This window comes from Pongo abelii, chromosome 9 (assembly GCF_028885655.2).
Source record: "Pongo abelii isolate AG06213 chromosome 9, NHGRI_mPonAbe1-v2.0_pri, whole genome shotgun sequence".
NCBI lineage: Eukaryota > Metazoa > Chordata > Mammalia > Primates > Hominidae > Pongo > Pongo abelii.
The window spans coordinates 34239585-34383763 of NC_071994.2; the positions used below are offsets into that span (position 1 = coordinate 34239585).

The 144179-nt window shown below is 39.8% G+C and overlaps 1 protein-coding gene across 7 annotated transcripts; it reads right to left on the reverse strand.

The window, feature by feature from the left end:
• Window positions 1-19931: 19931 nt before the first annotated feature.
• Window positions 19932-101268, reverse strand: QSER1 (glutamine and serine rich 1). 7 transcript variants are annotated; one of them, XM_024255525.3, is made up of 13 exons: window positions 100745-101268; window positions 66922-67034; window positions 66067-66228; window positions 58692-62384; window positions 45851-46173; window positions 44644-44760; window positions 43935-44068; window positions 41988-42205; window positions 33670-33807; window positions 30970-31067; window positions 26655-26807; window positions 24865-24960; window positions 19932-23865 (listed from the first exon to the last, which is right to left on the reverse strand). In XM_024255525.3, exons 1-13 carry the CDS (start codon window positions 100948-100950, stop codon window positions 23725-23727), a joined length of 5592 nt encoding a protein of 1863 aa, XP_024111293.2. In that variant the 5' UTR covers window positions 100951-101268; the 3' UTR covers window positions 19932-23724. The 7 variants fall into 7 exon arrangements, with proteins under 7 accessions (XP_024111293.2, XP_054380491.1, XP_024111292.2 ...); XM_054524516.2 differs by lacking the exon at window positions 66067-66228; XM_024255524.3 differs by lacking the exon at window positions 19932-23865 and having other exon boundaries at window positions 23884-24960.
• Between the last annotated feature and the right edge of the window lie 42911 nt (window positions 101269-144179).

The window sequence follows — 144179 nt, forward strand, 5'->3', positions numbered from 1 at the left end:
ATCTCAAAAGCAAAGCACCTCATACATAGTGGGTGCTTGATACACTAGGTAATGAATTATAAATATACTTTTCCAGTTAGCAAAAAAAAATTGTTATGACTAATTTGAGAGCTAACGTATTTATAGACAATGAAGAAATAGTAAATTACACTGACTTAGCTAATCATCTACTTTCTTAAATAAACACATATACGCAACACTTAGGGCATAAACATTAATAGCATATATAACTATATAAACAGTGAGTGGGTTGTCAAGTTGTGACTGCGAAGTTCAGAACAGGCAGTTTTCAACCCAATGACAAGATTTTTTTTAAAGAATTGGATGCAATGTAGTTAGTAAATCAGTTTTCTATAGTCTCAATGTAAAATAAAAACCTAATCATGCCAACTAATGCTTAATTCCCAATTGAAGTAAGGAGATTCTCTTGTTTTCTGATTTTTTTTTTTTGAGACAGAGTCTTGCTCTGTTGCCCAGGCTGGAGTGCAGTGGTGTCATCTCAGCTCACTGCAACCTCTGCCTCCTGGGTCCAAGTGATTCTCATGTCTCAGCTTCCAAGTAGCTGGGGTTACCGGTGTGCAGCACCACCATGTCCAGCTAAGTTTTGTATTTTCAGTAGAGACAGGGTTTCACCATGTTTTCCAGGCTGATCTTGAACTCCTGACCGAAGGTGATCCACCCACCTCAGCCTCCCAAAATGTTGGCATTACAGACGTGAGCCCCTGGGCCCAGCTGTTTTCCGATTTAAAATAAAAGCAGACCCTGTTTCTATTAAGTTAAATATTTACAAATACTATATGTAACAAGAAAAAAATAGAACTGAAAAGAAGGACCAAGGGACAATAAAAAGTAAAAGAAAAAATGTATTTTCTGCTATTTTATATATAATGCCACCAAAAACATAATATACATTTTAATTATTCTTTTTATTACATATGCAAACTATATTATTTACATTAATTTAATTATTTATATATGTATTAGATATTATTATTTTTATCACATGCAGACATAGTGTAAAGACCCTTACAGTTATATAAAATATAGACCATTTCAGTTTTTACATAATAACATATATTTTAAAACCATAGCAGCTGGAGATTGAGTTTCATCATGACACTGAGAGGAGCTCCACTGGCCCACTCTTCAGTGGAACTGGCAAAAATTATTTTTATTATTTATTTATTTGAGATAGGGTCTTCTTCTGTTGCCCAGGCTGGAGTGCAATGACACAATTGTGGCTCACTGCAGCCTTGATCTCATGGATTCAAGTGATCCTTCTGCCTCAGCCTCCTGAGTAGCTGTGACCACAGGAATGTGCCACTATGCTCCAAAAATTATTTCTAAGTGACAGCTACTTAAATCTCCTGGAAATGGTCCTAAGGACAAACATCAAGTAAAGAAACATCTATTCAAGAAAATGTCTGGGCCAGGCATGGTGGCTCACACCTATAATCCCAGGACTTTGGGAGGCTGAGAATCGCTTGAGCCCAGGAGTTCAAGACCAGCCTGGGCAACACAGGGAGACCTTGTCTCTACAAAAAATAAAAAAATAAAAAATTAGCCAGGCGTGGTGGTGTGTGCCTTTATTCCCAGCTATTTGTGGGACTGAGTTGGGAGGATCACTTAAGCCCAGGAAATTGAGGCTGCAGTGAGCTGTGATTGCACCACTGCACTCCAGGCTGGGCAGCAGAGCGAGACCCTGTCTTGCAAAGAAAAAGAAAAGAAAATGTCCGAAAATTGGGTGAGAAAGGTGAGAGTTTGTGTTATTGAACCAGACCACTCGTTTCCTCCTCCTCCCAACTCAGCAAAGCAGGGATTCTACACCAGACTGTTGCATCCAAGAACACAGGACTCATTGCCCCACAAGCTCCTACTGGGATAACTTTATTCCTGGGAGGAACAGATTATCAGTATTTCTCATTGAGCCTCCAACTACCTGTTGTGAGGCAAAGTCCTAGGTAAGTAGGGTGGAGAGGTAGGGTCTCCCTTCTTCTGCTGAGCTGCCACTCATGTAACAGAGGCTCTACTCTTGGGTATAACATATTGAGAGTATTGGGTTCCCTGATCATCTTTGCTCTGGCTTATAAAGCAGTGGTTCCATGACAGGAGAGGAAAACTTAAGGACTCTTGCTACTTCCTCCTCCCTCAACTAGCTCCTAGCCCCTAGAGGAGGGATGTCACTCAGAGAGAAATTTGCTTTGATCCCCACACCTGATCCCGAGCCTGGGCTCAGGCAGCTCATAAGAATGATGACTACCAATCTTTTCAGAATGGAACTGTCTTCATTTGCAACAGAGCATGGAGAAGATCAAGGCTAAGGGCATTCATGAGAACAGTGCAGGTTGTGGTGAAAGGCCATTGGAAAGAGATTCAAGATACAGGCTAAACTGTGGACTGCCTAGTTTTTAGAAGAGAACAAGAGAGCTGGGAGAAGCCCTCTTGGGGTCAGAACAAATATCAAACACTGAAAGTATTCCTCAGAAACTATTTCTTCAAATGAGCCTTGATTGGATTAACTTATAGAACAGTTTATGCCCCAACCCATTGTTGAGATTGATAGAGCAATTAGAAAGTAATTAGTGGAGTTAACACCCAGATGTAGTCAGTGGAAGAGAGGCAGAGAGACCTGCCAAAGCAACTGTCATCCTACAGTGACTGTGGGCATACCTAAAACTGCACTTCCCTGAGGAGCAACTCCAGAGGCTCAATACTGGAGGGAAGGGTAGAGAGGACTTCACTGAAATAATCCAGCCAGTGACTAAACAAATAATCCAGTAATAATGACAATACCCAGAGTTATAAAATATATATGTATACACACATATATGTAGATACGATCTAGATATACGTATACGTATATCTGACATATATATGCGTACAACACATATATATGGCTACAGTAATATATATAGCTACTATATATATATAGTTACAATAATATCTAAAACATGTCATTTCTAATGAAAACTTTTGAAGAATGCGAAAACAACAACAACAAAAAGAATAGTATGACTCATGCCTTGAGGAAAAGCAGGCAACAGAAGTTGTCTATGAGAATGACTCAATGTCAGATTTATCAGAAGAAGACTTCAAATATGGTCATAGAACTAAAGGAAGCCACGATTAAAGAAGCAAAGGAAGGTATAATGACAATGTTTCTTCGAATAAAGAATATTAATAAGGAGATAGAAATTATTTTAAAAGAACCAAACAGAAATTCTGAAATTTAAAAATACAATAACTGAAAAAAAAACTCACAAGAGGGGCTCACCACTACATTTGAGCTGATAGAAGAATAAATAAGTGAACTTGAAGATAGAGTAATAGTGATTATGCAGCATGAAGAAAAACAGAGAAAAAAGAATTTTAAAAAATGATGAAAGCCTTAGAGAAATATCAGATACTATTAAACACAGCAACATACATGTAATAGAAAGGAACAGAAAACATATTTGAAAAAATAATGGAGAAAACTTCCCAAATTAATTAATAATTAATAAAATAAAATTAATTTTATTTCCCAAAATAAAAATCTTACACATCTAGGAAGCTTAACTCCAAGTGGGATAAATAAAAAGAGATCCACAGACACATCATATTAAATATGCTGAAAGTCTTAGACAAGGAGAAAATCTTGAAAGCAGCAAGAGAAAAATGACTTGTTATTTCCAAGAAAAATTCAGTAAGATTAACAGCTGAATGCTCAACGGAAACAATTGAGTCCAGAAAGCAGTGGGACAATATATTCAAAGTACTCAAGAAAAAAAAAGTCAGCCGAGAATTCTATATCTAGAAAAGCCATCTTTCAAAAATGAAGGTGAAATACTTTCTCACATAAACAAAAACTGAGAAAAATTGTGGCTGGTAGACTTGCCTTACAAGAAATATTAAAGGAAGTTTTTCAAGCTGACATCAAATAATCCCAGATGGTAATTCAAATTCACACCCGAAAATAAAGAGCACCAGTAAAAGTAATTATATAATTTTAAAAGACAGTATAAATGCATATTTCCCTTTCTTCTGTTAAATGATTTAAACAGCAATTGTGTAATATGTATATAATGTATTCTTGGGCCTATAACATACAGAAATGTAATATATATGAATTATATTTGCCATTAATAGCAAAAGGAGACATGTGTGAACAAAGCTGCATTGGGCTGAGGAAATGACTACAGATGGTAATGTAATAATTATAATAATGTATTGTTGGTTTGTTATATTGAGATGTAATATATATGTGACAGCAATATTACAAAAGTGGGGAAAATGAATAGAGCTATGTAATAGTAACATCTCTATATATCACCAGAATAAAGCTTGTATAAATCTGAAACTGATTCTAATACGATGTATATGGCAAACTCTAGTGGAATCACTAAACACAAAAACTATAGTGAAAAAATAATGAAAGAAATTTAAATGCTACATTAGAAAATATTTATGTAATGTAAAAGAAAATAATAAGGAATAAAGGAAAAAAGACGAGATTTATGGAAAACAAAAAAAATGGAAGAAGTAAATATATCAATAATACCATTAAATGTGAATGGATTCAACATTCCAAAAAAAGATAGAGGTGGTCAAACTGAATAAAAAATATGATCAAACTATATTCTGTCTACTAGAGACAGATTAAAAATATAAATGTACTAAAAGTAAAAAGATGGACAAATATAGAAACAGCAACTACAAGAAAGCTGGAGTAGCTATATTGCTATAAGAAAAAATAGACTTTAAATCCAAAAAATGTCAGCCGGGCATGGTAGCTCATGGCTGTAATCCCAGTGCTTTGGGAGGCCAAGGCAGGAGGATTGCTTGAGGTTAGGAGTTCCAGACCAGACTGGGCAACACAGTGAAATCCTGTCTCTCAAAAAAAAAAAAAAATTGGCCAGGTATGGTGGCATGTGCCTGTAGTCCTAGTTACTTGGGAGGCTGAGGTGGGAGGATCGCTTCGGCCCAAGAGTTCAAAGCTCTAGTGAGCTATGATCGTGCCACTGCATTCTGGCCTAGGTGACACAGCAAGACTCTTGTCTCTAAAAATAAAACCAAAAAAAGTTACTAGAGATAAAGAGGGATATTTTATAATGATAAAAGAATCAATCCATCAAGAATATATAACAATTACATATGTACCTAATGACAGAACACTGAAATATATGAAGCAAAAACTGACAAAAATAGGCAAGGCGCAGCAGCTCATGCCTGTTATCCCAGCACTTTGGAAGGCCAAGGTAGGCAGATCACCTGAGGTCAGGAGTTCAAGACCAGCCTGGCCAACATGGTGAAACCCTGTCTCTAGTAAAAATACAAACATTAGCTGAGTGTGGTGGTGTGTGCCTGTAATCCTAGCTACTTGGGAGGCTGAGGCAGGAGAATCACTTGAACCTGGGAGGCAGAGGTTACAGTGAGCTGAGACTGCGCCATTGCATTCCAGCCTGGGCAACAAGAGCAAAACTCTGTCTCAAAAAGAAAAAAAAAAAAAGAACTGACAAAAATAAAAGAAAAAATAGATAGTTCAACAATATTAGTTGGAAACTTCAATACCCACTTTCTTTCTCGTTTTTTTTTTTTTTTTTTTAGAGACAGGTTCTTGCTCCATTGCCCAGGCTGGAGTGCAGTGGCATGATCATAGCTAATTGCACTCACTTTCAATAATGGATAGAACAACTAGACAGAATATAAGTACATAGAGTTGGACAATACTATATCCAACTATCCTACTAGATGTTTATAGAACACTCTGTCCAACAACAGAATATATGTCTTAGCAAGTCCACGTGGTTCTTCAGGATATTCTAGGCCATAAAAGAAACCTGAATGCATTTAAATGGAGAGAAGTAATGTAAAGCATGTTCTGTGACCAAAATGGAAAAAAATTAGAAATCTATAGCAGGAAAATACTTGGTACGCTCATAAATATGTGGAAATTAAACAACAAACTCCTAAATAACCTATGGATCCAAGAAGAAATGAAAAGGAAAATCAGAAAATACTTTGAGAAAATGAAAATGACAAATGAACACACCCAAACTTTTGGGATGTTGGTAAAGCAGTGCTTAGAGGAAAAGTTATAGTATTAAATACCTATACTAAAAAAGATCTCAGGCCAGGCACAGTGGCTCACACTTGTAATCCCAGCGCTCTGGGAAGCCAAGGCAAGAGGATCCCTTGAGGCTAAGAATTCAAGACCAGCCTGGGCAACATAGCAAGACCCTGTCTCTATAGAAAAAAGTCACTGGGGCCAGGCATTGTGGCTCGCGACTATAATCCCAGCACTTTGGGAAGCCAAGGTAGGCAGATCTGTTGAGGCCGGGAGTTCAAGACCAGCCTGGCCAACATGGCAAAACCTTGTCTCTACTAAAAATACAAAAATTAGCCGGGCATGGTGGTACACACCTATAATTCCAGCTACTTGGGAGGCTGAGGCACAAGAATCACTTGAGCCTGGGATGCGGAAGTGAAGTGAGCCAAGATTGCAGCACTGCACTCCAGCCTGGGCAACAGAGTGAGACTGTTAGAGAAAAGTCACTGTTAGAAAAGTCACTGGGCTTGGTGGTACACACCTGTAATCTTAGCTACTTGGGAGGCTGAAGTGGAAGCATCACTTGAGCTGGGGATTTTGAGGTTGCCGTGAGCTATGATCAAATCACTGTAACCCAGCCAGGATGACAGAAGAAAACCTCATCTCTTAAAAAAAACAAAACAAAATCTCAAATATTCTACCCTAAGACACATGAAAAAGAACAGCAAAGACTGGGTGTGGTGGCTCACACTTACAATTCTAGCACTTTGGGAGGTCGATGCAGACAGATCACTTGAGCTCAGGAGTTTGAGACCAGCCTGGGCAGCATGGCAAAACCCCATCTATATAAAAAATACAAAAATTAGCCAGGTGTGATGGCATATGCCTGTAGTCCCAGCCACTTAGGAGGCTGAGGTGGGAGGTTGCAGTGAGCTGAGATCATGCCACTGCACTCCAGGCTGGGCAACAGAGCCAGACCCTGTCTCAAAAAAAAAAAGGAACAGGAAATTAAATAAATAACAAAGAGAAGGAAGGAATAGACTGGAAATCAATGAAACAGATAACAGAATAGAAAAGCAATAGAGAAAATCAGTGAATCCAAAAACTGGTTCCTTGGATTACCCAGTCTGTGGTATTTTGTTATGGCAGCCCTAGAAAACAATGCAGATGAAATGGACAAATTTTTAGAAAGTCACAAATTATGGAAACTGACTTAAGAAGAATAGATGGAATATACATAAATATTCAATAAATCTGAATAGACCTGCAACAAGCAAAGAGATTGAATTAGTAATCAAAAGACTAACAAAGAAAAGTCCAGGCCCAGATGGCTTCACTGCTGAATTATACCAAACATTTAAAGGAAAATTAATACCAGTTCCTCACAAATTTCTTCCAAAAGATAGAAGAGGAAGGAATACTTCCAAACTCATTTTTTATGAAGGCAGTTTACTCTGATAGCAAAACTAGACAAAGATGTCACAAGAAAAAAAATACAGACTAATATCTCTTAGGAATATAAATACAAAAATTCTAAAAACATAATAGCAAACTGAATCCAACAACATGAAAAAAGAATTATACGTTATAATATCCCAGAAAATGAAAGGTTGATTTAACATTTAAAAAACAATTAATAGGCCAGGTGTGGTGGCTTATGCCTATAAACCTAACACTTCGGGAGGGCAAGATGAGAGGATCACTTGAGCCCAGGAGTTGGAGGCTGCAGTGAGCTATGACTGCGCCACTGCACTCCAGCCTGAGTGACAAAGCAAGACCCTGTCTCTAAACAAAAACGAAAGCAAAAGCCAATTAATATATCAATAAGATAGAAACCAAAAATCACATTATCATCCCAATACATGCAGAAAAAGCATTTGACAAAAGCTAATACTTTTGTAATAAAAAAACCTCAACAAATTAGAAATAGAAGGGGGCCAGGTAGTACAGTAGATCACGCCTGTAATCCCAACACTTTGGGAGACCGAGGTGGGAGGATCATTTGATCTCAGGAGTTTGAGGCCGGACTGGGCAACATAGGGAGACCCCTGTCTCTACAAGTATTACGCTGGTGCAAAAGTAATTGCGGGTTTTGCATTTGACAAAATGTGAAAAGCCAGTTAATATATCTAATAAAAATCTAATAAAAAATTCGCTGAGTGTGATGACACGCACTTGTGGTCCCAGCTACTCATGGGGCTGAGGTGGGAGAACTGCTTGAGCCAGGGAGGTTGAGGTTACAGTCAGCTGTGATCACACCACTGCACTCAGCCTGGGTGACAAAGTGAGACCCTGTCTCAGAAAAAAAAAAAAAGAAGAAGGAGGGAACTTCCTCAACCTGATAAAGGGCATCTACAAGGAACCTAAAACATAATGTCGTACCTAATGGTGAAAGACTGGATGCTTTCCACCTAAGATCAGAAACAAGGCAAGGGTGTCTGCCTTCACCACTTCACCACTGTCCTGGATGTTCTAGCCAGGGTGATTAGACAAGAAGATAAAGTAAAAGGCACACAGATTGGAAAGGAAGAAGTAAATCTATCTGTATTTCCAATGACATGATCTAATATATAGAATATCCTAAGAAATCTTGGCCAGGCATGATGGCTAATGCCTGTAATCCCAGCACTTTGGGAGGCTGAGGCAGGTGGATCACTTGAGGTCAGGAGTTCGAGACCAGACTGGCCAACATGATGAAACCCCATCTCTACTAAAAATACAAAAATTAGCTGGGCATGATGGTGCACATTTGTAATCCCAGCTGCTCGGGAGGCTGAGGCAGGAGAATCACTTGAACCCGGGGGGCAGATGTTGCAGTGAGCCAAGATCGCCACTGTACTCCAGCCTGGGCAATAGAGCGAGACTCTATCTCAAACAAAACAAAACAAACCCTTAAAAAACTATTACAACTAATAAGGAATTTCAGGGAGATTGCAGGGTAAAAGATCACATGGTTTATTTTTCTTGAATGAGCTTTGATAATTTCTATTCAAGAGATTTATCAATTTCATTCAAATTGTCAAATTTACTGGCATAAAATTTATACTTTCTAATGTGTTTTAAATAGTATAAATTTCCCCATAAGCACTGCTTTAGCTACATTTGACACACTTTGATGTTATCTTATCATTTAAATACAGTTGAAATATTTTCTACTTTCTTTTATTATTTTCTTCTTTGACCAGAGGTTAATTTGTTTAATTTACTAGTATTTGGGGTATTTTCCAGCTATTTGTCTGGTTTTTTTTTGGTTTTGTTTTGTTTTGTTTTGTTTTTTGAAACAGTCTCACTCTGTGGTCCAGGCAGCAGTGCAGTGGCATGATCTCAGCTCACTGCAACCTCCGCCTCCCGAGTTCAAGCAATTCTCATGCCTCAGCCCCCCGAGTAGCTGGGATTACAGGCGTGTGCTACCATGTTCGGCTAGTTTTTGTATTTTTAGTACAGATGGGGTTTCTCTATGTTGGCCAGGCTGGTCTCAAACTCCTGATCTCAAGTGATCCGCCCACCTCAGCCTCCCAAAGTGCTCTGATTACAGGGGTGAGCCACCACACACAGGCATATTTTTCTGGTATTGTATAATATAATTTAATTTTATTGTGGTCAGAGACTGAACATACCCTTGTATGATTTGAATCCACCAAAATTTATTAAGTTTTGTTTTATGACCCAGAATATGATCCATATTGGTAAAATATTCTGTGTGTACTTGAAAAGAATGTCTTCTGCTGTTGTTGGGCATAGCATATTATAAATATCAATTAGGTCAAGGTAGTTGATAGTGTTATTCAAGTCATCTATATCCTTAATGATATTCTGTCTACTTGTTCTGTCAGTTATTGAGAGGGATACTGAAATACCCCTATATAGTTGTAGGTTTGTTATTTTCTCCTTTCCATTTATTTATTTATTTATTGAGACACAGTTTCGCTCTTATTGCCCAGGATGGACAATGACACGATCTCGTCTCACTGCAACCTTTGCCTCCCGGGTTCAAGCGATTCTCCTGCCTCAGCCTCCCAAGTAGCTGGGATTACAGGTGTGCGCCACATGCCTGGCTAATTTTTGTACTTTTAGTAGAGATGGGGTTTCGCCATGTTGGTCTGGCTGGTCTTGAACTCCTGACCTCAGGTGATCCGCCTGCCTCAGCCTCCCAAAGTGCTGGGATTACAGGCATGAGCCACTGTGCTCGGCCATTTTCTCCTTTCATTTATATCAGTTTTGCTTCATGAATTTTGGAGCTCTGTTATTAAGTTTTCTTGATGCATTGGCCGCATTATCGTTATGAAATGACTCTCTTTAATCTTGATAGTAGTCTTTTGCTTTGTAGTCTACTTTTATAGTAATATAGGCCATCCAGTTTTCTTGTGGTTAGCATTTACATGGTAAATTGGTTTCCTAGGGCTAATATAACAAATCATCACAAGTGTGGTGGCTTAAACAACAGAAATTTCTTCTCTTACAGTTCTGGAGGCTAGAGGTCTAAAATCAAGGTGTCTGCGGTGTCACACTCCCTCCAAAGGCTCTAGGGGAGAATCTTTCCTTGTCTCTTCCAGTTTCTGGTGGCTCCAGGTGTTTCTTGGCTTGTGGCTGCACAAATGTGGTCTCTGCCTGTGTCTTCACATCACCTTCTCCTCTGCATTTCTTCTTCTCGTCTCTGTTTTATGCGGACACTTGTCATTAGAGTTAGGATCCACTAACTAGGATAATTGAGGATGATATCATTTCAGGATTCTTAATTTAATTATATCTGCAAAAAAACCTATTTCCAACTAAGGTCACGTTTATAAATTCTGGGGATTAGGATGTGGACATATGTTTGTGGGGGCCACCATTCAATCCACTATGTGTAGTATATATTTTTTTCATCTCTTTACCTTTAAGTATCTATATCTTCTTAGTAAAGTAGGTTGCTTGTAGGCTGCATGAAGTTTTTTTAAAATCTAATTTGACAAAGGCCAGGCGCGGTGGCTCATGTCTGTAATCCCAGCACTTTGGGAGGCCAAGGCGGGTGGATCACCTGAGACCAGCCTGGCCAACATGGTGAAACCTCATCTCTACTAAAAACACAAAAATTAGCCAGGCATGGTGGCGGGTGCCTGTAATCCCAGCTACTCAGGAGGCTGAGGCAGGAGAAATGGTTGAACTTGGGAGGCAGAGGTTGCAGTGAGCCACAGCACTCTAGCCTGAGTGACAGAGTGAGACTCTGTCTCAAAAAAAAAAAGAAGTCTAATTTGACAATCTCTGCCTTTAATTTTTTGTATTTAAAAGTAAACATTGTATATATTTAAGGTGTACAACATGATGTTTTGATATATGTATACATTGTGACTAAATCAAGCTATTTAACATATGCATTGTCTCAAATACTTACCATTTTTCCTGATGAGAACACTTAAAATCTACTCCTAGCAATTTTCTTTCTTTCTCTTTCTTTTTTTTTGAGACATGGGCTCACTCTGGCTACCCAGGCTGGAGTGCTGGAGTGCTGAGTGCAGTGGCACGACCTTGGCTCACTGTAGCCTCAACTTCCTGGGCTCAGGTGATTCTCTCACCTCAGTCTCCCAAGTAGCTGGGACTACAGGCACGCGCCACCATGCCTGGCTAATTTTTTGCATTTTGGTAGAGACAGGGTTTCACCATGCTGCCCAGGCTGGTCTTGAACCCCTGACTCAAGCATTCTGCCCGCCTCAGCCTCTCAAAGTGCTGGGATTACAGGCATAAGCCACTGTACCTGGCCAATTTTCAAGTATTTATTGTTAATAACTATAGTCATTGTGATTACAATAGAGCTCTTGAACTTATTCCTCCTGTTTTACTGAAATTTTATGTCCTCTGACCAAAATCTCCCCAATCCCTTCACTCCCACCCTCTAGCAACCACTTTACTCTCTGCATCTATGAGTTTAGCTTTTTCAGATTCCACTTATTAGTGAGATCATGGAGTAATTGTCTTTCTGTGCCTGGCTTATTTCACTTAACATAATGTCCTCCAGATTTGTCAGTGTTGTCAAAAATGACAAGACTTCCTTTTTTAAGGGTAAATAACATTCCACCATGTGCATATACCACATTTTCTTTATCCGCTCATTTGTTGATGGACACCTAGGTTGATTCCATATCTTCGCTATTGTGAATAATGCTGTGATGAACATAGGAATGCAGATAACTCCTCAACATACTGATTTCATTTCCTTTGGATATATATACAATAGTGGGATTGCTGGATCATATGGTAGTTGTATTTTTACTTTTTTTTTTTTTTGAGACCAAGTCTCGCTCTGTCACCCAGGCTGGAGTGCAGTGGTGTGGTCTCAGTTCACTACAATCTCTGCCATCCGGGTTCAAGCGCTTCTCATGCCTCAGCCTCCTGAGTAGCTGGGAATACCAGGTGCACACTGCCACACCTGGCTAATTTTTGTATTTTTCGTAGAGACAGGGTTTCACCATGTTGGCCAGGCTAGTCTTGAACTCCTGACCTCAAGGGAGTCACCCGCCTTGGCCTCCCAAAGTGCTGGGATTACAAGTGTGTGCTACTGCGCCCGGCCTGCATTTTTAATTTTTTGAAAAACCTCCATATTGTTTTCCATAATTGCTGTAGTAATTTATATTCTTACCAAGAATGTAAGAGGGTTCCCTTTTTTTTTTTTTTTGAGACAGAGTTTCACTTTTTTTGCCCAGGCTGGAGTGCAATGGCATGATCTCGGCTTACTGCCACCTCCGCCTCGCGGGTTCAAGTGATTCTCCTGCCTCAGCCTCCCGAGTAGCTGGGATTACAGGTGCGGGCCACCAAGCCCAGCTAATTTTGTATTTTTAGTAGAGACAGGGTTTCACCATGTTGGCCAGGCTGGTCTTGAACTCCTGACCTCAGGTGATCTACCTGCCTCAGCTTCCCAAAGTGCTGGGATTACAGGCATGAGCCACCACACCCAACCAATGCTGATCATTTTTCTGTATACCTGCTGGTCATTTATATGTCTTCAGAGAAATGTTTACTTAGGTCCTTAGTCCTTTTAAGAATTGTTTTCTTATTACTGATTTGTTTCCCTTCTCTCAAGATTACTGTCCTGTGCTGCACATTGTTCAATGTTTGAAAACAATTTTCGCTTCTTTTGTCCTCACTTTTAAGTAAAGCAGAAAGATACATCTGGCCCTGTTAGTCCATGATGGCTCAAAGTAGAAGTTGCCATTAGCATTTTTGCCTTTATCCTAACAACAATAGGCAGCACTGATGGATTTCCAGTGGGACTCACATGATCAGATTTGTTTGAAAATCAGACTGCTTTGTGGAGAATGGACTAAAGGAAAGCAGTTGGGAAGGGGGAGGCAGCAGTTCAGAGATTATTGTAGTAGTCCTGGCATGAGATGATGGTGGTTTGGACCAAAAAGAAGACAGAGGAGAGAGATAGGGAAAGGTAAGATTTATTTAGGAACTGACAGGATACAATTCCCTTTGTGAAGTTCAAAGAATATGACTCAATGGCAAAGGTCTCTACTACTGGTCTTTATAGTCTGTGCTAAAAGTTATCTGTGAACATCTGAAAATCCTACAGCAGAAGAGAAGAGTGTAAATAAATGATGTTCTTGCTTCTGGATAGACTAGAGAGAGAATTTTAAGCCAATCAGTGATGACTATCTGCAAGGCTTTCACCTTTTCTGTGCTGTAGCTGACGCCTCAGTCAGTGGTTGTTATGGACTGCATGTTTGTGTACTCCTGCAATTCTTATATTGAAGCCCTAACCCCCAATGTGATAGTATGTATGTATGTATGTATGTATGTATGTATGTATTTATTTATTTATTTATTTTGAGACTGAGTCTTGCTGTGTTGCCCAGGCTGGTGTGCAGTGGTGCCATCTCGGCTGACTACAACCTCTGCCTCCTGGGTTCAAGCGATTCTCTTGCCTCAGCCTGTCAAGTAGCTGGGACTACAGGCGCGCCCACCACCACCCACACCCAGCTAATTTTTGTATTTTTAGTAGAGATGTGGTTTCACTATGTTGGTCAGGTCGGTCTCAAACTTCTGACCTCAAGTGATCCTCCCACCTCAGCCTCCCAAAGTGCTGGGATTACAGGTGTGAGCAACCCTGTCCAGCCCCAGTGTGATAGTATTTAGAGATACTTTTGAGAGGTAATTAGAGTTTGTTGAGGTCATGAGGATGGGGATCTAATTATGGGATTAGTTCCCTTATAAGAAGGTACACCAGAGGGCTTGCCATCTCTCTGCCATGTGAGGGCTGTTTGCCAGCAACTGACCCTGCCAGCCTTGATCTGGGATTTTTAGGCTCCAGAATTATGAGAAAATGAATTTGTTGTTTAAGCCACCCAGTCTATGGCATTTTGTTATGGCAGCCTGAGGAGACAAAAATAGTGAGGCTCTCAGCTATAGTAGTCACAGCGATGACTTTTCTTTTTCTTCTTCTTCTTCTTATTTTTTTTTTGAGACAGGGTCTCACTCATTCAGGCTGGAGTGCAGTAGCATGATCGTAGCTCACTGCAGCCCTAATGTCTCGGACTCAAGTGATCTTCTTGCCTTAGCCTCCCAAGTAGCACCACCACACCCAGCTAATTTTTAAAATTTTTAGTAGAGACAAGGTCTTGCTCTGTTACCAGACTGGTCTTGAACTCCTGGGTTCAAGCAATCTGTCCACCTTGGCCTCCCAAAGTGTTGGGATTACAGTATGAGCCACCATGCTGGTGGACTTCTTGTATTTCTCATTTGGATGGCAGAATATTTGTTCATAAGCAGTACGGGCACAGTTAAAGCAAGTTTTTGTTCTGTAGTGCCTTTAAAAGATGCTTTAATATGTAATCTTTTTGATAGTGGATTGTTTGCAAACTCCTGTGATAATGTTAATGCATTCACATTAGTGTCAGCTATGAGAAACCCTAACTTCCTGACTTCTACTTAAGTCAAATATTATCTTATAATAAACTCAATGGAGGACTGACATTATAAAGATCTTCTACTGAGTGACCCATAAACAGTTCTTAAGTCATTGATAAATTCTAAGTAAACAAGGTTAATTTTAAAACTTCATTCTAAAGCCAGGTTCTTTCTGTTAGCCTGTTGCTAGTGTTTTGAATTCTCTTGCTTCACTGCTCCAAGATACCTGCTCTCTGATGATAGCCCATTCACTTCCATGGATTAAATAGAAATTCAAAATACAAATAAGGAGAATGGACTCTGGTATGTTGTGAAGTAAGCAGAGTGAGGAGAATTAAAGAGTGATATGAAAATAATTGGTACTGTAAGAGAGGTGCTTTCCCTTAAAAACAGAAAGGGAGGCTGGGCGCGGTGGCTCATGCCTGAATCCCAGCACTTTGGGAGGCCAAGGTGGGCAGATCATGAGGTCAGGAGATTGAGACCATCCTGGCCAACATGGTAAAACCCTGTCTCTGCTAAAAATACAAAAATTAGCCAGGGGTGGTGGCGGGCGCCTGTAATCCTAGCTACTCAGGAGGCTGAGGCAGGAGAATCGCTTGAACCCGGTAGGCGGAGACTGCAGTGAGCCGAGATCACGCCACTGCACTCCAGCCTGGCGACAGAGCGAGACTCCCTCTGGAAAAAAAAAAAAAAAGAAGAAAAGGAAAGCAGGGAATGTACCATGGACAACAGAGTATTTTGACCTATTTTAAGAGGCCAGCTTGAAAACACTTTAAACTGATTCCAAGTAAACTCTCATTTATATATTCACCCATCTATGCAACACATACCTATTAGGTACCTATGGAGTGAAATACTTTGTGCTGTTGGAGATATAAAGATGAAGACTATGTACATACAGACTCTAAGCATTTCAAAATTGACTGGCGACACGACATTTCTAATTAATTTTACAGTAGTGTCACAAGATGAACTAGATTGCTAAGGTGTGTGTGTATGTATAAAATAGCTGATTAATGGTTTTGAAATGAATCTTGCAAGATAGTGAAAAATGTAGTAAGACCTTTCCATTCTTACTATTCTGCTGCTCTGATCTTCTGGTGCTGCTGACTGAGCCGCTTTGCATTTCTCCCAACATTCCGGTCTATCTAGAATCAAAGAATATTAATAGCTTTAAAAGACTGTTTCTTACTTCACTTTCAGGATGAGAAAACGGATTCAGATTAGGTTTCACATGGCACGCCTGAGGATGGAGCTAGTTTCATGGCAAAACTGGAGCAGAAACCATCCTCCTGAAAACAAAGCATTATGCCTTGTCAGCCAGCTCTGTTAAGTCTTCCTAACCGCTGAGGTTCAGCTAATCATTGTTTCCATGAAGTCTTCCCTTACCCTCCTCAAGTAGATAAACTCCCCCTACCAGAGTGTTTTGTTCATGAGTGCATCTCACAGAAACTTTATTTTTTTAAGACGGGGTTGCCCAGCTTGAGTGCAGTGGTGAATCATAGCTCACTGCAACCTTGAACTTGGGCTCAAGCAATCCTCCTGCCTTAGCCTCCTGAGTGCGACACCACCTCAGGCTAAAAAATTTTTTTTGACAGTACTTTCTTCCCCAGTTATTCTATTGGAGAATCTCAAGCCCCAGATAGAGGAATGTATGTCCTGGTCCTTGAGATCTTTCTGCATATGAGGGCAAAATGTAAAAAATGATGGCTACTGCATTTCACTTTGATAAAATGTCAGCAATTTTTGTTGGTGTAGTCATTTTCTTCTGAAGTTGCAATTCTCCTAAAGTTCTGTCTGTATTACAAAATCCAATGAATACTTTCCTGTTTTTAACCTTTTTAATATTCCCTGTGACTTTTTTTCATATGTCCAGTTATTTGCCAAATGTTTAATGAGAATATACTATGTTCCAGACACTGCATGAGATAATGGGGATGCAGTGGTGAGCAAAACTCGTAAGTCCTATTATCAGATGATAGGACCCAGCAGCAAAGAAAGTCCAGCAATCACACAACCACAACAAAGCATCATAAATGCTATGCTGGAGGAACCGAGGGCACTTAATCTGGCCCATTGGATTAAAACCTAATCTGGGCCGGGCACAGTGGTTCACATGTATAATCCCAGCACTTTGGGAGGCCAAGGCAGGAAGATCTCTTAAAGCCAGGAGTTTGAGACCAGCCCGGGCAACAAAGAGAGACTCCATCTCTACAAAAAATTTTAAAATTAGCTGGGTGCAGTGGTGTGTGCTTCTAATCCCAGCTACTCAGGAAGCTAAGGCAGGAGGATTGCTTGAGCCCAGGAGTTCAAGGCTGAAGTGAGCTGTGATGGTGCCACTACACTCCAGCCTGGGTGACAGAGCTGAGATCCTATCTCAAAACAAGGGAACAAACAAACAAAAAAACCTAATCTGGTTCAGTAGAAGTGAAGTTAAAGTGAAATCTGAAGACTGAGGCGTGAAGACTAATTCAACAGGAGGAACAGGAAGGACTGCAGGCAAGGGAAAAACCGTATACTTTTAGGGAATTTAGATGCCCTCAGGCCTGGGCCACCATGGGGGAAGGCAGGCAGGTGAAAGATATTCCTGGATGCAGTTTTAGAAAAACATTTCTACTATGCCCTTCATTTTTTAATCTATGTCTTAAATTTTGTTGTCTTATTCTAAATACCTTAAGGAGTAAAATTAAAAGAAAATCTATAATTTAGGTGAAAATAGTAAACTTTACCCACAGGTAAATTATATGCAAGACACATTATTTCTGTAAAGCAATATCGTGACTCCTGATTAACATCATAAAATAGATAAGGTTTAACAACAGACCAATTGGTAATTGTATCTTCCTTTTATTTGAAACCAGTCAGCTCTAAATTATTCATCCTACCTAAAGAAGAGATATATACATAACCTAAAATGATCAATAACCCCTATCATTTTTTTATTTCACTTTAGAATGTGCTTTGTAAATTAAACATTGGCATGCCCAAATTTAGGAATTCACTTAAAGCTATGCCACAGAAAAGGAACAACCCATAGTACCAAATCTTGTAACCCATCCCATATTGAACTGAAAGCATGTTTTAGGCCAGTATCAAGACTTAGTATGGCCAGGTGCAGTGGCTCACCCCTGTAATCCCACCACTTTGGAGGCCCAGGTGGGTGGATAACTGGAGTCCAGGAGTTTCAGACCAGCCTAGGCAACATGGTGAAACCGCATCTCTACAAACACTACAAAAATTAGCACGGCGTGGTGGTGTGTGCCTGTAGTCTCAGCTACTTGAGTCAGTGGTGGGAGGATCCCTTGAGCCCAAGAGGTGGAAGCTGCAGTGAGCAGTGATCGCACCACTGAACTCCAGCCTGGGCAATGGAGGAAGACCCCATACCACCTTAAAAAAAGCCTCCACTGAGAGTAGCTTATATCTCTTTCTTTACACTTTTCCATATTGTTTTGAGTTTTTAAAAAACAAGCCAGAGTAGCTTTACTATTTTTCGAGTAATAAAATATTTCTATTTGGAAAACCAAAGAGTAGAAGTAACCTCTTTCACTTCTTCCTAGAGAAGGTTCAGGTTCAGTTCAGTTTACTGAGACAAAGTACAGTAAAACAAACAAAACCAGACAGGCCAGGGGACTGACTCACGCCTGTAATCCCAGCACTTTGGGAGGCTGAGGCGGGCGGATCACTTGAAGCCCGAAGTTTGAGACCAGCCTGGGCAACATGGTGAAACCCTGCCTCTACCAAAAATACAAAAATTAGCCAGGTGTGATGGCTCATACCTAAAATTCCAGCTATTTGGGAGGCTGAGGCTGCAGTGAGCTGAGATCGGGCCACTGCACTCCAGCCTGGGCAACAGAGCAAGGCTCTGTCACAAAAACAAAACAAAAACAGACAGTGACAAAACATTAACAGAGCAGTGTAGTATATGTGCTGTCATTCAGGTTTATATAGATCACTTGAATAATGACTATTTTCTAAAATATTTTGAGGAAAATACTAAAATGAAAATATTAAAATTTCAGCAAACAATGGAGAGTAAAACGGATGTCATAGAACTAAAATTTTTCAGACTTTACTGAGATGATAAATATTTGATACAGATCATTTATTACATTAAATGTTTATTTTCTAACTATATAAAGGCATGAAGATTCAGTGCTTTTACAATCCAAACTACAAGAGAGCAAGCACATTTGACAGTATCTTCACTTGAAATACTTAATATGCTAAAAATATTATATGAAGATTAAGGCAGAATCTTATTCAGAAAATCAACTCACTAGTCCAGTCAGGACACGTTTTTATTTTTTTTAACTTACTCAATAGTTGTATAGAGATGACAGAAATAGCTTGATATTATCAATTACTTCTAGCTATGGACTATTTTCAGATAAACAAAACTAGGAAGATATAAGTTAATAGATTTATACATTAATGGATTTATACCTTTTTTTTTTTTTGATGGAGTCTTGCTCTGTCGCCAGGCAGGAGTGTAGTGATGTGATCTTGGCTCACTGCAACTTCCGACTCCCTGGTTCAAGTGATTCTCCTGCCTCAGCCTCCTGCGTAGCTGGGATTACAGGCACGTGCCACCACGTCCAGCTACTTTTTGTATTTTTAGTAAAGATGGGGTTTCACCATGTTGGCCAGGACAGGCTCGATCTCCTGACCTCATGATCCACCCACCTCGGCCTCCCAAAGTGCTGAGATTACAGGTGTAAGCCACTGCGCCCGCCTGGCAGATTTATAACTCTTTATAGGTGGAAAAGGACTAAAAGAGTTATATCTTAAAACAGAAACTCTTAAATATGGTCTGCCATTGTTAGCTAAGGATGCATAATTCATCAAATACTAACTTAAAATAATCTGAGAAAATAATGGGTGGGCCCTATGCCATTTGTAACTAATAACTGTTTAGTTTGTGTGAGGAATCTGTAACATGATGATTTTGGCTGTATGATACCTGTTTTCAATTCTTAAAAAAACAAAAGAAACAACAACAACAAAACTCCAAACATTCTGATTTTCTTGTTTAAAAAAATTGTTTTCATTTTAATGATCTGAGTTAGTAACAAACAAATGTACAAAATTGTCTTTCACATTTCCATACATTGTGTTATGGACCAAATGAAAACGCTGGACTACAAAGGCAGGTTTCTTTATATCCTTAACTTCAATTATTGTCACTTATAAATAAAGGTGATTTGCTAACACATGCATTTGTGAACACAGATGCCAAAAATTATACATGTAAGTTAATGCACAACCAAGAGTATACACTGTTCATTTGTGCAGTTATGCGTCAAATGCGACTGACACAGAAGCAGTTATCCTGGGATATTTCACTCTATATGAAAAGCATCTTGGAGAAATAGATTGAAATACAGTTTAAAACAAAAGTTGTATTCTACAAATACAATAAAATTTGCAACTTGCATATCTGAAGCAACATTTGAGAAAGCTGCTTCAATAACCCTGCTGTTACATTGGTTTTATAGGTATATCTCCAAAGTCATGGGTTGGGATATAGCTGCTTTAAAGAAAATAAATATGTATATTAAAAGGAAAATTACACTTTAAAAATGTGAGGAAAGCTTTGAAAACAGTCTTAATGCATGAGTCCATCTACATATTTTCAAGTTTTAGAAACAGAAAGAAGTTTAGAATTTTCAAAGTAATCTGAAAACTTTCTAAGCCATTTTAAAATAAGATTTTTTCCCCCATCTTTCCAATGTTTCCTATTTGATAGTGTAATACAGAAATGGGCAGTTTCTAGTGTCAACTTACTGTGCTAATTCATAAGTCATTATACATTTATGACTTAAGAGTTCAAATAAGTGGAAATTGGGTTATAATGAAAATGACAAGGGGGCCCCTTCAGCAGCCACTCATCTGAACTAGTAATAAACACCAACACAAACTGACTTTTTATATTAAATTTTTTTTTAGATCTCTAAAGGTAGGAAAATCCAATCTTTCTTAAAAATACTTTCCTGGGTTGTGGCAACATGTGCTTTACCTCTTTAACTCTACCTAAAACCTACAGTTATTTCTATAGTATAAATTTCAAACTCCCTGGCAAGGAATGTACATGCTAACCAGCTAGGTATTTATAGTCATGCGCCGCATTACAACTTTTCAAAGACAGACCGCGTATTTGACAGTGGTCCCGTAAGATTATAATACCATATTCTTACTGTATGTTTTCTATGTCTAGATGCACAAATACCATTGTGTTACAACTGCCTACAGTATTCAGTACAGTAACATGCTGTACAGGTTTACCACATAGCCTGGGTACGTTGTGGGCTATGCCACCTAGGTTTGTGTAAGTACACTATGATGTTCGCACAACGGAATTGCCTAACAATGCATTTCTCAGAATGTATCCCTGCTGTTATGCAACGCATGACTGTATTTAACTTCATACAAAGCGATAACTCATGGATGGCTGTCATAATAACATTTCCACTTTTCTCTAAGGCCTAAGGTTGACGTCTTTGCCTATGCTCTATGGATCAAATGAGAGAAGATGATGCATCTAAACAACAGGGTCTCTTTGAGGCAGTATCATAGACTTGGCCTCCCATATTATGAAAACCTTTGTTGTACTAAAATGAATAACAACTGCAAGCAGTTTGAGGGCAACTGCAGTGCCAAAGGAAATGGGTTATTTTCTATGGGAAACGTAAGATTTATCTTAAGGAAACATCTTTGTTTGCCACGAGGCATATCATGAAGAAAATGTGGCTAGTGAATTCAAACATCGACTCCAAGAGCTACCTAAATTAAGGTGGCTTTAAAAAATATTTAAATTATCAATGATTTAGGAACGTAAGCTGGAAGAGTAATATAGAGATGTATATTTACAATGCCACATTAGGAAATGTAGTTCCCTACTCTGCACTTTGGAAACGAAAGACATCAATTCTGTCCAGAGTCAATACTATCATATGGCTGCTTCCTACCCTTCTCCACTTGGAGAATTCATTTTATGATGCTCCCGCCGTTGATACTCTGCATCTCTCATATGAGTTAGGCAAAATGAATCTAATAGGCTACTTTTGTTTTCAAAATAAATCACCCAAACAGGTTTTTTAAAACTTTCAAAAATGGAACATTTAACCCTTGAGAGAAACTTCCATTACTGAGTACCTAGTCTAATGGCAAGTGCAGTATTAAGGATTATTGCTTTTAATAAGATAATCATCAGAAATAAATATGTAAGCTTAACTCAAATACTCATTTTTCACCCAATGCTACAATGTTTTATTCTCAAATCAAATCACGTTACCTTCAATTCTTTGCCAGTTTACTGAGGTTTTAAGTATAAAAAGTTGGCCTGTTAACTCAAAAGCAAGACAATAGCAATATCTGCGTGTCTTATTTGGGCATTGAGCAGTAACACTGCTTTCTTGATAGGATTTAAGGCACTAAATGGTGGTAAAATAAACAAAAGGATGATGATTAACTTCTTTAGAATCCTAAAAAAGGAGATAGTTTAGAATGACACTAGTAAATCTTTTTCTCAAACAAATAAGGCATCCTGTTGGCAAACACAAATAAAACACAAGGTCATGTTGAACCTAATACATTCACTGTCTCAGCTAAACTACTTGAAACGCTACCTATCAAACCTAAGAAAGCTACAATAGTGTGTATAAAGGCTGGAAAGGCACCAAAAGGAGAGCTCTACAACTTCCAGTTCTAAGAGTTAAGGAAGCTGTGTTTAACACTGCAAAGAGTCTAATTATCAGTTTTATTCTTCAAAATGTAAATGTAGTTAGATTTTTACCTCAACAAGTTAATCAAGTGCTAATTTAGTAAGAAGTTTATTTTATGAATTAGAAAATTACTGCAGTGTCTAACACAGCCCTATTTATAAAGCTAAACTAATTCTAGTACTGAATGCATATTCTGGATAACACTGAAGCAAATCTGTATGAACAAAAATGGTTACCTCGAGATAGAATTCACAATAGAAATTCAACATATAACTAAGATTTACTGAAAATAACAAAAGGTGTTGTAGAGATATATCAAACATAATTAATAACCACAACGTTTTCCTTGTGAAAAATACAACTATCAGTGAAATAAAATGTACAATTGAAAATTTTCCAAAGGAAAAAACACAGTATAAACGAAAATACTTTTCTTTGCGACAGGGAAAATAGTATGTCATTGTTTTTTTATCACAATATAATTTGACACAAAAAGCAGTCAGAGAATTGCACCAATTCCACATCCAGTTTCCTGAACATGTTAAGAGTAAAAGGAGTCTGTAAAGCAGAATAGTTTCCAAATTTTATAAATTGATGATATTCTTATACAGGATGTCATACCACACCAGACCTCTTTACATAATGTACAGTATTTCTGGTTTTGTGGCCAGATGTGAGTACAAACATATGGTTTCTGCCACTTCTCTGTCATTCTGGTGTTTAGCCGGAGTCAGGAAAAAAAAAATCGTTACTTTGTTATTTCTCTAGCAATAAAGAAAAATTATACTTAGTGCATGCTTCATCATTTGTCAAAAAATGTTTCTGAAAATATAACTCAAGTTACCCAATGGTTTACAAAATAGAAAAATCATTCATTAGGGTAAAAATGTGGTGGGATTTAGGTCCATTTCCAGAGGACTAACTTCCTTCCTAAAGGCAGCACCACTGTCCTTCAGCAGAGGTGGTAATGACAGTTCCATGATGGAAGTGGCCGGCCTGCAGAAGACCACTACTTGACATCTGATTATCTTTGACCACCCCATATCTGCCATTTCATTAGTGCTATAAAAAGATGGGCTGTTTGTGGAAAAGTCAGGAACATTTCTGCTGTACATGATTTAGAAGTTCTCCAAATTTTTCAAAGAGGTCCTCTACCCATTTTACATTTTTCATACAAAGTTGAACAATTTCCTCCTGTCCTAAATCTTCATTTTTTTTCTGCACCGAAGAAATCTAAAAAAAGAAAATCGCCAAATTAGCTTATACTTATCACGTCATATTTAAGTTCAACTACAAGTACTGGTATTTTATTTTTTTCTTAATCCTATCCATGGAGAATGATTATTTCAGCTAAATTTGGGTGAGATCTCATCCTCTCATCTTTGGCTCCAAGGGGGCAGAAAGGAAGGCTAGAAAAAGTACTTCAGACTTTCTCCATTTCTTCCAATTACGTTAAAAGCCAAATGACAAATTTTGGAGTCGATTCTGCATTTTAGAGCATTGTAAAAAGAGTCAACCTATGTTGCATCACCATCTTTGCTTTCTCTTTTGCTATATAAAGGTTAGATTTATGAGCATCTTTCCATACCAGACTACTGTCAAACACATTAGATATAGCCTTGGACCAACTTAACCCTTTTTAATGAAAAGAAGTGATAGTGCTGGTCAAATAAGGTAGTATTGTCTACAACCATTTAGCCTGGCTGTGGAAATTAATGCTTATATCCCATCCATAAGGTGATATTTTGTCATGTATAATCTCTGAACAACTTAAAAGCTACAATTAAATTTTAACTTTCAGTTTTTCATGCCAAGGCACAAAACCCCATTTCTCTGCAATTAAGTGGGATAAGGCCATTCTAAGTAATAGGTAAGGCAGTGAGATGTCAAAGCAGTGACTGAAGTGAATTAAAGCAAGATCATCATACACTGTGAGAGAACAAAATGCAATAAAACATCATTTATTATGGCGATGTAAAGCAAGCACCAACAGCTTCAAAACATTACCAATTATAGCTCCTACAAGAGGTGGTGAGGCTCGGGTAAATCTGAGCACAAAACATAGCAGAGAGACTCAGAACAATAAATCGAGTCATTATTTACAGAATACATAGGCAAAATACATACACACATGTATTTCACAACTCTCTTTAAAACACTCCAAAATACTATGGCTAGAGTCTCCTTAATGTTCTGAAAAACTTTTTTTTTAAGTAAACGAGAAGAAATTACCTCATCCTTACATATCAGATAAACATGGTACTTATAATGATGGAGTGAATGATACAAAGAATACAACTGTATTTTCTCTGGATCGACAGCAAACTCCTATAAAAAGAAAAAAGTTTATAGATACATTTCATGGAGTATCTGAGCTAACAACACTTTGAGGAAAATACTAGATCAAAAGTCTCAATGGCAATGTTGAAAATGACATATATGGGTAGGTATTCAATTGGGTTAATATGGAGAGACTTATTCAAAATAAGAATTTAAATTATATTTTAAAATCTTATTCTTTATCCTGAATATAAATATGCATTATTGAAAAAACTTAAGCATTATAGGAAAATTTAAACAATAAACATATGAGATGATTTATAAAATAAAAGCTCCCTATAATCTCCTGCTTTAGAGCTAAACAAAGCTAATGGCATGTTATATATTTTTTAATGTTTTCCCCCAGGTATAACATGTATGTTAATAACACTAATTTTGTAATGAGAAGGGAATCACACTATACATACTGTCTAGCAACTTTTCTTCTTTCTTCCAACTTGTTTTTTGACCTAACTAAAAATTGGCTATCTTTTCATTTAGTACATATAGCTGTCCCTCCCTATCCTCCCCAAATACAAACTATATGAGGGTAAAGACTTTTAAACAGTTTTCACTGTTGTATCTCTAGTACTTAGAACTGTACTTGGCATACTATAGGCACTCAAAAAAATTTTTCTGAAAAAATGAACAAATCTATCTCTTCTTTATAAAAAGCACATAGTATGACATTAGGTGGCTCTTCATTTATCTAACCTCACACTGGTGGTACATAATTGGATTGCTCTTACAAACAATTGTACGATGAGCAAAGGTATGTATTTTTATGCATTTCTGAATCTGTTTCTACAGAATACTTTTTTTTTTTTTTGAGACAGTGTCTCATTCTGTCACCCAGGCTGGAGTGCAGGGGTGCAATCGCAGCTCACTGCAGTCTCAATTCCCTGGACTCAAGCGATCCTCCCACTCAGCTTCTCAAGTAGCTAGGACTACAGGTGCATGGCACCATGCCTGGCTAATTTTTTTTTTCTCCCCCCAGGGTAGACATGGGGCCTTGCTTTGTTGCCAATACTGGTCTCGAACACCTGGACTCAAGTGATCCTCCTGCCTCAGCCTCCCAAAGTGCTGGGATTATAGGCTTGAGCCATTGTGCTTAGCAAAAATGTTTTTGCTGTGAAGTTGATATGTTGCCAAACTGTTTTCTGAAAAGGTTACAACAATTTATACTATGTTTGAAGATGAACAAATTCCAATTTTAGTGACTTTGCAGATATGAAATAAACATTTCATCTTTTTATGGAATGTGTTGTGCATACTCACTTACCTATGTGCATGCATATACAATTAAAAATATACCTATATTACAAGTAATGCATATGTTAATGAGTTCGAATTAGCCATTTCACAATGTATACACATTTCAAAACATTTTGTACATAATATATGCAATTTAAAAAATGAAAAACTACCTACAAATATATAAACATGAGCATGAGATGATTTCTTCCATATCAGTCAATTTAAGAAATTTGTGAGCACATATTATATGCCTGATACTGTGCTATAGAAAAACAATAAACCACCATGCGTCCCTGTTCCTCAGGCCAGTGATGCTTATTCCTACCTGAAAAACCTTCACACTTAATGACAACATAGTAAAATATTTGCTTGTTTCAATGTTTTAAGTAGGAATTGTATTAACAATTAGAAAAGGTATAGTTACATTAATAATCAGTTACACTTACTTGTGCAGATTTAGTGGTTGTTTTAGAAGTCCTTAGAGTTTTCTTATTATAAGCTTTGCCATTCATTTTGATTTTAGAAATAGCAGTTCCTCCACTCTTTGCTTTAGAGTCTCGAGTAATTATTGTTAGTTCAGGAAAACTTTCCAAAGCATTCTGGAAAACAATGAAGCAAAATAACTGACACCAGAAGAAAACTAACCTAAACTACTTCCAGCTATCTAAAATTTAGAAGTGTGTGTGCACACACAAACACCTATTTGCAGAGAGGTGTGTGTGTACTGATGGGATATGCATACATATACATACACAGGTTGGGGTTTAAACATGGTCATAAGTTCTTTGCAGCTCTTCCTATTGGATATGTAATCTATTTCCCCATCCCTTAAATTTGAGCCAACTCTATGACCTGCTTATTTAAGCAACAGCACACCACACTGGGAACACTGAACAGGGCCAAGAGTTCTTTCTAATAATGTCTCTGGCTTCAAGGCAGGAGAAAGAAAAACATGTATGTTTCACTAAAGCCCTACCACTTAAACCACTGCTTGCCCCCTGAAATGTAGCTGGGCCTTGCTATAAAGAAGTCATCTGCCTCTGGTGAAGATGACGACAGAGGAGAAGCGGCACTGTAGTACTTCTCTGGCTTCACTCTTCTCTTGCTTATTTTGACTGTGAGACAAGTACTTGTAAGATAAGATCCTAAAACAGTGCATGATGGGTTTTTTGACAGTGGTCATGTGGCAAAACCAATTCCACTCCATCCTTTAAAAGCCACTGGTGGCCAGGCATGGTGGCTCATGCCTGTAATCCCAGCACTTTGGGAGGCCAAGGTGGGCGAATTACTTGAGGCCAGGAGTTCGAGACCAGCCTGACCAACATGGCAAAACCTTGTCTCTACTAAAAATACAAAAATTAGCTGGGTGTGGTGGTGCACACCTGTAATCCCAACTACTCAGGAGGCTGAGGTAAGAGAATCGCTTGAACTCGGGAGGCAGAGGTTGTACTGAGCCAATATCATGCCACTGCACTCCAGTCTGGGTGACAGAGAGAGACTCTGTCTCTAAATAAATAAATAAATAAGCCACTGGCCTATTTACGTCCTTACCTACTTGGCAAATCATTCTGCCTGACTGAAAAGCTACAAACAATAACTGAATGATACTTGTGGCAACATTTAACTAGTTTGATTATGACTTTATAAAAATTAAATTGAGCTCCTACCATCATTTATTATTTTGACACTAAAAATGTTGAAGTCCTCCTATTATACTTATGATTCAGAATGCAGTCCTCATTCGATAAGCGCAAGTGTTTTATAAACAGTTACAACCTTTAAGGCCACTCTTCTCCAAACTCATCTATTGTTTCCAAGCACCTGGTATTGGGGCCCTGAAAACGGTACCGGTTTTTTTTTTTTTTTTTTGAGATGGAGTCTCGTGCTGTCATCCAGGCTAGAGTGCAGTCGCGTGATCTCGGCTCACTGCAAGCTCCGCCTCCTGGGTTCACGCCATTCTCCTGCCTCAGCCTCCTGAGTAGCTGGGACTACAGGTGTCCGCCACCAAGCCCGGCTAATTTTTTGTATTTTTAGTAGAGACGGGGTTTCTTCTTGTTAGCCAGGATGGTCTCGATCTCCTGACCTTGTGATCCACCCACCTCGGCCTCCCAAAGTGCTAGGATTACAGGCATGAGCCACCGTGCCAGTCCCGAAAACGGTACCTTTTTAAAAACAGGCAACCTAAATTTTTCTTAGTATAAGTGTAGAAGGGCACTAAATTTCATTTGATAGAAACAATAACACTTTTGGCATTTTCTACCAGTGAGCTACCATCACGTTCTAGCTTTGTTCCTTTCTCAGATTATTTGTGCACTTACCATGTACTCTGGTGTTTTCCATTTAAAACATGCACCTTGACAATTTTTGGATCCAGAATTACTATTTGCAACAAATAGAATTTAAAGTCTAAAGATTCTAAATTTGGAAACAACACACACTAAGTCAGTGGAGATGAAAGAAGAAAATTTAAATCTTTCCAATGACCACAAGATGCTTAAGATGATCTGAAGTACACAGATTTCAGAAAAAGGCAGAACATCATTACCTTGAAAAAGCTTCAGGACTCCTAACATCACCAAGATCAACATAGGAAAGCACACGAATTATTTCTAAAGAACAGAAAAATCTTTCTTTCTCTACTATTTGTAATATTTTACTTCATATCAGTCTAACTCTTAATATTATATAATTTGGCTTTGAAATGCAAATTGCAAAGGCTGGGCATGGATTACACCTGTAATCCCAGCACTTTGGGAGGCGGAAGCGGGCAGATCACTTGAGGTCAGGAGTTCAAGACCGGCCTGGCCAACATGGTGAAATCCCGTCTCTACTAAAAATACAAAAATTAGCCAGGCCATCCCAGCCACTCCGGAGACTAAGGCAGGAGAGGAGGAGGTTGCAGTGGGAGGAGATACGTCACTGCACTCCAGTGTAGGAGACAGAGTAAGACTCTGTCTCAAAAAAAAAAAAGAAATGCAAATTGCTTTATATGACAATTATCAAAATTAATAACTAATAACAGAATTAGAAATCTTGTTAGAGAACTGGTTTGACGTTTCAACAGTGATTAGCCAAACCTAGTAATTTTTAAGATTTAGTAAATCTTTAGAAAACACCTATCTAAAAATGTTCCCTTGTCTCCACAAAATATAGTATTTCACAAAAGAATATTTCATTTATTTGAAGGCAGCAATTAAGTAGAAAACACTGGGCTAGGGCCGGGTGCCGTGGCTCATGCCTATAATCCCAGCACTTTGGGAGGCCGAAGCAGGCGGATCACTTGAAGTCAGGAGTTCGAGACCAGCCTGACCAACATGGTGAAACCCCGTCTCTACTGAAAACACAAAAATTAGCCAGATGTGGTGGTGCATGCTTGTGGACCCAGCTACTTGGGAGGCCGAGGCAGGAGAATCTCTTGAACTCAGGAGGTGGAGATGGCAGTGGGCTGAGATCACACCACTAGACTCCAGCCTCGGCGAAAGAACAAGACTCCATCTCAAAAACAAAAACAAACAAAAACTGGACTAGGAGTCAGGAGACCAAATTCTTAGTACTGGATTTCTTACTAGCTTCTAAATTTTTTTTCCTCCTGCGAATACATGGCAGTGAAGAATACATGACTACTATGACAGTTTTGTGTCATTTAATTTTGAATGCAATCTAATGGCCTCAGTTTTCACCTAATTGAAATGAAGTCAATACTCACTTTTACATGGAGTTCACATAAAATAGGGATGTGAACAAGCTATACAAATGTATAATACTGTTACCATCAATTAAAAAATGTTCCCCAAGGTAGATATAACCAAATGATTCTCGATGTGATATTATACTTTGAATAAGAAAGGCTATGGAGTAATCATTCTGTGATTCTCTCCCATGTGCACGTTAATAAATTTGCGTGCCTTTTCTCCAACTGAAATAAAAAGCTTGGCCAGGTGCAGTGGCTCACGCCTGTAATCCCAACACTTTGGGAGGCCAAGGTGGGCGGATCATCTGAGGTCAGGAGTTCGAGACCAGACTGGCCAACATGGTGAAATCCTGTCTCTACTAAAAATACCAAAATTAGCTGGGCATGGTGGTGGACACCTGTAGTCCCAGCTACTCAGGAGGCTGAGGCACAAGAACTGCTTGAACTCAGGAGGCAGAGGCTGCAGCAAGCCAAGGTTGTGCCACTGCAATGTAGCCTGGATGACAGAGCGAGACTCTGTCTCAAAAAAAAAAAAAAGAAAAAAAGCCAGAAAGTTTTAAACTACTAAGTTAGCTTCTATGAAAAATTATCTGAGTTGAGTTGAGATTAGCTTTTTCTATATTTCTGATAACACCAAAACCAACTTACATTGCCAAGATATATTAACAGATAGAATTATATACATTTCCTACCCTTATAAAAATCAGCGTTTCCTCTGATATTGAATAAATGAGGCAAGTAAGGTGAATTTTGATAACTGTGCTAAGGAAAAGCTAATTTTAATTACAGACAAAACGTAAAAATTTTGAAAAGCGTTAAAAGAACATTTGGAAATTATTTTATAGAAGATATCACAGATAACTATAAATGCCTAAAAAATAAATTTAAGTGGAGAAAAGCAAGTGATTAACACTAAGAAGACAAACTAAATGGACTTACAATGAATAAAAGCCAAATTTTCATTAGGTGAAAAATGTTGTAAGTGAATAATTTTCATAAATTTCCTTCCTATTATACTTAAGACTATGATTGCCATTGCGTTTTGCTAGTAAGTCATCAGAAGGAAATACCTTGAATGATTGATCCAAATGAAGATTCAAAAGAAGTCTCTTTCGGTTATCATTTAGCATGCCATCTATTTTTTTCATATGAGGTAAAAGTAGTTCATCTGAAACAACATTATAATTTAACAGGATAAACTATCAATAAATATTTTTGAAAAAAATCCAACTTTTTCTCAAAACACTTATGTATTAAAATACACTAAATTCATTGGCATATGTAAAATACTGATTGCAAAAAATTGGACATGAAGCTTTCTGAACAAAGGTTAACTTGAAAAGTAGGTTTATAGTAGCAAGTGAGAAAGAGGCAGCTCAGTATGACGATGGGATGAGCACTACATGAGGATCCAAAATTCTAAGTTTTAGCTGAACTACAACTGCTGGATAAACTAGAACTGGATTTTAACTGAATAGAACTGATATGTGGCAGCTATGGGACGAATAGGCAAACTGCCTAATTCCTCCAGACCTCATTTACCCTCTAACAATCTGAACAATTACAAAATACAAACTGATCTAACAAAACACTGAGTATGACCAAGGGATATTAAGTCACTTTAATTTGAAGCAAAGAAAAAGTAGGGGAAGAAAAATGATCAAAACCTAGTACCAAAAATATGAATCAAAATAGTTATTTTAGAAAAAGAGGGGAGAGTAAAATTATGACAAAGATTCCTATTCAAAGCTTTTGGCTTTCAATGTCACCACTCTGAACTTTAAGCTCCATTAAGAAAAGCACTTTTAGAATATAATTAGTTTTGATGTAGCATTAAACATTTTAGATTATTAGACTCTTAATTTACCAGCATAGTAATTTATTATATTTTATAATACTAACTGCCTCTAATAACCTTTCTGAAAAAAAAAAAAAACCCAGAATCCAGGTTACAAGTTTCACAGCTAAGTAAAATGATTGTTTACATAGTCTTTCTATTAGTGATTCAATCTGTTCTAATACTGTATTTACATTCTACAAAAACAAGTTTTAAACATTTGTGATTTAAAAATAATAACCTTAAAAAATTTTCTCCCCTTAGAGAAAAATCAGAAAACACTGATAAGCAATTTTAAAAAATCTTTCAAAATACAACTATACAGAAATGACTACTACAAAGAGAAGCATATTTTATGATGCAAGGAATATAACATTTAATAGCAAAAGTGCTGACCTGGGATTAACTGAGTTTTAATCATGGTTCTTCAACCTCTAACTTGTTCTCTAACTTTAATCTCTTTTGAAGTTTAGTTTACAAAATAAATGTTTCAGACTAGGTAATATCTAAAGTCCCTTCCATCTCCACATTACTTGAAAATGACTGATATACAGGTTACTGTCTCTGATCAGGTGGTAAGAAAAGCACTAGACCAGAAATTAGAAGACTTTTTAATTTTAATCCTTTCTCTGCCAGTTTCAAGTTTGTGGGCCCTTAAGCAAGTCACTTAACCTCTCTGAACCTGTCTTAATCCACAAAATGGCTGTCTAAGTTGTTTTAAGGTTAAACTAGAATATATATCTAAGTATGTGAACATAATAAAACAGTGTATAGTCATGCACTGCATAATGACATTTTTGGCAATGACAGACCACATACACAATGGTGGTTCCATAAGACTATAATGCAATATTCTTATTGTACCTTTTATTTTCTTCTTTAAAAAAAACTTTTTAAAAATTTCAGTAGCTTTAGGGGTACAGGTGGTTTGGGTTACATGGATGAGCTATATAGTGGTGAAGTCTGGGATTTTAGTGCATCCATCACCCAAGTAGTGTACATTGTACCCCATAGGTAGTTTTTCATCCCTTACCCCTTTCTCACCCTCTCCCCTTCTGAGTCTCCAATGTCCATTATACCACGCTGCCTTTGTGTACCTATAGCTTAGCTCCCACTTATAAGTGAGAACATGTGATATTTGGTTCTCCATTCCTGAGTTACTTCAGTTAGAATAATGACCTCCAGTTCCACCCAAGTTGCTGCAAAAGACATTATTTTGCTCTTTTTTATGGCTGAATAGTATTCACTATATTTTCTTTATTCACTCATCGGCTGATAGGCACTTTCCATATCTTTACAGTTGTGAACTGTGCTGCAATAAACATACATGTGCAGGTGTCTCTTGGGTATTATTTATTTTCCTTTATGTAGATACTCAGTACTGGGACTGCTGGTGAGAATGTAAATTAGTACAACTGCTATGGAAAACAGTATGGAGATTTCTCAAATAACTAAAAGGAATAATATTAATTGGTATAACCCAGTGCGTTTACTGGTTTAATACTAATTTTAATTGATTAGAAAATAATTGCTATGATGTATCTTTTACAGAAGATACAAGTATATGATTTTAATCTTTATGCCATTTTTATCTGGTTCATCTTTCCAATTATTGGAAAATAAAATATACTGACAGACCTTCCATGTAATAGTAACACTTAGTAAACTATTTATGAGGATGATTAGATTCTAGAATTGGAAGAAACTGGTTAGAAGCTATACAATTTTCCCATGAGTAGAAAGCAATAAAAGTTCAAAAATTCAGAGAATGCATGAAAAGATATGATCATTTTATGGAATTAAGATGCTATATATTTAACTGACAATTTATAGGTATATATTACACAAGTCACATATAAACATATAACAGACAAGATTTCTTTTTTTAATTCCAGCAAGTACTACCAAGAAAGTACTACTTAGAAGACTGTACCATTGCTCTTCTCTAAGGCTTGCATTGTGTCAGGGTCCAAGGCAATGCTAACAAGCAATTCCATGTAGCTCTTAAAGGTTTCCTTCATTGCTCTTGTGTTCAAAAAGCGAGTGACAAAGGGAGCGGGAGGATCAAATTCTGGGAGGGAGAAAGGGTTAAATATTAAATTTTCCTTCCTGACAATTTTAAAAACACTTTTCTCTATAACAAGACCCTAGAAGCAGATTGCAGATACAATTTCTTCAAATTCAAGACTTTCTCACCTTACCTTTAAAAGGTCTGAGGTTCTCAAAGCTGGTTTGCACATCACAATGACTGCAGAGCTTTGTTAACAATAGAATGAAAACCAGATTGCTGGACTTCCTAAAACAGAATCTTTGGTAGTGGTGATGGTCGCGGTAGTGGTGATGAAGCTTAAGTATTATGCTCTTAAAAAGCTTCCTAGGTGATTCTTGTGTGTGTGTGTGTGTGTGTGTGTGTTTGAGACAGTTTCACTCTTGTTGCCCAGGCTGGAGTACAATGGCGCTGTCTTGGCTCACTGCAACCTCCGCCTCCCAGGTTCAAGCAATTCTCCTGCCTTAACCTCCCGAGTAGCTGGGATTATAGGTACACACCACCATGCCTGGCTAATTTTTTTGTATTTTTAGTAGAGAGGAGGTTTCACCATGTTGGCCAGGCTGGTCTTGAACTCCTGACCTCAGGTAATCCGCCCGCCTCAGCCTCCCAAAGTGTTGGGATTACAGGCGTGAGCCACCACACCCGGCCCTTCCTAGGTGATTCTGAAGCCCAACACCAGAAAAAGTAGACTGGGTAAGAAACTATTTGTCTTCTGCTGGATACCACCACAGACATCTGCTGCCAGGTGGTGCTACTCTAGTCTTGATGGTTTCTCTATGTTTAGTAGTAAAGAAATCGTATGACATCCAATGTGTGAGTAATACATAGATTTCCTTTTTATTCCTAGACATAAATTACTATAAAATTCTTGCCTAGGATGTATTAAAAATTTTTAAAGTATGGCAGGTGCAGTGGCACGTGCCTGTAATCCCAACACTTTGGGAGGCCAAGGTGGGAGGACTGCTTGAGCCCAGGAATTTGAGACCAGCTTGGGCAACATAGTGGGACATCGTTTCAATTAAAAAAAAAAAAAAATTAGCCACGTGTGGTGGCATGTACCAGTATTCCCAGCTACTCAAGAGGCTGAGGCGGGAGGATTGCTTGAGTCCCGGAGGTTGAGACTGCAGAGAACTGTGACTGTGCCACTGCACTCAAGCATGGGAAACAGAGTAAAGACCCTGTCTCATAAAGAAAAAGAAAAAAAGAAAATAATCATTTTAATGTAAACACAGCCTGTGCACAGAGAAAATTTCATTCAAATCCAATGGGAAGAAGTATGACATTAACTTGTTGGGTGCAGTGGTGCACACTTGTAGTCCCAGCTACTTGGGAGGGTGAGGTGTGAGGATTGTTTGAGCCTGGGAGTTCAAGACCAGCCTGGTCAATATAGCAAGACTCTATCCAAAAAAAAAAAGTTTGTTTCAATTTTGACTTTTTGTATTCAAATATATAATCAAGTCACACCCTTAAATAGCAGTTTTTAAAATATTTTTAATGTTGTGGGTATATAGTGTGTGTTTATGTGTGTGTGTGTGTGTGTGTGTATATATATTTTTATTTTATTTTATTTTATTTTTTCTTAGAGATAGGGTTTCACTGTGTTGCCCAGGCCGGTCTTGAACTCTCAGCCTCAAGTGATCCTCCTGTCTCAGCCTCTGAAAGTGCTGAGATTAGCTGTAAGCCACCGTGCCTGGCCTATAGTAGGTGTATGTATTTTAAACAGCAGCTGTTAAAGTACAGTCCATGGACCCCAGGGGGGACCCTGAGACCCTTTTGGTGGTCTCTGATATCAAAACTGTTTTCATGATAATATTAAGATACTATGTACTTTCTTCACTGCATTGCCATTTGCAAAACTACCACTGGGTAAAATTGATGGTGCCTTACCACGAATCAAGGCAATGACAACAAACTGTACTAACAGTAATATACTTTGCATGAGTTTGTCATGTCACTACCACGTATTCGGAGGGGGAAAAAGTTTCACTTAGGAATAGTCCTAGGGGCTGGGCATGGTGGCTCACACCTGTAATACCAGCACTTTGGGAGGCCAGAGTGGGAAGATCGCTTGAGGTCAGGAGTTCAAGACCAGCCCAGGCAATATAGTGAGATCCTGTCTCTATAAAAAAAAATTTTAAGTTAGCTAGGTGTGGTGGCATGCACCTGTAGTACTAGCTGCTTGGGAGCCTGAGGTAGGAGGATTGTTTGAGCCCAGGAGTTCAAGGCTGCAGTGAGCTAAAAAGGTGCCACTCTACTCCTGCTGGTGATTGAATAAGACTCCATCTCTTAATTAACAACCAGAATAGTCTTAGGGCCGGGTGCGGTGACTCATGCCTATAATCCCAGCACTCTGGAAGGCTGAAGCAGGACAATGGCTTGAGGCCAGGAGTTTAAAACTAGCCTAGGCAACATAGTAAGACCCAGTCTCTACAAAAAACTTTAAAATTAGCTGGGCATGGTGGTGCATACCTGTAGTCAGTCCTAGCTACTTGGGGACCGAGGTGAGAAGATTGCTTGTGCCAGAAGTTTAAGGTTACAGTGAATTATGATTGCACCATGCACTCCAGCCTAGGTGACAGAGTTAGACCTGTCTCTAAATATACAAAATTTAAAAAGAGCCTGGGCAAGGCCGGATGCGGTGGCTCATGCATGTAATCCCAGCATTTTGGGAGGCCGAGGCGGGTGGATCACGAAGTCAAGCATTCAAGACCAGCCTGACCAACATAGTGAAACCCCATCTCTACTAAAAATACAAAAAATTAGCCAGGCATGATGGTGGGCGCCTGTAATCCCAGCTACTTGGGAGGCTGAGGCAGGAGAATCGCTTGAACCTGGGAGGCGGTGCAGTGAGCCGAGATCGCGCCACTGCACTCCAGCCTGGATGATAGTGTGAGACTCCGTCTCAAACAAACAAACAAACAAACAGAGCCTGGGAAACATGGAAAAACCTTGTCTCTACTAAAAAATACAAAAAATTAGCGCCTGTAGTCCCAGATACCCAGGAGGCTGAGGTGAGAGGATCACCTGAGCCTGGGATATTGAGGTTGCAGTGAGCCTTGATTGTACCACTGCACTCCAGCCTGGGTGACAGAGTGAGACCTTGTCTCAAAAAAAGATAAAATAAAAAATAATAGTCCTTGATGAAGAAGTAAAAATTATTAATTTTATGAAATTTCTACTCTTGAATATCAGATGTCTTTTTAATATTCTGTGTGATGAAATAACAGGTGCACATAAAGCACTTCTGCATAAGTATAATGGGTATGACCAGGAGGAGCACCCATACAGTTGTGTGAGTTACAAGATAAACTAGCTATTCTTTCCCCCAAGAAAACACCATTTTTATTTGAAAGAATGACTGACAGATACACTATGCCTATCCAGACTTGGGTATTTGGCAGACCTTAATTTATTCTTAAAAATAAATTAAGAGAATCTGCTCATTCAAGGAAAACAACTGACAGTATTTGTTGCCAATGATAAAATTTGAGATTTCAAGTGAAAATTAGAATTCTGGACATCTTCTATCCCCACTGTGAGTTTCAGCTTCTCAATTTGTAAAGACTTCATTAATGAGATCATTCATAGAATTGATGAGTACTATTTCTTGATAGTGTAAAATGAAATATCTGACCTTAAGAGCCAGAACCATAAAACTCTTAGAAGAAAATGTAGGAGTAAATATGTCCTTGGATTTGTCAATGGATTCTATGTGAACAAAAGCTGAGTAACAAAAGAAAAAATAAGTAAACTGGGCTTCATCCAAATTTAAAACTTTTGTGCATCAAAGGATATTATCAAGAAAGTGAAAAAGACAACCTAGAAAATGGGAGGAAACATTTTCAAATTATGTATCTGATTAAGGGTTTAATATCCAGAATATATTTAAAAACTCCTACAACTTAACAACAAAAAAACAAATATCTCAGTTTAAAATGGGCAATGGATCTGAACAGACATTTCTCCAAAGAAGATATACAATAAGAACATGGAAAAAATGCTCAGGACATGGAAAAAATGCTCAACATCATTAGTCACTAGAAAAATTCAAATTGAAACCACAATGAGATACCACTTCACACTTGCTAGGATGACTTTAAAAAGATGCACACACAAACAGAAAATAACAAGTGTTAGCAAAGGATGTGGAAAAATTGGAACCGTCATGCTTTCCTGGTGGGAATATAAAATGGTGTAACCATGTGGAAAACAGTTTGATGGTTCCTCTAAAGGCTAAACATAGGATTATTATGTGACAATAGTAACAATTCTGCTTCAGGTATATGCCTCCAAAATTGAAAATAGGAACTTAGATACTTGTATGCCAATGTTCATTACACCAATTATTCAGTTAGCCAAAAGGAGCAAATAACCCAAATACCATCAATAAAATGTGGTATAAACATACAATGGAATATTACTTAGCCATAAAAAGGAATGAAGTTATGATATATGCTTTTACATGGATGAACCTAGAAAACATTTTGCTAAGTGAAAGAAGCCAGACACAAAAGGAAAAATATTGTATAATTCCACCTATATGAGATATTTAGAACGGGCAAAATCACAAATACAAAAAATAGGTTAGAGGTTACCAGTAGCTAGAGGAAAAACAGATTAGAGGTTATCAGTAGCTGGAGGAAAAAGAGAATAAGTAGTTGTTGCTTAATGGTTACAGTTTCTGTTTGGGATGATAAAAGTTTTGGAAATAGAGGTGAGGGTTATACAACAGTGTGAATGTAAATAATGCTAATAAATTGTACACTTAAAAATGGTTAAAAAGGCAAATTTATATTTAACCACAGTGTTTTAAAGTGTGAAAAAAATTAATTATTGGAAGATCTATATCACTGAGCTAACTAATATGTTCACATGACCAATGAACGTTATAAAACCATGCGTGGATGAGAGATATGTAAAGTTAAGACAAACCAATAGATTTTAATGTAATAGCATGAAAACTCAAGAAACTACTACTTGTCAGTATCAGGAGTATCTATAAGTATCTGAGAAGGCAACTGAAATCCTCCTCCTTTTCCTAACTACATACAGGAGGAGTATTTCCATTGCTTTCTCAGTTAAGTACGGATATTCTTGATACTTTAGCCAAAATAACATATAATAACAAACTGAATGTAGAAGCAGATAAGCAGTCATCTCACTAAATACTGTTAGTTTTGAAAAGTATAGTTGTTTTAAAAAAAAACACCTCACATAAATAAGTAATGGGTTCATTTTAAATAAATATTTTAAAACTTTGAATTGGTATTTAGTAAATATCAATAGATTTAGCACACATAAACCAAAGAATCTGGAATCCTCAATGTGTTTGAAGATTCCATTGGAGTCCTGAAACAAAGAGTCTGAAAATCACCAGCCTATGAATATATGTTTATTATCAATATTTGACTTCTTAAGAGAACTAAATACATTCTTTAGCCTGAGAATGTAAAGCAAGGAATAAAAAAGGCCTAAGAATGTTTGCTTAACTATTAGTGACACCTAGTGGTCACTCAAATTACCAAGGGAAGAAAATGTTATCTTGTCATTTGAAGAAACTATAACTGAGAGCAAATTCAGAACCAAATGTTTTGATTCTAAGCAGTAGGCAAGACTGTTAACTGCAAAAATTATGTCTAATGCCTTCTATGCATATTCAAGGCACTGAATTTCCTTACATATTCTGATGTATATATTTCTTTTCTTTTTCTGTTTTCTTTTTTTTGAGATGGAGTTTCGCTCTTGTTGCCCAAGGCTAGAGTGCAATAGCGCAATCTTGGCTTACTGAAACCTTCGCCTCCTGGGTTCAAGTGATTCTCCTGCCTCAGCCTCCTGAGTAGCTGGGATTACAGGTGCCTGCCACCACACCTGGCTAATTTTTTGTATTTTTAGTAGAGACAGGGTTTCACCGTGTTGGCCAGTCTGGTCTCGAACTCCTGACATCAGGCGATCCACCCTCCTCAGCTTCCCAAAGTGCTGGGATTGCAGGCATGAGCCACCATGCCCAGCCTGATGTATATATTTCTAAACAACCATTTACAAATAGCTTTATTTTTTATTATTTTTTTTTAAGCGATGGGGTCTCGCTATGTTGTCTAGGTTGGCCTTGAACTCCTGGGATCAAGCAATCCTTTCTCCTGAGCCTCCCAAGTAGCTGGGAGTATAGATGTGCACCACTGCACTTGCCCACAAATAGCATTTAAAAACAGTACATTTAGACTGGGCACAGTGGCTTATGCCTATAATCCCAGCACTTTGGGAGGCCAAAGTGGGAGGATTGCTTGAGCCCAGGAGTTTGAGATCGGCCTGGGCAACACAGTGAGACCCTGCGTCTACAAAGATAAAAATTTAAAAATTAGCTGGGTGTGGTGGTGCCCACCTGTAGTCCCAGCTACTCAGGAGGCTGAGGTGGGAGGATAACTTGAGCCTGGGAGGTCGAGGCTACAGTGAGTCATGAGCGCACCACTGCAGTCCAGCCTAGACAACAGAGTAGACCTTGACTCAAAAAATAAAAAAATAAAAAATAAAAACAGTAAATTTAAAGTACACTTCAGCACTGAAGAATTCTTTTTTATTATGGTTCTATTTCTAATCAGATAATTTCTAAGATAATCTCTCAAGCAATGATACTTGTAATGTCAGAAACCATCCTGGACATCAACTTTAACCATAGCCCCAACAACTAATTCACCATTCAAGTTCTGCCAAGATTACATCCTGAATATCTCAAAACTGTCCCCTCATCTCCATCCCTGCTGCCACTACTTAGGTTCAGACTCAATTTATGCCTGAATTATGTCTTGTAATTCAAATTCAAATTTTACCATATTGTTTCCCCTTTATAAATCCCTCTAAGGACTTTCATTTGTTTACAGGATCACAAGCTTCTTAGCTTTATTATGGCATACAAGGTCTTTCATCATCCCTTCCTCTTTTCTTATATTCAATTTTATGTTCTAGAAAAATAGGAGCCAGCAACCTTTTTCTGTAAAGGGCTATAGGTAAATATTTTAGATTTTGTCATATGGTCTCTGTAGAACTACTCAAATCTGCCACTGTAGTGGGAAAGCAACTGTATGGAAATAAGCAAATGAATCTATGCGGCTGTGTTCCAATAAAACTATAAAAACAGGCTGAGGGTCAGATTCAGTCTGCAAGGCATTTGGCAACCTCTGTACTAGACTACTAAACCACCTGAAATTTCTTACATATCTTGCACACCATGCTTTGTGTGCTGGTATATTCTTATGTATTACAACTATCTCAGTTTTAATTTCTCATATAGTAAATATCAATAGATACACTTACGTAAATGCATTTTAGGATCCTCAATAATTTTTAAGAATGTAAAATGGTTCTAAGGTCAAGAAGTTTGATAACAGATTATTTCAACCTTTACATTTTATAAAAAAGAAAACTAAGAGAGGATATCCTTAGTCATAGGTACATGATTAGCTAGTGGCAGATATATAGTAGTATGCATTTATTAAATAATGTAGTGGTATATGTTATTAAATATATTACTATATTATAATTTGAGTGCCTCTTTCCTAGGCTTAGTTATTTTTTTCTTCTAGCATAAACTTAGACTCAAATGTTTATGCTAGGTGGGGCGCAGTGGCTCATGCCCGTAATCCCAGCACTTTGGGAGGCTAAGGCAGGAGGACTGCTTAAGCCCAGGAGTTTGAGACCATCCTGGGTGACAAAGCAAGAGCCCATCTCTTAAAAAGAAACATTAGCTGGGCATGGTGGTGCACACCTATAGTCCCAGCTACTTTGGAGGCTGAGGTAAGAGAGTCACGAGCCCAGGTGTTCGAGGCTGCAGTGAGCTAGGATCATGCCATTGCACTTCAGCCTGGGCGACAGAATGAAACCTTGTCTCAAAAAAAAAAAAAGTTTAGAACTAGATGATTGTTAGTAATCATCTGATCTAAACTCCATCTTATCCAGAGTTGAGATAACTGGCATTACTAAGGTAAGTTCTGCCTTTTCTATTTATAAGGCTGCATGTGTGGGCCAACTGTGCTTCAGTTGGTATGTTCAGGGAATGTGAACTTACTTTCATAAAAACCTAAACAGAATTTATTAGGTAGATAAATTCCCTGAAAAGTAAATACATTTTGAATTGTCAGCATCCTGCTCCTCACCACTCATGTAGATAATCTAAAGTTATCAGGGTAGCCATTTCACGGAAAACTCACCCTCATCATCACTACTACTAGTATGGATCTCAGGAGATGAGTCAGATTGGGATGATGAAAATTCTTCTTTCCATTTTTTCCGTTTCTTTGGTGGTGGCTCAGCCTTTACTTTTGGCTGTTTAACTTTGGGTTTCACGGAAGGGGCTTTTGTAGTTGTAGTTTTTGATGCTAGAGGATCAGAAGTTTTACTGCTACTACTTGGCTTAGCTTGAACAGTTCTGCAATGTTATAAACAAACTTCATTAACACACTGAAATCTTGTTAAACTAAAATAAAATAGAAAAATAAAAGAGACTCACAGGAGAAGATTATCTAATTACTCTCACCAATACCTTCAAAATATACAGTCCAAGTCCTATACATCTCAATGGTGATTCCCATAAAATTTTCTTAAAATACATTCTTTTCACCAGAAGCATTCAATCTTCAGTTATTAAGGGACTTTAAGTTCAGTCCTTATTTCTACTTCTTCATTGCCCTCCTTGATTTATGGACTTATTTCCCAGAGGCTATGAGGCTGTACAACAGATGATCAGTGGACTTAGGAAGGTAATGAATGTTATAACCGTAATTGCCATATCTAGCTCTGACCCTAAGAAACTCTCACAGGCTCTGGTGGTGTCAGGTTTTGATGTAGAAACCCAAATGCGGCGCGGTGGCTCATGCCTGTAATCCTAGCACTTTGGGAGGCCGAGGTGGGTGGATCACCTGAGGTCAGGAGTTCGAGACCAGCCTGGCCAACATAGTGAAACCCCATCTCTACTAAAATTACAAAACCAGCTGGGAGTGGTGGCACGCGCCTGTAGTCCCAGCTACTTGGGAGGCTGAGGCAGGAGAATCACTTGAACCCAGGAGGTGGAGGTTGCAGTGAGCCAAGATCACACCACTGCACCCCAGCCTGAGTGACACAGCAAGACTCTCTCTCAAAAAAAAAAAAAAAGAAAAAAAAAAAAGAAAAACCCAAATGCATCTGTCCTAGAGTCCCTCAAGATTTGCTCCATGTCAGCTGGGTGTGGTGGCTCATGCCTGTAATCCCAGCATTTTGGGAGGCTGAGGCAGGCAAACTGCTTGAGCCCAAGAGTTCAAGACCAGCCTGAGCAACATGGTAAAATCCCATCCCTATAAAAATTAGCTGGGCACAGTGGTGCGCACCTGTAGTCCCAGCTACTTGGGAGGTTGAGGCAGGAGGATCACCTGAGCCCGGGAGGTCGAGGCTGCAGTGCCGTGATCATGCCACTACACTGCAGCCTTAGTGACAGGGTGAGACCCTGTCTCAAATAAAAAAGATTTGCTCTCTGCCAGGTCTGAAGATTTGAGTGGATAAAATTCCATCATAAAAATACAGTAAGCTGCTTCCAGTAGGCGGGAATATTAATGAAACTGGACCTACTTGGCACTAGAGTAAGAACATCTAGGGTCATACCTGCTTCTCATACAGACCACAGGGTCAAGTCAGTTATCTTCCAGATTCATGCTCCAGACAACCCAGAGTCACATTAATACACAATAATAATTCTACTATGTGCACTTGTACAGTAATGTAGAGTTCTTATAGTTTTTTTCTCAAAAATTATTTTAAATTTAAGTTACTTCATTATTATTTACATTTTATAGATGAAAAAGGGAGCTTCAGGAAAGTTGTCTTCTCTAGGTCACATAAAGCTGCACTCAAACTTTTTGCCTCTACAATTTTTTTTCACAATACTGGGGTGACACCAAAAGGACTTAGGGAAAAGAAAAGGGCACCCACCCACCACAGATAGCCATGAGCTTTACAGTGCCCATCTCATGCCTTCAAAAGAATCACTTATTTCATCAGGCACTGAAATTTTTTGGCTTGTGTATAATAAAAAAAATCTATTTAATTGATATGCTCCTTTGTACATTGGTATCATCAATAATACACCTATATATATGCACAAATATATCACCTAAGAAAACAAATACCTGATAGCTTGTGAAGGTTTATTTCTTGGCTTTTTAGAACACACTCTGACATATTCCTTCTTGTTTGCATTTTCAATGAACTTCACATATATTCTTTTGTATTTACTCTTTGCATCTCCAAAATATCCAAGATACTGAGGAAGGAAACACTTTGAGTTACATAATTGTACAATCTATATATAAATGCTATTTTGTTGGTTCAATTGACTATCCCATAGCCAACCTTCAAGTTTTCTAAAATGCAGCTCTGGCCAGGCTAATTTTACCCTCTAAAAAACTGATCCCAGGCTCATTACTGATTTCATATGTACAAGCAATCTCATTTGGCATATTCTTACTTCCAGCTACGTTAAGTATGACAGAATAACTTCCATCAGTCTTCTGGTAAATCAGGATATTTGACTAGTAGAATAATCAATATAAAGGAGCCTCTGAGTCCATCTGAACTCTTCATAGGCTAACATTAATCCCTTTCCTTTATTAAAAAAAAAAGTTAAATAATAGTACAAGGTCATTTAATTTTAAATAGCTGATATTTAACAAATGACTATTTTTATATTAGACTATCAAAGAGCATCAATATTCTAGTTCAAATTATATGCTATTTTATATCAAAAATATTCACTATAAAATACTTCTAAATTTAAATCATTGTTTTTTTCAGGACCACTGTTAAAATAAGGCTAATGTAAACATGCATTTTACTTACACTATTTGTAGCAGCAAATTCTCTTTGACCATCTCGAATTTCAGGAACAAATTTCTGTAATAAAGCTTTTTGTACTTTCCAAATAGCTGGAGGTTCTTTTCCTGTTTTTAAAGCCTCCTGTAATAACCAGAATTAATAATACTTACAAAACACAGCAACATATTTTAGATCTTAGAATATTAGAGATGAAAGGAATCTGAAAGGCCTACCCTAGCTCAACCTTTTATTTTACCTCTCTATCTGATATTCTGCAATAATTCTTATAAGCTGGTTAGGTTATTCAGTCTCTGCTTAAATTATTCCAGAAATAGGGAGTTCGTTAGCACACAAAGTAGCCCATTACCCATTTGTGCAGCTAAAACTATTGGAAAGTTTTCTGCTAATGACAGTGTCCTATGTTACACATGCAATTTTGTAACTATGTATGTATACATATCTTAAAAGACCATAAACAAATACGTTAAAATATTAGTAGTTAATTGTGAATAGTAAGAATGCAGACACTTGAATGTTATATTCTTCACTGCACTTTTTAATGTCATTCCAATGTTTTTTAAAAAGGCAAAAGTGGCTGTATGCAGTGGCTCATGCCTGTAATCCCAGCACTTTGGGAGGCCAAGATGGGAGGACTGCTTGAGGCCAAGAGTTTGAGACCAACCTGGTCAACATAGCATGATCCCATCTCTATTTAAAAAAATACATAAAAAGGCAAAAGCAAAGCAAGCAAACAGAAACCCCAAAATATGTTATTTTAAACACAGCTAAAACTTTCTTACATAAAATTATTACATTCTCTTCATGGTTATACAACTTGAAATTATGAAATTAAATCTAATTCTACTTTTACGTGATAGTCCTCTGTTATTTTTGTTTAAACTTTTAAATTATATAAATAACGATTTTCTCCAAACTACTAATAATGAATTGGGAACCTTGAAAAAAGTCAACATTTTAAAACTACTGTAATTACTAATACTGAAATGCAACTGACTACATTTGTACCGAAATACATACAACTAAGTTAAAGTTAAAATTATCTTCAATGATATCTGACATCTACTCTTAATATTTTGATTTTATCAAACACTTATAACGCATAAAACTTCCCATAACTCAAAGTAGATGCATGCTATTGAAGTCATAACGAAGGCTATCACAGGCACACTAACTAAACTATGACCTTTACACTGGTGAACACTGACATCACCTTGAAAGTCTCTATGTCTTCTATCTTTACCACAAATTCATCACGCTCTCTGTATTGGCCTTCTCCTCCGCTTTCTGTGTCCTCCTCATCTGTAAAACCTTCTATGGCAACAGTGTCCTGTCCTTTTGCAAACTGGTCTGAAGGAAGACCATCAAGTTCAATGGGCTTTGAGGATTCTGAAGAGCTTATATTTTCCAGAATATTTACTGCATATGAAGTAGAGTGGAGAGGTTCTTGCTTAACTGCACCCGTAGTGGTTGAGGAAGTAGTAGCAGTACCAGTTGTATTGGCAGTTGGGCTAGTAGTTGCCACCTGTAGGGCTTCTGAAACAAAACCAGGCAAATGCAAATCAGTATTACAAATATTTAAACACTTGTTTTGTGTAAAACTCAAAACAGTTTAAAAAGAAAGACTTGATTATTTTGTAATCAAACTGGTTGAAACAAAACCACAGGAAGAAATTAGACAATAGATGTCAATTTCCAAGAATCAAAGATGTGAGAATTAAGTCTGGATGACAAGTAGACTGCAAACCTGCAACTATCTACCTATCCTCCCACTGCCAATTCCATGTAAGTAGAGCAAAATTATTTTTAAAAGAAGAGGCTGGGTACAGTGGCTCACACCTGTAGTCCCATCCCTATTAAAAAAAATAAAAAATTAGCCGAGCATAGTGTTGTGTGCCTGTAGTCTCAGCTAATCAGGAGGATGAGATGTGAAAATTGCTTGGGCCCAGGAGTTCAAGGGTTACAGTGAGCTATGATGGTGCCACTGCACTCCAGCCTGGGTGACAGAACAAGACCCTACTTAAAAAAAATAATAATAATAAAAATAAAGACATGAAAGTGATAGAAGATAAGGAAGGGTCGGCCAACCAAAACTGTGACTCTTCGTAGAAGATGAAAAACCAAATACATGTGGGAAAAAAAAAAACCCCAAAACATTCTGAAACAGCACTAGAAGCTATCAAAATTAAAATGATTATAAAGTAATACTATGAAAAACTGTATGCCAACAAATTAAATAACTTAGATGAAATGGACAAATTCCTAGAAAGACACAAAATACTAAAAAAGATTGGGGCCAGGCACGGTGGCTCACACCTGTAATCCCAGCACTTTGGGAGGCCAAGGCGGGCAGATCACGAGGTCAGGAGTTTGAGACCAGCCTGACCAACATGGTGAAACCCTGTCTCTACTAAAAATACAAAAATTAGCTGGGCGTGGTGGTGCGCGCCTTTAATCCCCACTACTCAGGAGGGTGAGGCAGGAGAATCGCTTGAACCCGGGAGGCAGAGGTTGCAGTGAGCCAAGACTGTGCCACTGCACTACAGCGTGGGCAAAAGAGACTCTGTCTCAAGAAAAAAAAAAAAAAAAAAAAACAAACTCGGGAAGAAATAGAAAATCTGAATGCCCCAATACAAAGTAAAAAAAAAAAAAAGTAATTTTAAAACATCCCACAAAGAAAAGCACAGGCCCATATGGCTTCACTAGATAATTCTATCAACAATTAAAGAAGATATCAATCTTTTATAAACTCCAAACAATAGGAGGAAACACTTCCCAACTCATTCTGGGAGGCCAGTATTATTCCAATACCAAAACCAGACAAAAACAGCATGAGAAAACTATGGACTAATATCCCTTAGTATATAAATACAAAAACCCACAATGAAATACTAGCAAATCCACCAACATACAAAAGAATCATACAATATGACCACGTGGGATTTATCTTAGGAATGCAAAGTTAGTTTAACACCTGAAAATCAATGTAATACACTATGTTAACAGAAAACAGCATAGGAGCACAGGATCATCTCAGTAGGTGAAGAAAAAGCATCTGACAAAATGTAATGCCCTTTTATGATAAAAACATTCAACAACCTGGGAATTTCCTCAACTTTACAGAGAACATTTAGAAAAAATCAGTAACTAACAACATACTTAGTGGTGCAAACTGTATGCTTTCCTCCTAAGAAGGATATCTGAAGAAGCAAAGCTATATTTACAGATGATATGATCTTGTATATAGAAAATCCCAAGGCCTGGGCGTGGTGGCTCATGCCTGTAATCCCAGCACTTTGGGAGGCCGAGGCAGGTGGATGACCTGAGGTCAGGAGTTTGAGACCAGCCTGGCCAACATGGTGAAACCCCGTCTCTACTAAAAATACAAAAAAATTAGCCAGGCATGGTGGCACACACCTGCAATCCCAGCAACTTGGGAGGCTGAGGCAAGAGAATTGCTTGAATCTGGGAGGCGGAGGTTGCAGTGAGCCACGATCTCACCACTATACTCCATCCCGGGCAACAAGAGCGAAATTCTGTCTCAAAAAAAAAAAATCCCAAGGAATACACCGAAAAACTATTAGAACTAAAAAATGAGTTCAGCAAGATTGCAGGGTACAAGACCAATATATAAAAATCACATGTATTTCTATACATTTGCAGTGAACAACTCAAAAATGAAATTAAGAACACAATTCCATTTCTAATAGCATCAAAAGTAATATTTAGTAATAAATTTAACAAAAGAACTGTAAACTTACATTGTAAAAACTATAAAAACAGTGTTCAAAGAAATCATAGAAGATCTGTATTACTGGAAAAACATCCCATGTTCATGGATGAGAAGACGCAACACTGTTAAGATAGCAGTGTTCCCCAAACTGACCTATGGAATCAACCCAATTCCTATAAAAATCAGAGCTTCATTTTTTACAAAAATTGACAAATTGTTCCTAAAATTCATATGGAAGTGAAAGGGACCCAGAATAGACAAAATGATCTTGAAAAAAGAACAAAGTTGGCAGACTGACATTTCTCAATTTCAAAACTTACCATAAAGCTATAGAAATACAGACTGTGATACTGACACAGACATACATAGATACAAATCAATGGAATAGAATGAAAGTTCAGAAAGAAACTCCTATACTTACGAGCAAATGATTTTCAAAAAAGGTGCCAGAACCATTCAATAGAGAAAGAATAGTTTATGGTTATAATTAAAAATGCAGACATTAACAAATGTGAGCAAGAAAGTGGAATGAATGGAATCCTTATACATCACTGATGAAAATGTAAAATGGCACAGCCACATTGGAAAATAGTTTGGCCATTCCTCTATTAACCATGCAGATATATGATTGAGGAATTCCACTTCTGGATGTGTACCCTAGAGATAATAAACATCCATACAAAAATTTGTAAATGAATGTTTACAGATTTATTCATAATAGCCAAAACTCTATCAATGGATAATTGAATATAAAAATTGTGGTATATCCATATTATTAGGGAATAAAAAGGAATCAGATACTGATACATGCTACAACATAGATAAACCCTGAAAACATTATGCTAAATGAAAGAAGCCAGTTACAGAAGGTCACTTATTATAGGATTCCCTTTACATGAAACATCCCAAATACGCAAATCTACAGAGAGAGAAAGATTTGTGGTTGCCTATAGTTGGGTGTGGGTATGGGAATGGACTCCTTAATGGATACAGGGTTTCTCTTTGAATGATGCAAATGCTGCACAAGTCTATGAACCACTGAACTGTATACTTTAAATGGGTGGATGTTATTGTATATGAATTATAATTCAATAAAACTATTAAAAAATATTTCAAATACCAGAGCTGATAGAGGAACTTTGGGCTGAGGACCAAATATAAATAACATGTAAAACTCCAGTGGTAAGTCTGAATAATACTGATGAACTAAAATAATCACATATACAACAATAAGTAAATAAAAATGGGAAAGCCAGGCCGGGCACAGTGGCTCATGCCTGTAATCCCAGCACTTTGGGAGGCCTAGGTGGGCAGATCACTTGAGGTCAGGAGTTCGAGACCAGCCTGGCCAGCATGGTAAAACCCCGTGTCCACTAAAATACAAAAATTAGCCAGGTGTGATGGCAGGGGCCTGTAATCTCAGCTACTCGGGAGGGTGAGGCAGGAGAATCGCTTGAACCTGGGAGGCGGAGGTTGCAGTGAGCCGAGATTGCACCACTGCACTCCAGACTGGGTGACAGAGCAAGACTCCCTATCAAAAAAAGAAAAAAAAAAGGGAAGGCCAGTGATCCCCTTAATTGTACTGAGCTGTAGGTAGAAGGGGTGTTTGACCATAGGCTAAAATGCAAAAGCTGTACTCTGAAGAAAGTGAATTCTACTTGCCTAGAGTGGTGGAGGAGCTGAGAGAAAACCAAAGTAGGGCCTGAGGCAAATCCAGACTTCCAACACAGAAAAAATGGAAATGCAGACTGGCAGGGGAAATCCATGAACTAAAGTGCTTAACAAATAAAGACCTCCTTGTTGCTATCAGCCAGCCTACCTGTTCTTGTCCCAAATTAAAGCTATCCTCATATATGTATACATTTCCCACTCAAGGGAAAAGGCCTGTTGAGGAAATACAGATGAATATTCTAATCACGTTAGGAGCCCATACTGTGTTATTTTATCCTAACATATTTCTATAATGCTATAGGTACACTGTCATGCTTTTCTGTCACAAAAATATGTATGTAAATGGAAACTAATTTGTCTTGTAACTGAAGGCTCAAAATGTTAAACATTTCTAACATTATACAATTGCATAGTTGATCCAAATTAATACCTTTTCACATTTTGACAAGTATTAAATGTAAAAATCATGCTTCTGTTGGACATGGCACTTAAAAATTATTCATACATGGATCCATGGATGGTACTTATTGAGATAGATTTTACAACCAATTTTATTTGTCCTTCACTTTTATTGATATAAAAACTTAGAAACCATGTTTATATAAATAATGGGTAAATTAAGGAATAAAAGTGACTTTGTTATAGCAATGTCACTGACTTCTACAAATACTTTCTAAGTTATATGTCAAAACAAGTCACATAGTTATCTGTGAACAAAAACAGAGATGCTGCAGCAGACTCTGAGAAAAGGAAATACTAAAGGTATTTTAGTATTTAGTCTGCTTTAGTCAGATAATCCCAAGGAGAAGCTATGAGGTACAAGAATGAATGAAGGATAAACTGGGAAATATATAAGTAAAATGTAAACAAATGACTATTTAAAAGACTATTAATGATGATAGAATTAAATATGTAGTAACAATAACATTTATGTCAGGAGGGGATTAAATGGAGCTCCAGTGTTCAAAAATCTGTATTATCCAGAAAAAGGAAGATACTGACAGATTTGGAGAAGCTAAAAGTGCATGTTGTAATTTCTATTGTAACCAGGAAAAGAAAAGAAATATTTCACCAAAATAATCAGGGAGTGGGCACCTAGATAAAGGTATGAATAAACCAAGACGGACCACATAATGATTATTGAAATGGATGACGCCCCCAGAATTGGGTTTCATTATGCCAATCTCTGTACTTTTGTATATGTTTGAAAATTTCTATGAAAAAAGCAAATTTTTTTTTAAAAAAGAATGTATAACTTCTAGTAGAGGGAAAGTTCATCAATACTTATATGCCCTTTATAGGAAGTTTTAAAACAAACCAAACAATAGTTTTGTTTTGTTTTTTTAAGAGATAGCATCTAGCTCTGTCACCCAGGCTGGAGTGCAATGGTGTGATCCCAGCTCACTGCCCCCTCAAACTCCTGGGCTCATGCGATACTCCTGCCTCAGGCTCCCCATTAGCTAGGACGACAGGCACATGCCAACATGCCCACCTAACTGTTTTTTTGTTTTTTTGTGGAGATAGGCTCTCACTATGTTTCCCCAGCTAAAAAGTATAGTCTTTAGAGATGCATACATAGATGGTAAAATTATATTAAGTAAGGAAGTGATTACCATCCAAGTCAGTTAGTGATTTGCTCTAGAGGTTGAGTGGGTTTAATTTAATACTCAATTAATTTAGATACTTTCTTACTTTCCAATGAATGACATTTAACACTATAAATTTGCTTCTTCACACCACACTCTGGCCACATCCTATTAGTTTCAGTATACAATGCTCCACTGTCCATTCCAATTAGTTTGTCATTTCAGTTTTGGTTTCCTTTTTAAGCCAAGAGTTATTTGGAAGGGTGAGTTTTTCTTTGTTCCTTTCTTTGTTCTTTCTAGAAATGGCTGCACTGTACCCAGGGAATACAGCTTGAATAATGTCTGGCTGCACTGTACCCAGGGAATACAGCTTGAATAATGTCTGCATTTTCAAATCTGTGGAAGTTTTGTTTTGTATTTTTCTTTATGCATGTTTAATTTTCACATGTGGGTTGTTATTTCACAAAAATGTTCCAAAAGAAAACACAGATATGGAAAAATACTAAAAAAATGCTAATAACAACATTAGTATGACAATATTAAAAACAGAAATCATTAAGTGGGAAAAAGAGAGATTTTATTATGATAAAAGGAAATTTAACTGTAGTAAAATTTTATGCACGAATTACATGGGTTCAAAATATCAAGTAAACAGTATTAGAAAAATAATATAACATAATGGGAAACTTTAACACACCTTTCTCAGGAATCAACAGATCAAGCAATCTAAAAACAAATAAGGGTAGAGAGGAATTTTAAAACTTTTTATTATTATAAAATTTTAGACTACACAAAAGTAGAGAATACAAACCCTACTATAACCCAGCTGTAACAAGCACAAACATTTTGGTTCATCTGTTTAATCTATCCATCACTCCCTTTTATATTTGCTGGGCTATTTTAAGCCAAATTCCATATATGTCATTTATCTCCAAAATATACACATATGTAAACATTATCTTAAATAACCTAATATCATTTATTAAATAAAAAAGATATAAAGGATTTGAACACTATTAATGAAATCTATTAGTACTTAGTATTTATAAAAACTGGAGTATCTATAAAAATGGACCATTTACCAAACTACTAACAAAATTTCCATAAATTTCAAAATGTCAACATATTCCCTGAACACAATACAAAAGAGTCAAATTAATGATTAAAACAAAAACTACTAGGAAACAGACAAAGAACCCCTGACCATTCTTCATAAATCCTGGGCTAAAAAGGAAATCAAAACTGAAATAATAAACCAGTTCGAAAAGAAAGTGAGAGCATTATAAACTGAAACCATGAGATATGGTCAAAGTGTGGTGCAAAGAAGAAAACTGACAGCTTAAATGCCATTCATTAGACAGAAAATACAAAAATAAACTAAGTATTAAACTCAAGAAGCCAGAAAGAGATTATCAAATTATACCCAAGGAATAAAGGGCAAAAGAATTAAGATAAATCCAGACATTAAGAAAAAAAAGTAAAAAATAACAGGAGCAAAAAAATAAAAGTAGTTTGGATCTTTAAAAAGAAACATTTATTAGGCAAAAACCTTTCATAGACTGACAAGGAAAAAATGCAAATAATCATTTAGAGGAAGAAAGAGGGTATAACTACAGAGGTAGAAGAGACTAAAACTTAAGGATTACTATGGACAACTTTACAACAACAAAGTTTACAATCCAAATGAATGACTTTCCTAGAAAATGTAACTTTCTTAAATTGACCTAGACAGACCAAGCGACCTCAAGAAAAACTGGAAAGATAGTTAGTTAGATCTATTCTTAGAAAGTTTTATCAAATCCCTATTATGTATGATAAACTTTCAAAGCTTAGATGAACAGAAAAAATTTCCCAGTTTAATTTGTATGACCAACATAATCCTGAATACAAAAGTGAGTCAGATTAAGACAAAAAATACTATAAGCTAATCTCACTTATGAATCTAAGTGTAAAAATCTCAAATAAAATACTAGCAAGTTAAATCTTTCAACAGATTAAAATAATCTGTCATGACCAAGCAGGGATCATGATAGTCCCTAAGCAAAACTGTAGAACACAAAAGCAACAAAACTTCAAGAAAAACCCTACCTTTCTGGCCAGAGGAATGGGTAAAGAAGCCTTGGGCAAGGCTAACAGTAAGGGGAAAATCTGTTTCTTTTTTCTCTTTTTTGTTCCCAACTCTGTCCAGAGAGAGGCCCAAGTCACAGAGCTGAAATGCAGTAATAATGAATCAGAAATCTAAAATCCTAACAGAACGCTTGTCTTGCTGGCAAAAGGAACCTAGAAACAAGGCCCCTAAGGTGTCAAGAGAATAGGGAGAATCCCTGTTCCTTCATTTCTTTCACTGCATTGCCCCAAGGGCCCCAGTTGCAGAGAATTATGTCAAAGCATGGGAAGATAAATCTCAAAAAAAAGAAAAAAAAAAATCTCAGTCTTCTAGGCAACACACTAGGAAAAGGGACCCTGGGATCTGGACAGTGTGGGGAAAATCCCAGGGAAAAGGGAGCTGGAGAATGGGACCCTCTCATTCTATGTATGGACCCACACAAATCAGCGTTTCATACCTAGGATGCACAAGTGTAAGACAGACCAAAACTAGCAAAAGAAAGGCTTTGAGATCTGAACTACAACACAGTCTACCACCCACCCAAGTTCTAGGCTAACTGCTAAAACAGACCTACAACAGCAAAGCGAAAGCCTTGAAAACAGAACTGACACTGGAAACGCCATTCACAAAAAGTAAGACAGAACTTATGGTCTGACTGCCTGCTAAAACAGAACAAAATAAATCAATATTCTCCAGAGGATGTTAATAGAACCTACAGTTTTACAATACAGTACTCAAAATGTCCAAGAGAAAATCCAAAATTACTCAATATACAAAGACCCAGAACATCCCAGAATGCCAAATAAATTTCAGAGACAAAGAACTAAAACAAACCTTAAAAAAAAAATTAAAACCCAAATTTTAAGTTTTAAAAGATCTTCAAGGAGCCCAGAAAACTGACGGTGGTATTACACACTTTTTTTTTAAGCTTTCAACACATTTCAGCCAAGTCCATTTTATCCAGAGATGCAAACAAAACTGAAGGGAAACACCAATTTTGGTTTCATTACATTCTTGAGATCTGGGTGCCTGTCACTTGTGTCCTTAACAGTTTGTTCTGCATACCCATGGCTGCCTGAGAAGTAGGGGTTGAGTACTGTTCGTCAGTTTGGCCTTCATTTTGAAAAAATATACCAGTCACTTTGAATGAAATCAAATTGTAACTAGACTGTATATCTCTAATATTCTACTTCCACTGACTTGATAATAGTAAATTACTTGATACAGATTCAGAAACATTTTAGTAGTGCAAAAACTAGTTTTATACTACACTTTAATTCAATCTGAAAGGAGTAAGGAATGGTGAAAATAGCACCCATCCCTAGTTTCAGGATTCAAAACTAGGGATGGGTTTTTATATTCCATTGGTCTTTTTAATGCAAATATAGAATTCAGAGTGTTAGACAACTGTGTACCATCTTGCCTAAAAGAGCCCAGGATTTAGTTTATGTTGCTACAAGATACAGTTCCATTAGTTTTTCTTTTTTTCTTAATACAACTCCTATATTGCAAGTAAATATGTAAATAATTCTTACTTTATAATTATTTTATCACAAACTTTACTAGAAAACTTTATTATTTTAGAGCAAGGAATATGCCCTTTGGGCATCTGAATAATTTAAAGTCAAAAAACAGGAGGAAACAGCTGCAACTAAAGACATCTTCATATGCTCAGAATGGCTACAGCAGTCCACAAAAAACTAACAGCAAGCCTATGTTCCAGAAAATATTACAAGTATTTGGAAACCAGCATCAGTGGAAGATATACTCACTTTTAAGTTATTTACCACGGAACTGTGAAATGTGGAGTACCACAGGCTCATCATATATCTCTGTGACTTCATTTAAACTGTTTGGTACTGTGTAACCTATGTGCAAAAGTCAGAATTCTACTCACAAAATTAAAATCAAAACCTGGCTACTTAACTTTAACTCACAATCACCTCAATGTTCTACTTTTCTTTTTCATACCCTCACTCATTATTTGAGTACCTGCTACACTTCAGGTCTTGCAAATACAAAGATGAATGCAGTATAATAACTACAATTAATGACTCAGGTTATGCATGACATTCTTTATGTCCCTGAGTCCTCTCAGAAACCTGAGAGGTTACTATATACTGACTGTATCACCATGTCCCATTTTACAGATGAGGAGCGTGCCCTAAAGTCACAGCGCTATGATTCTAGAATTTGAGCCCAAGGTGATTTAACTCTAAAGCCTAAATTCTCAACCATAACCCTTCACTAGCTTGAAGGAACTCACTTTCTAATGAAATACACAAATGTAAATGAACACATTAAAACACAAAAGTAAATGCTTTCATTGACATTTAAGGGCTGTGGGAATTCAAAGGATAGGAGCACTAATTCTGTCTGGAATAATGTCTACAACATGACTTTGAAAATAGTCTTTAAAGATCAATAAGTATCTTCTAGACTAAAAACTGGAGAAGAGAGTAGTCTACACAGAGAAAAATGTGTTCAAAGGTTCACAACTGTAGTAGGGGGACAGACATCCAAGAAACAATGAAAAATTCAATTGTCACAGCAGAGGGACAGTGGAAAGAGAGTAAAACATGGGAAAAGGAATTTTTACATATAATCTTTATTTTTCCCATGAAGCACAGAGGTGTTTTGAAATAGAAGTAACAATCAGCTTTCCTTTTTTATAAAGATGAATCTGTTGACAATGTGGAGGATGGACTGGCATAGAGACTGGCGAGAAAAAATTCTAGGCCAGGCGCAGTGGCTCATGCCTATAATCACAGCACTTTGGGAGGCCAAGGTGGGAGGACTGCTTGAGGCCAAGAGTTCAAGACCAGCCTGGGCAATACAGCAAGATCCCATCTCTACACCAGATTAAAAAAAAATTAGCCAGGCATGGTGGCATGTGCCTATAGTCCCAGTTGCTCAGGAGGCTGAGGAAGGAAGATTGCCTGGGCCCAGGAGTTTGAGGCTTCAGTGTGCCAAGATCACACCACTGTACTCCAGCCTGGGTGACAGAGCAAGACTCTGTCTCTTAAAATAATAAAAAAAGAAAAAAAAGAAAAGTCTGTAATGAGTAATCAGTTGCAATAGTCCAAGTGACAAATGATAGCTTTTTTCAGATGAGTATTAGTATACCTAATAGTATTAAAAGTATACTAGTATACTTTTAATACTAAAAGTATACTAGTATACTTTTTTCAGATGAGTATTAGTATACCTAATAGTAAGGATTGGGTTTATGATGACGATTTTAACTAAAAATGAGATAACATATCTCTGGAAGAAACTAGTTTTAGACTCATGTTTTAGAAAAGAGATTTCAAAAGGTTTATTCTGGGAATGTAAGAGGGAATATAATAGCAATTGCAAAGCACTCTGAACTGGTTGAGACGTTATAAAACCATGTTAGGATTAGACACATCCATGGTAGTAATGTCTTTGAATCTAAGACTGACTTTCTATCATGTTAATTTCCCTGTGTAATGAAATGAGAATTCTTTAGAAATGTATTGTCAGATATTTATGCTAACAGATTATTTGGATACCAGTTCTCACGTAACACTTTAGTAGTTAAAGGTAGTCAAGTCCAGAGAGAAGCTGGGAAGTATGTTACAAAACAAGATTTAAGTCTTAAAGCACCACCCTATTTATCCTAAAGAGCTGAGAAAGAATGTAGGCTCTAGAACCAGAAAAACCTGGGCTCAGATTCCAGCTCTGTCACTTACTAGAGGTATGGGCCCACATAATTCATTCATTCTCAGTTATATCATCTGTATATTGGAGATAACAATGTGTATCTCACAACATTGCTACTAGTTCCTGGCACAGAGGTGGTAGTTATATTATTGTTACAAATACATTTTTCCTTGGCATGTTTCTTACAAGAGAAAATTCCATACTTACTGCCAATTGTTTATATAAGTCAATGCTTCTTAAAATATGCCAAATGTCCAACAATGATAGACTGGATTAAGAAAATGTGGCACATATACACCATGGAATACTATGCAGCCATAAAAAATGATGAGTTCATGTCCTTTGTAGGGACATGGATGAAGCTGGAAACCATGATTCTCAGCAAACTATTGCAAGGACAAAAAACCAAACACTGCATGTTCTCACTCATAGGTGGGAATTGAACAATGAGAACACATGGGCACAGGAAGGGGAACATCACACACCGGGGCCTGTTGTGGGCTGGAGGGACAGGGGAGGGATAGCATTAGGAGATATACCTAATGTTAAATGACGAGTTAGTGGGTGCAGCACACCAACATGGCACATGTACACATATGTAACTAACCTGCACGTTGTGCACATGTACCCTAGAACTTAGAGTATTAAAAAAAAAAAAAAATTTCCTCTAAAGCTCTCTTAGCCACAGAGTTAAGTGAAACACATACCCAAAGATTTGGGTACATAATCTGAAGCCAGCACAAAATTTTTGAGTTTTATCTTAATTATATTAATGTGCATGTTGCACATAACCAAATTTAATGGTTCAGATTTTAACTCTATAACATCCCTGTTGCCTCATCTGAAAAAAGCTATCATTTGTCACTTGGACTATTGCAACATATTTAAACATAACCATATTTAATACTAAAATGTTAATCTTCAGATAAAATTGGCAAACTAAGAAAATGCACCAGGTTTATACTACAGCAATGCCCACAATACAGTGCCTCAATTACCTCAAGATGTCTCAGATTAGATGGCATACTGTACGGATTATGCTGCCTTTGGCAAAAAGCCAAGAAAAACCAGAACTACTTAACCTAAAACGTAGACCTTTCTTACAGGCAAGGAAAATTTAAAAAATAAGTCCTTAAGATACCTACCTTATACATTTTGTCCTGAAAATGTACTTGCAGACCTGCTTTAAGTGAAAAAAGCTTAAAATGTGGGCTATAGCTGGAAAAATAGAAGAAAGTAATAATTATGAATCTAAATTTTAAAACTTTACCTGTTTTCTTCTTTTTATCAGAAGTAGCATCCAAAGTAGTTAAGGGAGTAGAGACGCTTTTATAAGCATCTTGACTACATCCAGGGTCATCTTCATCAGAAGAAAATGAAGATAAATGTTCCAAGTTTTTAAGTTCATTATCAACTTTATCTGATGGACTGTTACTGCCAGTTTCAGACATTAAAGGTGTGGGTGTCGTAGATGAAGGCTTGGGAAGTGGTGGGGGACAAAATGTACGAACCATCTGGGTCCCTGGCCGTCTAGTCCTGTTAGGCATTCGTACAGCAAGAGTGGAAAACTGCTGCTTGGGCCCGGATTTCAGAAAATCTAAGAAAGAAGCAATAAATCCTGTTTTGACTTCTGGTTGTTTTTCCTCCACCTCTTTGATCTTCTGTCTCATTTTTTCTTGATGCTGATAACCATCATGGCAGCTTTCTGAGGAAGGAGGAGTATATGGTAAGTAAATATCTGTTCCCCTTGGATTCTGGCGTTTGCCTTGGGCAGGTCTTTTCAGCTGTTTCTGATTACTGTTGTCTTCCTCTTTAACTTGCCCTTTTCCTTTAGCTCTTTTCTTTTGAAGGTTAAAATGCATTAAATCTTGGTTTTCTTCTTCAATCTTGACACTGACTGCATCCCCAGATTGGGCCATGGCCAACAGTGCAAGTGCACTCCTAGCTGGGTTCATTGACACACCACTGTCGTCACCCCCTAAGGTAAATTCACTCTCTGATGTAGCACTCTCTCCACTTATACTTCTACTACTAGAAACAAACTCTTGGTTTCTGTTATTATTTAATGTACTATCAACAGGAACTTCACTGTCTTCTTCAGATTCAAGATTGGTAGCAGACTGTTTCTTGAATGGGCCAGAACTTTGCTCCTGGACTTCATGACTTGGTCCAACCACTGCTGAAGTTACTTTAGTTGGTATATTTTGACCAGGTGTTTCAATGTGCTGTTGATCAAGAGTCATTTTTGACTGAAGGGCAGGTACTGGTGAAAGGTTCACAGTAACCTGATTTCCATTTAAGGAAGTATCATTTATATTCTGTGGCTTTCCTACTGTAGCTGTCATAGAGTTAAAATCTGAAGTCACATGCCTGACATCTAATGACTGCTGAAAATGAGATTTAGAATCACCATCTTCAACAGCCTGCATGGTTTCATTTGAAGTTGACTTGGAAAAATCAGAAGGTGTAACTCCACAAGCTGCTGCTGTAGCTGCTAAGATATCATCTACATTTGATAAAATATTTCTTTCATCACTAAGAAGCACTGCCTCTGGGAAACACATCGATCCAAGAGAAACAAACTGATTCTTTGAATCATGTTGATTTGTTTCACTAAAATGGCCCTTTGTTGTTAGATGTTGTTGTAATGGTTTTGAAGACTCAGAGAGGTCCATTTTCATAACTTCAGAATTTTGAGGATGGAGTTGCTGCTGAGAATGATCGCCATTGCTTTGAATAACATGACCTTCCATCTGAAGGAAAGGATGTACTATTTGTTGAGGGCTTTGAACACGCTGTGCTTGTAAAGATGCCTTTACTTGACCTAAACCTGCCTGCAGTATTGACTGCTGAAGAATTTGTAAATCACAGGCAGAATCTAGAAGGACCTGTGTATTAGGAAGAGATGCCTGATGGCCATGCCCTAAAGCATGATTTGGAATTTGAATCTGAGATGAAGCTTTAATTATTTGATTGTGCTGTTCCTGGACCTTGGACTCATGCACCTTAAGTACAAGAGGATGCTGCTGCTTTAAGTCTTTAGTATTCAACCTTATTTGTGGAGTCTGTATTAAATTAGTTGCGTTCTTAAGATCAAGGGTAGCTGCATTATTGACTTGGCCAATTTGTTGGTTAAGTTGTGTCACTGAACCAACAACACTTTCTTCTTTTTTTGACGCTTGTAGAGCAACCCCAATAACTTGATCTTCAAGACGGGAATTACTTCTGATTACACTCTGAGAATATCTGTCATCTGCCTTTGACACCTTATAAGTTGATTCTTGAGCATTAATTTCTCCATCAGATAGCCTTTGGGTTGATGGCTCAAGAGATGCTTGTGGCTGCAACACCTGTAACTCTTGCATTGGAAAACCATCTTCTTGCTTTGAAGATGTATACACATCTGAGTCAAGCTTTCTTTCAGCATAAGACTTTGGATCAGGGGAAGTTATGTTATTTTGTAATGTCTGACAATGAGTAGAGGATGCAAAAGATGATGACTGGACAGCAGGCAAAAACTTCTGGGACTGGGGAGATGATGACTCTTGAGTCTGAATATTTTGGGAAGAATGCATAGAAATATAATTCTGGGTCGGGCTAGAGTCTGGCAAATTCTGAGCCCGAGAGGCAGAAGAATAAGAAAGAGAAGGGGCTGTTAATGTTAGGGACTCCCCTGAAGCATAGCTTTCTGAAGGACTAACAACTGACAAAACTTGTGATTGAGATGAATAGCTAACCTGTGTCTGGCTAACTGGTGATAAACCCTGAGAGTGACCAGATGAGTAACTTTGAGACTGACTTACTGAAGACAGATCTCTTGTTTGAGCAGGGTAATTCTCATTTGTAACTGAAGACAATACCTCTTGCTGATTAGATGAATAATTAAGCGTCTGATTTTCAGGAGTTATAGTCTGAGATGACCCAGAAAAAGTCAATGTTTTATACAAGGGTGGCAATTTCTCAACCTTGCTGGACCTATAAACCTGTGAATGAACAATAGATGGCACATTATGTGGCTGTACTAAACCGTAATTTTGGGACTGACTAACTGATAAAAGGCTTGGTAGCTGCGCTGTAGAATAAATTTGTGCTTGGCCCGATATTACAGAACTCTGATTATGCAAAGGTTTGGAATAGCTTAGTGTTTGCACAGGAGGAATTATACTTTGAGGTTTAGGGGTCTTGGTTGATGTCAGTGGTTGTTCTGTAGAACAGCTTTTTACTTTTGTAGTAGAAGGAGGATACCCTGATGATGGAATCGCAGATGAGTAAGACTGAGCAAGTTCCACTGAGACCTGGGAGGTCTTCTGTTGTAATCCTCCGTTGCTCACCTGAGTGGAATCTCCAATTGGGCTACAGGATAAAGATGACTGCCTGGTTGTTTCCTGAAAATTAACTACACTTGAATTTGATAGATAACTATGTAAGGAGTGCTGTGAACCAGTCAGTTGTGCCTGAATTGACTGGGTACCTGAAGGCCGCTGATGGTGTTTAATAACACTACATTCTCGAAGAAGAGCTCTTTCAATGGAAGCAGTAGAACTAGTAAAGAGAGTTGAACTGTAGGCTTGAGGAGTCTGCTGGGCTCCCCCAAGTGCTGAAGGCAACAAACTAAATTGAGGTTGTAAAAGATGGGGTGCAGACTCTTGAGCTGAGCGGTATGTTGAAGACTGAGGTGGTATGCTGTTACTTAATACAGAACTGCCCAGGCGCTCAAATGCCAAAGCAGTTGGAACAGTTCCCTGGGAAGTCTTGATTTGTAGCAAAGGGTCATGATGACTTAAAATTCCATTTGATGTAGTGTTAAAAGTTGAATCCTGAAGCACCAAAGGTGACGTGGTAGCAAAGTTTCTATTGCTGAAGGTGGTGGGATGCTGATAAGCAGAGAGAGATGGTGCAAGTGTTCCAGTGCTTGGCAAAGGTCCAGTAGCAAACAGCTCAGTTGCTGCTGAGGAATGCATGCCTATGAAGAAAAGGCACAAAGATTTTTATGTAATTATGGCACAATTACTTTATGTTTTCATAGTAATGACTTACATAATCCTCAACTCATCAAAATGTCTTAAGACTGAAAAACCTGACCAGTTAGTTCTGCATGTAAATTTTGAAAATTACATTTCAAAATAGTTAGCTTCCCCCACATTTTTTTTTTTTTTTTTAAGAGACAGGGTCTTACTCTGTTGCCCAGGCTAGAGCACGGTCTTGCGATTATAGCTCACTGCAGCTGCAGTGTCCTAAGTAGCTGAGACTACAGGCGCATACCCCCAAACCTGGCTAATTTTTAAATTTTTGTAAAGATGGGGTCTTGCAATGTTGCTCAGGCTATCTTAAACTCCTGGGCTCAAGTGATCCTCCTATCTCGGTCTACCAAAGTGATGGGATTATAGGTGCAAGCCACCACGCCTGGATTAGCTAGTTTTCATAGAGTAAAAATGAAGTTACAATGATATCAGCAATTCATATCTGTAATTGTTATATAAGATAATTTATATATAGTTTGATAAGGTCATAGGAAAATGAAGAAATCAGTAAAAATGTACATATCTCTAGTGACTAATTTATCCCAAAGTCCCAATGCAAAATACCAATGGACAAACTAAAATGTACATAACATTAAAATGGAAAAAAAACGCTAAATTGCCTACATCTAACATGATAAATAGATATAAAAAAACAGTGAACTGCAGTTTCTTTTACCAAAATAATTCACTTTAAAAATCTCTTGCATTTCAAGCTTTGACTTCCTATGAACAACTTCCCAATCATGATAGATGCATGTTTATCATGAAAAGTTTATCAGAAATTAACAAAGTACTGTCAGAAAGAGACTGTTAACATTTCAGGACAGCATTTTAGCCACATATAGCAAAAGTAAAAATGGGTATACCCTTGTGATCTGAAAGTTCTATAGAAATTTATTCTAAAGAAATAAGTGCATACAAAAATATTTGTACCAGATATTCATTATAGTTATTGTTTACAGTAAGTAGAAACAACAAAAAGTCCATAAACAAGGGATCAATCAAATAATTATGGCATACCATAATAATACTATTGCCATAAACATTAAGGTGGATATATATGTTTTGACATAGAAGGATATCCAATAAAAATAAATAACAAACTGTTAATTCCTCTTTGAAAAGTTAGGAACTATCACTTTCCGCTTTATATACCTTTTTACTATTTAAATATTTTATGTGAACTTCCATTAAATTTTTTTTTTTCATTTTTGGAAAAATGGGGAAAACAATTCTCTGGCTCTTTGAAAAATATTTTCCTATTTTCCATTAAATATCCAAAAAGAATTATTACTACAAAGATAGAAAATATCTAGTGGCACTTGAAAGAATAAATAACACTTAGAAATGTTTAAAATAACACACTGAACTAGAATAGACTTTTGAGATAATATAGTTCAACTCCTTTGCTCTAGCAATTAGGAAACTGGGGTTGACTGGTGATGTAACTTGCTGAGAGGGTCAAGTGATATTCATGAAACTCTGATCAATTGACTCTGCTGCTCTTTTAGCAGAGATCTCCTATTGTTCTTTTGTGTGTGTTGGGGTGGGGGGTTTAAAACATAATAAGTAAACAGTAATAAAGAACCGACATTTAACTAAATGTAAAGTTACAAATAATGGATTGATTCAGTTTTAATGGTTATTATGAGGTGTTTTATGTCACATATATCAAATTATATTTAAAGAACCAATTGTAATTACATGGTGACTGACATTATCACAGTTATGCCTAGAATGAGGAAGAGGCTAGTTAGAAAGGACAGAGAATATCTGGGGCTTAAAGTGGTGGTAAGGAGCTTCTATTTCTTGAAATCCTTCTATCCAGTAGAGTGATAAAAGATCTTTCTCCTTCTATCCAGTAGAGTGATAAAAGATCTTTCTCACTTCACTTATTTCTGCATGATTTATTAGATTAATGTAGAAGGGAGTCACAGAGGCTAGCAAATTCCCCACAGTATGCCCACAGAAGATATTTTGAAATGCATCTAATGATCATATTGTAATCTCAAACATGCCAAAAGATGATGTTCCTTATCCTAACACACTAACACTAATACCTTCTTCCAACTAATGGTGTATTTATATGTTGTGTATGTTTTTGTCTCAATTTCATTTGTATTTCCCATTCAGAGTACATTAGTTTAGGTCCAGTTTAATGTGCTCAAAAATCCATTAAATTCCCTTTAAATGGCCATATGATAGTAAAATCAGTCGTGCTCTAAGAAAAAATAAAAATAAAAAAACTTCTACCTACTAACCTGAGAGTCTAAGCCCTTCTGAATGCAATTCACATATAGGATCAGATACAAATTGCAAAAATGAATTGTTAAAAATTGAATCCTAGGCCGGGTGCTTTTGGGAGGCTGAGGCAGGCAGATCACATGAGGTCAGGAGTTTGAGACCAGCCTGGCCAACGTGGTGAAACCCCGTCTCTACTAAAAACGTAAAAATTAGCCGGGCGTGGTGGTGCATGCCTGTAATCCCAGCTACTCAGGAGGCTGAGGCACAAGAATCACTTGAACCTGGGATGCAGAGGTTGCAGAGGTTGCAGTGAGCCAAGATTGTGCCACTGCACTCCAGCCTGGGTGACAGAGTTAAACTCTGTCTCAAAAAACAAAACAAAACAAAACAAAATTGAAACCTAAAAAACCACAAAAACTTTAAAAACAAACTATACAAGAGTAAAAACACCTCACAGAAATATTAACAGATTTTCTTTTGTTTTATTTTAAAACTTCTTCAACTCTCAAGTTTCAGCACGAATATACTGATAGGAAAATCTAACTAAATACATGAAATATAAAATTATTTCAGGAAGTAAAAAATAAAGCTATGTTTTAAAATATTATTTTATTTCACCAAATCATTAATTATCCCCTTAGAAGCAGGAAAAAAAATGTTGCTAAGGCACACTGAGAAACTTCTATTAGTGGAATTTACATCAGAATGTTAAAATACTATTTCCTATACCTATCCCTTAAAAACATATTCTCAAATTAAACTATGACATTTCTTAAGACAAAACTCCAAAAAAAATTCCTGTCATACTACAAAAAAACAGAAATATATAGATATAATTTCTGATGAGAAATGGTTGAAAAGTAAAATAAGAAAAATGAAATAGAAAAGCACATTATAGACCTTGTAATTATTGCTGGAAAATGGGCATATCATAATATCAACTTGTAATGGCTCTTATTAGTGATTTAATCTATCCAATTAAGGATAACTTTATATAAAACTAACAATGAAATGAGTCCCAAGATTTTTTTTACTATAACACCTACCCATTCTGAAGTCACTAAAATAAATTTTAATCTTTGCTTCTTTCAAGTAGACAAGTAATTGCTAGATATAAACCTTATATGAGACTTTCTTTAATCATTATCTACCCCTCAATGTCAACTTACTAGTTTTTGTCAGAATGCTAAAACTAAATTTCTGCCAGTAATAAATTCTTGAATTTTATCCACCTGAAAATTTTGAAAAATTCCAGATCTTAAAGTTCAGTGGAAAATCAATATTGTAACAAAACTCCCAGCCACAATGACAAGGCCATCAAATGTATATGTTTCATCAGCATTTTTATAGGACTTAAAAATTCTAAAAACAGAGAATCACCTGTCTGCCAGGATGGAGCCCTGAATTGTGGTAAGAGAGTAGTTCCTGAAGCAGCAGCCTGAGCAGTTCGGGATTCAGCAGTAGACAGAAAATTCATCACTGAAGACTCTTTAGTGTTACTGCTGGCACTGTTCACACTAGTATCAAATATTCCAGAAAGACCTAAATTTGAAGATAAGATATATCCCAAAGTAAAAAAAAAAATATGTACTTGTATAAAATTATATTCCTGACTCTATTTTAAAATTTCTGAAAATTGAGGCCAAAACATTCTACAACCCCAGATGGTTTTATTTTGATAGTAAACATATTAATTTGACCAAGCATATTTATAATTTAAAATCTCCAAAGATGCATGAAAGAAGATCTTTTAATTTATTAATTATATAAATATTCCGTTGGTAAAAACCAAAGCTTTGGTCAGGCGTGGCGGCTCACGCCTGTAATCCCAGCACTTCTGGAGGCCGAGGTGGAAGGATCACAAGGTCAGGAGTTTGAGACCAGCCTGGCCAATATGGTGAAACCCTGCCTCTACTCAAGAATACAAAAATTAACCGGGCATGGTGGCAGTTGCCTGTAGTCCCAGCTACTCGGGAGGCTGAAGCAGGAGAATCACTTGAACCCAGGAGGTGGAGGTTGCAGTCAGCCAAGATCACGCCACTGCACTCCAGCCCGGCCAACAGAGCGAGACTCCATGTCAAAAATAAAAACAAAAAACAAGCTTTTACTCTCATTTAATTTCCCATGGCATGAGTATGTCCTACACATTCAGAACTCAACACATGAAAATTGGTTTTTCTTCTTATTCACTAAATGTACCCAGACTCATAGTATATTTCACAAGAGAACTGTTACCAGTAGGCTGAGGTGTGGGAGCATATCCAGGAAGCTGATGAGAGGCTGCAAAACTCTGTCTCTGAAGGAGATCTGTTTCAGAGTGTGAGGGATGTCCTTCTTCATAGCTTAAACTAGAGGACGTTAAAAATCAGTGACCAAAATACACAGTCCAAACCATCTGATAAAAAAAACTTCTAGAAGAGCAACTATAAAAGTAGTAGAAACCTTTGACCAACTTCCTGACCTATAGATTAGTGGATCAAACACAGTCTGACAATACTATCACAATGGAGGAACTATATTTAAGGTGCATTAGGAAGAAAAATAATACACAGTATTTTCTTTAATTCAATTCTACCTCAAACAAGAGTCTTTTTACTGGGAGAGGTAATGTGGTACAGAAGAAAAAGCAATATCCTGGACAACAGAGAGCTGAATTCATTGTACAGGCTCTACTTCTGGCTTACAATGTAATTTAAATAAGTGACTCAATTATTGTTGGACTAATTTCATCTGTATAAAAAAAGGACCAGATGAAATAACCTCCATAACCTCTCTAATTATAGTATTCTATGGAATAACAGATAATTCAAATAAATAATTAATACTATTTCCCGATAACTCACTGAGAAAACTTCAAGCTCAAACATTTTCAGAGTAGTCCAAAACAAGATTTTTCCCCCTCTCCTTGGAAAGGAAAGGTTATGTTTTTATTTTGAATATTTTAAACCCATAGAAAGAAATCAGAAGTACAATGAACACCATATACCTGTCCCTTAAGATTCAACAACTATTAAGATTTTGTAACATTTATTTTTCTCTATACACACATACCCACTTTTCTTTTTTTTGCTAAACAACTTGAAAATAACTTGGAGATATCATCAGTTGCATCTCATAGGAATAAGGACATTCTTATATAACCAGATATCATTATCAGACTTAAACACATTTAGCATTAATTCAATAATCATGTAATATATAGGTCATATTCCAGTTTCTCCAATTATTGCCAAACATCTCAAAGTTTTAAGCTCTTTTTAACTAGGATCCAATCAAAATTCAGTAATTTCATTTGGTTATTTCTCTAACTTAGTATCAGTGCCTTCACCCAACCCCTAATCCCAAATCCCTTGACCTTTTGAAGAATCCAGGGCAACTAAATTATAAGATGTCCCAAATTCTGGATTTGTCTTAAGAGACAGGGTCTCTGTCACCCAGGCTAGAGTGCAGCAGCTGGACCATAGCTCATTGTAGCCTCCAACTCCTGGGCTCAAGCAATCCTCCTGCCTCAGCCTCCCAAGTAGCTGGGACTACAGACATGAGCCACCACATCTGACCTGTTGTGTACTTCTTATTGCATCACATGAGGAGGCACACAGTGTCAGTTTGTCTCATTACTGATGATTCTGAGCTTGAAGTGGTTAAGGTAATGTGTCCTTATTAATGTCTGCAACACAGCCTGGTGTGGTGGCTCATGCCTGTAATCCCAGTACTTTGGGAGGGTGAGGCAGGCGGATCACTTGAGGTCAGGAGTTCGAGACCAGCCTGGCCAACATGGCAAAACCCCATCTCTACTAAAAATACAAAAATTAGCTGGGCGTGGTAGCATAGGTCTCGAATTTCAGCTACTCTGGAGGTTAAGGCATGAGAATCGCTTGAACCCAGGAGGCAGACGTTGCAGTGAGCTGAGATTGCACCATTGCACTCCAGTGTGGGTGACAGAACAAGACTCTGTCTCCAAAAAATAAATAAATAAATAAATAAATAAAAAAGCGATGTATCAACATTCCAGTAGTTTTGCATCTTTGTCAATACTTGATCTTTTCAGTCTTCTTAATTTTAGCTATTCTAGGTGGGTTCAGTGGAGTATCATTGGGCTTAATTTGCATTTCTCTGATAACATATGAGGTGCATTTTTCTGTATGTTTGTAAGGCTATTCTTTTAGCTTCTCTAGTGAAGTTTATTCAAATCTTTAGTCCTTTTAAAAGATCTAGGTTGTCATCAATTTCATTACTGGGTATACATCCAAAAGGAAACAAGTCATTCTACCAAAAAGACATTGACTCGCATGTTCACTGCAGCATTATTCACAATAGCAAAGACATGGAGTCAACCCACACGTGCCCATCAATGGTTGACTGGATAAAGAAAATGTGGTACACAAACATCTTAGAATACCACACAACCATTAAAAAGAACAAAATCATGTCCTTTGCAGCAATATGGATGCTGCTGGAGGCTATAATCCTAATCAAATTAATGCAGGCACAGAAAACCAAATACCACATGTTCTCATTAATAAGTGGGAGCTAAACATTGGGTACTTGGAAATAAAGATGGCAATAATAGAAACTGGGGGCTACTAGAGGAGGGAAGAAGGGGGTAAGGACTGGAAAACAAACTGTCAGCTACTATGCTCAGTACCCAGGTGACAGGATCATTTGTATTCCAAACTTCAGCATCATGCTGTAACAAACCTGCACATGTACCCCCTGAATCTAAAATAAAAGCTGAAAATAAAACCAAACCTGGGCTGTTTCCCTTCTTATTGGGTTTTAAGAGTTCTTTACATATCCTGGATCAAAATTCATTGTCAAATATATGCATTGGGAGTATTTTCTCCCAATCTATTGGCTTGCCTTTTCATTATCTTTCATTTTCCAGTGTCTTTATTTATTTATTCCTTTTTTTTTTTTTTTTTTTTTTGAGACAGGGTCTCACTCCGGTCACCCAACCTGGAATGCAGTGGCATGATCACAGCTCACTGCAGCCTCCACTTCCCAGGCTCAGGTGATTCTCTCACCTCAGTCTCCCGAGTAGCTGGGACCATAGGCGTGCACCACCACCACCAGCTAACTTTTTGTAGAGACAAAGCTTGTCCATGTTGCCCAGGCTGGTCTGGAACTCCTGGACTCAAACAAGCAATCTACCCACCTTGGACTCCCAAAGTGCTAGGATTACAGGTGTGAGCCACCACACCTGGCCTCCATTGTCTTTAAATAATGAGGTTTTAATTTTTGCTCAGTGTGAATTATCAAGATTTTTTGTTTTATAGTTTGTGCTTTTGGTGTCCTAAGAAATCTTCACCAACCCACAGTCACTAATACATTCTCCTATTGTTTTATTTTATAAGTTTTAATGTTTTTGCTTTTCTGTTTAGGTCTGTGACTCATTTTGAGATCTTTTTGTGTGCATGGTGTAAGGTAAAGTTCAAGGTTCAAATTTTTCACATTTTCGCTTTTTAAAAATTAGGTATAATTTGCATAGGTAGATTTCACCTTTTCTAGGGCTTTTTTTTTTTCTTTTAATGAGATGGGAGTCTTGCTCTGTCGCCAGGCTGGAGTGCAGTGGTGCGATCTCAGTTCACTGCAACCTCCACTTTCCGGGTTCAAGCGATTCCCCTGCCTCAGCCTCCTGAGTAGCTAGGACTACAGGCACCCGCCATCACACCTGGCTAATTTTTTGTATTTTAGTAGAGATGGGGTTTCACCATGTTGGCTGGGATGGTCCTGATCTCCTGATCTCGTGATCCACCTGCCTTGGCCTCCCAAAGTGCTGGGATTACAGGTGTGAGCCACCGCGCCCAGCCTTTTTTTGAGACAAGAGTCTCACTCTGTTGCCCAGGCTGGAATGTAGTGGTGTGATCTCGGCTCACCACAACCTCCACCTCCTAGGTTCAAGCAATTCTCCTGCCTCAGCCTCCCAAGTAGCTGGGATTACAGGCGTGCACCACTGTGCCAGGCTAATTTTTTTTGTATTTTTGGTAGAGATGGGGTTTTGCCATGTTGGCCAGGCTGGTCTTGAACTCCTGACCTCAGGTGATCTGCCCACCTCGGCCTCCGAAAGTGCTGGGATTACAGGCGTAAGCCACTGTGCCCAGCCCTCTAGTGTGTGTTTTCATACCGCATAAAACCACAGAAACCAAGGGAGAGAACACCTCTATCACCACGAAGATTCCCCCTGCCTCTCTGCAGTGAACCCATCCTACCACAAAGTCCCCAGATCTGTTTTCTGCTTCTGTGATTTTGCCTTTTCCAAAATGTCATATCGATGGAATCATATAATGTGTAGTCTTTGTGTCTGCCTTTTCACTTAGTGTAACACCTCTGAGATTCATCTATGTTGTTATTTCTATCAGTGATTCATTCCTTTTTATTGCTGAGCAGTATTCCATTGCATGGTTGTACCACAGGTTGGTTTGTTTTTTAAAACCTTCTCACCAGTTGAGAGACATCTGGGGCAATCATGAATATAGCTGCTATACACATGTGCATAAGTTTTTGTGTGAACATAAGTTTTAATTTCACTTGAGTAGGGAGATGGCTGAGTTATACAGTAATGTATGTTTAACTCAGATAAACTGCATGTTTTCCAGAGTGGCTATAACATTTTACATTCCCACCAATAATGTATGTCTAGTAACTCTGCATCCATATGGGCCCTACGTATTGTTAGTTTGTAAGCTGTTACTTAAAAAAAAAAAAAAAATTAGGCCGGGCATGGTGGCTCACGCCTATAATCCCAGCACTTTGGGAGGCTGAGGTGGGTGGATCGCTTGAAGTCAGGAGTTCAAGACCAGCCTGGCCAACATGGCAAAACCCCATCTCTACTAAAAATACAAAAATTCGCCAGGCATGGTGGCACACGTCTGTAATTCCAGCTACTCAGGAGGCTGAGGCATGAAAACCAATTGAACCTGGGAGGCGGAGGTTGCAATGAGCCGAGATCACACCACTGCACTCCAGCCTGGGCGACAGAGTGAGACTCTGGCTCAAAAAAAAAAAAAAAATTAGCCATTCTAATTGATGTGCAATAAGTATCTCACCATCTGCCATGTAGAAATCTTTAGTAAAAGTACTACTGAAATATTCTGCCCATTTTTATTGGGTTGTTTTCTATTTTTGAGTTTTGAGAGTTGCTTATATATTCTGGAGCAAGTTCTTGGCCAGTTATGTTTTGCAAATATTTTCTCCCACCCAGTGGCTTTCATTCTTATAACAGTATCTTTAGAAGGGCAAAAGCTCTTAATTTTGATCAGTTTTTAATTTATCTATTGTACTTTTGGTGTTGTACCTAAGAAATCTTTGCCTAATTTAAGATCTCAAAGATTTTGTTTTCTTCTGGAAGTTTTATAGTATCAACTTTTCCATTTAGGGCTATAATCCATTTGGAGTTCATTTTTTATACGTGGTGTAAAAGGTTGATACTCATTTTTTAAATTTCAATGTGCGATGGTTCCAGCATTATATATTGAAAAGATTATTCTTTACCTGTTGAATTGTCTTGGCACCTCTGTCAAAAACCAATAAACCATATATATGGGTTTCTATTTCTTGACTATAGTGTTACACTGACCAATGTCTGTTCATATAAATCAATCCACAAATAACTATATTTTTATACAACTGTATTTATAGTGTCTTCAATTCAATAACACAAATCTTCCAAATTTGTTCTTTTTCCAAAATTGTTTTGCTGTGCTAGGTAGTTCCACATACATTTGAGTTAGTTTGTCAATTTCTATGACAACAAAAAAACTGTATTGAATCTAAACATCAATTTGGGAAAAACTATACCATTTTAAAAGTACTGAATCTTTTAAGCCATGAATATGGTATAGCTGTTTCTGGTCTTTAATTTCTCTCAACAATCTTTTGTAGTGTTTAGTGTATAATTCTTACATGTATTTTGCTAAATTTATCTCTAAGTATCTTTTGCTATTCTGTTCCAAATGATTTTGTAAAAAAACAAATTTGGAATACAACTTTCATACCATAAAGGTCACCCTTTTAAAGTGTGCTCATCAGTGGTTTTTAGAATATTCAGACTTGTGCAACTGTCACCACAATCTAATTTTAGAATATTTTGATCACCCCCCAAATAAACGTGTATCCATGAGCAATTGGTCCTATTTCCCTCCTCTCTTCTGTCCCTGGCAATCACTGATCTACCTTCTGTCTCTATGGATTTGCCTATTCAAAACAGCTCATAAAAACTGAATCATACTACATGTGGCCTTCTATGACTGGCTTCTTTCACTAAGTATGTTTTCAAGGTTCACCTTATTACAACATGGATATATCAGTACCTCATTCCTTTTTAGGGCTGAATATTCCATTGTATGGATATACCACATTTTGTTTATCCATTCATCAGCTGATGGATATTTGGGTTGTTTCTACTTTTGGGCTATCATGACAATGCTATGAACATTCATGTACAAGTTTTTGTATAGATGTATGTTTTAATCTCTCTTGGGTATATATAGCCAGGAGTGAAATTGCTGGGTCAAATGAAAACTCCATGTTTAACATTTTGAGAAATGGCCAAACTGTTTTCCAAAGTGGCTGTACCATTTTACATTCCCACCAGCAAAGTATAAGTTATAATTTCTCAACATTCTCACTAATATTTATTATCTGTATTTCTCATTACCTATAGTAGACATCCTAACAGGTGTGGAGTGGTTCTGCTTTGCATTTACCTCATGATGACTAATAATGTACAGCATCTTTGCATGTGCTTACTGACCACTTGCATCTTCTTTGGACAAGTGTCTATTCACATGCTTTGCTCATGTTTTAACTGGGTTATCTTTTTATTATTAAATATAAGAGTTCTTTAAATATGCTGGATACAAGTCCCCGATAAACCTGATTTTTAACATTGTTTTCCATTCATTGGTTATCTTTTCACTTTCTGATGGTATCATGTACAGCACAAAAATTTTTTATTTTGAAGTCCAATTTATTTTTTCCTTTGTCACACTCATGCTTTTGATAGCATATCTAAGAAATAACTTGTAATCCAAGGTCATGAAGATTTATGCCCATGTTTTCTCTAAGAGTTTTTTAGTTTTAGCTTTTACATTTAGGATGACAGATCCATTTCAAATTAATTATTTTATATGGTGTGAGGTAGGAGTCCAGTTTCATTCTTTTGCTACTCAAAGTGTAATGTAGAAATCCCTTAATACAAAAACCCAAATGCCCAACTGCTATTTTCAAAATACTCTTAACGATTTTATATGCTTTTAAAATGATCGTAGCAATCATTCTCTATATTAAAATAAGCTACATGCGTATTTCCTTACTCTGGCGGACAAAGCCAAGAAGCAATGACACTCCAGCAGCAAAGAACATACCTAGTACCCAGATTGGTTTCTCGTACCATTCTCCAAGAAAAAGGAACCAAGGCTCCTTGGAGAAATGGCTGATTCTAATACTGGGGCAGGAAATATACAAGATGAGTCTGGAGTATCTTGTAGTGCCAGAGAGTAAGAAAGTGCTAAAAAGAAAGGGGGCAGAGACAGAGGGAGAAAAAAAGAGAGAAAAGACATTTATGTCAAAGGAACACACAAGCTAATTGAAAGAGTTCCCAATGACCAAAGCGGAACATTTTGAGCAACAAAATAGTACTGGCTTGTAACCCGAAGTATAAAATATATATCTGTGGGTCCGTACTGATAATTAAATGATTGAATAAATAGAGAGGAAGAGACAAATTTCCCTTGAAGAATTCCCAATTAATTTATGTAGATTCTCTACCTTGAAGGAGGGAGACCATAACTCCCCACTCAGGTGTGGACTGCACACAGTGACACCTTTCCAAAGAGTATGGTATTGAAAGGAGGAAAAAAAGAGTAACTTTACAGTGTAGAAACCTGACAAGAATCGACCAGGTGATAAAGGCTTTTATCAGTAGGGATAAATCATGTTGATAGTATGTACCACTGACAGGATGTGATGAAAGTGACACTTTACCCCTGTGGTCTCCCTCCTCACAACCAGTAACACCGGTCTAAACACAAAAAGAAAAAACATTAGGCAAATTCCAAAAGAGGGGTATCCTACAAAATACTTCTGAAAACTGTGAAGTTTATCAAAAGCAAAGTAATAAGAGGTTGAGGCCGGAGAAGTGCTTGATACCAGACTGAGCAACATAGCGATACTCAGTCTCTAAAAAACTTTTAAAAATTTGCCAGGCATAGTGGTGCTTGCCTGTAGTTCCCAGCTACACATTTCGACCCAGGAGTTCATAGGTGATCATGCCACTGAACTCTAGCCTGGATGACAGAGCAAGACTCTGTCTCTAAAAAACAAAACCGCAACAACAAAAACAACAAACTAAGCTGGAAAAACTGTCATAGATGAGACAGAAAAAGACATTAAGAAAATCTATGGAAATCTGAATAAACTATAGGCTTTAGTTAATAATACTGTATTAATATTGGTTCATTAACTGTAACAAATGTCCCATACCAATGTAAGATGGTAACAATAGGGAAAACTAGGTGGGGGATGTATGGGAACTCTATACTATGTTCCTGATTTTTCTGTAAATCTAAAACAGTTCCCAAAAATGAAGTCTACATTTAAAAAAATGTAAGCCATGCTAAATCTAAACACAACTTCCTAAGCATTAGAATAATTATTGATCAATTTATAAATATCAGGGGTTTTTGGGGGAAAGAGGGTGTTCCTTATAAATCTTTGCTAACTCCAATCACTTCTTGAACAGGCAAGGAATTATTATACCTAATTGGTTTCCTTGCCTCTGCTCTTGCCCCTCCTTCCCCTCATCCTCAGCCTGAGTTATTCTCTTAAAAAGGTAAAATCAAATCATGAAAAACTTTCCAACGGCTTCCCACCTCACAAGAGCCACAACTTCTTACAAAGTTCTCAAGGCACTACATGATCTAGTTGCTGCTCCCTTACACCTCTGATTTTAGCTCCTATTTTTTACTCCCAGCCACACAGGTCTCTTGCCTCATCCCTCAAACTCACTCCTCATTTCCCCTTAGGTCTCTGCTTAAATTTCACCTCTCAAGATTTCCCTGACCACCTCATATAAAACAACTTCCTTACTCTGTCCTCTCTCTCCACATGCCCTAACCCTCTTTATTTTTCTCCATGCATTAATAAACACTCAACATACTATATATATTTACTATATATAGTATGCTAGTTTGCCCAGTATGCACTGAAAGGTAAACTCCTTAAGGACACAGCCTTTGCTTTATTCACTGGTACATCCCAAGCACCCAGAATAGTATGTGCTACACAGTAGGTACTCATAAATAATTACAACCCATGTACAGTTTCAGAAGAGAAATCAGCTTCAAGTTAGAGCTCAATAATCTCTCAAACTTCTACTGAGTGCCTACTCGACTGGGCAGGCATCCTGTTAAGGACTAGGGATTCAAAAATGAAAGATTAAGCCAGTAGGTCAGTCCATGCTAATTAAAAACTGAATTATCTGAGACTTAATATTATTAATTTTAGGCATTATATCAGGATTTCATATAAGGCCAAAACCTACTTGAGCTACCATCTAATGATATTAATTACTGAAGCACAAAACAAGAGAGCTCTACATCATAAGTCACAAAGAGCAATACAGAGAAATGCTGTTTTTTTTTCTTTTTTTTTTTTTTTGAGACAGAGTCTCACATTGTCACCCAGGCTGGAGTGCAATGGCACGATCTCAGCTCACTGCAACCTCCGCCTCCGAGGTTCAAGCGATTCTCCTGCCTCAGTCTCCCAAGTAGCTGGGACTATAGGTCGGTGCCACCACGCCCAGTTAATTTTTATATTTTTAGTGGAGACGGGGTTTCACCATGTTGGCTAGGCTGGTCTTGAACTCCTGACCTCAAGTGATCCCCCCACCTCGGCCTCCCAAAGTGCTGGGATTACAGACATGAGCCGCCACACCTGGCCATAAAATAGGGTTTTTTGGTATCTTATGTTCAATGGGATAAAGATTACATTTGACATAAAGTTAGCTGTGAATAAAGCAACAGTAGTTAACTGAATTAAGAAAATATTAATAAAATCTCATGCCTCCCTCAAAAAGTTAAACATCATTACCACATGGCCCAGCAACTCTACTCCCATATACCCATGAGAATGGAAACATGTTCACACAGAAACTTGTACATAAATGTTCATAGCAACATTATTCATAATAGTCAAAAGGTGGAAACAATCCAAATGTGCAAAAACTAATAAATGAATAAACAAAATGTGATGTAGTCAAACAAAGGAATATTATTCACCCACGAAGAGGCACAAAATACTGATACATGCTACAACCTGGAGGACTCTGGAAGTAGTATGCTAAATGAAAGAAGCCAAACACAAAAGACGACATATAATTCCATTTAGAGTCATGCCCGGCCAGGCGTGGTGGCTCACACCTGTAATCCCAGCACTGCGGGAGGCCGAGGTGGGTGGATCACCTGAGGTCAGGAGTTCGAAACCAGCCTGGCCAGCATGGCAAAACCCCGTCTCTACTAAAAATACAAAAATTAGCTGGGTGTGGTGGCATGCATCTGTAGTCCCAGCTACTCAGGAGGCTGAGGCAGGAGAATCACTTGAACCCGGGAGGTGGAGGTTGCAGTGAGCCGAGATCACGCCACTGCACTCCAGCCTGGGCAACAGAGCAAGACTCTGAGACTCCATCTCAAAAAAAAAAAAAAATAGAGTCATGCCCAACATAACAATGTTTCAATCAACAGACCACATGTACAACTTACAATACCTTATTTTTACTGTACCTTTTCTATGTTTAGGGGTGTTTAGATACACAAATACTTACCATTGTGTTACAAATGCCTAGAGTATTCAGGGCAGTAAGATTCTGTACAGGTTTGTAGCCTAGGATTGACAGATCATACCATATAGCCTAGGTGTGTATAGTCTACACCATCTAGGTTTGTGTAAGTATACCCTAAGATGTTTGCACAGTGATATAATTGCCTAACGACACATTTCTCTGAACATACCTCTTTTGTCAAGTGATGCATGGCTATATATGAAATGTCCCAAACAAGCAAATCCATGGAGACAGATTACTGCATTTGCCAGGGTATGGGGAGAGGGGAAACTAGGAAAAGACTGCTACTGAGTATGTGTTTCTTTATTAGGTAATGAAAATGCTGTAGAAATTAGATAATGGTGATGGTTGTACAACCTTGTGAGTATTCTAAAAATTATTGAATTGTATGATTTAAAATGGTCACTCATCCATGTAAATTGTATCAATAAAAATTATATTCATCCAGCCGAGCGCGGTGGCTCATGCCCGTAATCCCAGCATCTTGGGAGGCCGAGGCAGGCGGATCACCTGAGGTCGGGAGTTGGAGACCAGCCTGATCAACATAGAGAAACCCTGTCTCTACTCAAAATACAGCCGGGTGTGGTGGCGCATGCCTGTAATCCCAGCTACTCGGGAGGCTGAGGCAGGAGAACTGCTTGAACCCGGGAGTTGGAGATCACACCACTTGCACTCCAGCCTAGGCAACAAGAGTGAAACTCCATCTCAAAAAAAAAAATTATATTCATCCAACCTTAGTGATCATTTTTAATTTTTCATGAACTACGCAACACTACCAAACAAGAAGGTGGTTTCTAGATAAGCCTTGCTGTCATGCATTTATTCAATCTTTTATGGTTGGCCCATCTCCATATACCATATAATAATGTTTTTTAAAAATCTATATGCTTTATGGTTTTAAAATCAATTTCAGAAGGTATTAATCTTAGCAATAATAATCTGATAGTACTGGTCTGTTGAGATTGTTTATTTTTTAATCAAAAGCCAGAATTTCTTTTTTATAATCCTAAAAGGAAAAAGCATGCCTCAAAACATGGTCTTGATTTCCAATTCCACGTTTGGACCAGTAGAGACTCGTCTTTGAATATATGTACATTTATGTAAGATAGGACCTACTGTGGCCCAGCATAGCCCTTCTTAATCCCCAAGCCCTGGGTAGTCGTGGTAGGGAGAGAATAGTAAACTTTTACCATCACTTTACAAACTCCAAGTATTACCTCAGCTAAATCCTAGAGAAGAATGAACCAAGTCTCAACCTTCATATTCCCAGCCCTAGCATAAAACAAATCTTCCATCTCCTCCCCACACACTCATGAGTAAGGTATGAAATTGAGGACAAGGAAGGTTAGAATTTTGCAAAGGGAAGTATCATCTTCTTTCAGTCACTGTCACATTTAAAAAAAAAATTTATAATTTTCTCAAATAACCAAAACAGGCCAGGTGCAGTGGCTCACACCCATAATCCCAGCACTTTGGGAGGCCAAGGCTGGAGGATTGTTTGAGTCCAGTAATTCAAGATCAGCCTGGGCAACACAGTGAGACCCCATCTCTACAAAAAATAATTAGCTGGGCATAGTGGCACCTGTAGTCCCAGCTACTCAGGGGGCTAAGATGGGAGGATGGCTTGGGCCCAGCAGGTCAAGGCTACAGTGAGCCGTGATCAGGCCGCTGCACTTCAGCTTGGGCAACAGAGCGAGACTGTCTCAAAACAAAAACAACAACAACAAAAACTGAAACAAACCAACAAAGATTAGTTATCTGGTTACCACTCTCTACACTGTTTAAGTGTGACCATTTTTTAGTCAACTTCACTATAACAAAGAAAATTAATTTCTAAAGCAGATATAGCTGAGGCAAAAAATTCATCTAAAATGTCCACTCATGCAGTGAAGATGGTATATGACTATAAGATAAAATGCTTTTAAATATATGCTCTTATGGTTTATATCCAGATATTAATAACATATAAACCTACTCCTTGGGTAGCCTACTCTTATGTCTATGATGCTTAAGAAATAAAACACATTCCAGGTTTAAAAATCAATTAGCAAATGTTTCATGAAATATGTTAAATCTGAGAAAACAAGCCAGTACTTGCACACAAGTAATAAGTTACTTAAGCACTGAATAAACGATTTTGCCTTAAGTAGTCATATCACTTTGTTCTTTTTGTGTTAAATAATTTGGTCACAAATACCTAGAATATAATAAAAATAGAATTCTCTTTAAGCTTTGAAAATATTGTTACAGTTTTAGGTATATCAGCTTTTCATAGTTGAGAAAGATAAACATTCTGGATTGGAAGTTAGGAGCCCCAAATTCCAGTCCTGATTCTGCAAATAAATGCTACAAGACTTTGAGCAAAGTACATAATATTGTAGAATACTTGTTTTCCTACTTATAAAGCCTAATGTTCTTTGTAGTTCTAATATTCTCAGTTAAGATAAATATTTTTACTTCATTTAGAACACAGTATTCTTTGGTATAAAATCTGAATAGAAATAAACACTAAGTCCACTGAATTAAGTCTGCGTGGAGCTCTAGCATATACCTATCCCATTCATACCTACATGCCAAATATTTTAAAATCTTTGTTTTAGCTAATCCAGTTTGATAATTTAAAAGCAAAAACATGTAGCCTAAGAATAATCAGCTCTTATTAAGAAATTATTTATCATGAATTTGAAAAAATAAACTAGGGAACTTTGAAACTGTGTAACAGCTGTATAAAAGCATAGCTCTGCAAACAGGCTACAGGATTCAAATCCAGTTCTATATAAATTCTGTGACTTAGAGGCTAGCCACACAGACAATTAGTTAGACTTAACCAAGTCTCCGTTTCCTCAACAGTAAAATATGGGTAATAGTAACACCTACCTTCATCAGGTTGTTGTGAGAGTAAACAATAAAGCACATACAGTCAGCAGCAACTAGCACAGTCCAGCAATTGGCGCATAATGAATGCTGAATCAATGCTATTATTGTTGCACCTAAAGGTAAGGTCTGCATTTATACAACTGACATTTACTGACTGCCAAGTGTTATGCTAGGAACTAGAGAATAAAAGAGCATAAGTAAATAAACATAACACAGTCTGGGAAGACTTCCTCTAGGACATGACAACTGAGTATTAAAAGAGGAGAGACCGGGTGCGGTAGCTCGCACCTGTAATCCCAGCACTTTGGGAGGCCGAGGTGGGCGGATCATGAGGTCAAGAGATCGAGACCATCCTGGCTAACACAATGAAACCCCGTCTCTACTAAAATAAATACAAAAAATTAGCTGGGCATGGTGGCGGGCACCTGTAGTCCCAGCTACTCGGGAGGCTGAGGCAGGAGAATGGCATGAACCCAGGAGGTGGAGCTTGCAGTGAGCCGAGATCACGCCACGGCACTCCAGCCTGGGCGACAAAACAAGACTCCATCTTTAAAAAAAAAAGGAAGGGGAGAAATTATCCAGGGAAAGAAAAAGAAAAGAAGGTTCCAAGAAGATAAAAATCACATATATGAAGACCTAGAAATATCCCTAAGATGGCACATTAGAACTGTAGTAATTCAGCATGGTTGTATTGGAGAACAGGGATATGAGGTAGACAGGAACCAAACTATGGGATATTATATACCAAAATAAGGATCTCACATTTTATCTTCAAGGGAATCAAGAGCCTCTCCAGAAATTTAGTAAGAGTTAAATTTATACTTTTTTGAGACAGGGACTTGCTCTGTTGCCCAGGCTGGAGTGCAGTGGTGTGATCATAACTCATCCTAGGTGTGACCTTCCAGGCTCAAGCAATCCTCCCACATCAGCCTTCTGAGTAACTGGGACCAAAGACGTGCGACACCATGCCTGGCCAGTTTTTAAAATATCTTTTTATAGAGACAAGGTCTCCCTATGTTGCCCAGGCTGGTCTTGAACTCCTGGACTCAAGCGATTCTTCCACCTTCACCTCCTAATGTGCTGGGATTAAAGGCGTGGGCCACTTTGCCTAGCCTAAAGAATGGTCTGTAACCAGGCGTGCTCATCAGCATCACCTGGTTAGTTTTTTCAAACTATATACATCCAGATCTCCCTTTCAGAAATTATTGATTAGTAGTTCTGACATGTGACATGGGACCCTATAAGTTCACTTTGAAAAGTTCAAAAGAATCACTATCTTAGATAATCTGATAAACACTGTGCAGAACAGAGCAAACCTTAAAGAGAGAAGGCCAAGATGCTACTGCAGAAATCCAGGTAAGAAATTATGAGGGCAAAACATTGGCAATAGCTAGATACTTAGGAATTCTTAAAAAATACAGTTGAGAAGACTTGCGGGGAAGACAGAGGAATCATGAATGACGGTGAGCCACCCATAAGGCTGAACAAACATGGACAGTTTCAATTCCGAAAGCACTGAGTTTGAGGTGTTAAAGAGACATATTGTGAGAAATAATTGAAAGAGGGCTAATGAATATTCCTACTTAGGACTCAGAAGAGAAATCTGAGCTGGAAATAAAAAATTGGGGATCATTACAAATTGACTGTTTTTTGAAGTCATGGAAGTAAATGAAAATGTCCAAGAGTGAGTCACATCAGAAGTGGGCTAAGGACAGAAATTATAGGGACACTGCTTTACACATATGACCAATAATATTAATTTCCTGCTTCTCAAGGATGTTACTTATCTGCAAATCAAAATTCCTTGCAACTCAACTGAAGTACCACTCTTCCCTCTTCCACTTAAGATATCACAGAAATGAGTAATAATACTATTATAGGGTGTATTAGTCCATTTTCACACTGCTATAAAGAATGACGTGAAACTAGGTAACTTAAAAAGAAAAGAGGTTTAATTGACTTACAGTTCAGCATGGCTGGAGAAGCCTCAGGAAACTTACAATCATGGCAGAAGGTGAAGGGGAAGCAAGGCATGTCTTCACAAGGTGGCAGGAGAGACAGCAAGTGCAAGGGAAACTGCCACTTTTAAATTGTCAGATCTCGTGAGAACTCCTTTACTATCGTGAGAACGGCATGGTGGAAACCACCCCAATGAGCCAGTTACTTTCCATGAGGTCTCCCTTGACATGTGGGGATTACAATTTGAGATGAGATATGGGTGGGGACACAGAGCCAAACCATATCATAGGGATCAACTCTATCTTATTTAAAGACAATGAGTAATCATTCATAACTTGGTACTTTTTTTTTTAATTTCTTCTGAAAAATAATGGATACATGTGCAGAACATACAGGTTTGTTACATAGGTATACATACGCCATGGTGGTTTGCTGCACCTACTGACCCATACTCTTAAGTTCCCTCCTGTCTTCCCCCACCACCCCCAAGAGGCCCTGGTGTGTGTTGTTCCCCTCTCTGTGTCCATGTCATAACTTGGTACTTTTAAAATCAATTACCCGAGATGCAGATTTAAGGGACAGGTAGAGGAAGAGGAAACCATAAGGAAGAATAAGAAAGTTTAACTAAAAACTTGAGAGGAAAACCAGGAATGTCTCCAAAAATCAAAGGAACTGTAAGTTTCAAGAAAGGAGGACTAACTGCTGCAGTAAGATTAGACAGCTAGAGAAACCGTTTGAGGAGACAGTAATAATAAATCAAGCATAGCTATAACACACATATTACATATACATTACCTATACTATTATTACATTGTACTATCTCCTCCCACAACCCCTTGCGCTACAAAGTTCTGTGGACCAGAAGGCTAGGACCAAAACAGAAAAAGCCAACTGGAACAATAAAGTAGTTATAACAGTGGCATAAGGGAGGTAGGAAAAGGCAGGGAACAGGAAGAAGAAAGTGCCTGTAAATCCTAATTTATGGCCTAGATCTAAAATGTCCATTTTGATTTTTACTCTATTTACCTTTGATCTTAAAGTTTTTGTTTAAAAATTCTCATTATATTGGCAGTGTAGCTGCAGAACATTTCTAACACATCCATTTCAAGATGCTCAACATTATTTTCAAGGGAAAATTTCAACTTAAGTCTCTATGTCTTTACTGAGTATATGCATGCAAAAGGTAGGAGTGAAAGGCATACACAATGACAAAGTTCCTGCCATCATGACCTATTGTTAACTACGGGGGGATTAAACAGCATACAAGTGTCTAGCCAATTCTACAAAATAGAATAAAACAAATATACGGCAGAGCAGGGTAAATTAATTTATTCAACAAATATTAGATGTTATGTACCAGGCAATGAGCAAGGCACTGGGGATATAATAAAAGGATAAGTCTTTGAAGAGCTTACAGTTTAGTTGTGAGACAGGGTGGTAAATAAAAGGAAACCAACTAATAAAACAATTATAAACTCTATCAAATGAATAAAGAAGAAAAAAGTCTAAATATAGAGATTATGGGAGAAAGAAGACACAGTAATCAGCAATGCCTCCTGAAGAAGGGATCTTAAGAAAGCCCTGCCCCAAACCAAAGGAAGAGAAAGAACAGTTAGGAAAAGGCCTGAAGTGGGAAGAGTCTGGAACACAGAGAAGCTGAAAGAAGACCAGCATATTGTGAGTGTACTAAGGGAAGTGGGTGAGCAGTAGGAGATCCATGGAAAGGTAGTAGTTAACGGTCAGACATGGAAAACCTTGTGGGCACAATGAGTCTGGATTTCATTCCAACTGCAATGGAAAACCAAAGGAGTTTTAAGCATGGGAGTGTCTAAATTAAATTTTTTAAACATAGCTACCTGCTACACAACTTCCCTTAGTTTCCGAACTAAAATCGATACCAAGGGAATCCTAAAATCAAAATACACCTTATAATGTCATGACCACACCCCCCATACACACATGACTACCCAAGTAGCTCCAAGTTTCATGAGAAATTGCTTTTAAAATAAATGTTAAAGGATCTAGAGTTAAGGACAGGCGCAGTGGCTCATGCCTGTAATCCCAACAATTTGGGTGGCCGAGGTGGGTGGATCACCTGAGGTCAGGAGTTCGAGACCAGCCTGACCAATGTGGCAAAACCTCGTCTCTACTAAAAATACAAAAAAACTGGCCAGGCGTGGTGGTGTGCACCTGTAGTCCCAGCTACTTGGGAGGCTGAGGCAGGAGAATTGCTTGAACCCAGAAGGCGGAGGTTACAGTGAGCCAAGATCGTGCTACTGCACTCCAGCCTAGGCCACAAGAACAAAACTCTGACTCAAAAAAAAAAAAAAATGATCTAGAGTTTAATGAACTTGGCTACCAACTGCTGAATAATCTCACGTCGTCTTAGTTTCAAAAAAAACTGAAAATATCAAATCGATAAAGCTGTTGATGATAAAAGATACTTCCCTTCCTTGAACCCAATTTTAGAGAAAATAGAGGTAGAAGAGACAGATGAGTCAAACATGCTAAACTTTTCAAGAAATGAGTGAGCAATAATAAAGACAAACACAAGTGTGGCACAGACATGGGGAAATTGGAACATCCATATATTTCTTTTCATTTTTTGAGATGGAGTCTTGCTCTGTTGTCCAGGCTGGAGTGCAGTGGCGCGATCTCAGCTCACTTCAACCTCCGCTTCCTGGGTTCAAGCGATTCCCCTGCCTCAGCCTCCCAAGTAGCTGGGACCATAGGCATGTACCACCACGCCCAGCTAATTTTTATATTTTTAGTAGAGATGAGGTTTCGCTCTGTTGGCCAGGTTGGTCTTGAACTTCTGACCTCACGTGATCTGCCCGTCTTAGACTCCCAAAGCGCTGGGATTACAGGCGTGAGTCACTGCGCCTGGCCCATATATTTCTGACAGGAATATAAAATGGTACAACCACTTTAGGAGAGAGAAATTTGGCAATTCCTAAAAATGTTAAACATAAATTTGCAACAGTTCCACTCCCAGATACCTACCCCGGAAACATGTTCATACAAAGTGTTACATGCAAATGTCCATAGCAGCATTATTTGCAATAACCAAAAAGTGGAAACAACCCAAATGTCCATCAAAAGAGTTCGGATAAACAAAATATGCTATGTCTATGCAATGAAATATTATTCGGCCATATACATCATTAATGATCTTTACCAAAAATCCTATTTTATTTTGTACAAATGATACACTCAAGTTGGTTAAACAGAAGATGTTTGTTTTCACTAAGAAAGGTCAAATTAGTAGTATGGAATTTCCTATCTAGTGGGGTGGCAGAGTATATTAAAAAACCAATGTATCAGTTCCAAACAGTATTCACAACAAAAAGAGACAGATGTTGGCATTTGTAACTGATGCCCAAGAAAAATACTGCCAAAGTCAAGGCAGCTAAGAATTTCTGTCTGCTGCTTCACAGGGAAATAATGAAATGTGACGGTGATATGGCATATGCTTGGCTACATCCATGATAACAAGAGCCACCAAGGCCTGGATTGGACAACTCCAAAATTGCATTTCATCATCTTCCTTTTCTATTTCTGTCATCATTTGCATTATCAATCTTTCTTCTGGACAAAGACAAGATTTTTAGGTCCCAAGTTTTCCCCTTATTTCCAATATTTCAGTATTTTTTTGGTAATGCTTTCCTTTTCGTTTGAGAAAGTGTCTCATTCTGTTGCCCAGGCTGGAGTAGAGTGGTGATCATGGCTCACTGCAGCCTTGACTTCCTGGGCTCAAGTGATTCTCCTGCCTCAGCCATCTGAGTAGCTGAGACTCCAGGTGCATGCCACCATGCTCAGCTAATTATGTTATTTTTTGTAGAGACGAGGGTCTCCCTATGTTGCCCAAGCTGGTCTCAAACTCCTGGGCTCAAGAGATCTGTGCCTGCCTTGGCCTCCCAAAGTACTGGGACTACAGGCGTGAGCCACCATGCCCAGCCTATGCTTTTCTTTTAAAAGAAATACATCCATCAAAGCAAATTATTTTGTGTTTGCATGTACTAGCTACCCGTAAATACCAGGCATGTTTATTTAAGAGACAGACAAAAGTGGTTATATGGGCCCTGGATGGTTATCTCTTATTTTGGCTACAAAGGAATGAATAAAAATGAACTAACATATAGCTGGTTACTTCTCAACATGTAACACAGTTCATATTTCCATGATTCAAATGTATGGGTGCTATGAAATGTTTTTTTCAGCTTTTTCAATGTATCCTTTTGTTTGTGGCTTAGTCTTTCATTTACCAAATTAAATTTTCTCCCTTGTTTGAGAAAACTGTAGAGCCAATTTTTCACTACATCACAATTTTATGTATTATTATTAACATAGTCTATTATTTCTGGCATTAGATAAAGGAAATCTGTCTAAAAATACATTTATCACAATTCACATCTGAATATGAACTAGAATTACAAATGTTTTCATATCTTTGGTTTAATACAAGAATTTAATAACATTTTAGGGTAGAAAAGAATATTTTCAGGTGAATCAAAATCCAAAATTGTATGACTCATTTTATACTCAATGTGCTGTTCTTTCCTTACAAACTTTTACAAAAGTAATCTGAAATCATCTAGAAGCTTAAAAAGTTTGATGCTTCTGTTTTCCTAAGGAAATGTCCACAAATTTGTAAGCCAAAGACTCATAATAAAACCAGTAGTATTTTATCCTGTTGTAACTGTACTATACTACTTATACTATTTTAATTGTACTATACTATTAGAAGATTGACTTCAAGTACTAAAACCAATGAAATATGTATAGGTTGCCTTAAAATATCCTACCTATTGTAGTTATATCAAAAAAAATTTAAGTCTTTATCTTTCAGAGTTCTCTTTCATACTATGGTTGAAAGAGATACATAGCCTGAAATTTGCTTTGAAATGATACATGGGAGTAGGGAGAGAATGTAGGGATAGGCATGAAAGAAGACTGACCATGTGCTAAAATTGTTGAAGGTGGGTAATGGATACTCAGGGGTTCATTATACTTTTCTCTCTAAATTTGTTTGGTTTGAAATTTTCTGTAAAAGTGTTGTTGGCCAGGTGCAGTGGCTCATGTTGATAATCCCAGCACTTTGGGAGGGTCAGGCAGGAGGGTCACTTGAGCCCAGAAGTTTGAGACCACCCTGAGAAAATACCAAGACCCCATCTCTACAATGAACAAAAACAAAAATAAACCCGAATTTAGCCAGGCATGGTGGCACATGCCTGTAGTCCTAGCTACCTGGGAGGCTGAGGTGCGAGGATCGCTTGAGCCCAGAAGCTTCAGGTCACAGTGAGCCACTGCACTCTACCCTGGATGACAGAGTAAGACCCTGTCTCTTAAAAAACGGAGTTTTGCTCTTGTTGCCCTGGCTGGAGTGCAGTGGCGCCGATCTCGGCTCACTGCAACCTCTGCCTCCCAGGTTCAAGCGATTCTCCTGCCTCAGCCTCCCAAGTAGCTGGGATTACAGGCATGTACCACCACACCTGGCTAATTTTGTATTTTCAGTAAAGACAGGGTTTCACCATATTAATCAGGCTGGTCTTGAACTCCTGACCTCAAGTGATCCACCCACCTCAGCCTCCCATAAGTGCTGGGATTACAGGTGTGAGCCACCATGCCCAGCCCAAATTTTTTTAACTTAAAAAAAAAAAAACCTAAAAAATAGTCTTTTTTATAGTAGAGAAAATCAACTTTAAGGTGGCTAATTCTTGTTCTGCATTATTAATTCACAACAAAGGCTAATGTAAAGGAAGAAATTATAATGAATTTTAGAGGAGTATATATTTTGAAACAAGTTACATACCAAAAAAAATTATAACATATTAATCAAATGTCATAACACACAAGTTTACTATCCTTTAAATTTTCCCTAGTAAGCATATCTGTTAAGAGCAAATGGTAGACATACTGTGAAATATGCTTGGTATCTATGAGGATGGTGCTAACACGACCTTCTTAAAAGGCAGCCCAGTAGATCAAGATTAATTAGCTGGTATATTAGATTAGCTTTTAAAAGCAAGTTTGGAACTTTCAACTCCTATGCCTTATTAAAACACAACTTACGAGTCTTAGAAACAATTCTAACCATTACCATGTTAGAGGATCAGATTTGAGTTAAAAACTTGCTGTTTAAAAAAAAGTAATACAAAGGTATTAACAAATACCAAAAGACCATCTCTAAGTTTTGGGTTTCTTGAGGAGTTGGGGTTTCTGGCATAGGCACAGTTCTACTTAATTCCCAGCCTTCCGAAGGGTTCACACTTTTACTTTGACATCATTCCACCAGTCCCTTGTGGCTCTGGCCAAATCAAACTCTGACTTGAAGTAGTTTAATGTCTAAAGTTTAAGTGAGAATAGTACCAGCTGCTTTACCAGAGTAATGTTCATCTTGCAGTTTTGCTCAACATGAGAAATGTTTTAAAATGTTAAGCCATCTAATTTAAGCAGATCCAAGCAAAAGTATTTTAGCTTATCCACATATTTGTGTTTGCTTCACTGGGTCAGACAAATCTGTTCTCAAGTTACTTAAACAGGATCAGTGATCACACAGTAATGAGAATGATGGCATTGGGCCATATGAAAATTTCATTATTTTATGTTTAGTTACACCCCATAAATGCCTACATGCCTAGCAACATAGGACAAGCTACATGGTCAGGATCCCTAAAGAGTTTTTAACTTACAGAGGCCAAATTTAAACTCTGAAATATTAGACAAGTAAAAGTAGAATATCCCCCATTAAACATATTCTTTATTAAATCAATATTCATTGAACACTTATTATATGCCAGGCAAGTGGGGGAAAACACAGCTGAAGCTCTACTGTCAAAAAACACCCAAGCTAAAGGACAGAGACTACAATAAACAAGAACAGAGAAGTATTTATATCAAGGATTGATAAATGTTATGAAGAAACCTTAAGCAGGGTTGATGGTGATGGGGGTGTGTACCGTTCTTTTGAGGTTACTAAGCAGAGGCCACTGATCAACATGAGGAAGTCATGCAGATTATCTCAGGGAAAAGTGGTCCTGGCACAGGAAAAAGCACAAAGACCCTAGATAAGAGCATTCCTAACACCATTCAAGGAACAGTGAAAAAACTGTGTTTCACTCAAAGATAAAAGAGAAGATGGTTCTGCAAAAAAAAAAAAAAAAAAAAAAGCAAAATGAGTGGATATGCTGAAACCAGGCCCACATCCTCTCATTTACCTCTTCATATTATACAGCATCCATACACATATTCATATTCACTGCTAGCACATTAAGAAATGCTTACTACTGGCTGGGCGCAGTGGCTCACACCTGTAATCCCAGCACTTTGAGAGGCCGAGGTGGGTGGATCACAAGGTCAGGAGTTAGAGACCAGCCTGGCCAGCATGGTGAAACCTCGTCTCTACTAAAAATATAAAAATTAGCTGAGTGTGGTGGCGCGTGCCTGTAATCCCAGCTACTCAGAAGGCCAAGGCAGGAGAATCGCTTGAACCTGGGAGTTGGAGGTTGCAGTGAGCTGAGATCGCACCACTGCACTCCAGCCTGGGTGACATAGCAAGACTCTGTCCCCCCAAAAAAAAAAGAAAGAAAGAAAGAAAAAGAAATGCTTACTATTGCCTTAACTGCAGAAAGGCCTAGACTGGAAAGCCCTGGCTAGATTGGCCTGAGTCAATTTAAGGAAACTGTGTTAGTAGCAGCCTAGTAACAAAGTCACCCAGCATGTGGCTGAAATTAAAACACCAGAAGCAGCAACAGAGATAAACATTAAACAAAGAAATAAGATTTCCTGTAAGCAAGTTAACCCAAGGAACAGGTAAGTTTTTTACAAAACTTGTAGTCTCATTTGAATTAGGGGCAAAAGAAACTTACTGAGGCTGGGCGTGGTGGCTCATGCCTGTAATCCCAGCACTACGGGAGGCCAAGGCGGGTGGATCACTTGAGGTCAGGAGTTCCAGACCAGCCTGCCCAACACAGTGAAACACTATCTCTACTAAAAATACAAAAATTAGCTGGGCGTGGTGGTGGGCATCTGTAATCTCAGCTACTCGGGAGGCTGAGCCAGGAGAATTGCTTGATCCCAGGGGTGGAGGTTGCAGTTGCAGTGAGCTGAGATCGCGCCACTGTACTCCAGCCTGGGCGACAGAGCAAGACTGTCTCACAAACAAACAAACAAACAAATAAAAAACTTATTGAAGCACCCTGTTTCCCAAGGTAACATTTTTTCTTCTCATTTCAAAAGTTAGCACTTCCAAGTCATTGTTCAATCATTTCAATGAGCCTGCCCAGTCCACTTTGTAAATCTGCAACGCCTCCCCCATCCACATCCCATTCTGCCTAATTCTGCTTTTCTTTTTCTGGTATCACCTCCCAACATACTAGATAATGTACAGATATGTTCATTTTCTAATTAGCTGTCTCACCCCATTCACCTCAGGATCTTGGTTTTGTTCTCTCATGTATCCCAAGCCCCCAGAACAGTGTCTAGAATATGAGAGGTGCTTCAGTTAAAATCTCTGAACTACCCATACCCTATGGCAACCATTCAGTCTGGTATAAGCCCATGTCCCCAAGTTTTCTGCAAAAACTTTTAGCAAAAGTATGCTCTGGGAAAATGATTCTAATTTTTTAAATAATGGAAAATATAACCTCCCAGCATAAATGTTAAATCCCAAAGACCCAACATCCTTCTTCAAAGTATTCTATCATTAAACCTCTTTCTGACTTCATTTGCCAATTCTATTTAATCCTATACCCTCAACTTCCCAAAAGGATTTTTCCCTGAAAGCTTATGATTAATAGCACGGTCTCTGAAGTTACACCTCCTGGGTTCAAATCCTGCCTCCGCCACTTACTAGCAGTGATGTTGGACAAATTAATAAATCTCTCTTTGCTTGAGTTTCCTTGTCTATATAACGGGCTAACAATAGTACCTACATTCTAAAATTATTGTGAGAAGTTAAATGAGATAACACTATAAAATTATTAGGCCAGTGCTCAGCACATAGTAGGCATGTAATAGACACTATCACCTACAATGGCAAAGGCTCAGTTCTCAGCCCTTCATTCTTCACCCTCAAAGACCTTAATCTCTGAGATTCCACTATTGTCTCTATACACATGTCCAGTCAGACTCCTAAACTCACCTCTCTGGTCTTGTCAGCTAAGGAAAAATACTTTGGGGAAAACAGAAGCGTTGGAACAAAGGAAACCTTGTGGGACTTTAGATCTGGTGGTCAAGGAAGGTCTTTGTGAAGAGATGATATTTAAGGAGAGATAAGAATGTCAAGAAGCCAACACTGACAAGATCCAGGTCAGTGGTTCTCAAAATCTCACTGGACAAGCAGCATAAGAATCACCTACAAACTTGTTAGAAATGCAAATTCTTGCGCTCCACCCAAGAACTATGGATTGAGAAACTCTGGAGTTGGGCCCAGCAACCTGTGTTTCAACAAGCCCTCTGGGTGGTTCTGAAGTACCACTGAGCTACAGTAAGATCCTGCCAGGGAAGGGAACTGCCAGGCTTGTTCTTGCCTTGGGACATTTGCACTTGCTGCTTCCTTAGATCTCAGGGAAGTGCACTTCCTCTAGGAGAAAATTTTCTTAATAATTTGCTTGCCCGGCTCCTTTACCCAAGAATGTAAACTCCACAAGAACAGAGATTTTATGTGGGTTTTTTTGTTGTTTTTTTGAGACAGGTCTCACTCCCTATGCCCACGCTGGAGTGCAGTGGCGCAATCATGGCTGCGCAGCCTCCACCTCCCAGGCTCAAGCAATCCTCCCACCTCAGCCTCCTGAGTAGCTGGGACCACAGGCGCACGCCACCACGCCAGGCTAATTTTTGTATTTTTGTGGAGACGGAGTTTCACCATGTTGCCCAGGCTGGTCTCAAACTCCTGAGCTCAAGCCATCAGCCCATCTCGGCATCCCAAGCGCTGGGATTATAGGCACAAGCCACCACACCTGGCCACTCCCTATCCTTTAGAGTGGAGAGACTAAATTCTATGATCTGTCATCAGAAGCCCTCTAAAATCTAGTACCAACGCTCTATGGTACAGTGTTACTCTGGTGAGCTCCCCAATGAACCACACCTTTGTGTAGTTTCCCTCCCATGACAATTCTGCAATGGACCAGGGACTGCTTTGACCAACAGACAGGCAGAAGTGATACTGTGCCAGTTCAAGGCACAGCCTTTAACTGGCCTAGCAGATTCCATTTCCTCCCTCTTAGAACACTAGTTCTTGGGAGCTCCTTCTTTGTACTAATCCCTTATTCCACTACGCAACATTAGCAATAATTCAGATCAGTTTGTATGCAATCTACCTGACAAATGCTACCATGATCCCCTTGAACTCAATATAATTTTTCCCACTACATCCCTGAAGTATTTTTGTACCTCTGGAATAGTCTGACAAGTATTAATAGCATAGTTATTTCATTCATTCATTGAATGTTTAATGGCACAATGCATCAGACATTGTTCTAAGTGCTGACAATAAAGTTAATAATCTATATGCTATCCTATATGCTAGACATCACTCTAAATACTTTTCTAAGTTTTTCCATTTAATCTTCAAGAATTCTAAAAGTGTCCTCATTTTACATAAGGAAACTGAGGCACAGAGAAGTTAAGAAACTTGTCTAAGATCATACTGCAAGTGGTGGAGTCAAAATACAAACTCAAACATTCTAACTCCAAAGCTTATACTAGCAACTACTATACTAACCTGCCTTGTACAGATGTGAACAAGACAAAGAGCCCTGTTCTCATGGAACATGCATTCTATCAGTGATGGTTAGTGGTATCGGGAAAGGGTGGTAATAAACGATACACATAAATCAACAAAATTACTCCAGAGAGTAAGAATGCTCTGAAGAAGTAAAACTGTCATGTGTCAGTGATGTGTAGTTACTTTAGACAGGGCAGTCAGAGAAGGCCTTTCTGAGAAGGTAACGTGGGAAAAGACCTAACTATCAGCAAAAGCAGAAGCAGCAAAGCAAAGACCTGGAAAGAAAACTTCAGTTAAAGAGAGTAGCCGGTGCAAAAGTCCTAAGACACAAATAATCTTAGCATGTTTCAGGAACAGAAGTAAAGCCAGTATGGCTGAAGGATGGTGGTGGGAGGGGAATGACATGAGGTTGGAGAAATTAGCTGAGGCTTAGATCATGCAGGGCTTTGTAGGCCACGATAAGTCATTGGATTTTTTTTTTTAAGATGGAGTCTTGCTCTGTCACCTAAGCTAGAGTGCAGTGGTGCAATCTCGGCTCACTGCAATCTCTGCCTCCTGAGTTCAAGCTATTCTCCTGCCTTAGCCTCCCGAGTAGCTGGGACTACAGGCGCCTGCCACCATGCCCAGCTGATTTTTGTATTTTTAGAAGAGACAGGGTTTTGCAATGTTGGCCAGGCTGGTTTCGAACTCCTGGCCTCAAGTGATCCTGCCTTGGTCTCCCAAAGTGCTGGGATTACAGGTATGAGTCACCACACCTGACCAAGTCATTGGATTTTACTGATTAACACTGGAAGGTTCTAAGCAGGGTAATGACATTACCTGACTTATACTTTTGAAAAGTTAATTCTGGCTGTTGCATACTTAATAAATTACAGAAGGCCTAAAAGGAAGCAAGAAAAGCAACAGGAGGCAACTGCAATAATCCATGCAGGAAATTATGGATATGGAGATTGAACCAACAGGATTTGCTGAGGGACTCAATATGGGAAGGAATGAAATAAATCATGGATGGCTCTAACCTTCTGGACATAAGCAATGGAGTAAATGGTGATAATAATTACTGAGGTGGGGAAGCCTAGAGGAGGCCCAGGTTGAGAGGGTGACAATCATGTTTTGGATATGTCATTTTGGAAATACCTATTCAATATTCAAATGAAGATGTCAGATGCTAGATATGAATCCAGAGATATAAATTTGAAAGTCATCTCATGTATATGGCAACTACCCCTAGGGTCAGTGGAGAGAAAAGAAAAAAGGACAGAACTCCAAGTTTCTGAGCACTTCAACATTTAGAAGCCAAGCAGAGAGGAAGCAAGTGCATTACCCTCTCACCCTCCAGATCACAAGTTCTTTCAGAGGCAAGACAGTGTTGTTTTTTTTTTTTTTCATTTTTGTGGCACCCTGCAGAACTCAGCTAAGAAACAGAAACTGAGAGATGGCCACTACATTTTCATGAGTGATTGCATGCTTGTCACTTGATTTCTCAAGCTTTCACTGCAGAAATATAATAACTCAAGGAGATACAGGCAACACTGCCTTAACAATTGTAGCTACTCAAATATTTGTTTAATGAATGAAAGAAAACTGTGTTTTGGTAGACATACTTTAGTACTCATTGTTCCAGAGAACATACCAAGGAAAGGAAGAAACAAGTAGTAGCCCATATCCCCACCCTGCTAACCAAGATAATCACAAATTTACCCTTCATCTTGGTCCCAACTACAGGGTAGAGGGGGAATGGCATTAGAGGCTGCAACAGGAAGAAAGGGGCTTCCAATTCCCACACTGAAGCAGAGTTCTGGCTTTCATGATATAAGTATGTATTAAGCACCAACTATACGCCATGGATTAAAGTAAATACTAAGTACTACAAATATAACCGTTAGCAAAACAGATAGGGGTTCTTCAAATAACCTCCATTCTGAAGAAGATACATATTACATAAACAATACATAGGTATATATTTCTAAGAATATGAAAGTAAAATAAAATATTCTGTGAAAACATATACCATTGCACAAAGCAACAAGGAGTGAGGGTTGAAAATACTGCAGGTTTCTCACATGAGATACCTTAACAAGTCATTCTGGGAGGTGGGGATAGGGTAAGAGTTATCTAAATGAAGGTAAGACGATGTATGAAAACCTTAAGGTAAGAAGGAATTTAGGATGATTCAAAGAATTTAATACAGGCCAGTGCGAGGCATGGTGGCTCAAACCTGGGAGGCCAAGGCAGGAAGATTGCTTGAGGCCAAGAGTTCCAGACCAGCCTGGTCAACATAGCAAGGCCTCATCTCTACAAAAAATTTAAAAATTAGCCAGGTGTGGTGGCACACGCCTGTAGTCCCAGCTACTTGGGACGATCACCAGAGCCCAGGAGGTAGAGGCTGCAGTAAGCTGTGTTCATACCACTGTACTCCACCCTAGGCAGCAGAGTTAGACCCTGTCTCAAGAAAAAATAAAAAAGAAAATAAATTTTTAAAAAATTGGTCAGTAAATGCAGAGCCATACAGAGCACATTACAATTTGTGTGTGTGTGATAGGTTCTCACTCTGTCGCTCACGCTGAAGTGCAGTGGCACCATCACAGCTCACGGCAACCTCCACCTCCCAGGCTCAAGCCATCCTCCCACCCCAGCCTCCAGAGTAGCTGGGACCACAGGCGCATGCCACCATGCACGGCTAATTTTTTCTATTTATTTTTTGTAGAGATAGGGTTTCACCACGTTGTGTAGGCTGGTCTCAAACTCCTGGGCTCAAGCAATACTCCCACCTCAGCCTCCCAAAGTGCTGGGATTACAGGCGTAAGACACCACGCCTGACCATATTACAGATGTTTAAAAATGTGACCCTAATATGTAGGAGTAGCCATGGAAAGGCTTTAAGCAAAGGACCAAAAGCAAACTTGTAGATCTGTGTTTTTAAAAATCACTCTGGATGGTATAAGAAGAATGAATTGAAGGGAGGAAAGAAAAGGTCCAAGATGACTAAGTTAGGAAGCTACCACAGTTGTCCAAGTGAAAAATAATGGTGGCTTGGACCAGCTGGAGCAGTGGATACAAAAGAAGCAGACAGTTTCAAGACATTAGATTCAAAAGCAGTAGGTCTTAGTGACTGAGCACACACAACTCCCACCATCTGGCCTGGGCAACTAGGTGGACAGAGGTATGACTTACTGAGATGGGCCTCACTAGAGAAGCAGAGGTGTGATGGGTGGGGAAAGTGTATCATTAAGCTCAAGTAAAAGGTCAAAGAGGTAGTTGGTTATGTGATCAGGTTCTCAGAAGAGTATGAGGTCCTGAGAAGAGTCTGCTCAAATATGGGCATCTCCACTGAGATAGTATTTAAAAGCATGGACGTGGATGTGAGTCCTCAGGAGAAAGCAAGGAATGAACAAGAAATTTATCAATCCCAAGCCCTGAGGAAACAGTAACATGCAGAGATTAGACAGAAGAGGAGTAAACACCAGTGAAGAACAGGAAAAAGCGGTGGGCCACAAAAGGAGGAGGAAAACCAGGCAAGTGCAGTGCTATGGAAGTGAAAAGGAATATATTTCAACTAGGAAATGGTCAACGGTGACAAAGAACACTGAAATAAGGATATTAATGATGCTTAGGTTTCCAGACCAGTTCACAGAAACTCATTTCACATATAGGTGGATTACAGCATTCCACTATCTTACAATAAAGCAGTGCAGTACACTGGTTATCACATAGGCTCCAGATCTACAATGCCCAGGTTTCAATCACAGCACCACTATTTACTAGCTATGTAGCTGTAGGTATAAATTACTTCATGTCTCTATCCCTCAGTTTCCTCATCCATAAAAAGATGGTAAAAAGAATGCCTACCTCAAAGGATTTTTATAATGAATTTTGATAAATGAATGTATGTATGTACATGTGACTTAAAACAGCTAGCACAAATTAGTTGCTCGTGACGTAAATGACAGCTACTATTACTTACAACATGGTTTCCATGGGAAAAAACTTTCTGAACTCTAACAGTGTTTTGTCTGAAATAACCTTTCATTAACTTGAGATTGTTCTTACGCCTTACGAATTATGATCTATAAGGCCTTTTCCCAAAAACTTGAGGAAAACTCTAGATTTGAAATGTATCAAACAAATGTCCATCATATAGAAACTGACAGGTTTCAGAAGAGCTAATCATTACTTTGGTTTTTCAGAGGAGTATTTATCATAATCATTATACATCATACTAAAAAAAAGTATGCATTAGGAATTCTAAAAACTGGTACCAAAAGTTATTTCAAGTTAGAAAGGCAAAAAACAGGCCGGGCATGGTGGCTCACACCTGTAATCCCAGCACTTTGGGAGGCCAAAATGGGCGGATCACCTGAGGTCAGGAGTTCGAGACCAGCCTGGCCAATGTAGTGAAACCCCATCTCTACTAAAAATACAAAAATTACCAGCCTGGCCAATGTGGTGAAACCCCATCTCTACTAAAAATACAAAAATTAGCCAGGCGTGGTGGCAGGAGCCTATAATTCCAGCTACTCAAGAGGCTGAGGCAGGAGAATTGCTTGAACTCGTGAGGCAGAGGTTGCAGTGAGCTGAGATCACACCGTTGCACTCCAGCCTGGGGAACAAGAGCGAAACTCCATCGCAAAAAAAAAAAAAAAAAGTAAACCTATTTAAATACAAAATATTTCCATTCCCTTACTTTCTGGTGCATATTCAAATACAAACACATTGATTATCACCATAAAACAGCCTGCCTCTTCCTGTTGTGACCAAGATATAAGTATCAAGTACAGAATGCGGCAGTGGATCTGCAGACTCTTGATGACCTTCTTATTTCCCAAGCCATGCAAAGGTATTTACAACATCCAAAACTGTACCCCAAAAGGTATTTCCAACTGCGTGGTGTTCAGCAAAGGACATGTTCATTCATTTAGTTCCTAAAACGAACTGAAATTAGCACAAATAAATGAAGATTTATATGGCCAGTCCTTATCCCTGCACTTTCCAAGTACCTAGCAAGTACTCTGAGAAATATTCAAAAATCTCTCTATAAGCCCCATTTAAAGTAAAATGCTGGAGTTTCCCACTCTATTTTTCCACTGTTAGTACAATAAAACTACCTAATAACAGAGCTGTTGTATTCAAAAAAGTATTGTTTCAAACTCATGAAAAGCTGTTTATCATGTACCTTCCCATCAACTGATGAAAATGATGTATTTCAAGACCAAAAAGGCATAAAGTAGGATGTTAGATCCCTGTCGGCAACAACTGAATGTCATTACCATCTGTCAGCTTCTGAATAGGTTACAGGAAACAAGGTGACAGACAGGCTAATTCTTTATGGATAAGTATCCATATTACATCATCACAACTAGTACTCATTTGCACCTTCACAAGAAACTGCCACAAAGGGGAACAAAAACATTCAACTGATACGTGCATTATGAAAAAGCTTTTTAAAATGGTATAAAAATATAAATAAGCTTCTGAAGTGTAGAATATTTAGACTTACAAGGCATATTTCAGATTTGCTATTTTTGATATAACTGAAATCAAAGAGGAATATTTGCACGGTTTGAGGAATAAAATGAGGTGTAATTCAGAAGTGTGTGTAACTCTGTACAGATGGCCTGATCCCAATACAAGATGTTAACAAAGCAGGTTGGCGGGGGAGGGGGGTAAACCTGCATTTTCTATGCTGTATTTTAGCTGATTCCCCCCACCTCTTATTTTTTAAAAAAAGCAGAGGGAGAGGGCATGAGGGGTAATATTTAAGATTCAATAACTTCTAGTAAACAGAAAATAAATCTCCTTTAGATTATGTGTGCCAAGTGAATCTACTTACTGTTTTCAAGTGTGTTTGGGAAGTCATTCCGTGTTACTCTGATAAATAACATTTGGAAAATATGACAAGTAGATTTTAGTTTCTTGCCTCAGAAGTATTCTACTAAAAGAAGTAACTAGGTAGTATTTCAGTTCCATTTACCTAATAAATATTTTTCATTTAAAATATAAAAAATGCGGCACAAATACCTATCATGCTGTTCAATGATGAGAAAGTGATTTTCATTTGTAAATTATCCTAGTCAATGCAAAAAGCTACTTGAAAAAGGATAGTCAAATTACCATCCGTAAGAAATAATGGGTGAAGTGCCAAACGTCTTTCATAAAACTCCTTAAAATGGCTTGCTTGTATGTAATACAAAATTATGGCTATTTCTGAAAGGTTTCAGCATTTAATTACTTAGCTCCAAATTGGCACATCACATTATTTTTAACTTCCAAGTCTTTCAAACAAAGGGCCTAAAATTTTCTGAGAAAGCTTATATCCCTATTCTTGAAGCAAATTTTTCTCATTCTTTCACAATCGTCCCAATGGACAATCTAAGACAAAGACCAGCTACTCTTCACACTTATTTGCTCAATCATGAACGTAGAACTTTCATAAAAACAAAGAAGATAACCTGGAACACGGTAATGTATAAACTTAAAACAAAAGTTCACCTCTGTCGTGAAAAATAATGAAGAAATCTGATGAGATCATAAAGCCACGAAGCTTCCTGTTGGTAGCTGAGGATGAAGTCATTAGCAACCCAGGATTCCCTGGTCCATGTAATCAGAAGCTGCACCTACCAGATTCTGTATTGTTCGGGAGAGGTGGCTTTAAAACACCCCGCTCACCAATCCTCCAAACCAGACCACGCCTTCCAGTTATCATTCAAATGGGACCGTTTCACAGTGTGGCACTACTACACATTTCCCGCGAGCTTAAATATCAAGTAGGAGTCAACATTTTAGATTCCCTTGGTCATGCAAGATGAACTCTTGAACCCCACGCTACATAATGCAGCCGGACCTTAGAGGTCGAGATGGAGAAGCATGCTTTGGTTCTTCGACCTTTACGGCCTTCACTACCCCCACCCCAACCCCCGCCCCATTTCTTCCCAACTCTCAGTCACCCCGAGGCACAGAAGGCAAAGAAAGATTCCTTACTTCCTGCTGTTGTTAAAAGGGGAGGAAACCTAAGAGCAACTTTGAACGCGTGGAAGAAAAATCGCCTAAATCTTGGCCACCAGCGCAAACATATGTCACCCGGCCCTGGAGCCGCGTTCGCGCCCGGCCGGGCCCCCTCTTCTGCCCTGCGCCCCGGGGATTCTCCCGTAGCCCAGCCCTCCCGGGTCCCCCAGTGTCTCCGGGACGCGGTTCCGCGACTCTTCCTCTCCCGCCTCCGCAACCCTCACACGCCGGGGTCCCCAAGACCGCATTGTCGGCCACCCAGGTTCCAATACAATGGATCGCCACTGCCCCAAACTCTCCGGCGCCCCCTTCGGACCCCCGGCGCCAATCCTGGGTCTCACAGATCCCGAGTTCAGCCACGAGCCCAAACTTCACCATGTGAGAGCCCAGGACCCGAGAGGTGACGGAGCCCCACGACTCCCGCCCAGCTATCCCTTCACCCGCCGTCCCCAGGCGCGAATCCTGCACCGGGCGCCCCCACCTACCCGCGACCACCCCGTAGGAGTCATCAGCCGCCTCCCCCAAGCTGGGCGAGGGCGAGCGGAGGGCTCCCCGCCCGGCCCAGACCTCTGGGCGGCGCTGCAACCGAGCGAAGGCCCCAAACGCATCCCCGGCCTTTCCTGGTCCACCGCGACCCCGCCGCCCACCCTCCCTACCTGGCCTTGAGGCTGGGGCTGCTGCCGCTGCTGCAGCTGCTGCTGGCGGCGGCGGCGGCGGCGGCTCGGGGTTCGTAGGCCCAGGCTGGGGCGGGGGGCTGCGCCGCGGCGCTGACGGGGGCGGGGGCGGGGGCGGGGGCGGCGGGGGGCGCGGGCGGCGGCGGCGGCGGCTCGGTGAAGCCCGAGGTCGCGTAGTTCCTGTCCATCGTGGGGGTGGCGTAGGGAGGGCGGGCAGCAGCGGGGGATCCTCCAGGGCTCCGTGTGACGGGGGCGGGCAGGGAGAGGGGGCGGGGGAGGAAGAGGGGGCGGCGGCGGTGGAGGGAGCTGCCCCCTCACATGGCCCAGGCGAGCAGGCGGGAGAAGGGCGCGCTGGCGAGTCTGGGCCGCAAAGACCCGGGCCGCGGCGGCCGGCGAGGCCCCAGCTGGGCGTCAGGGAAGCGGAGGCACCCGCAACCTGGACTCGCGGCGACGGCGGCGGCGGCGGCGGCGGCCGCTGCGCCCCATGTTGGTGGATTTCCCAGGATGCACCTCCCGCCCCCCTCCGCCCCGCGGCCTCGCCCCGCCTCCCCTCTAAGCCCCGCGCTTGCCGCTCGCGGGGCTGGCGGGCGGCAGCCCGCGAGGCCTCCGCCACAGCAGGACGCTTCGCGAGGGACAGCTGGGGCCGAGAAGGCGCGGGTCCTGCGGGGCCCGGCCGACTTCAGGGACTCCGAGGGGCGCCTGCCGGCCGGAATCCGCGAACCGCAGACTTCCCGCCTTCCGCAGCCCCGAAGGGAGCTGTCCGCACTCGCCGCGCCCCGCGTGGGAAGGGACCGCGCCTGGCTACCGCCCCGCTCGGGGGAGGGGAAGTGGAGCGGAACCCAGCGTAGGGCGCTGCGCAGGGGTAGCCGGGTCAACGCTTTGCTTGGAGCTCACTATTTGACCCTTCGGGTTATTTTGAGGGACTCCAGTACTCAGTTCCTTGATCGCGATTTCTTTCTCTGCGCCCCAATCCAGAAACAGCTGAGCGAGCTCTTTTGCAGTTCCGCTTACTCCCACCCCAAAGCTTGCTGGGCTAGAGGACCCTTTTCCTGCTGTTAGGGGAGATTTATATTCAAAGAGATTCAAATTCAAACGTATTATTTTCCAATCCTCGCTGAAAGGGCCTTTCCCAAGGGCTGTTATTAACTGTCCCCACCCCCACCTTGGGGATTTTTCTCACTCTGGGTTTCAGAATCTTCTATCCCAAGATAGATAACCACCTCTTCATTGATTAATCCAACTACCATCTGGATGACTTTAATTACAATAAATTTAAACTCACCATGCACTCTGATGTTGAGGGGTTTTGTTTGAGACTTGGAACTTCAGCAGGACTCTCTCCCCAAACATTTCCTATCTGATCTCCAAGCTGCTTGGTGTGCGGTAATTTAATGACTATTTGCGGTTCTTCTGTTGCATAGCAGAGTTGTATTTCTTGTAATAACTCACGAGTAGTGAAACTAGGGAATCGTACAAATCATCGTCTGGCCCTTGAGCCATAAATTTAAAGGTTAAAATAACAGTAAAGTTTCTATTTAATGACCACCTCCTTTTAAAAATCAATATTGGTTTAACACCTATTATGTGCTTAGCACAGAAATCTATCCCTCAAGATAAGCATAACATAAAGGTTTAAGCAAATCAGCCGTAGTGAAAGACCTAATAAACTTGATACACTATCTCTGATGACCACTGAAAAAGTTTAAACTTTGGTGTTGGATCTGCTATGCCTTGCGAGATTAATTTTGTTCTGGAAGATCCTGTTTTCCTCCTGGCGCCTACATCCTTTTGTTTCTATTCATTCCTTTTTGCAAGTCTTTCTGCACCTGTGATGCTTGGAGCCTGGTCCCCGGGTGGGGAAGCAAGGAAGTGAGTAGTCGTTATTTACAAATGAATTCAAACGTGTAGGCACAGCGACTTTGCCAATTTTATGTTAATTACAAAATGCATTTACTGAGGATATCTTTGAAAAGTGGTTTTTCTTGGAAAAGGAATTTGCCAACTAACCTGAGTTCCTGCAGAGAAGTAACGTAAATCTTCATTACATTTATTTTTCTTCCTGCAAACTGGAAATGTGGGATCTAAATTAAAAAGTTTTCACAACTAGCTATTATATTTATAAGTACTTTTGTGAGCGCTAAAGTTCTGTCTCTATGAAAAGTATAGGAAATGGAGTGGCGTGCTATAAATGTTTTATGGCACTTAGTTTGAGATACCCACAACTGGCACTCAGAGTGAGTTATGCAGGCAATACCAAACAAGTGGCAATAAAACCTTTATAGTCCCTCACACCATTATGTAGTTTATGTCACATAAATCAGGGAAAGATATTAAGGGAAAATTCTAGTGAGTATTTTTAGTAATATTACTCTGTCACCATATGTTCCTTTGCCATTTAAATGAAATTTCCTTAGTTCACTCTAAATCAGTACAATTATATTTATTTTCAAATGTTACATGTCTACAAATAACATCATTACATTTTTTATTAATACTATTTTTAATTGACAAATCATAATTGCATACATTTATGGGGTACAATGTGATGCTTTGATCTATCTAAATAAATCTTTTAAAAATTTTGTACAGTTGATGATACTATCTGAAGAATGTCTTCTTCCCTACTGAAAATATACTTCCAGCTCTGTGAACGTTTTGGGATCTCTCAAGTGATTCGTAACCAAGCTGCTTCAAGTCTGATCTAGGTGATGTCAAACTCTAGAATGAGCATTGTTGGTCCCATGTTTTTTGTTTGTTTGTTTTTTGAGATAGTCTTGCTCTGTCGCCCAGGCTTGAGTGCAGTGGGGTGATCTTGTCTCACTGCAACCTCCGCCCCTGGATTCAAGCGATTCTCCTGCCTCAGCCTCCTGAGTAGCTGGGATCACAGGTGTGAGACACCACGCCCAGCCTTGGTCTCGTTTTAAATAAAAATGTTCATTTTATTCTTTGCCCGGATCCTACTCATCCTTCAAGATCCAAATAAAATATTACATCTATCATGACATTATCCAAACTGCCTTAGGCAAAATCAATTACTTCCTTTTCAATTGTCCTCTGGTGCTTTATTCCAATTTCTATTATATTTAACACTATCCTATTGCATTACAATTAGTTGTGTGTCTGCCTCTTTTCCTCATAAATTACAGGTTCCATAAAGACAGGGGTTGTATTAAATTTACCCTCCTATTCGCAACATTTAGTATTATGCTTGGCACTGTATTAGGCTCTAAATACATATCTACTGAATGAATAAATATGTAAGCTACTTAAAAAATGCCCATTCAGGCCGGATGCGATGGCTCACGCCTGTAATCCCAGCACTTTGGGAGACTGAGGTGGGCGGATCACGAGGTCAGGAGATCGAGACCATCCTGGCTAACACGGCAAAACCTCGTCTCTACTAAAAATACAAAAAATTAGCCGGGCGTGGTGGCGGGCGCCTGTAGTCCCAGCTACTCGGGAGGCTGGGGCAGGAGAATGGTGTGAACCCGGGAGGCGGAGCTTGCAGTGAGCTGAAATCTCGCCACTGCACTCCAGCCTGGGCGACAGAGCGAGATACTATCTAAGAAAAAAAAAATGCCCATTCAGAAGTTCCAATTAGTCATTTACGTATTCCTTTCCTTCCCCGCCAAAAAAAGAAAAACCAAAACACTCTTTCTATCTCAATTCTAAAATCAGGGCAAGATTTGAAAATTGATTAAATCAAAGGCAGTTTGGTTGTAAGATGAATTAGAGTAAATCCTACACTTAAGAAGGAATCTTCCAGCACTTTGGAAGGCTGAGGTGGGAGGATTGCTTGAGGCCAGGAGCTCAATACCAGCCTTGGACACCATAGCGAGACCCTGTCTCAAAAAAACAAAAAAACTTTCCTTCTTCCTCACCTCCATCTCCCACTTCCTTCTGAGTTTATTGTCTAGAGTTAGTCATGCCTTAGAATATGCCCATGAACAATCTCCCCACATTTTTCACCCTAACTCCCATCCCATTAGAAAATCAATACATATTTCGCAGGGCGTGGTGGCTCACGCCTGTAATCCCAGCACTTTGGGAGGCTGAGGCAGGCGGATCATCTGAGGTCAAGAGTTCAAGACTAGCCTGGCCAAAATGGTGAAACCCCGTCTCTACTAAAAATACAAAAAAATTAGCTGGGCGTGGTGGCATGCGCCTGTATTCCCAGCTACTCGGGAGGCTGAGGCAGGAGAATCGCTTGAACCCAAGAGGTGGAGGTTACAGCGAGCCGAGATTGTGCCATTGCACTCCAGCCTGGGCGACAAGAGCAAAACTCCGTCTCAAAAAAAAAAAAAAAGAAAAGAAAATCAATAAGTATTTCAACTGGTAGAAAGACTGGAGTTCTATTGAGTACATAGTTCATTGCCTTCCTTTTGTAGTTGAGGAAACTGAGGCCTGGTATTGAGTGACTTGCTTTAAGATGATGGAGGGAATCAGTTGGGGTGAGACCCAGGAAACCCCGTCTTCACTGAGGTGGCCTTGTTCATTAGCTTGTTGGGAAATGCAGAATTTGGGGTTGCCTAACTAGAAATGTAGTCAGTAAGTCCACACATTCCTATGTTACAAATAGACCAACCATCGAGAAGAAAGATCCAAGAAGGTCAAGTTTGCAGTTTCACTGAGAATACAAGGAATATGTGTGTGAGAAGTGATTTGAACAGTGAAAGAAGATATTGTTTTAAATTTTTCCCTTCTCTTCTGGCATTGAGGGAAACTATAAGCCCTGTCTTTGCCAGAGCAGCCCTGGTTTCCATCTCTTAGGTCAACATAATAAATTAAATTAAAACATCAGAAATGAAATAAAAATCAGCCAGGCATGGTGGTGCACCTGTAGTCCTGAGAGGTGACAGCGTGCTGGCAGCCCTCGCTTGCTCTCAGCGCCTCCTAGGCCTTGGCGCCCACTCTGACCACACTTGAGGAGCACTTCAGCCCACCGCTGCACTGTGGGAGCCCCTTTCTGGGCTGGCCAAGGCCAGAGGCGGCTCCCTCAGCTTGCCGGGAGGTGTGGAGGGAGAGGCCAGGGCAGGAACCGGGGCTGCCTGCGGCTCTTGCGGGCCAGTGTCTGTTCCGGGTAGGCATGGGCTCGGCAGGCCCCCCACTCGGAGTGGCCAGCCAGCCCTGCCAGCCCTGGGCAGTGAGGGGCTTAGCACCTGGGCCAGCAGCTGCTGTGCTCGATTTCTCGCCCGGGCCTTAGCTGCCTCCCCCAGGGGCAGGGCTCGGGACCTGCAGCCCGCCATGCCTGAGCCTCCCCCCCACCCCCCGCCCTCTGCCCCCCGCCGTGGGCTCCTGTGGGGCGCAAGCCTCCCTGATGATCACTGGCCGGCTGCTCCACGGCGCCCAGTCCCATGGGGCACCCAGTCCCATTGGCGGCCCAAGGGCTGAGGAGTGCCGGCACACAGTGCGGTAGTGGCAGCCAGCTCCACCTGCTGCCTGGTGCGGGATCCACTGGGTGAAGCCAGCTGGGCTCCTGAGTCTGGTGGGGACTTGGAGAACCTTTATGTCTAGCTCAGGGTTTGTAAATACACCAATCTGCACTCTGTATCTAGCTCATCTAGTGGGGACGTGGAGAACTTTTGTGTCTAGCTCAGAGCTTGTAAACGCACCAACCAGCACCCTGTCAAAACGGACCAATCTCTCTCTGTAAAATGGACCAATCTGCTCTCTGTAAAATGGACCAATCAGCAGGATATGGGTGGGGCCAGATAAGAGAATAAAAGCAGGCTGCCAGAGCCAATCGTGCCCACCCGCTGGCCTCCGTTTCCACGTTGTGGTATCTGTGTTCTTTCGTTCTTTGCAATAAATCTTGCTGCTGGTCACTTTTTGGGTCCATACTGTCTTTATGAGCTGTAACACTCACCGTGAAGGTCTAGTTTCACTCCTGAAGCCAGGGAGACCACGAACCTACTGGGAGGAACGAACAACTCCAGACGCGCCGCCTTAAGAGTTTAACATTCACCGCGAAGGTCTGCAGCTTCACTCCTGAAGCCATCCAGACCAGGAACCCACCAGAAGGAAGAAACTCCGAACACATCCAAGCATCAGAAGGAACACACTCTGGACACGCTGCCTTTAAGAACTGTAACACTCACTGCGAGGATCTGCAGCTTCATTCTTGAAGTCAGTGAGTCCAAGAACCCACTGATTCGGGACACAGTCCTAGCTACTCCAAAGGCTGAGGCTGGAGGATCACTTGAACCCAGAATTTCGAGGTTACAGTAAGGAATGATCATGTCATTATGCTCCAGCCTGGGCAACAGAGCAAGACTGTGTCTCTAAAGAAAAATTAAAATAAAAAAAGTTAAAAAGAAACTAAGTCCCACTATAATTTTCTCTGTCTCTGAGGCTTGACCCTATCAATCAGCTTTGACTCTGCTCATTGTTGTCTGCCATACCCCTCCAGGGAGACAGCAATGGAGTCAGGAAAGCTGCTGTTTAACCCTGCTTCTCCAGAAGCTGCAGCCTCCCTAGTGGGTGTCTATGAAAGAGCTTCAAGAAACATACTTGATCATCAATTTTGTGTGGAGAGGTAGTTTTCTTTTTTTTTTTTTTTTTTTAATATATTTTAGGTTTTATGGTACATGTGCGCAATGTGCAGGTAAGTTACATATGTATACATGTGCCATGCTGGTGCGCTGCACCCACCAACTCGTCATCTAGCATTAGGTATATCTCCCAATGCTATCCCTCCCCCCTCCCCTCACCCCACAACAGTCCCCGAAGTGTGATGTTCCCCTTCCTGTGTCCATGTGTTCTCATTGTTCAGTTCCCACCTATGAGTGAGAATATGCGGTGTTTGGTTTTCTGTTCTTGCGATAGTTTACTGAGAATGATGATTTCCAATTTCATCCATGTCCCTACAAAGGACATGAACTCATCATTTTTTATGGCTGCATAGTATTCCATGGTGTATATGTGCCACATTTTCTTAATCCAGTCTATCATTGTTGGACATTTGGGTTGGTTCTAAGTCTTTCCTATTGTGAATAATGCGGCAATAAACATACGTGTGCATGTGTCTTTATAGCAGCATGATTTATAGTCCTTTGGGTATATACCCAGTAATGGGATGGCTGGGTCGAATGGAATTTCTAGTTCTAGATACCTGAGGAATCGCCACACTGACTTCCACAAGGGTTGAACTAGTTTACAGTCCCACCAACAGTGTAAAAGTGTTCCTATTTCTCCACATCCTCTCCAGCACCTGTTGTTTCCTGACTTTTTAATGATTGCCATTCTAACTGGTGTGAGATGGTATCTCATTGTGGTTTTGATTTGCATTTCTCTGATGGCCAGTGATGGTGAGCATTTTTTCATGTGTTTTGTGGCTGCATAAATGTCTTCTTTTGAGAAGTGTCTGTTCATGTCCTTTGCCCACTTTTTGATGGGGTTGTTTGTTTTTTTCTTGTAAATTTGTTGGAGTTCATTGTAGATTCTGGATATTAGCCCTTTGTCAGATGAGCAGGTTGCGAAAATTTTCTCCCATTTTGTAGGTTGCCTGTTCACTCTGATGGTAGTTTCTTTTGCTGTGCAGAAGCTCTTTAGTTTAATTAGATCCCATTTGTCAATTTTGGCTTTTGTTGCCATTGCTTTTGGTGTTTTAGACATGAAGTCCTTGCCCATGCCTATGTCCTGAATGGTAATGCCTAGGTTTTCTTCTAGGGTTTTTATGGTTTTAGGTCTAACGTTTAAGTCTTGAATCCATCTTGAATTGATTTTTGTATAAGGTGTAAGGAAGGGATCCAGTTTCAGCTTTCTACATATGGCTAGCCAGTTTTCCCAGCACCATTTATTAAATAGGGAATCCTTTCCCCATTTCTTGTTTTTGTCAGGTTTGTCAAAGATCAGATAGTTGTAGATATGTGGCATTATTTCTGACGGCTCTGTTCTGTTCCATTGATCTATATCTCTGTTTTGGTACCAGTACCATGCTGTTTTGGTTACTGTGGCCTTGTAGTATAGTTTGAAGTCAGGTAGTGTGATGCCTCCAGCTTTGTTCTTTTGGCTTAGGATTGACTTGGCGATGCGGGCTCTTTTTTGGTTCCATATGAACTTTAAAGTAGTTTTTTCCAATTCTGTGAAGAAAGTCATTGGTAGCTTGATGGGGATGGCATTGAATCTGTAAATTACCTTGGGAAGGATGGCCATTTTCATGATATTGATTCTTCCTACCCATGAGCATGGAATGTTCTTCCATTTGTTTGTATCCTCTTTTATTTCCTTGAGCAGTGGTTTGTAGTTCTCCTTGAAGAGGTCCTTCATGTCCCTTGTAAGTTGGATTCCTAAGTATTTTATTCTCTTTGAAGCAATTGTGAATGGGAGTTCACTCATGATTTGGCTCTCTGTTTGTCTGTTATTGATGTATAAGAATGCTTGTGATTTTTGCACATTGATTTTGTATCCTGAGACTTTGCTGAAGTTGCTTATCAGCTTAAGGAGATTTTGGGCTGAGACAATGGGGTTTTCTAGATATACTATCATGTCATCTGCAAACAGGGACAATTTGACTTCCTCTTTTCCTAATTGAATACCCTTGATTTCCTTCTCCTGCCTAATTGCCCTGGCCAGAACTTCCAACACTATGTTGAATAGAAGTGGTGAGAGAGGGCATCCCTGTCTTGTGCCAGTTTTCAAAGGGAATGCTTCCAGTTTTTGCCCATTCAGTATGATATTGGCTGTGGGTTTGTCATAAATAGCTCTTATTATTTTGAGATACGTCCCATCAATTCCTAATTTATTGAGAGTTTTTAGCATGAAGGATTGTTGAATTTTGTCAAAGGCCTTTTCTGCATCTATTGAGATAATCATGTGATTTTTGTCTTTGGTTCTGTTTATATGCTGGATTACATTTATTGATTTGCGTATATTGAACCAGCCTTGCATCCCAGGGATGAAGCCCACTTGATCGTGGTGGATAAGCTTTTTGATGTGCTGCTGGATTCTGTTTGCCAGTATTTTATTGAGGATTTTTGCATCAATGTTCATCAAGGATATTGGTCTAAAATTCTCTTTTTTTGTTGTGTCTCTGCCAGGCTTTGGTATCAGGATGATGCTGGCCTCATAAAATGAGTTAGGGAGGATTCCCTCTTTTTCTATTGATTGGAATAGTTTCAGAAGGAATGGTACCAGCTCCTCCTTGTACCTCTGGTAGAATTCGGCTGTGAACCCATCTGGTCCTGGACTTTTTTTGGTTGGTAAGCTATTGATTATTGCCACAATTTCAGCTCCTGTTATTGGTCTATTCAGAGATTCAACTTCTTCCTGGTTTAGTCTTGGGAGGGTGTATGTGTTGAGGAATTTATCCATTTCTTCTAGATTTTCTACTTTATTTGCATAGAGGTGTTTGTAATATTCTCTGATGGTAGTTTGTATTTCTGTGGGATCGGTGGTGATATCCCCTTTATCATTTTTTATTGCATCTATTTGATTCTTCTCTCTTTTTTTCTTTATGAATCTTGCTAGTAGTCTATCAATTTTGTTGATCCTTTCAAAAAACCAGCTCCTGGATTCATTTATTTTTTGAAGGGTTTTTTGTGTCTCTATTTCCTTCAGTTCTGCTCTGATTTTAGTTATTTCTTGACTTCTGCTAGCTTTTGAATGTGTTTGCTCTTGCTTTTCTAGTTCTTTTAATTGTGATGTTAGGGTGTCAATTTTGGATCTTTCCTGCTTTCTCTTGTGGGCATTTAGTGCTATAAATTTCCCTCTACACACTGCTTTGAATGCATCCCAGAGATTCTGGTATGTTGTGTCTTTGTTCTCATTGGTTTCAAAGAACATCTTTATTTCTGCCTTCATTTCGTTATGTACCCAGTAGTCATTCAGGAGCAGGTTGTTCAGTTTCCATGTAGTTGAGCGGTTTTGAGTGAGATTCTTAATCCTGAGTTCTAGCTTGATTGCACTGTGATCTGAGAGACAGTTTGTTACAATTTCTGTTCTTTTACATTTATTGAGGAGAGCTTTACTTCCAAGTATATGGTCAATTTTGGAATAGGTGTGGTGTGGTGCTGAAGAAAATGTATATTCTGTTGATTTGGGGTGGAGAGTTCTGTAGATGTCTATTAGGTCCGCTTGGTGCAGAGCTGAGTTCAATTCCTGGGTATCCTTGTTGACTTTCTGTCTCGTTGATCTGTCTAGTGTTGACAGTGGGGTGTTAAAGTCTCCCATTATTAATGTGTGGGAGTCTATGTCTCTTTGTAGGTCACTCAGGACTTGCTTTATGAATCTGGGTGCTCCTGTATTGGGTGCATATATATTTAGGATAGTTAGCTCTTCTTGTTGAATTAATCCCTTTACCATTATGTAATGGCCTTCTTTGTCTCTTTTGATCTTTGTTGGTTTAAAGTCTGTTTTATCAGAGACTAGGATTGCAACCCGTGCCTTTTTTTGTTTTCCATTTGCTTGGTAGATCTTCCTCCATCCTTTTATTTTGAGCCTATGTGTGTCTCTGCATGTGAGATGGGTTTCCTGAATACAGCACACTGATGGGTCTTGACTCTTTATCCAATTTGCCAGTCTGTGTCTTTTAATTGGAGCATTTAGTCCATTTACATTTAAAGTTAATATTGTTATGTGTGAATTTGATCCTGTCATTATGATGTTAGCTGGATATTTTGCTCGTTAGTTGATGCAGTCTCTTCCTAGTCTCGATGGTCTTTACATTTCGGTATGATTTTGCAGTGGCTGGTACCGGTTGTGCCTTTCCATGTTTAGTGCTTCCTTCAGGAGCTCTTTTAGGGCAGGCCTGGTGGTGACAAAATCTCTCAGCATTGGCTTGTCTGTAAAGTATTTTATTTCTCCTTCACTTATGAAGCTTAGTTTCGCAGGATATGAAATTCTGGGTTGAAAATTCTTTTCTTTAAGAATGTTGAATATTGGCCCCCACTCTCTTCTGGCTTGTAGGGTTTCTGCCGAGAGATCCGCTGTTAGTCTGATGGGCTTCCCTTTGATGGTAACCCGACCTTTCTCTCTGGCTGCCCTTAACATTTTTTCCTTCATTTCAACTTTGGTGAATCTGACAATTATGTGTCTTGGAGTTGCTCTTCTCGAGGAGTATCTTTGTGGCGTTCTCTGTATTTCCTGAATCTGAATGTTGGCCTGCCTTGCTAGATTGGGGAAGTTCTCCTGGATAATATCCTGCAGAGTGTTTTCCAACTTGTTTCCATTCTCCCCGTCACTTTCAGGTACAACAATCAGACGTAGATTTGGTCTTTTCACATAGTCCCACATTTCTTGGAGGCTTTGCTCGTTTCTTTTTATTCTTTTTTCTCTAAACTTCCCTTCTCGCTTCATTTCATTCATTTCATCTTCTAGGGCTGATACCCTTTCTTCCATTTGATCGCGTCGGCTCCTGAGGCTTCTGCATTCTTCACGTAGTTCTCGAGCCTTGGTTTTCAGCTCCATCAGCTCCTTTAAGCACTTCTCTGTATTGGTTATTCTAGTTATACATTCTTCTAAATTTTTTTCAAAGTTTTCAACTTCTTTGCCTTTGGTTTGAATATCCTCCCGTAGCTCAGAGTAATTTGATCGTCTGAAGCCTTCTTCTCTCAGCTCGTCAAAGTCATTCTCCGTCCAGCTTTGTTCCGTTGCTGGTGAGGAACTGCGTTCCTTTGGAGGAGGAGAGGTACTCTGGTTTTTAGAGTTTCCAGTTTTTCTGCTCTGTTTTTTCCCCATCTTTGTGGTTTTATCTACTTTTGGTCTTTGATGATGGTGATGTACAGATGGGTTTTTGGTGTGGATGTCCTTTCTGTTAGTTTTCCTTCTAACAGACAGAACCCTCAGCTGCAGGTCTGTTGGAGTACCTGGCCGGCCGTGTGAGGTGTCAGTCTGCCCCTGCTGGGGGGTGCCTCCCAGTTAGGCTGCTCGGGGGTCAGGGGTCAGGGACCCACTTGAGGAGGCAGTCAGCCCGTTCTCAGATCTCCAGCTGCGTGCTGGGAGAACCACTGCTCTCCTCACAGCTGTCAGACAGGGACATTTAAGTCTGCAGAGGTTACTGCTGTCTTTTTGTTTGTCTGTGCCCTGCCCCCAGAGGTGGAGCCTACAGAGGCAGGCAGGCCTCCTTGAGCTGTGGTGGGCTCCACCCAGTTCAAGCTTCCAGGCTGCTTTGTTTACCTAAGCGAGCCTGGGCAATGGCGGGCGCCCCTCCCCCAGCCTCGCTGCCGACTTGCTGTTTGATCTCAGACTGCTGTGCTAGCAATCAGCGAGACTCCGTGGGCGTAGGACCCTCTGAGCCAGGTGCGGGCTATACTCTCCTGGGGCACCGTTTCCTAAGCCCGTCGGAAAAGCACAGTATTCGGGTGGGAGTGGCCCGATTTTCCAGGTGCCGTCTGTCACCCCTGGAAGGGGAACTCCCTGACCCGTTGCGCTTCCCGAGTGAGGCAATGCCTCACCCCTGCTTTGGCTGGCGCACGGTGCGCTCACCCACTGACCTGCGCCCACTGTCTGGCACTCCCTAGTGAGATGAACACGGTACCTCAGATGGAAATGCAGAAATCACCCGTCTTCTGCGTCGCTCGCGCTGGGAGCTGTAGACCGGAGCTGTTCCTATTCGGCCATCTTGGCTCCTCCCCCGGAGAGGTAGTTTTCTGAGCTACGGATATGGAGGGACTTTGGGGCACTGATGAATGGTTTTGTTGATCAAGGCCCTGCAACAAGCAAGGTTGAATGATTAGAAACCAGGAGGTCTGGGAAAGGAGTACAATTTAAGTATGAACTGGAAAGACAAGGCTGTGGCCTTACCATGAAGTCTTTCACTGAGAGGACATTTTATCTCCCTAAATAGATTACAGGAGATTTAAACCTATTCTGTAGATGAGAGTGATTCTCATAAGAATAACTGATACATATTGACAATGTATGTCTTAGGTCTTGTGCTAAGGGCTTTGTGTGGAATTGTCACAATCCTCATAAGATCCTTAAGATGTGGATATTTATTATTATTAATCCGTTTTACAGGGAATTGAAGCTTAGTGAAATTAAGTAACTTTCCCAACATTGTACAAGCTAATATAAGACTGATGCAGGCAGGGCCTGGTGGCTCACGTGTGTAGTCCCAGCACTTGGGGAGGCCCAGGTGGGCGGATTGATTGAGCCCATGAGTTCGAGACCAGCCAAGGCAAGATGGCAAAACCTGTCTCTACAAAAAATACGAAAAGTAGCTGGGTGTGGTGGCCCATGTCTGTATACCAGCTACTTGGGAGGCTGCAGCAGCAGGATTACCTGAGCCTGGGAGGCAGAGGTTACAGTGAGCTGTGATGTTGCCATTGCACTCCAGCCTGGGCAAGAGTGAGACTGTCTCAAAACAAACAAACAAACAAACACAATGATGCAAGTGGAGCTTCAAATCAGCAGTTTGACTCCAAACCAAATAGGCTTGGTTAAAGGAGTTCCTGCCAGATTTCTCCTCTAAAGAGTTACTACATTTTACTTTGTAATCAATAAGTATTTTGTGGATATTTGAATATTGTGTAAATTCCTGAGGCCGTTGCAGTGGCTCATGCCTGTAACCCCAGCACTTTGGGAGGCCGAGGCGGGTGGATCACCTGAGGTCAGGAGTTCGAGACCACCCCGGCCAACATAGTGAAACCCCATGTCTACTAAAAATACAAAAATTAGCCGGGCATGGTGGCGGGCACCTGTAATCCCAGCTACTCAGGAGGCTGAAGCAGGAGAATTGCTTGAACCTGGGAGGCGGAGGTTGCAGTGAGCTAAGATCACGCCGTTGCACTCCAGCCTGGGCAGTAAGAGTGAGACTCCGTCTAAAAAAAAAAAAAGAAAAAATTCCCAAGGCATCATTCTTTCACCTCTGCTCTTAGCATATGTATTACTGAAACAAGCATGTTCCGTAATCCCCCTCGAAGGACATGCGACAGGGGTGTGGCTTGCCTATTTGGTTGCCACCACTGCTCAAACCCCTGACGGGAGCGGGAGCATGCAGACAGGCAGGTGCAGGAGCGCAAGTGGGTGTGTGTTACTGTGTGCCCTTTTAGCCTTGCCGTCTGCAGACAGCTTGAGTGTTAGACAGCTCAATGGACCCTCTGCCTTTCTGCAAGAGCAGAGGGCCAGTATGACAGCTTTCTGTATCCTGAGCTCTTGTCCAGCGTCCCAGAAGAATCAGGTCACACATAGGTTTGAAGGATGAATGTGGGGTTTTACTGAGTGGCGGAGGTGGCAGTCAGTGGGATGGATGGGGAGCTGGAAGGGAGGATGGAGTGGGAAGATGATCCCCTAAAGTTTGGCCATCCAGCAGCCAAACTCCTCTCTGACTGCCCTCAGTTGAACTCCTCTTGGCATTCAGACGTTCCTCCTCTTCTCTCTTTCCCTGCTGTGCTGTGCCACCGTTCATCTGCTTGTCTCCTTGTCTCCTCATCTGCTTGTCTGCTCATCTGCTTCTGGAGCCTGGGGTTCCAGGTTTACATGGGTAAGAGATAGGGGGCATGGTGGGGCAAAAGGCAATGTTTTGGGCATGAAAACAGGAATGCCTGTCTCCATTTAGGGCCATGGTCTCCAGGCTTGAAGGTGGGGACTTTGCCAGGGAACCATCCTCTTCTACCCAGAATTTCCCAATCTCCCTGTCTCCTGTTCATATCATTAGTTTCCTATGGCTGCTGCAACAGGTGACCCCAAACTAGGTGACAACAGAAATTCATTATCTCACAGTTCTGAAGCCTAGAAGTCTGAAATCAAGGAGTCGGCAGGGTCATGCTCCCTCTAGAGGCTCTGCTATACACATACAGAGGACCAATTGTAGTGATTTTTCTAACTTCATCATTCCTTCTACATCATTAGTTATCATTCTTCAAGAAGGATTGTTCCTTATCCCTGTTAAAAAGAAAAGCCTCAGACAAATTAAATTTAATAGAGTTTAATTGAGCAAAAAATGACTTGGATTGGGCAGCCCCTGGATCAGAATAGGTTCAGAGAGGCTCCAGCACAGCTGTGTGGTGGAAGAAGATTTACAGATGGGAAAAGGAAGGTGATATACAGAAAATGGAAGTGAGTATTGATATCATTTGGCTCTATGTCCCCACACAAATCTCATGTTGCATTGTAATTCCCAGTGTTGGGGGAGGGACCTAGTGGTAGGTGATTGGATCATGGGGGCGGGTTTCCCCCTTGTTATTTTTGTGATAGTGAGTTTTCACGAGATCTGGTTGTTTAAAAGTGTGTATCACTTCCCCTATTGCTCTCTCTGTCTTATGCTGCCGTGTGAAGAATTGCTTGTTTCCCCTTTGCCTTCTCCCACAGTTGTAAGTTTCCTAAGGCCTCTCCAGCTTTGCCTCATTTACAGCCTGCAGAACTGTGAGTCAATTAAACCTCTTTTCTCGATACATTACCCAGTCTCAGGTAGTTCTTTATAGCAGTGTGAGAACAGACTAATACAAGTATACAAACAGCTGATTGGTTACGGCTCAGTGTTTGCCTTATTTGAACATGGTTTGAACAGTTGGCCACCCTTGGTTGGCTAAAACTCAGTGATTGGCACAAGAATAGGTACAGTCTGTTTACACATCCAGTTAGGTTATAGTTCACCATGTACGGAGAAACTTTTAGGCTGACCTTAAAATATGTAAGGCGGCAGCTTTAGGCTAAACTTAATTTAACATTCCTTGTTTATTTATATCAATATGTACTCATGGATTTTTATTTTATTCAGCAGATTTGTAAAGGATTAACTCAGCAGGTGTGGGTTGTTCAAACTCTGTACATTGCAAAGAAAAGTTTGGCCCTTGCCTAGTTTCAAGGCTCTTAATAAAGGGTATTTTTGTTTAGTTAAGGCCTTGGGCCACACCAGATCATTCATGCTAACAATGCAATTTATAGTGGGCACTTTGGGCCACATAATATCAGCTTGACTTCTAGAGGGACTGGAGAATTCAGGTCAGCCATAGGAGCAATTACTATGACTATGCAAATGACCCCCAATAAAAACCCTGGACACCAAGGCTTAGGTGGGCTTCTGATTGACAATACTTTACGTGTGTTGTCACATAGTATTAATGTCCGCCCAGCTCCACTGAAAGAGGACACTGGAAGCCTGCGTCTGGTCTCTCTTGGACTCTGCACTATGTGCGTTTTCATATTGTTGATTTTAATTTGCATCCTTTTACCGTAATGAATCATAACCACGGGTATGACAATGTGTCTGAGTCCTTTGAGTTCTTGTAGCAAATCTTTGAAATTGAGGGTGGTCTTAGGGGTCCCCAGCCATAGGATTGTAATCCATTACCACATTTGTTTATTTTGATGTTCAAATAGTCCCAGATTTGGACAATCATCCAAACATGTAAGTACTTTAGTATACTTTCTCACAATAGGGAGCCATGAGAACATTTTAAGCAGGAGGATGAATTGATCAAAGCTATGGAAAACATTCTCTTGCCCTTCATAATGTCCCACTCTAGTTTACATCTTCATCCTGGTTGGAACTGGTATGCCAAAAGACCCTTCATAGATTTATACACACATACTACACACACACACACACACACACACACACACACACTAAGAAAAGAAATAAAAACATTTCATTACCTAGGACAGTCTCATTGTACACCTGTTGTCCCAGTTGTTTGAAAACACAGCTTGAGGCAAATATTTTTCAGAGGGTTTGCCTCCAGAGGACTGAGCCCCAAACTAAGGGTGGTAGAGCATGTATTCTCAAGCCTTAGCTTCTCTTTGCTACAGCCTGGCCTAAGATACCAAAGCACACTCTGCCCTCTGCACAGCTGGTTTATATCCTCCCCCTTTCCTTAGGTACTTCTCTGTTCCCTTTATCACAAAGCCCGATATGGTGGTGATAAAGGAAGCTTGTTGGGAGAGATCTAGACTTCACTTAATTATCATGCATGTCAATTTTTTTTTTTTTTTTGAGACAGGGTCTTGCTCTGTTGCCCAGGCTGGTGCAGTGGTGTGATCTCGGCTCACTGCAACCTCCACCTCCCAGGTTCAAGCAATTCTCATGCCTCAGCCTCCCGAGTAGCTGGGATTACAGGTGTGCACTACCACACCTGGCTAATTTTTGTATTTTTAGTAGAGAAGAGTTTTCACCATGTTGGCCAGGCTGCATGTTAATTTTAGTATATATATACTAACTGATATAGTTTGGCTATATGTCCCCACCCAAATCTCATGTGGCATTTTATTCCCCATGTGTCAGGGGAGGGACCTGGTGGGAGGTGATTGGATCATGGGGGTGGATTTCCCCCATGCTGTTCTCTTGATAGTGAGTGAGTTCTCATGAGATCCGATGGTTTGAAAGTGTGGCACTTCTCTACTTGCTCTCTCTTTCTCTCCTGCTGCCATGTGAGATGTGCCTTGCTTCCCATTCCCCTTCTGCCATGATTGTAACTTTCCTGAGGCCTCCCAGCCATGCAGAACTGCTTGTCAATTAAACTTCTTTTTTTTTTTTTTTTTTTTAAGATGGAGTCTTGCCCTGTCACCCAGGCTGGAGTGCAGTGGCACGATCTCGGCTCACTGCAACCTCTGCCTCCTGGGTTCAAGCAATTCTCCTGCCTCAGCCTCCTGAGTAGCTGGGATTACAGGTGTGTGCCACCACACCTGGCTAATTTTTTGTACTTTTATTAGAGACAGAGTTTCACCATGTTGGTCAGGGTGGTCTCAAACTCCTGACCTCGTGATCTGCCTGCCTCGGCCTCCCAAAGTACTGGGATTACATGCATGAGCCACTGCACCCAGCCACCTCTTTTCTTTATAAATTACTCAGTCTCAGGTAGTTGTTTATAGCATTGTGAAAACAGACGAATACACTAGCTAAATATGTCATTGCTTAATATCAGGTTAAATTTTGTCGCAGGGATTTTTCTGTTTCTTAAGATCCAAAAAGGTAGACTCAAGCTCTTGTGGAAATCCAAAACCCTCTCCCACATATCTACAAATTCTTGAGAGGCTTACAGTCTCTTGTCCAATATGTCTTCAGTTTTCTGCTTCCATGAGCGCTTTCTGTGTTCAGTGGAAACATTGAAATTCAGCCTCTTCATAGAGTCCCCCCTCCACCAAAATACACTCACATAGAACATTTATGAAAGTAACAAAGTGAACACTGGACTATTCATTACACCTGTTTAATTTTATTGCACCATCAGTCTATTCATGTATACTCATTTTGCACCTGCTCATGGAATATGGTTGCTTACTCACAACTTTAAAAACTTAGAGGAACATTGCTCATGGCATGTTGTAACAGACCCCTCAAATGCCCACATCACATCCCCGACTCAATTCTGAGACAGTTCTAAACCTACTTCACACTCACAGCATCTTTCCTCAAGATGCTGCCATATGTCTTTCTACATTCTGCTTTTTCTTTTCTTTTTCTTTTTTAATTTTTCCTTTTTTTTTTTTTTTTTGAGACAGTTTATCACCTGATGCCTAGGCTGGAGTGCAGCAGCTCAATCAAAGCTCACTGCAGCCTTACCCTCCTGGGCTTGACTCCTGCCTCAGACTCCTGAGTAGCTGTGACCACAGGCACACGCCGCCATGCATGGCTAATTTTTTTTTTTTTTTTCTGTAGAAACAAGGATCTCCCTGTCTTGCCCAGGCTGCTCTCTAACCCCTGGGCTCAAATGATCCTCCTGCCTTTGCTTCCTAAAGTTCTGGGATTACAAGCATGAGCCATGGTGTCCAGCCTTTTTTTTTTTTTCTTTTAAGAGACAAGGTCACACTCTGCTGCCCAGGCTGGAGTGCAGTGATCATAGCTCACTGCAGCCTTGAACTCCTGGGATCAAGTGATCCTCCTGTCTCAGCATCTGGAGTAGATGGGACTACAGGTGTGCATCACCACACGTGGCTAATTTATTTTAATATTATTATTTTTGGTAGAGACAGGGTCTTGTTTAGTTGCCCAGGCTGGTCTGGAACTCCTGGCCTTAAGCAATTTGCCATCCTTAGCCTCCCAAAGGCCTGAACCACTGTACCTGGCCTTTATTTATTTATTTATTTATTTTATTTTATCATTATTTTTTTTTTTGAGATGGAGTCTCGCTCTGTCACCAGACTAGAGTTCAGTGGCGCGATCTCAGCTCACTGCAACCTCCGCCTCCTGGATTCAAGCAATTCCTCTGCCTCAGCCTCCTGAGTAGCTGGGATTACAGGTGCATGCCACCACGCCCGGCTAATTTTTTGTATTTTAGTAGAGATGGGGTTTCACCGTGTTGGCCAGGATGGTCTCAATCTCCTGACCTCGTGATCTGCCTGCCTCAGCCTCCCAAAGTGCTGGGATTACAGGCATGAACCACCACACCTGGCCTATTTTTAAATTTTTTTAAGAAACAATGGTCCAGGCACAGTGGCTCACACCTGTAATCCCAGCATTTTGGAAGGCCAAGGTGGGCGGATCACCTGAGGTCAGGAGTTTGAGACTAGCCTGACCAACATGGTGAAACTCTATGTCTAAAAATTACAATTAAAAAAATACAAAAATTAGCCAGGTGTCATGGCACATGCCTGTAATCCCAGCTACTTGGGAGGCTGTGGTAGGAGAATCGCTTGAACCCAGGAGGTAGAGGTTGCAGTGAGAAGAGACTGCACACCACTGCACTCCAGCCTGGGCAACAGAGCGAGATTCCATCTCAAAAAAAAAAAAAAAAAAAAGAAAGAGGGAGGGAGGGTGTCGGGCGGGTGCAGTGGCTCACGCCTGCAATCCCAGCACTTTGGGAGGCTGAGGTGGGTGGATCACCTGAGGTCGGGAGTTCAAGACCAGCCTGGCCAACATGGTGAAACCCCATCTCTACTAAAACCACAAAAATTAGCCGGGCATGGTGGCGCATGCCTGTAAGTCCCAGCTACTTGAGAGGCTGAGGTAGGAGAATCACTTGAACCCAGGAGGTGGAGGTTGCAGCCAAGTCTGTGCCATAGCACTCCAGCCTGGGCAAGAGAGTGAGACTTCATAAAAAAAAAAAAAAAAAAAAAAAAAAAAAAGAAAGAAAGAAGGAAGGAAGGAAAGAAAAGAAACAGTGTCTTGCTTTGTCACCAGGCTGGAGTGCAGTGGCACAATCACAGCTCACTGCAACCTCAATCCTCCCACCTCAGTTTCCAGAGTAAGTGGGACTATAGGTGCATGCCACCCTGCACTAGGTTAATTAATTAATTATTTGGTAAAGATGGCTCCCATTTTGTTGCCCAAGCTGGTCTCAGACTTCTGGCCTCAAGAGAGCTTCTAATATGCTGGGATTATAGGTGTGAGCCAGGGTACCCAGCCTGCTGCTTTTTTTTTTTTTTTTTTTTTTTTAAACACAACTGAGCTCTCTGGAGTGCATCTCCTTCCCAACACACCCCACAAAGCAAAAGAAATCCTCAATTAATAGAGAATGGAAGTCAGTGGGTAACTGCTGCAGTCTCCCAGCTCCCAGGTGGGCTCTTCTAGGAGGCATTCTGCACCCTTCTTTAGGAGGCAACCTACACCTCTGGGACGCTCATAGAAGTGAGCCCTTGTTGCCTACAGCAACTTTAATAATGTACCCCTGGCTTGTCCATTTTCGCTGTCTCTCTCCCTGTTCTGTCATCCTTACTTCCTTCCAAATAAGCTACCTGCACCTAAATCCTTGTCTTGGGTTCTGCTTTTGGGGAAACATTGCTTGCATTACTGTTTGATATATAATTTTAGTTTTTGTATTTTAACTTTTTAGGGATGTCCTTTCGTAAGGGGCTTGCCCTCAAGTCTAATTACTTATTGGGTCTTCTGTCAGCTGTGAGTTAAATAAAGGGACAAGGTAAAGTAATGTTGCTGAAAGTGCTAAAAGCTACATCCTAAAAAATATTCAAGAGGTCAGAACTAGGACAATATTAAAGAAGTTATCAATATAGAGGGTGAAATAAGTGAACTTGGTCTTTTTTATTCTTTCCTTTTTTGAGACAGGGTCTCGCTCTGTCACCCAGTCTGGAGTGCAGTGGTGCCCTCACACTTCACTACAGCCTCAACCTCCTGGGCCCAAGCAATCTTTCCACCTCAGCCTCCCAAGTAGCTTGGACCACAAGCATGTGCCACCATGCCCAGCTAATTTTTTTATTTTTGTAGAGACAGAGCCTCCCTGTGTTACCCAGGCTCGTCTCAAACTCCCAGGCTCAAGTGATCCTCCTAACTTGGCCTCCCAAAGTGCTAGGATTACAGGTGTGAGTCACTGCACCAGGACCATCTTTTTTTTTTTAAACATTGCAATCCTTCTAAACAAAAGCTTACATGCTACTTCAGTATAAAAAAGTGATACAAGTGGAATCCTGAGGCGTATGGGTCCTCTCTCTTGCTCCTCACCCACAGCTCCCAAGGCATCTGATAGAACTCTGAAGCCCCTAGGCAAACAGTGTGAAAACTATTGCGCTAGACAAGCAGCTACAGCCCAGCGGGAGAGCAAAGGAGGACACAGAAATGAGAGTTGCTAGGCCAGGCGTGGTGGTTTACGCCTGTAATCCCAGCACTTTGGGAGGCTGAGGCAGGTGGATCACCTGAGGTCGGGAGTTCGAGACCAGCCTAACCAACATGGAGAAACCACAACTCTACTAAAAATACAAAAAGTTAGCCGGGCGTGGTGGCGGCACATGCCTGTAGTCCCAGCTACTCGGGAGACTGAGGCGGAGGCTGCAGTGAGCCGAGATTGCGACATTGCACTCCAGCCTAGGCAACAGAGCGAGACTCCGTCTCAAAAAAAAAAAAAAAAAAAAAAAAATTAGCCAGGCGTGGTGGCGCATGCCTCTAATTTCAGCTACTCGGGAGGCTGAGGCAAGAGAATCACTTGAAGCTGGGAGGCAGCTGTTGCGGTGAGCTGAGATTGCGCCATTGCACTCCAGCCTGGGCAACAAGAGCGAAACTCCATCTCAAAAAAACAAAAGAAAAGAAATGAGAGTTGCTGATATGCAGGAAATAGGAGGGTGATTCTTGGTGCTACAATTTTTATCCGTAAGGTTTCTCATTTCAAAAAAATTCTGATAACTATATTTCAATCTATTATATTTACATGCCATAATTTAATCCTTCAGCTGTTGTTGGGTATTTAAGTTGTTTCCAGTTTTTTGCTTTATGAACAATACTGCAATGAGCAAGAGCAACTTTCTGCGTACATCTAATTCGTTTGATTTCTTTAGGGTACAGTCCTAGAAGGAGACTTTCTGTGTCATGGAACATGAATGCTCCCCCCTCTTTTTTAGAGTCAGGATCTCGCTCTGTCACCCAGGCTGGTCTTGAACACCTGGGGTCACCATCCTTCCACCTCGGCCTCCAAAAGTGGGGGGATTCTAGGTGTGAGCCACCAAGCCCAGATGCTCAATGCTCCTTGATGTCTTTGATGTCCATTGTCAGATTATTCTCCAGAAAGATTGTTATCAGTTTCCCTACCATCCACAGTATATCAGAGTACTATTTTGAATGCATATGTGCCAGCACCAAGTGCATGAATACCTTTGAAATTATATTATTGAAAATAAGGTTGCAGCTGGGCATGGTGGCTCACGCCTGTAATCCCAGCACTTTGGGAGGCCGAGGCAGGTGGATCACGAGGTCAGGAGTTCAAGACCAGCCTGGCCAACATGGTGAAACCCCATCTCTACTAAAAATACAAAAATTAGCTGGGAATGGTGGTGCGTACCTGTAGTCCCAGGTACTCGGGAGGCTGAGGCAGAGAATTGCTTGAACCCGGGAGGCAGAGGTTGCAGTGAGCTGAGATTGTGCCACTGCACTCCAGCCTGGGCAACAGAGTGAGACTCCGTCTCAAAAAAAAAAAAAAAAGAAAATAAGGTTGCAACAGCCATATTTGTGTCATTTATTATGGTTTTGATAAGCTTAGAATCATAATTGGGGACCAGGCATAGTGGCTCATGCCTGTAATCCCAGCACTTTGAGAGGCTGAAGCTGGCAGATCGCTCGAGTCCAGGAGTTTGAGAACAGCGTGAGTGACATGGCGAAACCCCATCTCTGCAAAAAATTCCCCAAATAAGTATAAAAGTTAGCCAGACCTGGTGGCATTTGCCTGTAGCCCAGCTACTTGGGAGGCTGAGGCGGGAGGATCACATAAGCCCAAGAGGCAGAGGTTGCAGTGAGCCGAGATCACTCCACTGCACTCCATCCTGGGCAACAAAGTAAGACCCTATCTCAAAAAACAAACAAACAAACAAACAAACCATAATTGGTCCCTTTTTTCTCTACAGTTAGTGCTAGACAGTGCTATTGTTACACAAAGTCCCTTTGCCTCAAGCCCTACACCAGACATCCTCTTGACCCGAGCATCTTCACCTTCTGTGCCATCTTATTTAGAGTGACAACACTCTGCCACGTTTTCAGACACTTATTTATCAAAGTCACTAAAGTTCTGTGGTTCTTCTCCAGCTAGTCATTTAAGTTCCTAGACAAATGAATAAACAAACAAACAAAACCTGAGGCCAAGAGAAATTCTAGTTGAAGAACTTAACCTAATGGGAAAAATTAAGTTAGAGGGGTTGAGATTATGAAAGTTCCCGTGAATGTCCTCATAAACTAAACAAAAACTAAAGTTATACTCTCTGGATAGACAGAATAGCGTAGTGGATAAGGGCAAAGACTCGGAAGCCAGGCTGCCTTGATTCAAATATTGCTTCTGCTAACTACAAATTGTGTGATCCTGGTAAAGCTACTTAACCTTCCTGTGCCTCAGTTTCCTCCTTTGTAAAAGTGGGTAAAAATATCTGCCTCAGAGGGATGTTGAAAGAATTAAATAACTTAAAATATGCTTAGAACAGTGTGTGGCACATAGTTTCTTATCGTTTTTTTCTTTTTAACTATTTATTTTGACATAAAGAAGGTTAAAGAGTAGTACAAAGAACTCCCTTATATCCGTTATTAACATTCCCTAAATATCAATATTTATATTAGCTATCAATCACTCTCTGTCTTACCATTCTGTTCAACATTGTACTGGAGATCTAGCCAGAGCAATAAGGTGAGAAAAATAAATAAAGTACATATAGGACAAAAATTAAAAAGTAAAACACTTTTTATTTGTGAATGTCATAAAAATCTGAAGGAATCTAAATTTGAAAAGTATAACTGATTGTCTTAGTTCATTTTGTGCTGCTATAACAAAATATCTAAGGCTGAGTAGTTTAAAATAAACAGAAATTTATTGAGTCATGGTTCTGGAGACTGGGAAGTCCAAGATTGAGGGGCTGGCATCTTGTGAAGGCCTTCTTACTGCATCATCTCAGGGCAGAAGGCAAAAAGACAAAAAAGAGAGAGAAAGGAGAGAGAGAGAGAGAAGGGGTTCAAACTTGAACCTGCCATTTTATAACAAACCCATTCTGAAATAATGAACTTGCTCCTGCGATGATGGCCTTAATCCATTCATAGGGTTAGAGCCTCATGGCTTAATCACCTCTCATTAGGCTCCACTTCTCAATAACGTTACATTGAGGATTAAGTTTCCAACATATGCTTTTTGGAGAATACATTAAAAACATAGTATTCTATCCTTGGCCCCCCAGATTCACATCCTTCTCACATGCAAAAATATATTAATTTAATTTTATCCTAATAACACCAAGTCTTTTTTTTTTTTTTTTTGAGACGGAGTCTCACTCTGTTGCCCAGGCTAGAGTACAGTGGCGCGGTCTCGGCTCACTGCAAGCTTTGTCTCCCGGGTTCACGCCATTCTCCTGCCTCAGCCTCCCGAGTAGCTGGGATTACAGGTGCCCGCCACCACGCCCGGCTAATTTTTTGTATTTTTTAGTAGAGACGGGGTTTCACCATGTTAGCCAGGATGGTCTCGATCTCCTGACCTCGTGATCCACCCGCCTCAGCCTCCCAAAGTGCTGGGATTACAGGTGTGAGCCACCGCGCCCGACCAACACCAAGTCTTAACTCATTCCTGCACCAGTTCAAAAGTCCAAAGTCCAGAGTCTCATCTATATTAGATATGGGAGAGACTTATGGCACAATTCATTCTGAGGCATACTTCTTCCAGCCTTGAGCCTGTGAAATCAAACATGTTCCACTATGCATTGTCCTAATGGGGACTCTGTGATGCGTCCAGGATACTCTCTGCTGTGGCTCTGACCCTGCACCACATTTCTGCCTGGGCCCCCAGGCTGTCCGAGATATTCCTTGAAATCTAGGTGAGGGCTGCCATGGCCCATAGCTTGCACCCTCTTGGCATCTGCAGAGTTGGCACACATGTGAACACTGCCAAGATTTAGAGTTTGTGCCCTCTGGAGCAGCATCACATGCTGCACCTGGCCACACTTGAGCCAGGGCTGGGGTGGCCAAGGAGCGCTGTGCTGGAATGCAGGGAGCAGAGACTTGAGGGAATGCAGGTAGTAAATGCTGATTATCTGCTGGTGCTTCTCTGGAAAGCTCACCCTCAGTACCCTGCTCTTTCCTGTGATGGGAGGGGCAGCCTCATTCTCCCATTGTCTTGATGAATAGCATCTGACTCCCCTCCATCCCTACTAATCCCTTTAGTAAACAGTTGCTTCACCACACCCTTGGTTTGCTCTCCTAAACATGCCTTTTCACTCTTTACATGGCCAGGCTGGACATTTTCCAAGTCTTTCTATTCTGCTTCCCTTTTAAACGATAAATACCATCTTTAAATCATGTGTGTCCACTCTAAATTTACCACATATAGTTAAGAGAAGCTACGCAGCTTCATAATGCTTTGCTTCTTAGATTTTACTTCAGCCAGATGTCCTAGTTCATGGTTCTTAAGTTCTGTCTTCCATAAAGCCCTTGAGCATGGACACAATTCAGCTAACTTGTGTGCCACTTTATAACAAGGATGACCCATTTTCCAGTTTCCAATACCTTGCTCCTCATTTTCATCTGAGACTCATCAGAATAGTCTTCACTGTCCACATTTCCACCGACATTCTGGTCACGACCATTTAAGTAGTCTCTAAGAAATTTCAGACTTTCCTAACAGCTATCTCTTCTTCTGAGCCTTAATGCTCTGTACGGGTTTTTTTTTCTAGGCTTCTCCTCCAAATTCTTCAGCCTCTACCGATTACCCACTTCCAAAGTCACTTCCACATTTTCAGGTATTTGTTATAACAATACCCCACTTCTCCAATTTTCAATAGAAGAAAATTGGGTACCAATTTTCTATTTTTGCTTTTTTGTGCTACTGTAACAGGATGCCCAAGAACAGAGATTTATTTGGCTCATGGTTCTGGTGGCTGGGAAGTCCAAGACTGAGAGGCTGGCAAGGGACTTCTTTCTGTGTGATCTCATGGCAGAAGGTAAGAGGGCAAGAAAGAGAATTTTACAATGAACTCACTTCTACAATAATGAACTCACTTCCACAATAACATCACTAATCTATTCATGAGGGTGGAGCTCTCAAGGCCTAATTGCCTGTCATTAGGCCTTACCTGCCAACACTCCTGCATTGGGGATTAAGTTTTCAATACATGCTTTTGGGGGAACACATGCAAACCATAGCACTAAAAGTTGAATTTAGCAAGATCGTAGGATACAAGGTCAATAACCAAATATTAATTATATTTTTATATACTAACAATAAACAATAGGAAAATAAATTTTTTTAAAATCGAGGTATAATTCGTGTACCATAAAACTTACCATTTAAAAGTATATAATACAGTATTTTTTGTTTTTTGTTTTTGAGATGGAGTGTCCCTCTATTGCCCAGGATGGAGTGCAGTGGCACAATCACGGCTCACTGCAACCTCCGCCTCCTGGGTTCAAGCGATTCTCCTGCCTTAGCCTCCCGAGTAGCTGGGACTACAGGCACACCCCATCACGCCGGGCTAGTTTTTTTGTACTTTTAGTAGAGATGGGGTTTCACCACATTGGCCAGGCTGGTCTCGAACTCCTGACCTCGTGATCCACCCATCTCAGCCTCCCAAAGTGCTGGGATTATAGGCATGAACCATTGCACCCGTCCAGTGGTTTTTAATAGGTACATAAAATCGTGTAACCATCACCAGTATCTAATTCTACAGCATTTACATCACCCTGAAAAGAAACCTGTTATCTATTGGCATTTGCTCATCATTTCCCATTCCCCACAGTTCCTGTCAATGACTAATCTACTTTCCATTTTTATGGATTTGCTTATTCCGACATTTCATATAAATGGAATCACCCAATATATGTGGGCTTTTGTGTCTGGCTTCTTTCACTTACTGAAATGCTTTCAAGGTTCACCAATGTTGTAGCATGTGTCAGTACTTCATTCCTTTTTATAACTGAATAATATCCCCTTGTATGTATATACTACTTTTTGTTTATTCACTCATAAGTTGATGAACATTTGGGTGTTTCCACTTTTTGGTTATTATGCATAATGCTGCTATAAACAGTTTTTTTATGTGAACATACGTTTTCAATTCTCTTGAAAACATAATTGGAATTCTCTTGGAAAGAAAGTTGGAAAATTAAATTTTAAAGATGTCATCTAGAACAGTATAAAAAGACATTAAGTACTTAAGGTTGAATTTAACAAAACAGATGTAACACCTATATACCAAAACCTATAAACATTGCTGAGATAAATTTAAAAGATCTTAATACATGAGAAAACATACTATGGGCTGGGCACAGTGGATCACACCTGTAATCCCAGGATTTTGGGAGGCTGAGGCAGGCAGATCATTTGAGGTTAGGAGTTCGAGACCAGCCTGGCCAACATGGTGAAACCCTGTCTCTACAAAAAGTACAAAAATTATCTGGGCATGGTGGCATGCACTTGTAATTCCAGCTGCTCAGGAGGCTGAGGCAGGAGAATCACTTGAACCTGGGAGGCAGATGTTGTAGTGAGCTGAGATCGCGCCGCTGCACTCCAGACTGGGCAACAGAGCGAGACTTTGTCTAAAAAACAAAAACAAAAACAAAAAAAACTATGGATTGTTTAATACATGTAAGTTTTTCTATAAATTAAATGCAATTCTAGTCAAATTTTCAGCCATCTTTTGATTTAGAAATTGACTAGCTAATTCCAAAATGTATGCAATGTTAAATGTATTAAATAGCCAAAAATTTTTTGGGAAAGAACAAAGTATGAGAATGTAGACTACTTCTTTTGAAGACTTATGACAAGGCTACAGTCATCAAGATAATATGATATTGATATAAGGATAAACAATGATCAGTAAAACAGAACTCCATATGTGTGATCAATTGATTTTCAGCAAAGGTACCACAGATAATTCATTGGAGAAAGGACAGCCTTTTAAAGATGTGTTGCTAAAACAACTGCATAGTTGCATGGAAGAAAATGAACTTCAGCTCTTACCTGATAAACATAAAAATTAGACTTACATGTAAAAGCTGAATTTATAAAGTGACTAGAAGAAAACATTAAAAAGAAATCTTCTGGCTGGGTGCGGTGTCTCAACGCCTGTAATCCCAGCACTTTGGGAGGCTGAGGTGGGCAGATTGCCTGGGCTCAGGAGTTCGCGACCAGCCTGGGCAACACAGTGAAACCCCATCTCTACTAAAATACAAAAAAAAAAAAAAAAAAAAATTAGCCAGGGGTGGCAGCATGTGCCTGTAGTCCCAGCTACTCGGGAGGCTTGAACCCAGTAGGTGAAGGTTGCAGTGAGCCGAGATGGCGCCACGGCACTCCAGCCTGGGCGACAGAGCGAGACTCCATCTCAGAAAAAAAATAATCCAGCCTGGGCGACAGAGCGAGACTCCATCTCAGAAAAAAAATAATCTTCACAACCTTGAGTAGACAATGATTTCTTAAACATGAATTCACCATCTTCTTGGTTTTGCTGGCTTTCCAAATAAATCTGACTTTTCCTCCCACCAGCCCTCATTTCTTGTGTCTGGTTTTTGAGCAGCAAGCAGCCAAACATAGGTTCAGTTACAAAATTTGGCACGCAACGTGGGGCTGTGTGCCCTCTGGTGGTCTAGCCTGCCTGGTTTCCATGGATGGAGCAATTGGCTGCAGCAGTGCACCAGGGCTTACCTGTTCATGTTATCAGGCAGAGCAGCAACCGCTTATGAGTGCTAGTTGCTGCTCATGGCTAGCTGCCCCTGTGGCTGGGATTCCAGGGGTGTCCTAGCAGCAACTGAGAAATCTTTTGTCTTGGGGACCCTGTCTTCTGTCCCCTTCATGGAATCAGCACTCTGGTGGTGCAAGAAGTGGTATCCAAGGGAGTTGATGGGCCCCAAGACTGGGTAAGTCAAACCAGGGCACACAGGGAATCCTCTGTCTATGCTGTTTGAGCTTCTGTGTCATTTGGACCTAGCACGGGTTGCTTGTGTATCATTTGGTGTAAGATAAGACTCTTAATGACATTTGTCCAGTGCCCCTTTTCAGGAATGAGTTTGGGAGTGTTACATTTGTTTTGGTTTCTATGTGTTTATTAGTTTTTAATTATTATTATTATTATTATTTTGAGATGGAGTCTCGCTTTGTCACCCAGGCTGGAGTGCAGTGGTGCGATCTTGGCTCAATGCAACCTCCGCCTCCCGGGTTCAAGCGATTCTCCTGTCTCAGCTTCCTGAGTAGCTGGGATTACAGGCAGGCACTACCACACCTAGGAAGTTTTTTTATTTTTGGTAAAGACGGGGTTTCACCATGTTGGCCAGGCTGGTCTTGAACTCTTGTCCTCAGGTGATCCACCTGCCTCAGCCTCCCAAAGTGCTGGGATTACAGGCATGAGCCACCGTGCCCGGTCTAATTATTATTTTTAAATTTTATTTTATTTTTATTTTTTGAGATGGAGTCTCGCTCTGTTGCCCAGGCTGGAGTGCAGTGGGGCAATCTCAGCTCACTGCAACCTCTACCTCCCAGGTTCAAGCAATTCTCCTGCCTCAGCCTCCCGAGTAGCTGGGATTACAGGTGCGCACCATGATGCCTGGCTAATTTTTGTATTTTTAGTAGAGATGGGGTTTCACCATGTTGGTCAGGCTGGTCTTGAACTCCTGACCTCATGATCTGCCTGCCTTAGCCTCCCAAAGTGCTGGGATTACAGGCATAAGCCACTGTGCCTGGCCTTAATTATTATTTTTTAAAAGAATTTCAGGCCGGGCGCAGTGGCTCACACCTGTAATCCCAGCACTTTGAGAGGCCAGGGCAGGCGGATCACCTGAGGTCAGGAGTTTGAGACCAGCCTGGCCAACATGGTGAAACGCTGTCTCTACTAAAAATACAAAAATTAGCCGGGTGTGGTGGCTTGCGCCTGTAATCCCAGCTACTCCAGAGGCTGAGGCAGGAGAATTGCTTGAACCGGGAAGGCGGAGGTTGCAGTGAGCCGAGAATGCACCATTGCACTCCAGCCTGGGCAACAAGAGTGAAACTCCGTCTGAAAAAAAAAAAAAAAAAAAGGAATTTCAGTTAGTTTATCTTGAGACATAGCTTACATTAAAATTATATTAAAACAAACTTTAATTTTGAGCCATAAATTGATGGATTATTTTATCACAAGTAGTTCTTTATTTCTACTCACATTATTTTATTTTATTTTCACTTTATTTTATTTTTTACTCTTTTTTTTACTTTTAGGTTCAGAGGTACATGTGAAGGCTTGTTATGTAGGTACACTTGTGTCATGGGGGTTTGTTGTATAGATTATTTCATCACCCAGGTATTAAGCCTAGTACACAATAGTTATTTTTTCTGCTTCTCTCCCTCCTCCCACTCTCTACCCTCAAGTAAACCCTAGTGTCTGTTGTTCCCTTCTTTGTGTTCATGAGTTATTTAGCTTCCACTTATAAGTGAGAACATGTGGGATTTGGTTTTCTCTTCCTGCATTAGTGTGCTAAGGATAATAACCTCCAGCTCCATCCATGTTCCTGCAAAAGACATGATCTTGTTCTTTTTCATGGCTGCATAGTATTCCATGGTGTATATGTACCACATTTTCTTCATCCAGTCTATCATTGATGGGCATTTAGGTTGATTCCATGTCTTTACTTTTGTGAATAGTGCTGCAGTGAACATTCATGTGCATGTGTCTTTGTGTTAGAATGATTTATATTCCTCTGGGTGTATATACCCAGTAATGGGATTGCTGGGTCAAATAGTAGTTCTGTTTTTAGTTCTTTGAGGAATCGCCATACTGTTTTCCACAATGGTTGATCTAATTTGCATTTCACCAACAGTGTATAAGTGTTCCCTTTTCTTTGCAACCTCACCAGCATCTGTTATTTTTTGACTTTTTAATAATAGCCATTCTGACTGTGCAAGATGGTATCTCATTGTGGTTTTGATTTGCATTTCTCTAATGTTCAGTTTTTTTTTTTTTAAATATGCTTGTTGGCCACATGTATGTCTTCTTTTGAAAAGTGTCTGTTCATGTCCTTTGCCCACTTTTAATGGGATTGTTTTTCTTTTTCTTTCTTTTTTTTTTTTTTTTTGAGACAAAGTCTTGCTGTATCACCCAGGCTGGAGTGCAGTGGGGCAATCTCAGCTCACTGCAACCTCCGCCTTCCGGGTTCAAGCTATTCTTCCGCCACAGCCTCCCGAGTACCAGGGACTATAGGTGCACGCCACCGTGCCCAGCTACTTTTTGTATTTTTAGTAGAGACAGGGTTTCACCATATTGGCCAGACTGGTCTTGAACTCCTGACCTCGTGATCCGCCCACCTCAGTCTCCCAAAGTGCTGGGATTACAAGCGTGAGCCACTACGCCTGGCCCGATTGTTTTTCTATTGTAAATTTAAGTTCCTTATAGATGCTGGATATTAGACATTTGTCAGATGCATAGTTTGCAAATATTTTCTCCCATTCTGTAGGTCATCTGTTTACTCTGTTGATAGTTTCTTTTGCTGTGCAGAAGCTCTTAAATTTAATTAGATCCCATTTGTCAATTTTTGGTTTTGTTGTGATCGCTTTTGGTGTCTTTGTCATGAACTCTTTTCCCATTCCTATGTCCAGGATGGTATCACCTAGGTTGCCTTCCAGGGTTTTTGTAGTTTTGGGTTTTACATTTAAGTCTTTAATCCATCTTGAGTTGATTTTTGTATATGGTGTAAGGAAGGAGTCCAGCTTCAAACTTCAGCATATGTCTAACCAGTTATCCTAGCACCATTTATTGAATAGAGAATCTTTTTCCCATTTCTTGTTTTTGTCAGCTTTGTCAAAGACCTTATGGTCATAAGCGTGCAGCCTTGCTTCTGAACTCTCTATTCTGTTCCCTGTGTCTATGTGTCTGCTTTTGTACCAGTACCATGCTGTTTTGGTTACTGTAGCCCTGTAGTATAGGTTGAAGTTGGGTAACATGATGCCTCCAGCTTTGTTCTTTTTGCTTAGGATTGCTTTGGCTATTTGGGCTCTTTTTTTGTTCTGTATGAATTTTAAAATAGTTTTTTCTAATTCTGTGAATAATGTCATTGGCAGTTTAATAGGAACAGCATTGAATCTGTAAATTGCTTTGGGGAGTATGGCCATTTTAATGATATTGAATCTTCCTATCCATGAGCATGGGATGTTTTCCATTTGTTTGTGTCTTCTTCGATTTTTTTGAGCCATGTTTTGCAATTCTCATTGTACAGATCATTCACCTCCTTGGATAGCTGTATTGGATAGCTGTATTCCTACGTATTTTATTCATTGTGGCAATTGTGAATGGGATTGCCTTCCTCAATTTGGCTCTCAGCTTGGCTGTTGGTGGTGTATAGGAATGCCAGTGATTTTTACACATTGATTTTGTATCCTGAAACTTTGCTGAAGTTGTTTGTTTATCAGCTGAAGGAGCTTTTGGGCCGAGACTATGGGCTTTCTGCATATAGAATCATGTTATCTACAAACAGGGATAGTTTAACTTCCTCTTTTCCTACTTGGATGCCCTTTATTTCTTTCTCTTGCTTGATTGCTCTGGCTAGGACTTTCAATACTATGTTGAATAGAAGTAGTAAGAGAGAGGAATGCTTGTCTTGTGCCAGTTTTCAGGGTGAATACTTCCAGCTTTTGCCCATTCGGTATAATGTCAGCTGTGCGTTTGTCATAGATGGCTTTTATTATTTTGAGGTATGTTCCTTCAATATGCAGTTCATTGAGAGTTTTTAACATGAATGGATGTTGAATGTTATCAAAAGCTTTTTCTACATCTATTGAGATAATCATGTGGTTTTTTACTTTAGTTCTGTTTATGTGCTAAATCACATTTATTGATTGTGTATGTTGAACCAAATTTGCCTCCTGAGGATGAAGCCTACTAGATCATAATGGATTAGCTTTTTGATGTGCTGCTGGATTTGGCTTGCAAGTATTTTGTTGAGGATTTTCGAATCGATGTTCATCAAGGATATTGGCCTGAAATTTTCTTATTTATGTGTTTCTCTGCCAGGTTTTGGTATCAGGATCATGCTGGCCACATAGAATGAATTGGGGAGGAGTCCCTCCTTTTCAATTTTTTGGAATAGTTTTAGTAGGAGTGGTACTAGCTTTTCTTTATACATCTGGTAGAATTTGGCTGCAAATTCATCTCGTCCTGGGCTTTTTTTGGTTGGTAGGCTGTTTATTCCTGATTCAATGTGGGAGCTTGCTATTGGTCTGTTCGGGGGATCAATTTCTTCCTGGTTCAGTCTTGGGAGGGTGTATATGTTCAGGAATTTATCCATCTCTTCTAGGTTTTCTAATTTGTGTGCATATAAGTGTTCATAGTAGTTTCTGATGATTATTTTTACTTCTGTGGGGTCAATGGTAACATCCTCTTCATCATTTCTTTTTTTTTAAATTTGAGACAGACTCTCACTCTGTTGCCCAGGCTGGAGTGCAGTAGCACCATGTCGGCTCACTGCAACCTCCGTCTCCTGGGTTCAAGCAATTCTGCCTCAGCCTCCTGATTAGCTGGGATTAAGGTGCCCACCACCACACCCAGCTAGTTTTTATATTTTTAGTGGAGACTGGGTTTCACCATTTTGGCCAGGCTGGTCTCGAACTCCTGACCTCAGGTGATCCACCCACCTCAGCCTCCCAAAGTGCTGGGATTACAGGTGTGAGCCGCCTTACGTCTTACCAGGTGTAAGACCAGCCTGGCCAAGATGGTGAAACCCCGTCTCCACTAAAAATACAAAAAAATTAGCTGGGCGTGGTGGCGGGTGCCTGTAGTCCCAGCTACCCGGGAGGCTGAGGCAGGAGAATGGCGTGAACCCAGGAGGTGGAGCTTGCAGTGAGCCAACATCACGCCACTGCACTCCAGCCTGGGCAACAAAGCAAGACTCCGTCTCAAAAAAAAAAAATTTTTTTTTTGGTAGAAAAGGTTATAAAGAAAAAAATAATTGTATATAAAAAAGGATCCTGTATGGTAAATATTTGTCTTAAAGTAATATGATTATTTAAAAAAGAAAAAAATGCAGGACAAATCAGAGTGTCCAAGCAAGTCATGGGTGTTGTGTATAAGTTGTGATAAGGTTTGTGAAGGGGGATTTACAAAAGGAATTTTGTATGTGATTAAGTTGACTACAGTTTAAAAAGAATTATTCATAATAGTCCTTCTAATATTGGTCCCCTATATTAAAATAAGATTTTCTTAAGGTATTAATTTGATCTTAGTGAATTTTTTTTTTTTTGAGACGGAGTTTTGCTCTTGTTGCTCAGGCTGGAGTGCAATGGCGCCATCTTGGCTCACTGCAACCTCTGCCTCCCAGGTTCAAGTGAGTCTCCTGCCTCAGCCTCTTGAGTAGCTGGAATTACAGGCACCTGCCACCAAGCCCAGCTAATTTTTTGTATTTTTAGTAGAGACGGGGTTTCACTATGTTGGTCAGGCTGGTCTCGAACTCCTGACCTCAGGTGATGCACCCGCCTCGGTCTCCCAAAGTGCTGGGATTACAGGCATGAGCCACCATGCCCGGCCAATCTTAGTGAAATTATAAGACATTTTGATTTTTAATTCTGAAACCTGTTTCTTTTGAAAACTCAGATTCATGTCTTAGAAGTTCAGCTTTTGTTGTGTCTCACTGCTTTCAGCTTATTCTCCTCTTGAGAAGGCCTGAAATGAGAAATCTCTCCTTCTGCTTTTTCATCAGCTTCTGTAACTTTTTTCCTCTGGTTCTAACTGTTGTTGTGGTCTGATGCTGAAAAGTGGTATCTTGAAGGTCTAAAAAAGCAATGCTTTCCTCCAGTATAACTTGATTCTGTGCTCTTGACTTTTCTTGATATGTCTAAATTTTTAAATGTAATTAGGAAACTTCTCATGCAATTACTAAGAGTCATGTATTCCCTTGCTATGCTATGCTCATAACTTTGAAAACACTCTTCCTGTGTCTGATTAAGTTCACGTACTCTATTCTTCAGGTTTGATTTCTAGGTTATCTAAATGGGCTTCTCATAAGGAGAAGCAATCACACTGCAGATGTTTTTTCTTTACCTTTCTGGCAAATGGCTTAAGAAACAAGATTTTGCATTTTATTAAGATAATTCCTGGCCTAGCATGGTGGCTCATGCCTGTAATCCCAGCACTTTGGGAGGTCAGTGTGGGCAGATCACTTGAGGTCAGGAGTTCGAGACCAGCCTGGACAACATGGCGAAACCCTGTCTCTACTAATAATATAAAAATTAGCCAGGTGTGGTAGCTCATACTTGTAGCTACTTGGGAGGCTGAGGCAGGAGAATCCTTTGAACCTGGGAGGTGGAGGTTGCAGTGAGCTGGGATAGTGCCACTGCACTCCAGCCTGAGAGACAGAGCAAGACTCTGCCTCAAAAAAATAAAAATAAAATAAAAAAGATAATTCCTATATTGTCTGTGTTAATTTTTTGCTTCCTTAGGAAACTTGAGCTTTAAAAGAGTTAAGGCCAATCACAGTGGTTCATGCCTGTAATTCTAACACTTTGGGAGGCCAAGGCAGGCAGATCACTTGAGCTCAGGAGTTTGAGACTAGCCTGGGCAACATGGTGAAACCCTGTCTCTACAAAAAAATATTAAAAAATAGCTGGGTGTGGTGGTATACGCCTGTGGTCCCAGCTACTCAGGGGAGCCTGAGGTGGGAGGGATTGCTTGAGACTTGGGGGGCAGAAGTTGCAGTGAGCCAAGATCGTGCCACTGCATACCAGCCTGGGCAAGAGTGAGACCCTATCTCAAAAAAATAAAAATAAATAAAACGGTTAAAATTTGTATCTTCGTGTCACTTTCTGTATTGCTCTTGAAGTATTTTGACTGTTATTCTTGATTAAATGAATAACTATTCTGTTTTTATCAAATATTTTGAGGCTTTTTACATCTTTGACAAATGTCCTCAAAATCAAATAAACATTGCTAATTCTTTCAACATGTAAAGCTTTTACATAAGTCAATTTTGTAACCTTGCCTTTTGGTTTTTGGTTTTTGGCTCTTATGTTACTTAAAAGGGTTTTAAGGGTTAAGTGTCTACTCACTTCCATTCCCGCCTGGCTTAGGATGATTAATTGGCTATAAGTTTTTTTACTCTAAGTCCCTTGGCCATAGGGATCCCACCAAGGGACATGATGGACCTGGGTCAGGTAGCCACACCATCCTGGCAACAATATGGGACAAAATAAAAGTTTAGCCATTGATGCTGCCTCTGGCATATCTTGATCAAAAAACAGAAATTTAAACTAAAAAATAAAGTCCTAAGCACCCCACCAATCGAATGGATCCCCCTTGACCAAGTGAACCCCCAAGAAAAAAAAAACTTAAAAAAAAACATAGTTCCCAGCCATGAGAGGACAGGAGGTCAGACACACCTCATCATACCCCTTTCCTTTTATGGTTTAGACACAGCAACTGACCAGAGTTAACATTAAAACATAACAAACTCTTTGTGGCAATAAGATACCAAAATATAAATAGGACCTAAGGCCATGCCAGGCAAGAGTTAAGTCTCCACTCCAAGGAAAACATGGGTCATATGTTACATACATGTTTGTTCAATATGCATGTGTCAGGACCACCTTCATAAATATTTATAGTTCCTTCTGTAACCTGCTAAATATATATATTTAGCCAACCTGTCATCATATCCCCACAGGGGCCCTGGCTACAATTGAGAGTGAGGAACAGGTTTATTAACTTAATGGATATGGGGGCCACATATTCTATAGCTAATACCTATCTATGCCCTGATTCACAGAAGAGTATGATGGTTATGAAAATGTCAGGGAAAACTGTGACTTGCTCCTTCCTTCAACCTTTAGATTGTCATCTTGGAGACCACGATCAATGGGAAAAACTAAAAAAAAAGAACCAAACTCGAAATAAATAATTTAGCAATTGCCAAATATGTTAAGACTCTAGGCACTATACTAAATTCTATTCATGAGTTTGCTTCTAGCAGAATCACTTATCCCACAAACATGGCCCTCTATCCTTCTCAACTGGGAGATCAGGTCCTCCTAAAAACCTGAAAGGAACAAGGACCTGAATGTCAGCTTGCTACCAGGTCAAATGGTTTTGTTTCACAGTTGCGCCACTTGAACCCTGTTCAACAGGGAGTAGCCAGATGAGAGACAACATCCCATTGTCCCTAATTCCACAAGACTGTGGAATGAGCCTTTGACAGTGGGGAATTGTAACAGTGAAATAACAAAGAACTAACATAACTAACTCAATTTTTGTTTAAGTGGCCTTTCCCCATTCCAGCTAATTTTAGAGCACTGAAATAATATGCAAAAACAGTAATCATGTAATTTTTACAGCTAAGTCTGGGATTAAAGGGTAAGTATCTAAACAACTAACTGTGTTTTGTTAAAGATTTACAGGAGCATTGTGAACTGACCAAGGACAAAGAAGTTTCCAACCTCCTCTGACCCTTGCTGGTGCCCAGATATCTGCAGTCCTCGGTCACCTCTTGATCCCAACCCCCTCCTCTTCGCTTTATTCCCCTCCCATAAAAACTCTCCAGCCAACCTGAAAATTTAAGATGGTGCTTTAGCATACTAGTTCACCATCTTGTCAATTTTGCTGGTTTTCCGAATGAACCTGGTTTCCTCCCATCAACCCTTGTCTCTTGTGTCTGGCTTTCTAGCAGCAAGCCGTTGAACCTGGGTTCAGTTACACTTATGCCGAAAGTAGAATAGAGAAGGAAATGGAAAATAGTAGATCAATCAAAGAAGTACAATATTCAGCCAATATGAATAACAGAAAAAGCAGAGAAAACAAAGGTAAGGAAACTAGCAAAAAATTACACAAGAATATTTCCTAGAATTGGAGGGCACAGATCTCTAGAGTAAAAGGAGGCATTGGATGCCATGAACAATAAATGAAAACATATCCCAAGCCTCAGAATCATAATTTTTTGTTTTTTGAGTCAGAGTCTCACTCCATCACCCAGGCTTGAATGTAATGGTGCAACCTCGGCTCACTGCAACCTCCACCTCCCAGGCTCAGTTGACCCTTCTGCTTCAGCCTCCCAAGTTGCTGGGACCACAGGCAGGCACCATCATGCCTGGCTAATTTTTTTTTTGTATTTTTGGTGGAGATGTTGTTTCACTATGTTGCCCAGGCTGATCTTGAACTTTGAGCTCAAGAAATCTGCCTGCCTTGACCTCCCAAAGTGCTGGGATTACAGGCATGAGCCATCGCACCCAGCTATTTTTTTTTTTTTTTTGAGACACTGTCTTGCTCTCTTGCTCAGGCTGGAGTGTAGTGACCCAATCACAATTCACTGCAGCCTCAACCTCCCAGGCTCAAGTGATTCTCCCACTTCAGCCTCCAGAGTAATATGGTGTTTGTACCACCAAGCTAATTTTTAAAAAAATTTTTGGTAGAGACAAGGTCTCACTATGTTGCCTAGGTTGGTCTCAAACTCATGGGCTCAAGCCTCCTAAAGTGTTGGAATTAGAAGCATGAGGTACCATGCCTGGACAGAATCATGAATTTGAGATCACCAGGGATGAAAAGATTCGAAAGGTTCCAGTGGGAAATAATGGGTCATGTGCAAAGTCATGAAATCAGAATTATTGTTAGAATTCTTGATTGCAATCAAATGCTAGAAGACAGAGGAATATCTACGAAATGCCAAGGGAAATGATTATTAACCTAGAACACGATACACAGCCATATTATAAATCAAATGTGGGGTAAAGAAGACATTCAGGGATATGCTAGGACTGTGGGTTTGATCTGATCTTCTTAGCTCCTTTCCATCTGGGTGAATCTGCCTTGGTCAGCTAAGGAGTAGGACCAGTTTCCCAAGCTGCTCTCAATTTATTGTCTCTGATATAAGCACTTTAATCAGTTTATGGCTATTTAATGCTAGGAATTGTAGAAAAATGAACAGGTAAAATTAGTAAATAGTGAGACATTACAAAGTTTTCAAGAAACAATAAGATATTAGCATTAGGTGTTATATGATATTTATATGACTTCACAATTGAAAGACTTTTTATTTATATATTTATATATTTATTTATTTATTTATTTATTTTTTGAGACAAGGCCTTGCTTTGTCGCCCAGGCTGGAGTGCGGTGGCCCAATCTTGGCTCACTGCAACCTCTGCCTCCCAGGTTCAAATGATTCTCCTGCCTCAGCCTCCCAAGTAGCTGGGATCACAGGCTTATGCCACCATGCCCAGCTAATTTTTGTATTTTTAGTAGAGATGGGATTTCGCCATGTTGGCCATGTTAGTCTCCAACTCCTGACCTCAGGTGATCCAACCACCTCAGCCTCCCAAAGTGCTGGGATTACAGGCATGAGCTACCACACTCAGCCGCCTGAAAGACTTTTTAAATATGCTTATATGAAAGGAAAGATCATATGGAAGGCACATGAAGGCCTAGAAACTGGCACATGATAGGGCCTTTGGTGGACAGAACCTAAAGTGATTCTCAAGGCTTGCTCACTTCTGGTATTTACTCCTTTGTAGACTCTTCTCCTGATGAGTTAATAAAACCTATGACTTCTTTCTAACCAATAGATGGTGATGAGATGTCACTCTTGTGAAGATGTTCTATTACATAAGGCTTCATTTTATAGCAGGCACACTCTAGAGGTCTCTTTGCTGGCTTGACAGAGTGAGGGCCATGCAGAGGAAGCTGATGTGGCAAGGAACTACAGGTAGCTTCTAGGAACTGCAGGCGGCTTCTGGAGCTATGGTTGCCTTATTGTCTCCTGCCCATAAGGGTTTCAGTCTTACAGATGCATCAGAATGAATTCTGCTGATAATTCAAGAGAGATTTCACAGTGGAGTTTTCTATAGTAAAGCCTCCAGATGAAAACACCTTGACTCCAACCCTGGCTAACACCTTGATTCCAACCCTGTCAAAGCTTAAGTAGAGGACTCTGCTAAGCTGTGCCTGGACTCTGACTGATAGAAACTGTGGGATGTGTGTTGTTTGAAGCTGCTAATTTGTGGTATTTTGTTATGAAGCAATAGAAAACTAGTATAGTGTTCAATACATGCTAACTCGCATTGCCTAGAAAGACAAATACCGTATGATCTTACTTATATGTGGAATCTAAAAAAGTCATACTCCTAGAGCCTGTAAACCCAGAGACTCCAGAGGCTGAGGTGGGCAGATAACGTAAGCCCAGGAGTTTGAGGCTGCAATGAGCTGCAGTGAGCTATGATTGCGCCACTGCACTCCAGCCTGGGCAACAGAGTGAGACCCTATCTCTAAAAAAGAATTAGAAAGTCTTTTTTGTTCCATTGTCTGGATGTGCCACAGTTTATTTATCCACTCACCTACTTAAGAACATCTTGGTTGCTTCCAAGTTTTGGCAATTATGAACAAAACTGCTTACAAACACCTGTGTGCAGGTTTTTGTGTGGACCTGAGTTTCCAACTCTATTGGGTAAATAGTAAGGAGCATGACTGCTGGATGATATGGTAAGAGTATGTTTAATTTTGTAAGAAACTACCACTGTCTTCCAAAGTGGCTATACCGTTTTGCATTCCCACCAGCAATGAACAAGAGTTCCTGTTGTTCCACATCCTCACCAGCAGGATGTTTTGTGGTGGTAGTGTTTTAGATTTGGGGCATATTAATAGGTGTGTAGTGACATCTCACTGTTGCTTTCATTTGTAATCCCTTAATAACCTATGATGTCAAACATCATTTCATATGCTTTCTTGCCATCTGCATATCTTCTTTGGTGAAGTGTCTTAGTCTTTTGCCCATTTTTAAATTGACTTGTTTGTTTTCTTGTTGTCGAGTCGTAAGAGGTCTTTGTTTATTTTTGGACACACTTTATCATACATGTCTTTTGCAAATATCTTCTCCCAGTCTGTAGCTTGTCTTCTCATTCTCTTGATAAAAGTAATTTTAAGGAGTATAAATATTAACATTTCATGTCTAACTCATTTGGATCCAAAAAAATTTAAGGTGGTCTAAATGTTTAACATTAAGTAATACTGAATAATAATCAATGTTCACTTATGTGTATGATCCTTCGTATTACTTCTTTTAAGCTGGAAGTCTTGCTATATTACTCTTATAATTTAGTATAACATTACTACTGATTTTCTCAATTACGTATAGATATAGCTCAAAAAATAACTTTAGTATTAAGGAGTAATATATTTGCCTCAAACACTATATTAAATATTTAAATTTTGTTAAAGAAAATACCACTTTCACAACTGCAACTAAATTGTCTAAATAGAATGCTAGCCCCATTGGATGAAAGATATACATTGACATCATGCTATAAATATTGTTTGAAATGTGTTGTTCAAATTTAATTAATATAATATCATATTTCATTATATGCCATTATATGAGGAAGAATGCTTAAATGAAACAAGCAATAAATATTCACTTGGTATAAAGTTTATTTCCATGTGTAAAAAGTGTATATTAACAGGAAACCTCTTAAAATAAAAACATAATAAAGTTTTAGGAAAAATATGAATTTAAAAAATTGGTTGCTTTTTCAGATCACAAAAATACTGATATATGTGTATTAAATTACCTTAAACTGTTGAGGTGTTAGAGAAACATTTTTCAAAAAACAAAAAAAGTTGGAGGTTGGAGGAGACACACAATATAGAAGAATGAAGGTGTTGATATATGTCACACATGTTTTAAAATGACCACACAGGCAGAATCTACAAAAGAATCAAATTCTTTAAAAATACAGAAATGCTAGAGATTCCCCTAATAGTGTTAATGGCATACATAACATTCCAAATCAAATAACTAATAAAAATTTAATCACATTCAATTAAAACAAAAACAATATGAGTAATGTGAAATTGAGTTTTTGTTAAGCACTGACAAATCTTTTAGCATTAAAAAGTCTCTTGTACATCTAGGAAGAGTATACACACATAAATTATCTGAGAAGTAGAAAAATATGGATTAGAATTTTAGAGGCAAACTTGAAACCTAAGACATGGAGGACACTGTTGCTCTGCAGGTTTTAATTGCTCTGAGAGTTTTCTCTATGTATTCGTTCAGAGGGCATTAAAAGATGCAAAACTTGGGGCCGGGCACAGTGGCTCACACCTGTAATCCCAGCCCTTTGGGAGGCTTAGGCGGGCGGATTACCTGAGGTCAGGAGTTTGAGACCAGCCTGGCCAACATGGCAAAACCCTGTCTCCACTAAAAATACAAAAATTTGCAAGGCGTGGTGGCAGGTGCCTGTAATGTAGCTACTCAGGAGGCTGAGGCAGGAGAATTGCTTGAACCTGGGAGGTGGAGGTTGCAGTGAGCCATGATCACTCCACTGCACTCCAGCCTGGGTGACAAAGCGAGACTCCTTCTGGAAAAAAAAAAAAAAAGATGCAAAACTTTGACACAGCAGGCCGGCGCGGTGGCTCATGCCTGTAATCCCAACACTTTGGGAGGCCGAGGTGGGTGGATTGCTTGAGCTCAGGAGTTGGAGACCAGCATGGGCAATATGGTGAAACCCTGTCTCTACAAAAAACACAAAAATTAGCCAGGTGTATTGAGGTGCACCTGTGGTCCCAGCTACTTAGGAGGCTAAGGTGGGAGGATTGCTTGAGCCCCGAAGTTCAGGCTACAGTGAGTTGTGATTGCGCCACTGCACTCCAGCCTGGGTAGCAGAGCAAGACCTTGTCTCAAAAAATTAAAAATAAAAATACTTTGACATAGTCAAAGTTTGTGCTCTCTTTAATTTTTTTCATTATCAAAAGAGAATATTCTATATAGAATTGCCTGTCCTACCGAAGGTATGACCTTGTAAATGTGTATTTGTCTTTTCAATCCAATTCTCCTTTTATATCCATATTTTACTCATTTCTTAATTGTAATAAAGTGGAAAACTGATCTAATTATATATAAAACCTTGTGTCAAAATAGATTTAATGATTACACTAATCAATTGCCAGGAGACAAAACACAAAACAGATAAACCAAACAAAACAATAAATCTACCACCAAACTTACAACAGGAATAGAAAATGGTGAAAGCAACAGAAATATATGTGACTGATACAATGTTGAGATACTTTCCTTTCAATCATTATAAGCATTTGTCAATAACAGTTCTATCATATTTTCCTTTTTATATTTGAAGTATCATGATCTCCACATTGGATGCTCTATAAATATCACAATCTTAATGATGAATTCTGGACTCATTCAAGTTAGAGCAAC

What these genes read in the sequence shown, in the direction of transcription:
- QSER1 (XM_024255524.3), bottom strand. Translation starts at nt 100,950, where the DNA reads ATGGACAGGAACTACGCGACCTCGGGCTTCACCGAGCCGCCGCCGCCG. An exon ending in AGCCCCAGCCTCAAGGCCAG is followed by an intron (nt 67,035 to 100,744) that starts GTAGGGAGGGTG and finishes AACGTCCTCTAG; the next exon opens with TTTAAGCTATGAAGAAGGAC. An exon ending in TCCCACACCTCAGCCTACTG is followed by an intron (nt 66,229 to 66,921) that starts GTAACAGTTCTC and finishes CTTCAAATTTAG; the next exon opens with GTCTTTCTGGAATATTTGAT.